Source organism: Myxine glutinosa, chromosome 1 (genome assembly GCF_964187855.1).
Source record: "Myxine glutinosa chromosome 1, kmMyxGlut1.1, whole genome shotgun sequence".
Taxonomy (NCBI): domain Eukaryota; kingdom Metazoa; phylum Chordata; class Myxini; order Myxiniformes; family Myxinidae; genus Myxine; species Myxine glutinosa.
Window position 1 is genome coordinate 49004145 of NC_136261.1, and position 144179 is coordinate 49148323.

Genomic DNA, 144179 nt, shown 5'->3' on the forward strand with positions numbered 1-144179 from the left:
AAGCTTCCTTGCGACATTGATCCTGAGAGAGAGAGCTTTTCGGTGACTCTTCACCAACAAAGTCCGGACCCAAGAGAGAAAATGTCCACCATCCTAATAATTTTGTACTTGAGGCTTTTTGTACTTGTGTCATCCCACGACGTCACTGTCTCCACTCCTATCAGTGCGTCTCATCTTACCAGTCCTTGTTTCAATCAAATCCCGGACCAATCACTGCTCTTCGAGGCATGGCCTCCTAAACCTGCCTGTGCCTCTGCGCTCACCAAGTCGATGTTGTCAGCGATAGTGCTTGATGCCTGGTTTCCAGTTGGTTTTTAATTAGTGTGGTTAATGGCCGATTTCTGGCTCGGTGTCTGTAGTGCGGTGTCATAAGGAACACAGGAAAAGATTATAGAGGCAATTACGTACAGGAGATTAATTACCCATAATCCCTTGCTAATTAACAAACCCCACCCCTCTCATGGGGACGAAGATACACTAACACGGCATCCGATCTACACAAATTTGCTACTTGAAATTTCCTACAAATGATACAAATCGAGGTTTCTTCTTCTTCACGGAAGTCGGAGCACACTAATCTATTCAATTCTACTTGGACTAAGGTATGGACTAAGGTAAGGACCTTACAAACGTAACACTATGTTGTCAATAGCTGAACGGCCCTTTCGGAATCCCCTCTGAGATTAATACAGCAGGTTGTTCCGTTCAATGAAGAAAACCAGAAAAAAGAAATCCGTTCACCATCTTCTCCATTAATTTGCTCATCACCGAGATGTGGGAGATAGGGCGGTATGACGACGGGGTTTTGGGGATTTTCCCCCGCTTTGAGGATCGGAAAGACTATAGAGTGTTTCCACTCATGGGTAGTTCTCCTAAAGACCAAACTCTATTAAATAGGTCGAGAAACACGCCCAACACTTTGTCATCCATATTCTTGAATATGTGGAAGGTCAATAGGTCGGGGCCAGGGGCACTGTTCCTGGATTTTTGAACAACTTGCCTAAGTTCCCAGAGGGGGAAGTCAAGGTTAAGAGGAGACTGCACGAGACGCTAGTCATTGAGGATTTATCTGTGCTGGGTCTGGAATTGGAGTCTGGACATTTTGGACTCACTGGTAGTGTTGTCTTCTCCAATTAGGTCAGATAAATGTTTGCCCAAGGCCTCAGCCTTGTCCTTCGAGGCGGAGGATCCATCCGGGGAAACAAGTACAGGGATGACCCTTCCCCCATCTCTAATTCCGTTTATGGATTTATCTCTTCTCCAAATAGATTGAAGGGAGGTGTCTGGGTTAATGGATGAACAAAAGCACCGCCAAGAGGCAGTCTTGGCTCGCTTTATGACCCGCTGGGCCTGGGCTCTTGTACTCTATTGCATCCTCCATCCTTAAAGATTTCCTTACCTTCTTCAGAGCCTCCCTCCTTTCCCGGATGGCCTTCCTGCACTCGGCAATCCACCAAGGAACTTTAGTTTTCCTGTCCGGTGAGCTTCTGCAGGTAAGGATTGTTTCCTGAGCGATGGCATTCACGGTCTGGACTAAAGAGCTGTTGAAATCAGCAGTGTTCCCACTTGCAAGCTCTTCCCTCACTTCCTCGGAGTGAAAAAGGAAGTCCATTCGGCCTGGGAGAAATTCCAGGATGGAGGGCCACCAGCGGCCTCAATGTCCCTTTCAAATATAAGGCTTGTGAACACTGGAAAGTGGTCGCTCCCCAGATTATCACCGTGCACCCACCACTTCCATCTTGCTGCTGCAGATGAAGAGATGAAGGTGAGATCGAGAGGGGAGGTTTTCCCCATGGTTGGATTGAAGCAGGTCCCACATCCATCATTTAACGGCACCATATTAAATTCCTCGATGATTCTTTCGATATATTCACCATTTTTATCCGTGATATTGGAGCCCCAAAGAGATTTGTGCCTATTGAAGTCTATTCACCAGATCTCAACCCCTTCACACTTCTTAAGCACTTCTGGAGCAGACCAAGATTCAGTAATTTGCAAGGATTATGGAAGTTTATGATTGCTAGACCTTCCCTCAAGCCAGGAATCCTGATAGCAATCAATTCCAGTTCAGAAGCACATTCCATTTCCTCGAAGGAAATACCAAGCTTAACAAAAACCCAGCAACCTCCTCCACTTCTCCTCACTCTATCCTTACGGATGAAGATATAACCAGGGATCCGGAATTGCTTGGGACTTTTAAGCCAGGTTTCCTGAATACATATGATGTCGGGTCGGGGTGTTAGATCATGAATGAACTTTTAAAATTCATCACCATGGGCTGCTAAACTTCTTGCATTCCAATGAATTATTTTCATTCCTCCATGGACGGGCCATGTGACTGCTTAGGTTCCTTTGAACTCCTCATAGCACCGGACATGAATAATTTATTGATCTCTTTGGAAGAAATCCCATCCCAGCTCAAATGCTTCCAGGCTGCGGGAGAGATTATGCCAATTTTCTATGTTCTTCTTTTAGCTTGGGCTGCACAATTGACAACCTCTGTGATGAAGTTGTAGCGGTTACCTTATTCGCATGTCGCGGTTAACTTATCCGCATGTGATGGGTTACCTTATGTTTGGTCTAATCCACGTGCACGGGCTTTTGGTTTGTTGGACGTGACGCACGCGTGGTTGTGGGAGCCACGCCCTCCGAAGAGGGTTTTGGTTTTATAAAAGCTTTACCACTTCCGTTCGAGTTTAGAGTGTGCTGGAGATTCCTGTTTGAATAAACAAGCTTTGAACCCTACCAAATGGCCTCGTCTTCTCGCCTTCCGCAACTTCTAAACTGGTGACCCCGGCTGCCCCCGAACGGATTCGGGGGCTGCAAACGAACACGGCAGTTTCGATCGAACTGCCGGAGTTGGCAACGACGAGCGGCCATGTGGTTCGCACACCGCGCTCGGCTCCTCCTCTACGACCGGAGGGGCGAGCCCGCTCCAGGACCCTCCGAAGGGACGCAGTTACGAGGTGTGGGTGGCACTGCTGCTCATCTCTTGCGCGCGCACTGACATTGGTGGCACGGCTGCTTCGTTACCTTCGCGCGCGCTGCTGCTCATCTCTTGCGCGCGCACTGACGTTGGCGGCACGGCTGCTTCGTTACCTTCGCGCGCATGGCTGCTCGTCACCTTCGCGCAACTACACTCTACAACTACAGCTCGCGTGTAGAAAGCTGCAACTCGCGCCACTACTTCTCCGACTCTGCATCCTCGGGAGGCCCGCGAGGAACCTCGGCAGCCTCCCCCGAGGCCTTGACCAGCCCCTCGGTTGGCTCAGCCGCTGTTCGCGTGCACCGAGGCCGAGCACTGCTCGAGCCTTCTCGGCACTGCACCCGCGAACTGCAACCTCGGGAGGCCCGCGAGGAACCTCGGCAGCCTCCCCCGAGGACTTGACCAGCCTCTCCGTCGGCTCAACCCCACGGCTGCGTTTTTTCGCGCGTACCGAGGCCGAGCACTGCTCGAGCCTTCTCGGCACTGCCGAGCATGCCTGCGAACTACGTACACGCCCGTGGAGTGAATTTTGGGGGTGGGGGGCGCATGTAGCGGTTACCTTATTCGCATGTCGTGGTTAACTTATCCGCATGTGACGGGTTACCTTATGTTTGGTCTAATCCACGTGCACGGGCTTTTGGTTTGTTGGACGTGACGCACGCGCGGTTGTGGGAGCCATGCTCTCCAAAGAGGGTTTTGGTTTTATAAAAGCTTTACCACTTCCGTTCGAGTTTAGAGTGTGCTGGAGATTCCTGTTTGAATAAACAAGCTTTGAACCCTACCAAATGGCCTCGTCTTCTCGCCTTCCGCAACTTCTAAAAAGTCAATAAACCCCAGTTTCGAAAAGCTCATGCCCATATTGACTCTTGGACTCTCGGTTTCGCATTCTTGATCACTCATCTCGGTCTGGACTCCCACCGAACTTGTTAGAGTTTTGGCTTGGGCTGCAATTCTGGGGCCGGGATTATGCCTTCTGCAGGGGCCTAGACCTTGGGGACCTTAAGAACAGCCTCTGCATAGGAAAGCTTCCCTGCTGTTTTTATTTGCTGGATCTGGATGGCCTTCTGGAATTCAGGGCACCCCTTAGAGGCTGCGCTGTGCTCGCCGCCACAGTTGGCGCAGAACATCTTGTAACTCAAACATTCACCATGTTCGTGGTCGCCATAGGACTTGCTGCAATGCAGCTTACCAGACACCAGTTACCACTACAAGACGGAGTGGTATGGCCTGTCAGTTGAGGGATCAGTGGGTTGCCTATACACCGCCCAAATAAAGGTATGCGTCGGAAGAACGTGTTGCATGTTTAAAACAAAATCGTCCACAGGGCGGGTACTCTGATATGATAACAAGTAAAAACGATTGTCAATTACACTTACAGCGTGTCTTCTTTAAACCTAAAATAAGCCCTGTTGGATTTCTTGATGCGAGTAAAATGGATCCGTATTTACAATGCATGATCGTTGAATGAGATGTTACTTCGGGGTCATCTACATATTATGTACGCGGCGTGAGAAGAATCCCTTGGGAAGAAATGGTGGTTGTGGATGAAAACGAGGTGGGGGACGGGGGTTAAGCAATCCATTCGAAACCGTTGATAAGTAACGGCAGGCTTGACAAGCGTTAGCTCGGTTGCTTGGCAACAAAACGCCCCCGGAGTGACGCCATTTAACGAAGCAGGAAGTGTATGGCAAAATAAAACGGTCACATATTTTTCGAAGACAAAAATTAAGTTTAAAAGAGGAAAATTTAACATAGGCCGAAATGTCAAAAAATACACAGGTTATGCGATTAAAAATACAAAGTTAAAATGTGGAGTAAATTGAGCGGAAGTTAAAAATTCAAACTGCGGCAACCAATCAAGAGCGAGTTTAAGCGTGGAGGTCGGGCCTTTTAAATTTGAGCGACTCAGCACGAGTCTTTCGGACTCTTCGTTCTTGGCTTGCCGTTTGTGAGTTAGTAACTGGTGTTATTATTTATTACCGTTTATTCAATTGTTATTGGGCTTAATCCGAATCGTTTGAAACAGCATTGAGTCCTGCACGCAAGGTAGTGCTGGACGTTTTTGCTGAATCTAACCACCTTTAGCCGCGGTGCTGTGGTTGTTGGTTTTATCGGGGATTGTGCCAAATGTAGCAGTCGGTGCAGATTTCTGTTGTAGACAAATGGTTGGTTGGCGAAGTCGTGTTTCTGGCGGTGAGTGTGCCTGTGGTCATGGAGGTGGTGTGTCTGGGGGGTGGGGAGGGAGGTGGTGTGTCTGGGGGGTGGGGAGGGAGGTGGTGTGTCTGGGGGGTGGGGAGGGAGGGGGGGGGGGTGGGGAGGGAGGTGGTGTGTCTGGGGGGTGGGGAGGGAGGTGGTGTGTCTGGGGGGTGGGGAGGGAGGTGGTGTGTCTGGGGGATGGGGAGGGAGGTGGTGTGTCTGGGGGGTGGGGAGGGAGGTGGTTGTGGTTCTGTGAATACGATGGATCATTTCCGGAATGGTCTTGGTGAGTATGGTCAGGGAGGTGGTGTGTGTGGGAGGTGGGGAGGGAGGTGGTTGTGGTTCTGTGAATATGATGGATCATTTCCTGTATGGTGTTGGAGAGGTGGTGGGGAGGAAGGTGGTTGTGGTTCTGTGAATATGATGGATCATTTCCTGTATGGTGTTGGTGAGGGGTTGGAGAGGTGGTGGGGAGGGAGGTGGTTGTGGTTCTGTGAATATGATGGATCATTTCCTGTATGGTTTTGGTGAGTGGTTGGAGAGTTGGTGGGGAGGGAGGTGGTTGTGGTTCTGTGAATATGATGGATCATTTCCGGTATGGTCTTGGTGAGTATGGTCAGGGAGGTGGTGTGTGGTGTGTGTGGGGGGTGGGGAGGGGAGGGACGTGGTTGTGCCTGTGGTTCTGTGAATATGATGGATCATTTCCGGTATGGTCTTGGTGAGTGTAGTCAGGGAGGTGGTGTGTCTGGGAGTGGGGAGGAAGGTGGTTGTGCTTCTGCGAATATGATTGATCATTTCCTGTATGGTCTTGATGAGTGTTTGGAGAGGTGGTGTGTCTGGTGGGGGTTGTGGTTTTGTGACTTTGATGGATCATTCCCGGCATGGTATGGGGCGGGTGCGGGGGGAGGAGGCTTGTCGTCATTTGCCCAGAAGATGTTTGGAGAGTTGGCGCAGCATGGGGTGGTTAATGTTAGGGAATGGTTGAAGGTGTTTTGTGTGAATGCTCGGATGACTCGTTAGTGATGAGACATTGCTGATGTTACTAAGAAGTCCAACTGGAGGATGGAAATTCAAGGCTGCAGGATTTATAGGTGTGATAGGAAAAACAAAATGGAGGAGGTGTGGCAGTGGAGAAAGACTGTCCTGTTTCGAGGGAGAGGTGTGTGTGTGTATATACATATAAAGGCAGTTGGATTTTGTTAGGGCAACCTTTGAGGGTATGAGAAGTGATTTGGGACCTTTCCTATTTGGTAAAGTTTATGGGTGGCTTGCATCAGAGAAATGAGAAACTTTCAAGAAGCAAATATATAGGGTGCAGAGTATTGTATTCCAGTGAGTTGTTGTGGAGGTGAAAAAGCAGGAAAGTATGTACAGACTCTCCTCGAGTTACGACAGGGTTACGGTCCGACAAGCAGGTCGTAAGTCGAATCGCCCCTCATGGACTTAATATAAATTACTTATTATATTTTTCCAAGTCCGTATTACGCAATAGCATCATTTGTTAAAAGTCATAGACTCAATCCCATAATCCAATCCATGCACTGTACAATAAGTGAAATAAATAAAAGGGATGAAATAAAAGACTGACATTACAATGCGTTTTACTGAACAAAAAAAAAAAGCTTACAAAAATACAGGTACATAACGAGGTACACAAATAATGTGGCACTGTAATAAGAAGTGATAAAGTACCCTATAACATAAACACATAAACCTATAAGACACAGTCGAATGTGAGGCCTAAGTCACGTGAGATGTCAGCCACGCTTTTACCGTTCTCGAGCTGCACGATTATTCTCATCTTTAACTCCAGGTTGATCGCCTTTCTCTTATTTTTCTCTGATCCATCGGTGGATGTACTCTTCCTCTTGCTAGACATGATGATGGCAGTACGGTACACACACACACACTTATCGGCGATGGAGCGTAAGGGATGTTGTCAGCGAGAGGCACAAGGAGCAAGTGAGATTTTTGCGACGGTCGTAAGTGCGAGTCATCGCAAGTCGCCTACGTTGTAACTCGAGAATCTGTATATGTAATCGTAAGGGGTAAGTAGAAGGTATTCATTCATGAAGTACTAAATAACTGGATTATAGTCTGACACATCAGTATCTTACTATAATTCACCAAATGTCTGTCCGTCTGTCTGGTCGAAGGTACCGTAAAAACTGCTGAACCGATCGCAAAGGTATTTTGGGTGGGTAATCCTGGGATCTCCAGGAGTAAAATAGGCTATTTAGTTTTCCCAATTTCAGCTTTAGTCTCCAGCATTCTCAGGTTTGGACTCCCGCATAACATTCGCGTTCACATAACGTTCATTTTTCTCATTGTGACGATGTTGTTTTCCTGGGTGCCGCACAAACGGCTGCACCGATCGCTGCACTGATTTGATCGGACTCGGTGACCTCGGACAAAGACCTTTTATAAGGACACTGGTTGAATCCCTGCTTGGGAGAATTCTAACCCATTTCAACTGAAGGAAATGACCTCGGGAAAAGTTCAAAGACATTTAATCTCTACATGAGAGAATTCCACATCGCTATTTGGGCGGTGAATACGCTAACAGATCGCTGTCTCCATCCATCTTGCCAAGGCCTTAACACCTATCGGCTCAAAATCCTTTTAACTGTTGACTTGGTAGTTTTTACAATGAAGGAAACATTAACAATGTTGTTAAAAGTTTATTTTGTGATTAATTGGAGTTATGTTGTTTGGAATGAAAAAAGAGATATCGAGTTCAAGTAAATGACATGCCGTGATGGTTTCTACTTTCTGAACGTGAACTTCGCGGATCGCCATATGCAGATTCGCCACGGTCCCACGATCAATGTTTCTATAGGTGAACGTACCCGTTTGTTTGCGAACGGGTACGTTTTTCATGGAAGTCCTTCACGAACCTGCTGTCCATGTCTGACGTGCGACTGAATGTGCTACAGGAATGTGGAATTTATTGGTTTCATGCTTTAGCATTTGCAGTATCTGCATTGCCTGTTTGCTTCTGGCCTCCCACCCGTGCGTAGCATCCATCCACACACACGGCACGTGCACGGCACACACACATAACATCCATACTCATGATTGTGTGGATGTGTGTAATGTGGGACATTTGGTGAATTATAGTAAGATGCTGTTTAGATTTTGATGATTTGTGTGTGATATGATTTAACGGATGTTTATATGAATCGTTTAAAATAAAAAAGCCTTCAATTTCTGATATTTTACTTTTTCATTTGGGCCTCCCAACTGAAGCCTCGCCCATAGGGCGAGTGTTGTTGCTAGTAGGGTTAAATGGAGACTCGTTAATAATAACTCGAAGCCAAAAGCGCATATGAAAAAGATGTGGTTAGAAATGTGTGCGTGCGTGCACGTGTCTGTTCCGTTGCCAGAATATTGGTGGATGGGGGATGGCACAGGCTTGTTAAATGTCTGCTTCTACATTAACACAGGAATAGTCAGGGGGGGATTTCCACAAGCTGAAATTAAGGGTTGATACAGCTCCAAGGCCGGATAATATGCATCCACGAGTATCGAGGGAGGCGGCAGAGAGCAGATAAGGTAATCTTGGTGGACACCAGCTCAGTCAGGACAGGTACGAGAGGATTTGAAAGTGGTCATTTATGAAAGGGTCCAGAAAATAATTGGGGAGCTATTGACCTGCTAGCTGGGTTTTAGTTATGGTCTTGGAGATGTTGATTAAGGAACGGATAGGGAGCATTTGAATAATTTCAAATTTTTTAAAGTAGTCAGCATGGATCCATGGGCCTGGAGATGGAGACACCTGTGATTATTATTTATTACGATTGAATCATTACAGAATATATATATATATATATATATATATATATATATATATATATATATATATATATATATATATATATATATATATATATATTTATATATATATATATATATATATATATATATAAAACACAGTTTGTGTGTGTGTAATGTTACCGATAGACTCCTAAACGGAGAGGCTCACGTGCTTGATAGTTGGCATAGACATGGCCATTGAGCCTGGGAAGAACATGGCCTCCCTAAAGATTTTACCGAGATCCATATTTTTTATTTATATTTACCTCAGCGCATTTCAGCGAGGAATATTATACACGGAATCTGAGCCGGTGGCAAAGCAGCACGCTAATTAGCTCAGAGCGATCACGTGATGTTCCATCCTTGCCACCATAAACTCACAGTTACGCGTTCGCACCTAATTCATAGCGAAAAGCGATTGCGTTTTTTCACATTTCAGCGAGGAACATTGCCATTCACACCACATAGGGTTTTTTTCTTTCATCTTTAGATCCATATTTTTTGCCATAACGTAGCGCATTATGGCTCGCTTGAGCTCGAGTTAGCCAATCACCTGGGAGCATGAGGCAACGTTGGCCACGCCCATGACACGACGCAGAGTTGCAATCTTGCGTTTGCGTCGTTTGTTACCACGTGTAAATGTAAAAGTGAAAAAAATTGAATTTGTCTACGAGTGAGTGACTGGAAGACTGACTGTGATAAAGGCAATGGCACCGAAGAAAATAAAATTTGTCGCGTTCAACCTCCCGAGCAAGGAAGGGAGCAACAACTCCATGAAACCGATGAAGATACTTTTCACCATCGACCAGCCAATCAAGAAAGTGTCTCTAGAATTCAGACAGCAAGAGACAGAAGATGAGACAGAGGCACGTCTAAATGCCAATCAACAACGTCTGGCGAGGGTCAGACAGCGAGAGACAGAAGATGAGACAGGCATGTCTAATTGCCAATGAACAACGTCTGGCGAGGGCCAGACAGCGAGAGACAGAAGATGAGACAGAGGCACGTCTGAACGCTAATCAACAACGTGTGGCGAGGGCCAGACAGCAGGAGACAGAAAAACAGCGCCAAAAACGACAACAACTGGCAACCATCAGGCAGACGGCAGACGGCCATTGCATGGGAGAAGGCTGCATTCAGTTACAATCCGAACACTGACTACTCCTCAAACGTTGATGTTAGCTCCATGTCGTTCACCTGTCAGTTTTGCCATGCCTTGAAATGGAAGGGAGAAACACCAGGAATGTGTTGCAGGGGAGGCAATGTCCTTTTGCCTTCTCTCCAATCTCCACCGGAACCTTTGAAAGAACTACTTCAATCAACTACGACTCAATCCAGACACTTCCTGAAGGAAATCCTTAATTACAACTCTTCGTTCCAAATGACTTAGTTTGGAGCAGATCGCGTCGTCACTGAGCAAGGATTCATGCCTACATTCAAGGTGCAAGGCCAGGTATATGATGTCTCACAATGATGACATATAATTCACAGGAAACGTTGAAGTAACCGCGTAATATTGCGGTGATGTTTAACTCTGAGTGAGAATAGTTCTAAATTTTAAAAACTTTCATCTGATATTTGTGATTTATTTCAAACAAACTGTATTTCCCATCTATACGGCCATGTATTCCTATTACACATCATTTGTGGATGTGATCAATTGCCAGTAACCATCTATATCCCTCCCCTCCCCTTCCCTCCTCCCCCTCCCTCCCCTTCCCTCCTCCCCCTCCCTCCCTTTCCCCCCTCCCCCTACCCTTCCCCCCTCCCCTTCCCCCTCCCCTCCCCTCCCACTACCCTCCCCCTCCCCTCCCCCTCCCCTCCCCTCCCTTTCCCCCTACCCCTCCCTTTCCCCCCTACCCCTTCCCCTCCCCCTCCCCCTACCCTCCCCTCTCCCTTTCCCCCTCCCTTTCCCCCTCCCTTTCCCCCTCCCTTTCCCCCTCCCTTTCCCCCTCCCTTTCGCCCCTCCTCCCTTTCCCCCTCCTCCCTTTCCCCCTCCTCCCTTTCCCCCCTCCTCCCTTTCCCCCCTCCTCCCTTTCCCCCCTCCTCCCTTTCCCCCCTCCTCCCTTTCCCCCCTCCTCCCTTTCCCCCCTCCTCCCTTTCCCCCCTCCTCCCTTTCCCCCCTCCTCCCTTTCCCCCCTCCTCCCTTTCCCCCCTCCTCCCTTTCCCCCCTCCTCCCTTTCCCCCCTCCTCCCTTTCCCCCCTCCTCCCTTTCCCCCCTCCTCCCTTTCCCCCCTCCTCCCTTTCCCCCCTCCTCCCTTTCCCCCCTCCTCCCTTTCCCCCCTCCTCCCTTTCCCCCCTCCTCCCTTTCCCCCCTCCTCCCTTTCCCCCCTCCTCCCTTTCCCCCCTCCTCCCTTTCCCCCCTCCTCCCTTTCCCCCCTCCTCCCTTTCCCCCCTCCTCCCTTTCCCCCCTCCTCCCTTTCCCCCCTCCTCCCTTTCCCCCCTCCTCCCTTTCCCCCCTCCTCCCTTTCCCCCCTCCTCCCTTTCCCCCCTCCTCCCTTTCCCCCCTCCTCCCTTTCCCCCCTCCTCCCTTTCCCCCCTCCTCCCTTTCCCCCCTCCTCCCTTTCCCCCCTCCTCCCTTTCCCCCTCCTCCCTTTCCCCCCTCCTCCCTTCCCCCCTCCTCCCTTTCCCCCTCCTCCTTTCCCCCCTCCTCCCTTTCCCCCCTCCTCCCTTTCCCCCCTCCTCCCTTTCCCCCCTCCTCCCTTTCCCCCCTCCTCACTTTCCCCCCTCCTCCCTTTCCCTTCTCCCCTCCCCCCCTCTGCTCCCCCTCCCCTCCCCCGCCCGGCAATGCTGGGTACTTCTGCTAGTATATAATAAAATTCTTTTTTTTTTTATATGGCCTTGGTTTCCCTGGCATCAAGGTGTGATGCAGGGTCACCAGCCCAGAGGGGAGAGCAGTATTCCATCAAGCTGCAGATGAAGGCCGCCATGAAGGTGGATTTCTCTGTCGCTCTCTGCTAATCTGGAATTAGATGCTGGTGTGATGAAGGGAACGTGCCCTTAAGCTGTAGATCAAGCAGTACTCCATAAATCTGTAGATGAAGTGCTTTTAGGTAATGAATGTTCAGGTGTGCCAAGGAAAGACTTTTCATGATGGATGGCCAGTTGTTGACAGGCTTTGTAGGCCAACATGTGGTTTGACCAAGAAAGGTCCTGGCTTGCTGCGAGACCCAAAAGTTTGAGTAACTGAATTTCAAGTGACTTGTTGAAGAAGTCGATGGGAAGTTTTGCCAAACAGTCTTTTTGGAGTGTGCCATTTGTCAGGTTTGAAAGACTTGCTCGAGGTGTGTGACAAGCTTGTGAATCTATCAAGTTGTGAAGAGAGGGAAGTCTGCTCCAAGGCTATCTGAAGGATGAGGGATGTTGCGACATAAGGTGAAGTCGTCAGCAAAGATTTTTTTTTTTTTTTTTTTCCAGAGAGATCCTTTATGCAGAACAGGACTTTCCCCTTAATACTGCCATGGGGCAATTGAGCCTCAACAGGAAGCGGACATCAGAGATCACTTTGGAAAAGGAATAGAGCCGTGTATTTGTGGTTGGATTTTGGGAGTTTAGCATGTTGAGATTAATAGAGTGAAGAGGATTGGCATTTCAAATTAGGAAAAAGGGTACAGAAAAGGAGGTTCTCGGCTTGGTGGAGTTGGCATTTTGTGGGAAGGTGTATGGGAGTCCAAAGGGGATGCATTCTCGTCGGTTCTACCCCATGTCATAAATATCGGTGAAAAGATTGTCGGCATGAAGAAGTACTGTTCATGAATATGTGTATTAGGCTATGAGCCAAGGGGGTTGGTCGGTACCATACAGACGGAGTAAGGCTCATTGTGATTTTTAGCAAGATATATGTCCCTAGATATGAAAAAAAAGTGATAGCAGTGTATAACTCTCGGCCATCTCTGTGTTATCACCCGAAATATTATTATACGCCCGCTTCGCTTCGCCAAAAAGTGATATTTGCTAAAATTGGAATAAATATGTTTTTAAGGACCACAGAGTGCCAATAATTTGCATACTGGATGCCAACTAATATAGTAATAGAAATATAGAACATTTGTGGGGGTTATTTATCAAAATATTGATATAATGACAAAAAATATGTTAAATTTAGTGAAAAAGTGGTCGAAATCGCTTCGAGTTCAGAATTCACATTGTACATTTTTGTCAATATTTCAAAATTGAAAACTCCCAGAGTAACATTTGACCCCTCAAAATCTTCGCAAGGAACCACTGCATTGGAATCTATCATTACTTTGTAATATGGTGGTTGTTTGGGGCACATATTTTGGCAAAGTTCAAAATATGTTCAACCATACCCCCTAATTTTGATATTTTGGAACGAAACATAGCTTTTGAACATTTTAGGTTTATTCGTCTCCTACTTTTGGTATCTCGGTGTAATTTTTGGTATTAGCTAGTATCCTAAAGTAGGTTTGTAACATCAGCTACATTATATTTCACAATGCATGCAAACTTGCTCCACACTCTAGGTTTATCATGATCTCTCGAACAAATACGATCTCGATCTCGATCTCGGCACTCTGTGGTCCTTAAAAACATATTTATTCCAATTTTAGCAAATATCACATTTTTTGGCGAAGCGAAGCGGGCGTATAATAATATTTCGGGTGATAACACAGAGATGGCCGAGAGTTATACACTGCTATCACTTTTTTTTCATATCTAGGGACATAGATCTTGCTAAAAATCACAATGAGCCTTACTCCATCTGTATGGTACCGACCGGCCAATTTGGGGGGTCTGGCTCATAGCCTATATCAGTGATGCTTGAGCAATTAATGATCAGACGGAAGATGTTTCCCACGCAAGGTGATGCATAAATGTGCACAACGTCCATCCGATGGATGTTAAACCAGGCATCCCATCTGCCGGCATGAGTTGGTGGGTGTTAAATATCACATGGTGCCCTTCGGAAAGAGTAAGCGAGCTATTGTCGGCATTCTTGGCGATTCAAAATTGCTGCTCAAACATGCAGGTGGCTGAATACAACAGGCCAATTCAATTCGAGGACTCGGCCTGTTGGATTGAGGGATTATTCTCGAAGCTATTGTTTTCCTATGGAGATAGCCGAAGATGATCATTGTTCGTTGCTGGGAACGTACCTGTCTGTTTCCATAATTTATCGTGTGTGTGTGTGTGTGTGTGTGTGTGTGTGTGTGTGTGTGTGTGTGTGTGTGTGTGTGTGTGTGTGTGTGTGTGTGTGTGTGTGTGTGTGTGTGTGTGTGTGTGTGTACGTACACATGTATATAATATGCTCAGCTCGCTGCGCTCACCTCACCAAGCGTCGATACTGAGGAACGGGCTTATTTTAGCTGAGGCTAATGACTGTACCTGAGTTGCTGTGTTGTCATGATTTACACCAATCATAATACAAACAATTACTTTGCACAAATTTATTTCTAGTGTTTGTGATATTACATTTTAATACGCAAGTTAGGTTGAAAAAATATATAAAATTCAAAAAAGAACCCCTCGGCACATGCATACGGGAGGGGTAGGTGCAGACTGGAAGTTTGGGAGGATTACACCTCACAGCCACGAAATTGAAAACACCTCACAGCCACGAAATTGAAAACACCTCACAGCCACGAAATTGAAAACACCTCACAGCCACGAAATTGAAAACACCTCACAGCCATAAAACACGAAATTGAAAACACCTCACAGCCACAAAATTGAAAACACCTCACAGCCATAAAACACGAAATTGAAAACACCTCACAGCCACAAAATTGAAAACACCTCACAGCCATAAAACACGAAATTGAAAACACCTCAGCCACAAAATTGAAAACACCTCACAGCCACGAAATTGAAAACACCTCACAGCCACGAAATTGAAAACACCTCACAGCCACGAAATTGAAAACACCTCACAGCCACGAAATTGAAAACACCTCAGTCACGAAATTGAAAACACCTCACAGTCACGAAATTGAAAACACCTCACAGCCACGAAATTGAAAACACCTCACAGCCACGAAATTGAAAACACCTCACAGCCACGAAATTGAAAACACCTCACAGCCACAAAACACGAAATTGAAAACACCTCACAGTCACGAAATTGAAAACACCTCAGTCACGAAATTGAAAACACCTCACAGTCACGAAATTGAAAACACCTCACAGCCACGAAATTGAAAACACCTCACAGCCACGAAATTGAAAACACCTCACAGCCACAAAACACGAAATTGAAAACACCTCACAGCCACGAAATTGAAAACACCTCACAGCCACGAAATTGAAAACACCTCACAGTCACGAAATTGAAAACACCTCACAGCCACGAAATTGAAAACACCTCGCAGCCACGAAATTGAAAACACCTCACAGCCATAAAACACGAAATTGAAAACACCTCACAGCCACGAAATTGAAAACACCTCACAGCCACAAAATTTAAAACACCTCACAGCCATAAAACACGAAATTGAAAACACCTCACAGCCACGAAATTGAAAACACCTCACAGCCACAAAATTGAAAACACCTCACAGCCATAAAACACGAAATTGAAAACACTCGAAACGATCTCGACTTTCGAAAACGATCGAAAAGATCTCGCGAGATCTTGGAGACGGCGGCAGGGATTTTCGAAGCTCCACATGGTCTCCACGTTTTTCGAAGTTACGTCTGTTCACAATTGTATTTTGTCGAAACTGTATTTATCTTTCGGTGTGTGAAGTTATTGTGTGCAACTTTGGTTGTTTCTCGGTGTTTATCTTTCATAAATTGATCGTCTGTTTGCCGTGTCGCGAGCAAGGCCTTGTACAGTGTGCACTGTACAACCTTGAGGCTTTGTTTTTCTCTCAGTGGTCCGTCGTTTGTGATCCAATAACTTTCGTTCTCTGTATTCCCAGTCTTTTCACCCATAGCCTACTTCCTTGTGTAAATCTCAACTCAAAAAAAAAAAAAAAAAAAAACATTTCCTTCTCTGTTCTCATTCGTTTATTCATTCTTATTCGTTCGTTCGTTCTTCGACCACGTGTTTCTCCCCCATTTCCCCAGATAGTTTTCACTCATTAACCTTCAATGTTTACACTTTCCCCTCAAGTTATGTATTCCGTCATATTTTATAACACCTTTTTCTTCTTCTTCTTTAAAAGGCTGCTTTCGACTTGCTCACCAAATCAATTCATCCCAAAAAAAATATCCATCTCCTATAGTGCCTTTGTTCTACATTCCCTAAACTCTCCTGCACTCCATCCTCCATCCAGCGTCCTTAAACGTATTTTTAACTCGAAGGTCACAAGAAACTCATTTTGCAATAAATGTTCGTTTCCCATAAATCGTACACTTTCAAAAATCCAATCTCACCCCTCCCCTCCAAATCTTCCCCATAACCCCTCCCCTCCAAATCTTCCCCATCACCCCTCGACTCCAAATCTTCCCCATCACCCATCCCTTTCAAATCTCCCCCCTTGCCCCCTCCCTCCTAAACTACCCCCTCATCCCTCCCCGCCAAGACGCCCCCTCGCCCCTCCCCTCCTAGAATCCTGCCTCACCCCTCCCCTCCAAATCTCCCCCATATCCCATCCCTTTCAAATCCCTCCCCTTGTCCCTTCCCTCCCAAACTCCCCCCTCACCCCTCCCCTTCAAATCTCCCCACCCTCATTGCTTCTCAATTTCCCCCCGCTCACTCCCCCTCCTCAAAGCGTCCTCCCCGCTTCTTCCCCCTTCAAACTCTCACCTCCATCTCCCCCAACCTTCTGCCTCGCTCTTCCCCCTCCTCAAATAACACCTCATTGTGGCTCACCCAATCACCATCAAACCTTTTGTCCGCCCCATCCTTCCCTTTCTCCGAGCTATTCTGAAATCTCTGACACACCTTCAACAGCTCTCCCTACCTCTTCCACCTCTTCCACATCTTACCCTACCCCTCCTCCCCCCTGTTCTGTATCTGATGCTCCCCCTTCCTCTTCATTAACGGTATGGACCTCAAACATCCGGGGCCTTCGTTCAAACTTAACCGATCTCTCCATACAGGTTGCTTCTGTCAAACCAGACGTGATCTGCTTAACAGAAACTTTCCTCCTTTATGATGTCTCTGATTCCATAGTATCTCTCCCGGGCTACTCCCTCCTCCGGTATGATAGACCTGAGCCTCGTCCTGGAGGCGGGGTTGCTATCTTTATCAAAAACTCTCTTCCTCACTCGCCCTGCACTGCACTCTCTCCACCTCACCCCCAGGAATACCTCTGGCTACGGCTTCCCCTTCGCTCCCACCTCTTGTTCATATGTGTGTTGTACCGTCCACCAAACAGTGATGACTCCATCTACATCTCGCTGTCTGATGATATGGACCAACTTCTATCTACTCATCCCAACTCTCTCTTCCTCATATGTGGTGATTTCAACTGTCATCATGCCAGTTGGCTGGGTGTGGGTACCTCTCTCACCAGCCATGGCTCCTCAGCAAAGGACTTCTGCGACTCACTGGGACTGACACAATCTGTCAATTTCCCGACCCGGATCTCAGTCAACGGAACATCTTCTCTTCTGGACTTGGTTATGACTAACTTCCCTGAAAATGTCTGCTGCTCTTCTTCTGCTCCGATCGGAACATCTGATCATGTCCTTGTTAAAGTGGACATCTCTCTGACCATCCTCAGGGAGCCTGCTCAGCGTCGACGAGTCTGGCATTTCACTCAGGCCAACTGGCACGGTCTTCAAGCAGCCATCAATCATCTGGACTGGTCTCCCATCTCTACCACCTCTGACATCAACTCATCCTGGGAATTCTTCCAAAGTAAATTGCTCTCTCTCATGCACAGATTTATCCCATCTCGTCTTCAGTTGTCATACCCTTCCTCCCGTCCATGGTACACGGAATCTTGTGGTGAGGCTGTTGCCCAGAAACAACTTGCCTTCGTCTCCTGGAAAGCAAATCCAACGGAAGGAAATCTCATTTCCTTTCACAAAGCCCGAAACAAGTGTGTGTCCACCCTCAGGAGAGCCAGGAAACAATATCTCTCCGTTCTCAAGACCGAACTCTCTTATCTGTCTCCCTCTTCCAAATCCTGGTGGCGTCTGGTCAAATCCGTTTCTGGTGTTTGTTCCCCCTCCATCCCCTCCCTTACCTCAAACGGCTACACAGCTGACTCCGCACGTGAAAAAGCTGAATGCCTCAACTCTGTGTTTGCCTCTAAATCTTGTGTCCCAAACCCATCCCTCTCTGTACCCACCATACCCAGTCGTACCCTGCTGCTCCTGGACTCCGTGTCCTTTCCTCCTGACAAGGTGGAAAAGTTTCTGTCAACCCTCGACTCTGATTCTGCAACTGGACCCGACGGCATCAGCCCACGGGTCCTAAAATCCTGCTCTGCTGCTCTATCTCACCCTCTCTCTGTTCTCTTCACCCTCTCTTTTGCTCAAGGTCAACTGCCATCTGCTTGGAAATCAGCCAACATCACCGCTTTGCACAAAAAAGGTGCAAAAACAGATCCTAGCAACTACAGACCAATCAGCCTTCTCCCAATTATCAGCAAAGTCATGGAATCCATCATTGCTTCTGATATGAAATCTTTCCTCTTCTCCAATGGCTTGATCTCTGATCATCAATTTGGTTTCAGACCAGGTCACTCTACTCTGGACATGCTGCTTCTGCTGTCTCAACAATGGATGGAGGTCCTCAATGCCAAACAGGAAATTAGAGCTGTCTCCCTCGACATATCACGTGCCTTCGACACGGTCTGGCACCCCGCTCTGCTCACCAAACTCTCCTCCTTTGGTATCCATGGAAATCTCCACGCATGGCTGGCGGACTTCCTCTCTAGTCGTCGTCAACGTGTGGCCCTGAATGGGTTTCTCTCATCTCCTCTTCCTGTTCAGGCTGGAGTTCCCCAAGGCAGTGTTCTGGGCCCCGTGCTTTTTCTGGTCTTCATCAATGATCTCTCTGACTCTCTCGAAAATCCTCTCTATCTCTTTGCTGATGACTCCACTCTCTGCCGCTCCATTCCTCTTCCCTCAGATCGGCAGTCTGCTGCCTCCTCACTCTCTGAAGACCTGGACAAAATCACAGACTGGTCAAACAAGTGGAACATGTCTTTCAATCCTGACAAATCTCACACTCTTACTATGTCTCTCCGAAAAGATCGACTGGACAACCCTCCCATCTACTTTCTCAACAATCCTCTCCAAGAAGTTCTGTCGCTCAAGATTTTGGGTCTCACTATCTGCCATGATCTTTCTTGGGAAAACCACATTTCCAAGCTGGCCTCCAAAGCCAGTCGCCGACTGGGCATCCTCCGTCGTGCGAAGTCCTTCCTCGGCACACCTGAGCTCCTCACCACATACAAGGCTTTCATCCGCAGCTCAATGGAATACTGTTCTCCCCTATGGGCCGGTGCTCCTGCCTCACACCTAGCTCGGCTTCACGCTGTTGAAACCAAAGCTTTCAGAATTATTGGAATCTCCCGCGATGAAGCTATCTCTGAGGGCCTTTCACTCACTCACCGCAGGCAGGTAGGTGGTCTTTCTGTCTTCTACCGACTCCTCTCCGGCCTTGCACCCCCAGCTCTCTCTGTGCTCTGTCCCCCAAATATTCCTACAGGTCGCACAAGATCTGCCAGCAACCCTCTGATGGTTAAACTGCCGAAATCTCGGCTCTCCGCTCACCTTCACTCTTTCATTCCTCTTTTCTCCCGCCTCTGGAACAAACTCCCTCACTCCCTTCAATCCCACTCCTCCCTCCAGGTCTTTAAAACAGCTGTTCACCACCATCTCTTATCTTCCCCCATCCAAAACCTTGATCTTTTCTACCCCCGCTAATTCACCCCAGATCCACCTTGTTTGAAATTCCAACTTCTTTCCTGGAAGTCCTGGCAGTGTCCATATGTTTTATACCTCTCCCACTGCCCCCTTCCCACGCCCCCCCCCCCCCCAAAGCCCTCGCCCTCTCTCAGATCTCTCGATGTCTCCATGTCTCTCGGTCCCTGCTCTCAAATGTTGTGTTTGTGTCCTTCCCCCTCTCTCCCCATCTTGTCTACCGCTCCCTATGTTATATGTTTTATGTGTCGGTTTGTCTTTCTGTGTGATTAATGTTCGCTCTTTCACGAGCCTCGATATTGTATACAAAAAAAAAAAAAAAAAAAAAAAAAAAAAAAAAAAAAAAAAAAAAAAAAAAAAAAAAAAAAAAAAAAAAAAAAAAAAAAAAAAAAAAAAAAAAAAAAAAAAAAAAAAAAAAAAAAAAAAAAAAAAAAAAAACACCTCACAGCCACAAAACTGAAAACACCTCACAGCCACAAAACTGAAAACACCTCACAGCCACGAAATTGAAAACACCTCACAGCCATAAAACACGAAATTGAAAACACCTCACAGCCACAAAATTGAAAACACCTCACAGCCATAAAACACGAAATTGAAAACACCTCACAGCCACAAAATTGAAAACACCTCACAGCCATAAAACACGAAATTGAAAACACCTCACAGCCACGAAATTGAAAACACCTCACAGCCACGAAATTGAAAACACCTCACAGCCACGAAATTGAAAACACCTCACAGCCACGAAATTGAAAACACCTCACAGCCACGAAATTGAAAACACCTCACAGCCACGAAATTGAAAACACCTCACAGCCACGAAATTGAAAACACCTCACAGCCATAAAACACGAAATTGAAAACACCTCACAGCCACAAAATTGAAAACACCTCACAGCCATAAAACACGAAATTGAAAACACCTCACAGCCACAAAATTGAAAACACCTCACAGCCATAAAACACGAAATTGAAAACACCTCAGCCACAAAATTGAAAACACCTCACAGCCACGAAATTGAAAACACCTCACAGCCACGAAATTGAAAACACCTCACAGCCACGAAATTGAAAACACCTCACAGCCACGAAATTGAAAACACCTCACAGCCACGAAATTGAAAACACCTCAGTCACGAAATTGAAAACACCTCACAGTCACGAAATTGAAAACACCTCACAGCCACGAAATTGAAAACACCTCACAGCCACGAAATTGAAAACACCTCACAGCCACGAAATTGAAAACACCTCACAGCCACAAAACACGAAATTGAAAACACCTCACAGTCACGAAATTGAAAACACCTCAGTCACGAAATTGAAAACACCTCACAGCCACGAAATTGAAAACACCTCACAGCCACGAAATTGAAAACACCTCACAGCCACGAAATTGAAAACACCTCACAGCCACGAAATTGAAAACACCTCACAGCCACGAAATTGAAAACACCTCACAGCCACGAAATTGAAAACACCTCACAGCCATAAAACACGAAATTGAAAACACCTCACAGCCACAAAATTGAAAACACCTCACAGCCATAAAACACGAAATTGAAAACACCTCACAGCCACAAAATTGAAAACACCTCACAGCCATAAAACACGAAATTGAAAACACCTCAGCCACAAAATTGAAAACACCTCACAGCCACGAAATTGAAAACACCTCACAGCCACGAAATTGAAAACACCTCACAGCCACGAAATTGAAAACACCTCACAGCCACGAAATTGAAAACACCTCACAGCCACGAAATTGAAAACACCTCAGTCACGAAATTGAAAACACCTCACAGTCACGAAATTGAAAACACCTCACAGCCACGAAATTGAAAACACCTCACAGCCACGAAATTGAAAACACCTCACAGCCACGAAATTGAAAACACCTCACAGCCACAAAACACGAAATTGAAAACACCTCACAGTCACGAAATTGAAAACACCTCAGTCACGAAATTGAAAACACCTCACAGTCACGAAATTGAAAACACCTCACAGCCACGAAATTGAAAACACCTCACAGCCACGAAATTGAAAACACCTCACAGCCACAAAACACGAAATTGAAAACACCTCACAGCCACGAAATTGAAAACACCTCACAGCCACGAAATTGAAAACACCTCACAGTCACGAAATTGAAAACACCTCACAGCCACGAAATTGAAAACACCTCACAGCCATAAAACACGAAATTGAAAACACCTCACAGCCACGAAATTGAAAACACCTCACAGCCACAAAATTTAAAACACCTCACAGCCATAAAACACGAAATTGAAAACACCTCACAGCCACGAAATTGAAAACACCTCACAGCCACAAAATTGAAAACACCTCACAGCCATAAAACACGAAATTGAAAACACCTCACAGCCACAAAACTGAAAACACCTCACAGCCACAAAACTGAAAACACCTCACAGCCACGAAATTGAAAACACCTCACAGCCATAAAACACGAAATTGAAAACACCTCACAGCCACAAAATTGAAAACACCTCACAGCCATAAAACACGAAATTGAAAACACCTCACAGCCACAAAATTGAAAACACCTCACAGCCATAAAACACGAAATTGAAAACACCTCACAGCCACGAAATTGAAAACACCTCACAGCCACGAAATTGAAAACACCTCACAGCCACGAAATTGAAAACACCTCACAGCCACGAAATTGAAAACACCTCACAGCCACGAAATTGAAAACACCTCACAGCCACGAAATTGAAAACACCTCACAGCCACGAAATTGAAAACACCTCACAGCCATAAAACACGAAATTGAAAACACCTCACAGCCACAAAATTGAAAACACCTCACAGCCATAAAACACGAAATTGAAAACACCTCACAGCCACAAAACTGAAAACACCTCACAGCCACAAAACTGAAAACACCTCACAGCCACGAAATTGAAAACACCTCACAGCCATAAAACACGAAATTGAAAACACCTCACAGCCACAAAATTGAAAACACCTCACAGCCATAAAACACGAAATTGAAAACACCTCACAGCCACAAAATTGAAAACACCTCACAGCCATAAAACACGAAATTGAAAACACCTCACAGCCACGAAATTGAAAACACCTCACAGCCACGAAATTGAAAACACCTCACAGCCACGAAATTGAAAACACCTCACAGCCACGAAATTGAAAACACCTCACAGCCACGAAATTGAAAACACCTCACAGCCACGAAATTGAAAACACCTCACAGCCACGAAATTGAAAACACCTCACAGCCACGAAATTGAAAACACCTCACAGCCACGAAATTGAAAACACCTCACAGCCACAAAACACGAAATTGAAAACACCTCACAGCCACGAAATTGAAAACACCTCACAGCCACGAAATTGAAAACACCTCACAGTCACGAAATTGAAAACACCTCACAGCCACGAAATTGAAAACACCTCACAGCCATAAAACACGAAATTGAAAACACCTCACAGCCACGAAATTGAAAACACCTCACAGCCACAAAATTTAAAACACCTCACAGCCATAAAACACGAAATTGAAAACACCTCACAGCCACGAAATTGAAAACACCTCACAGCCACAAAATTGAAAACACCTCACAGCCATAAAACACGAAATTGAAAACACCTCACAGCCACAAAACTGAAAACACCTCACAGCCACAAAACTGAAAACACCTCACAGCCACGAAATTGAAAACACCTCACAGCCATAAAACACGAAATTGAAAACACCTCACAGCCACAAAATTGAAAACACCTCACAGCCATAAAACACGAAATTGAAAACACCTCACAGCCACAAAATTGAAAACACCTCACAGCCATAAAACACGAAATTGAAAACACCTCACAGCCACGAAATTGAAAACACCTCACAGCCACGAAATTGAAAACACCTCACAGCCACGAAATTGAAAACACCTCACAGCCACGAAATTGAAAACACCTCACAGCCACGAAATTGAAAACACCTCACAGCCACGAAATTGAAAACACCTCACAGCCACGAAATTGAAAACACCTCACAGCCATAAAACACGAAATTGAAAACACCTCACAGCCACAAAATTGAAAACACCTCACAGCCATAAAACACGAAATTGAAAACACCTCACAGCCACAAAACTGAAAACACCTCACAGCCACAAAACTGAAAACACCTCACAGCCACGAAATTGAAAACACCTCACAGCCATAAAACACGAAATTGAAAACACCTCACAGCCACAAAATTGAAAACACCTCACAGCCATAAAACACGAAATTGAAAACACCTCACAGCCACAAAATTGAAAACACCTCACAGCCATAAAACACGAAATTGAAAACACCTCACAGCCACGAAATTGAAAACACCTCACAGCCACGAAATTGAAAACACCTCACAGCCACGAAATTGAAAACACCTCACAGCCACGAAATTGAAAACACCTCACAGCCACGAAATTGAAAACACCTCACAGCCACGAAATTGAAAACACCTCACAGCCACGAAATTGAAAACACCTCACAGCCATAAAACACGAAATTGAAAACACCTCACAGCCACAAAATTGAAAACACCTCACAGCCATAAAACACGAAATTGAAAACACCTCACAGCCACAAAATTGAAAACACCTCACAGCCATAAAACACGAAATTGAAAACACCTCAGCCACAAAATTGAAAACACCTCACAGCCACGAAATTGAAAACACCTCACAGCCACGAAATTGAAAACACCTCACAGCCACGAAATTGAAAACACCTCACAGCCACGAAATTGAAAACACCTCACAGCCACGAAATTGAAAACACCTCAGTCACGAAATTGAAAACACCTCACAGTCACGAAATTGAAAACACCTCACAGCCACGAAATTGAAAACACCTCACAGCCACGAAATTGAAAACACCTCACAGCCACGAAATTGAAAACACCTCACAGCCACAAAACACGAAATTGAAAACACCTCACAGTCACGAAATTGAAAACACCTCAGTCACGAAATTGAAAACACCTCACAGCCACGAAATTGAAAACACCTCACAGCCACGAAATTGAAAACACCTCACAGCCACGAAATTGAAAACACCTCACAGCCACGAAATTGAAAACACCTCACAGCCACGAAATTGAAAACACCTCACAGCCACGAAATTGAAAACACCTCACAGCCATAAAACACGAAATTGAAAACACCTCACAGCCACAAAATTGAAAACACCTCACAGCCATAAAACACGAAATTGAAAACACCTCACAGCCACAAAATTGAAAACACCTCACAGCCATAAAACACGAAATTGAAAACACCTCAGCCACAAAATTGAAAACACCTCACAGCCACGAAATTGAAAACACCTCACAGCCACGAAATTGAAAACACCTCACAGCCACGAAATTGAAAACACCTCACAGCCACGAAATTGAAAACACCTCACAGCCACGAAATTGAAAACACCTCAGTCACGAAATTGAAAACACCTCACAGTCACGAAATTGAAAACACCTCACAGCCACGAAATTGAAAACACCTCACAGCCACGAAATTGAAAACACCTCACAGCCACGAAATTGAAAACACCTCACAGCCACAAAACACGAAATTGAAAACACCTCACAGTCACGAAATTGAAAACACCTCAGTCACGAAATTGAAAACACCTCACAGTCACGAAATTGAAAACACCTCACAGCCACGAAATTGAAAACACCTCACAGCCACGAAATTGAAAACACCTCACAGCCACAAAACACGAAATTGAAAACACCTCACAGCCACGAAATTGAAAACACCTCACAGCCACGAAATTGAAAACACCTCACAGTCACGAAATTGAAAACACCTCACAGCCACGAAATTGAAAACACCTCACAGCCATAAAACACGAAATTGAAAACACCTCACAGCCACGAAATTGAAAACACCTCACAGCCACAAAATTTAAAACACCTCACAGCCATAAAACACGAAATTGAAAACACCTCACAGCCACGAAATTGAAAACACCTCACAGCCACAAAATTGAAAACACCTCACAGCCATAAAACACGAAATTGAAAACACCTCACAGCCACAAAACTGAAAACACCTCACAGCCACAAAACTGAAAACACCTCACAGCCACGAAATTGAAAACACCTCACAGCCATAAAACACGAAATTGAAAACACCTCACAGCCACAAAATTGAAAACACCTCACAGCCATAAAACACGAAATTGAAAACACCTCACAGCCACAAAATTGAAAACACCTCACAGCCATAAAACACGAAATTGAAAACACCTCACAGCCACGAAATTGAAAACACCTCACAGCCACGAAATTGAAAACACCTCACAGCCACGAAATTGAAAACACCTCACAGCCACGAAATTGAAAACACCTCACAGCCACGAAATTGAAAACACCTCACAGCCACGAAATTGAAAACACCTCACAGCCACGAAATTGAAAACACCTCACAGCCATAAAACACGAAATTGAAAACACCTCACAGCCACAAAATTGAAAACACCTCACAGCCATAAAACACGAAATTGAAAACACCTCACAGCCACAAAATTGAAAACACCTCACAGCCATAAAACACGAAATTGAAAACACCTCAGCCACAAAATTGAAAACACCTCACAGCCACGAAATTGAAAACACCTCACAGCCACGAAATTGAAAACACCTCACAGCCACGAAATTGAAAACACCTCACAGCCACGAAATTGAAAACACCTCACAGCCACGAAATTGAAAACACCTCAGTCACGAAATTGAAAACACCTCACAGTCACGAAATTGAAAACACCTCACAGCCACGAAATTGAAAACACCTCACAGCCACGAAATTGAAAACACCTCACAGCCACGAAATTGAAAACACCTCACAGCCACAAAACACGAAATTGAAAACACCTCACAGTCACGAAATTGAAAACACCTCAGTCACGAAATTGAAAACACCTCACAGCCACGAAATTGAAAACACCTCACAGCCACGAAATTGAAAACACCTCACAGCCACGAAATTGAAAACACCTCACAGCCACGAAATTGAAAACACCTCACAGCCACGAAATTGAAAACACCTCACAGCCACGAAATTGAAAACACCTCACAGCCATAAAACACGAAATTGAAAACACCTCACAGCCACAAAATTGAAAACACCTCACAGCCATAAAACACGAAATTGAAAACACCTCACAGCCACAAAATTGAAAACACCTCACAGCCATAAAACACGAAATTGAAAACACCTCAGCCACAAAATTGAAAACACCTCACAGCCACGAAATTGAAAACACCTCACAGCCACGAAATTGAAAACACCTCACAGCCACGAAATTGAAAACACCTCACAGCCACGAAATTGAAAACACCTCACAGCCACGAAATTGAAAACACCTCAGTCACGAAATTGAAAACACCTCACAGTCACGAAATTGAAAACACCTCACAGCCACGAAATTGAAAACACCTCACAGCCACGAAATTGAAAACACCTCACAGCCACGAAATTGAAAACACCTCACAGCCACAAAACACGAAATTGAAAACACCTCACAGTCACGAAATTGAAAACACCTCAGTCACGAAATTGAAAACACCTCACAGTCACGAAATTGAAAACACCTCACAGCCACGAAATTGAAAACACCTCACAGCCACGAAATTGAAAACACCTCACAGCCACAAAACACGAAATTGAAAACACCTCACAGCCACGAAATTGAAAACACCTCACAGCCACGAAATTGAAAACACCTCACAGTCACGAAATTGAAAACACCTCACAGCCACGAAATTGAAAACACCTCACAGCCATAAAACACGAAATTGAAAACACCTCACAGCCACGAAATTGAAAACACCTCACAGCCACAAAATTTAAAACACCTCACAGCCATAAAACACGAAATTGAAAACACCTCACAGCCACGAAATTGAAAACACCTCACAGCCACAAAATTGAAAACACCTCACAGCCATAAAACACGAAATTGAAAACACCTCACAGCCACAAAACTGAAAACACCTCACAGCCACAAAACTGAAAACACCTCACAGCCACGAAATTGAAAACACCTCACAGCCATAAAACACGAAATTGAAAACACCTCACAGCCACAAAATTGAAAACACCTCACAGCCATAAAACACGAAATTGAAAACACCTCACAGCCACAAAATTGAAAACACCTCACAGCCATAAAACACGAAATTGAAAACACCTCACAGCCACGAAATTGAAAACACCTCACAGCCACGAAATTGAAAACACCTCACAGCCACGAAATTGAAAACACCTCACAGCCACGAAATTGAAAACACCTCACAGCCACGAAATTGAAAACACCTCACAGCCACGAAATTGAAAACACCTCACAGCCACGAAATTGAAAACACCTCACAGCCATAAAACACGAAATTGAAAACACCTCACAGCCACAAAATTGAAAACACCTCACAGCCATAAAACACGAAATTGAAAACACCTCACAGCCACAAAATTGAAAACACCTCACAGCCATAAAACACGAAATTGAAAACACCTCAGCCACAAAATTGAAAACACCTCACAGCCACGAAATTGAAAACACCTCACAGCCACGAAATTGAAAACACCTCACAGCCACGAAATTGAAAACACCTCACAGCCACGAAATTGAAAACACCTCACAGCCACGAAATTGAAAACACCTCAGTCACGAAATTGAAAACACCTCACAGTCACGAAATTGAAAACACCTCACAGCCACGAAATTGAAAACACCTCACAGCCACGAAATTGAAAACACCTCACAGCCACGAAATTGAAAACACCTCACAGCCACAAAACACGAAATTGAAAACACCTCACAGTCACGAAATTGAAAACACCTCAGTCACGAAATTGAAAACACCTCACAGCCACGAAATTGAAAACACCTCACAGCCACGAAATTGAAAACACCTCACAGCCACGAAATTGAAAACACCTCACAGCCACGAAATTGAAAACACCTCACAGCCACGAAATTGAAAACACCTCACAGCCACGAAATTGAAAACACCTCACAGCCACGAAATTGAAAACACCTCACAGCCATAAAACACGAAATTGAAAACACCTCACAGCCACAAAATTGAAAACACCTCAGTCACGAAATTAAAAACACCTCACTGCCACGAAATTAAAACACCTCACTGCCACGAAATTAAAAACACCTCACAGCCACGAAATTGAAAACACCTCACAGCCACGAAATTGAAAACACCTCACAGCCACAAAACACGAAATTGAAAACACCTCACAGCCACGAAATTGAAAACACCTCACAGCCACGAAATTGAAAACACCTCACAGCCATAAAACACGAAATTAAAAACACCTCACAGCCATAAAACACGAAATTAAAAACACCTCACAGCCACAAAACACGAAATTGAAAACACCTCACAGTCACGAAATTGAAAACACCTCACAGTCACGAAATTGAAAACACCTCACAGCCACAAAACACGAAATTGAAAACACCTCACAGCCACGAAATTGAAAACACCTCACAGTCACGAAATTGAAAACACCTCACAGCCACAAAATTGAAAACACCTCACAGCCACAAAACACGAAATTGAAAACACCTCACAGCCACAAAACACGAAATTGAAAACACCTCACAGCCACGAAATTGAAAACACCTCACAGTCACGAAATTGAAAACACCTCACAGCCACAAAATTGAAAACACCTCACAGCCATAAAACACGAAATTGAAAACACCTCACAGCCACGAAATTGAAAACACCTCACAGCCATAAAACACGAAATTGAAAACACCTCACAGCCACGAAATTGAAAACACCTCACAGTCACGAAATTGAAAACACCTCACAGCCACAAAATTGAAAACACCTCACAGCCATAAAACACGAAATTGAAAACACCTCACAGCCACGAAATTGAAAACACCTCACAGCCACAAAATTTAAAACACCTCACAGCCACAAAACACGAAATTGAAAACACCTCACAGCCACAAAACTGAAAACACCTCACAGCCACAAAACTGAAAACACCTCAGCCATAAAACACGAAATTGAAAACACCTCACAGCCACGAAATTGAAAACACCTCACAGCCACAAAATTGAAAACACCTCACAGCCATAAAACACGAAATTGAAAACACCTCACAGCCACAAAACTGAAAACACCTCACAGCCACAAAACTGAAAACACCTCAGCCATAAAACACGAAATTGAAAACACCTCAGCCACGAAATTGAAAACACCTCACAGCCACGAAATTGAAAACACCTCACAGCCACGAAATTGAAAACACCTCACAGCCACAAAACTGAAAACACCTCACAGCCACAAAACTGAAAACACCTCACAGCCACGAAATTGAAAACACCTCACAGCCATAAAACACGAAATTGAAAACACCTCACAGCCACAAAATTGAAAACACCTCACAGCCATAAAACACGAAATTGAAAACACCTCACAGCCACAAAATTGAAAACACCTCACAGCCATAAAACACGAAATTGAAAACACCTCACAGCCACGAAATTGAAAACACCTCACAGCCACGAAATTGAAAACACCTCACAGCCACGAAATTGAAAACACCTCACAGCCACGAAATTGAAAACACCTCACAGCCACGAAATTGAAAACACCTCACAGCCACGAAATTGAAAACACCTCACAGCCACGAAATTGAAAACACCTCACAGCCATAAAACACGAAATTGAAAACACCTCACAGCCACAAAATTGAAAACACCTCACAGCCATAAAACACGAAATTGAAAACACCTCACAGCCACAAAATTGAAAACACCTCACAGCCATAAAACACGAAATTGAAAACACCTCAGCCACAAAATTGAAAACACCTCACAGCCACGAAATTGAAAACACCTCACAGCCACGAAATTGAAAACACCTCACAGCCACGAAATTGAAAACACCTCACAGCCACGAAATTGAAAACACCTCACAGCCACGAAATTGAAAACACCTCAGTCACGAAATTGAAAACACCTCACAGTCACGAAATTGAAAACACCTCACAGCCACGAAATTGAAAACACCTCACAGCCACGAAATTGAAAACACCTCACAGCCACGAAATTGAAAACACCTCACAGCCACAAAACACGAAATTGAAAACACCTCACAGTCACGAAATTGAAAACACCTCAGTCACGAAATTGAAAACACCTCACAGCCACGAAATTGAAAACACCTCACAGCCACGAAATTGAAAACACCTCACAGCCACGAAATTGAAAACACCTCACAGCCACGAAATTGAAAACACCTCACAGCCACGAAATTGAAAACACCTCACAGCCACGAAATTGAAAACACCTCACAGCCATAAAACACGAAATTGAAAACACCTCACAGCCACAAAATTGAAAACACCTCACAGCCATAAAACACGAAATTGAAAACACCTCACAGCCACAAAATTGAAAACACCTCACAGCCATAAAACACGAAATTGAAAACACCTCAGCCACAAAATTGAAAACACCTCACAGCCACGAAATTGAAAACACCTCACAGCCACGAAATTGAAAACACCTCACAGCCACGAAATTGAAAACACCTCACAGCCACGAAATTGAAAACACCTCACAGCCACGAAATTGAAAACACCTCAGTCACGAAATTGAAAACACCTCACAGTCACGAAATTGAAAACACCTCACAGCCACGAAATTGAAAACACCTCACAGCCACGAAATTGAAAACACCTCACAGCCACGAAATTGAAAACACCTCACAGCCACAAAACACGAAATTGAAAACACCTCACAGTCACGAAATTGAAAACACCTCAGTCACGAAATTGAAAACACCTCACAGTCACGAAATTGAAAACACCTCACAGCCACGAAATTGAAAACACCTCACAGCCACGAAATTGAAAACACCTCACAGCCACAAAACACGAAATTGAAAACACCTCACAGCCACGAAATTGAAAACACCTCACAGCCACGAAATTGAAAACACCTCACAGTCACGAAATTGAAAACACCTCACAGCCACGAAATTGAAAACACCTCACAGCCATAAAACACGAAATTGAAAACACCTCACAGCCACGAAATTGAAAACACCTCACAGCCACAAAATTTAAAACACCTCACAGCCATAAAACACGAAATTGAAAACACCTCACAGCCACGAAATTGAAAACACCTCACAGCCACAAAATTGAAAACACCTCACAGCCATAAAACACGAAATTGAAAACACCTCACAGCCACAAAACTGAAAACACCTCACAGCCACAAAACTGAAAACACCTCACAGCCACGAAATTGAAAACACCTCACAGCCATAAAACACGAAATTGAAAACACCTCACAGCCACAAAATTGAAAACACCTCACAGCCATAAAACACGAAATTGAAAACACCTCACAGCCACAAAATTGAAAACACCTCACAGCCATAAAACACGAAATTGAAAACACCTCACAGCCACGAAATTGAAAACACCTCACAGCCACGAAATTGAAAACACCTCACAGCCACGAAATTGAAAACACCTCACAGCCACGAAATTGAAAACACCTCACAGCCACGAAATTGAAAACACCTCACAGCCACGAAATTGAAAACACCTCACAGCCACGAAATTGAAAACACCTCACAGCCATAAAACACGAAATTGAAAACACCTCACAGCCACAAAATTGAAAACACCTCACAGCCATAAAACACGAAATTGAAAACACCTCACAGCCACAAAATTGAAAACACCTCACAGCCATAAAACACGAAATTGAAAACACCTCAGCCACAAAATTGAAAACACCTCACAGCCACGAAATTGAAAACACCTCACAGCCACGAAATTGAAAACACCTCACAGCCACGAAATTGAAAACACCTCACAGCCACGAAATTGAAAACACCTCACAGCCACGAAATTGAAAACACCTCAGTCACGAAATTGAAAACACCTCACAGTCACGAAATTGAAAACACCTCACAGCCACGAAATTGAAAACACCTCACAGCCACGAAATTGAAAACACCTCACAGCCACGAAATTGAAAACACCTCACAGCCACAAAACACGAAATTGAAAACACCTCACAGTCACGAAATTGAAAACACCTCAGTCACGAAATTGAAAACACCTCACAGCCACGAAATTGAAAACACCTCACAGCCACGAAATTGAAAACACCTCACAGCCACGAAATTGAAAACACCTCACAGCCACGAAATTGAAAACACCTCACAGCCACGAAATTGAAAACACCTCACAGCCACGAAATTGAAAACACCTCACAGCCATAAAACACGAAATTGAAAACACCTCACAGCCACAAAATTGAAAACACCTCACAGCCATAAAACACGAAATTGAAAACACCTCACAGCCACAAAATTGAAAACACCTCACAGCCATAAAACACGAAATTGAAAACACCTCAGCCACAAAATTGAAAACACCTCACAGCCACGAAATTGAAAACACCTCACAGCCACGAAATTGAAAACACCTCACAGCCACGAAATTGAAAACACCTCACAGCCACGAAATTGAAAACACCTCACAGCCACGAAATTGAAAACACCTCAGTCACGAAATTGAAAACACCTCACAGTCACGAAATTGAAAACACCTCACAGCCACGAAATTGAAAACACCTCACAGCCACGAAATTGAAAACACCTCACAGCCACGAAATTGAAAACACCTCACAGCCACAAAACACGAAATTGAAAACACCTCACAGTCACGAAATTGAAAACACCTCAGTCACGAAATTGAAAACACCTCACAGTCACGAAATTGAAAACACCTCACAGCCACGAAATTGAAAACACCTCACAGCCACGAAATTGAAAACACCTCACAGCCACAAAACACGAAATTGAAAACACCTCACAGCCACGAAATTGAAAACACCTCACAGCCACGAAATTGAAAACACCTCACAGTCACGAAATTGAAAACACCTCACAGCCACGAAATTGAAAACACCTCACAGCCATAAAACACGAAATTGAAAACACCTCACAGCCACGAAATTGAAAACACCTCACAGCCACAAAATTTAAAACACCTCACAGCCATAAAACACGAAATTGAAAACACCTCACAGCCACGAAATTGAAAACACCTCACAGCCACAAAATTGAAAACACCTCACAGCCATAAAACACGAAATTGAAAACACCTCACAGCCACAAAACTGAAAACACCTCACAGCCACAAAACTGAAAACACCTCACAGCCACGAAATTGAAAACACCTCACAGCCATAAAACACGAAATTGAAAACACCTCACAGCCACAAAATTGAAAACACCTCACAGCCATAAAACACGAAATTGAAAACACCTCACAGCCACAAAATTGAAAACACCTCACAGCCATAAAACACGAAATTGAAAACACCTCACAGCCACGAAATTGAAAACACCTCACAGCCACGAAATTGAAAACACCTCACAGCCACGAAATTGAAAACACCTCACAGCCACGAAATTGAAAACACCTCACAGCCACGAAATTGAAAACACCTCACAGCCACGAAATTGAAAACACCTCACAGCCACGAAATTGAAAACACCTCACAGCCATAAAACACGAAATTGAAAACACCTCACAGCCACAAAATTGAAAACACCTCACAGCCATAAAACACGAAATTGAAAACACCTCACAGCCACAAAATTGAAAACACCTCACAGCCATAAAACACGAAATTGAAAACACCTCAGCCACAAAATTGAAAACACCTCACAGCCACGAAATTGAAAACACCTCACAGCCACGAAATTGAAAACACCTCACAGCCACGAAATTGAAAACACCTCACAGCCACGAAATTGAAAACACCTCACAGCCACGAAATTGAAAACACCTCAGTCACGAAATTGAAAACACCTCACAGTCACGAAATTGAAAACACCTCACAGCCACGAAATTGAAAACACCTCACAGCCACGAAATTGAAAACACCTCACAGCCACGAAATTGAAAACACCTCACAGCCACAAAACACGAAATTGAAAACACCTCACAGTCACGAAATTGAAAACACCTCAGTCACGAAATTGAAAACACCTCACAGCCACGAAATTGAAAACACCTCACAGCCACGAAATTGAAAACACCTCACAGCCACGAAATTGAAAACACCTCACAGCCACGAAATTGAAAACACCTCACAGCCACGAAATTGAAAACACCTCACAGCCACGAAATTGAAAACACCTCACAGCCATAAAACACGAAATTGAAAACACCTCACAGCCACAAAATTGAAAACACCTCAGTCACGAAATTAAAAACACCTCACTGCCACGAAATTAAAACACCTCACTGCCACGAAATTAAAAACACCTCACAGCCACGAAATTGAAAACACCTCACAGCCACGAAATTGAAAACACCTCACAGCCACAAAACACGAAATTGAAAACACCTCACAGCCACGAAATTGAAAACACCTCACAGCCACGAAATTGAAAACACCTCACAGCCATAAAACACGAAATTAAAAACACCTCACAGCCATAAAACACGAAATTAAAAACACCTCACAGCCACAAAACACGAAATTGAAAACACCTCACAGTCACGAAATTGAAAACACCTCACAGTCACGAAATTGAAAACACCTCACAGCCACAAAACACGAAATTGAAAACACCTCACAGCCACGAAATTGAAAACACCTCACAGTCACGAAATTGAAAACACCTCACAGCCACAAAATTGAAAACACCTCACAGCCACAAAACACGAAATTGAAAACACCTCACAGCCACAAAACACGAAATTGAAAACACCTCACAGCCACGAAATTGAAAACACCTCACAGTCACGAAATTGAAAACACCTCACAGCCACAAAATTGAAAACACCTCACAGCCATAAAACACGAAATTGAAAACACCTCACAGCCACGAAATTGAAAACACCTCACAGCCATAAAACACGAAATTGAAAACACCTCACAGCCACGAAATTGAAAACACCTCACAGTCACGAAATTGAAAACACCTCACAGCCACAAAATTGAAAACACCTCACAGCCATAAAACACGAAATTGAAAACACCTCACAGCCACGAAATTGAAAACACCTCACAGCCACAAAATTTAAAACACCTCACAGCCACAAAACACGAAATTGAAAACACCTCACAGCCACAAAACTGAAAACACCTCACAGCCACAAAACTGAAAACACCTCAGCCATAAAACACGAAATTGAAAACACCTCACAGCCACGAAATTGAAAACACCTCACAGCCACAAAATTGAAAACACCTCACAGCCATAAAACACGAAATTGAAAACACCTCACAGCCACAAAACTGAAAACACCTCACAGCCACAAAACTGAAAACACCTCAGCCATAAAACACGAAATTGAAAACACCTCAGCCACGAAATTGAAAACACCTCACAGCCACGAAATTGAAAACACCTCACAGCCACGAAATTGAAAACACCTCACAGCCACGAAATTGAAAACACCTCACAGCCACGAAATTGAAAACACCTCACAGCCACGAAATTGAAAACACCTCACAGCCACGAAATTGAAAACACCTCACAGCCACGAAATTGAAAACACCACAGCCACGAAATTGAAAACACCTCACAGCCACGAAATTGAAAACACCACAGCCACGAAATTGAAAACACCACAGCCACGAAATTGAAAACACCACAGCCACGAAATTGAAAACACCTCACAGCCACGAAATTGAAAACACCTCACAGCCACAAAATTTAAAACACCTCACAGCCATAAAACACGAAATTGAAAACACCTCACAGCCACGAAATTGAAAACACCTCACAGCCACAAAATTGAAAACACCTCACAGCCATAAAACACGAAATTGAAAACACCTCACAGCCACAAAATTGAAAACACCTCACAGCCATAAAACACGAAATTGAAAACACCACAGCCACGAAATTGAAAACACCTCACAGCCACGAAATTGAAAACACCTCACAGCCACAAAATTTAAAACACCTCACAGCCATAAAACACGAAATTGAAAACACCTCACAGCCACGAAATTGAAAACACCTCACAGCCACAAAATTGAAAACACCTCACAGCCATAAAACACGAAATTGAAAACACCTCACAGCCACAAAACTGAAAACACCTCACAGCCACAAAACTGAAAACACCTCAGCCATAAAACACGAAATTGAAAACACCTCAGCCACGAAATTGAAAACACCTCACAGCCACGAAATTGAAAACACCTCACAGCCACGAAATTGAAAACACCTCACAGCCACGAAATTGAAAACACCTCACAGCCACGAAATTGAAAACACCTCACAGCCACGAAATTGAAAACACCTCACAGCCACGAAATTGAAAACACCTCACAGCCACGAAATTGAAAACACCACAGCCACGAAATTGAAAACACCACAGCCACGAAATTGAAAACACCACAGCCACGAAATTGAAAACACCACAGCCACGAAATTGAAAACACCTCACAGCCACGAAATTGAAAACACCTCACAGCCATAAAACACGAAATTGAAAACACCACAGCCACGAAATTGAAAACACCACAGCCACGAAATTGAAAACACCTCACAGCCACAAAATTGAAAACACCTCACAGCCACGAAATTGAAAACACCTCACAGCCATAAAACACGAAATTGAAAACACCTCGCAGCCAGAAATTGAAAACACCTCACAGCCACGAAATTGAAAACACCTCACAGCCACGAAATTGAAAATACCTCACAGCCACGAAATTGAAAACACCTCACAGCCACGAAATTGAAAACACCTCACAGCCATAAAACACGAAATTGAAAACACCTCGCAGCCAGAAATTGAAAATACCTCACAGCCACGAAATTGAAAACACCTCACAGCCACGAAATTGAAAACACCTCACAGCCACAAAACACGAAATTGAAAACACCTCACAGCCACGAAATTGAAAACACCTCACAGCCACGAAATTGAAAACACCTCACAGCCATAAAACACGAAATTGAAAACACCTCACAGCCACGAAATTGAAAACACCTCACAGCCACGAAATTGAAAACACCTCGCAGCCAGAAATTTAAAAACACCTCGCAGCCACGAAATTAAAAACACCTCACTGACACGAAATTAAAAACACCTCACTGCCACGAAATTAAAAACACCTCACTGCCACGAAATTAAAAACACCTCACTGCCACGAAATTGAAAACACCTCACAGCCACGAAATTGAAAACACCTCACAGCCACAAAACACGAAATTGAAAACACCTCACAGCCACGAAATTGAAAACACCTCACAGCCACGAAATTGAAAACACCTCACAGCCATAAAACACGAAATTAAAAACACCTCACAGCCATAAAACACGAAATTAAAAACACCTCACAGCCATAAAACACGAAATTGAAAACACCTCACAGCCACGAAATTGAAAACACCTCACAGCCACAAAATTGAAAACACCTCACAGCCACAAAACACGAAATTAAAAACACCTCACAGCCACGAAATTGAAAACACCTCACAGTCACGAAATTGAAAACACCTCACAGCCACAAAACACGAAATTGAAAACACCTCACAGCCACGAAATTGAAAACACCTCACAGTCACGAAATTGAAAACACCTCACAGCCACAAAATTGAAAACACCTCACAGCCATAAAACACGAAATTGAAAACACCTCACAGCCACGAAATTGAAAACACCTCACAGCCACAAAATTTAAAACACCTCACAGCCACGAAATTGAAAACACCTCACAGCCACAAAATTGAAAACACCTCACAGCCATAAAACACGAAATTGAAAACACCTCACAGCCACAAAACTGAAAACACCTCACAGCCACAAAACTGAAAACACCTCAGCCATAAAACACGAAATTGAAAACACCTCAGCCACGAAATTGAAAACACCTCACAGCCACGAAATTGAAAACACCTCACAGCCACGAAATTGAAAACACCTCACAGCCACGAAATTGAAAACACCTCACAGCCACGAAATTGAAAACACCTCACAGCCACGAAATTGAAAACACCTCACAGCCACGAAATTGAAAACACCTCACAGCCACGAAATTGAAAACACCTCACAGCCACGAAATTGAAAACACCACAGCCACGAAATTGAAAACACCACAGCCACGAAATTGAAAACACCACAGCCACGAAATTGAAAACACCACAGCCACGAAATTGAAAACACCACAGCCACGAAATTGAAAACACCTCACAGCCACGAAATTGAAAACACCTCACAGCCATAAAACACGAAATTGAAAACACCACAGCCACGAAATTGAAAACACCACAGCCACGAAATTGAAAACACCTCACAGCCACAAAATTGAAAACACCTCACAGCCACGAAATTGAAAACACCTCACAGCCATAAAACACGAAATTGAAAACACCTCGCAGCCAGAAATTGAAAACACCTCACAGCCACGAAATTGAAAACACCTCACAGCCACGAAATTGAAAATACCTCACAGCCACGAAATTGAAAACACCTCACAGCCACGAAATTGAAAACACCTCACAGCCATAAAACACGAAATTGAAAACACCTCGCAGCCAGAAATTGAAAATACCTCACAGCCACGAAATTGAAAACACCTCACAGCCACGAAATTGAAAACACCTCACAGCCACAAAACACGAAATTGAAAACACCTCACAGCCACGAAATTGAAAACACCTCACAGCCACGAAATTGAAAACACCTCACAGCCATAAAACACGAAATTGAAAACACCTCACAGCCACGAAATTGAAAACACCTCACAGCCACGAAATTGAAAACACCTCACAGCCACGAAATTGAAAACACCTCGCAGCCAGAAATTTAAAAACACCTCGCAGCCACGAAATTAAAAACACCTCACTGACACGAAATTAAAAACACCTCACTGCCACGAAATTAAAAACACCTCACTGCCACGAAATTAAAAACACCTCACTGCCACGAAATTAAAAACACCTCACTGCCACGAAATTAAAAACACCTCACTGCCACGAAATTAAAAACACCTCACTGCCACGAAATTGAAAACACCTCACAGCCACGAAATTGAAAACACCTCGCAGCCAGAAATTTAAAAACACCTCGCAGCCACGAAATTAAAAACACCTCACTGACACGAAATTAAAAACACCTCACTGCCACGAAATTAAAAACACCTCACTGCCACGAAATTAAAAACACCTCACTGCCACGAAATTAAAAACACCTCACTGCCACGAAATTAAAAACACCTCACTGCCACAAAATTAAAAACACCTCACTGCCACAAAATTAAAAACACCTCACTGCCACGAAATTAAAAACACCTCACTGCCACGAAATTAAAAACACCTCACTGCCACGAAATTAAAAACACCTCACTGCCACGAAATTAAAAACACCTCACTGCCACGAAATTAAAAACACCTCACTGCCACGAAATTGAAAACGCCTCAGTCACGAAATTGAAAACGCCTCAGTCACGAAATTGAAAACACCTCGCAGCCAGAAATTGAAAACACCTCGCAGCCACAAAATTGAAAACACCTCACAGCCACAAAATTAAAAACACCTCACAGCCACGAAATTAAAAACACCTCACAGCCACGAAATCAAAAACACCTCACTGCCACGAAATTAAAAACACCTCACTGCCACGAAATTAAAACACCTCACTGCCACGAAATTAAAAACACCTCACTGCCACGAAATTAAAAACACCTCACTGCCACGAAATTAAAAACACCTCACTGCCACGAAATTAAAAACACCTCACTGCCACGAAATTAAAAACACCTCACTGCCACGAAATTAAAAACACCTCACTGCCGCGAAATTAAAAACACCTCACTGCCGCGAAATTAAAAACACCTCACTGCCCCAAAATTAAAAACACCTCACTGCCGCGAAATTAAAAACACCTCACTGCCGCGAAATTAAAAACACCTCACTGCCGCGAAATTAAAAACACCTCACTGCCACGAAATTAAAAACACCTCACTGCCGCGAAATTAAAAACACCTCACTGCCACGAAATTAAAAACACCTCACTGCCGCGAAATTAAAAACACCTCACTGCCGCGAAATTAAAAACACCTCACTGCCGCGAAATTAAAAACACCTCACTGCTCGAAATTAAAAACACCTCACTGCTCGAAATTAAAAACACCTCACTGCCGCGAAATTAAAAACACCTCACTGCCGCGAAATTAAAAACACCTCACTGCCGCGAAATTAAAAACACCTCACTGCCACGAAATTAAAAACCCCTCACTGCCACGAAATTAAAAACACCTCACTGCCACGAAATTAAAAACACCTCACTGCCACGAAATTAAAAACACCTCACTGCCACGAAATTAAAAACACCTCACTGCCACGAAATTAAAAACACCTCACCGCCACGAAATTGAAACACCTCACAGCCACAAAATTAAAACACCTCACCGCCATGAAATTAAAAACACCTCAGCCACGAAATTGAAAACACCTCAGCCATAAAACATGAAATTAAAAACACCTCACAGCCATGAAATTAAAAACACCTCACAGCCACGAAATTAAAAACACCTCACAGCCACGAAATTAAAAACACCTCACAGCCACGAAATTAAAAACACCTCACAGCCACGAAATTAAAAACACCTCACAGCCACGAAATTAAAAACACCCCACAGCCACGAAATTAAAAACACCCCACAGCCATGAAATTAAAAACACCTCACAGCCACGAAATTAAAAACACCCCACAGCCACGAAATTAAAAACACCTCACAGCCACGAAATTAAAAACACCTCACAGCCACGAAATTAAAAACACCTCACAGCCATGAAATTAAAAACACCTCACAGCCACGAAATTAAAAACACCTCACAGCCACGAAATTAAAAACACCCCACAGCCACGAAATTAAAAACACCCCACAGCCACGAAATTAAAAACACCCCACAGCCACGAAATTAAAAACACCCCGCAGCCACGAAATTAAAAACACCCCGCAGCCACGAAATTAAAAACACCCCACAGCCACGAAATTAAAAACACCCCACAGCCACGAAATTAAAAACACCCCACAGCCACGAAATTAAAAACACCCCACAGCCACGAAATTAAAAACACCCCACAGCCACAAAATTAAAAACACCCCACAGCCACAAAATTAAAAACACCCCACAGCCACAAAATTAAAAACACCCCACAGCCACAAAATTAAAAACACCCCACAGCCACGAAATTGAAAACACCTCACAGCCATAAAACATGAAATTAAAAACACCTCACAGCCATAAAACATGAAATTGAAAACACCTCACAGCCATAAAACATGAAATTGAAAACACCTCACAGCCATAAAACATGAAATTAAAAACACCTCAGTCACGAAATTGAAAACACCTCACAGCCATAAAACATGAAATTAAAAACACCTCACAGCCACGAAATTAAAAACACCTCACAGCCACGAAATTAAAAACACCTCACAGCCACGAAATTAAAAACACCTCACAGCCACGAAATTAAAAACACCTCACAGCCACAAAATTAAAACACCTCACCGCCATGAAATTAAAAACACCTCAGCCACGAAATTGAAAACTCCTCACAGCCATAAAACATGAAATTAAAAACACCTCACAGCCACGAAATTAAAAACACCTCACAGCCACGAAATTAAAAACACCTCACAGCCACGAAATTAAAAACACCTCACAGCCACGAAATTAAAAACACCCCACAGCCACGAAATTAAAAACACCCCACAGCCATGAAATTAAAAACACCTCACAGCCATGAAATTAAAAACACCCCACAGCCACGAAATTAAAAACACCTCACAGCCACGAAATTAAAAACACCTCACAGCCACGAAATTAAAAACACCTCACAGCCACAAAATTAAAAACACCTCACAGCCACGAAATTAAAAACACCCCACAGCCACGAAATTAAACACACCCCACAGCCACGAAATTAAAAACACCCCACAGCCACGAAATTAAAAACACCCCACAGCCACAAAATTAAAAACACCCCGCAGCCATGAAATTAAAAACACCCCACAGCCACAAAATTAAAAACACCCCACAGCCACGAAATTAATAACACCCCACAGCCACGAAATTAAAAACACCCCACAGCCACGAAATTAAAAACACCCCACAGCCACAAAATTAAAAACACCCCACAGCCACAAAATTAAAAACACCCCACAGCCACGAAATTGAAAACACCTCACAGCCATAAAACATGAAATTAAAAACACCTCACAGCCATAAAACATGAAATTAAAAACACCTCACAGCCATAAAACATGAAATTGAAAACACCTCACAGCCATAAAACATGAAATTGAAAACACCTCACAGCCATAAAACATGAAATTAAAAACACCTCAGTCACGAAATTGAAAACACCTCACAGCCACAAAATTGAAAACACCTCACAGCCATAAAACACGAAATTAAAAACACGTCACAGCCATAAAACATGAAATTAAAAACACCTCAGTCACGAAATTGAAAACACCTCACAGCCACGAAATTGAAAACACCTCACAGCCATAAAACACGAAATTAAAAACACCTCACAGCCACGAAATTGAAAACACCTCACAGCCATAAAACACGAATTTGAAAACACCTCACAGCCACGAATTTGAAAACACCTCACAGCCACGAAATTGAAAACACCTCACAGCCATAAAACACGAAATTGAAAACACCTCACAGCCATAAAACATGAAATTAAAAACACGTCACAGCCATAAAACATGAAATTAAAAACACCTCAGTCACGAAATTGAAAACACCTCACAGCCGCGAAATTAAAAACACCTCACAGCCACGAATTTGAAAACACATCGCAGCCAGAAATTGAAAACACCTCGCAGCCACGAAATTGAAAACACCTCACAGCCACAAAATTAAAAACACCTCACAGCCACAAAATTAAAAACACCTCACAGCCACAAAATTAAAAACACCTCACAGCCACGAAATTAAAAACACCTCACAGCCACGAAATTAAAAACACCTCACTGCCACGAAATTAAAAACACCTCCCTGCCACGAAATTAAAAACACCACACTGCCACGAAATTAAAAACACCTCACTGCCACGAAATTAAAAACACCACTTCTACGAAATTAAAAACACCTCACTGCCACGAAATTAAAAACACCTCACTGCCACGAAATTAAAAACACCTCACTGCTACGAAATTAAAAACACCTCACTGCCACGAAATTAAAAACGCCTCACTGCCACGAAATTAAAAACACCTCACTGCCACAAAATTAAAAACACCTCACTGCCACGAAATTAAAAACACCTCACTGCCACGAAATTAAAAACACCTCACTGCCACGAAATTAAAAACACCTCACTGCCACGAAATTAAAAACACCTCACTGCCACGAAATTAAAAACACCTCACTGCCACGAAATTAAAAACACCTCACTGCCACGAAATTAAAAACGCCTCACTGCCACGAAATTGAAAACGCCTCACCGCCACGAAATTGAAAACACCTCACAGCCACGAAATTGAAAACACCTCGCAGCCAGAAATTGAAAACACCTGACAGCCATAAAACACGAAATTGAAAACACCTCACTGCCACGAAATTAAAAAACCTCGCTGCCACGAAATTAAAAACACCTCGCTGCCACGAAATTAAAAACACCTCACTGCCACGAAATTAAAAACACCTCACTGCCACGAAATTAAAAACACCTCACTGCCACGAAATTAAAAACACCTCACTGCCACGAAATAAAAAACACCTCACTGCCACGAAATTAAAAACACCTCACTGCCACAAAATTAAAAACACCTCACTGCCACGAAATTAAAAACACCTCACTGCCACGAAATTAAAAACACCTCACTGCCACGAAATTAAAAACACCTCACTGCCACGAAATTAAAAACACCTCACTGCCACGAAATTGAAACACCTCACCACCACAAAATTAAAAACACCTCACCACCACAAAATTAAAAGCACCTCACAGCCACGAAATGGAAAACACCTCACAGCCATAAAACACGAAATTAAAAACACCTCACAGCCACAAAATTAAAACACCTCACAGCCACAAAATTAAAACACCTCACCGCCATGAAATTAAAAACACCTCAGCCACGAAATTGAAAACACCTCACAGCCATAAAACATGAAATTAAAAACACCTCACAGCCACGAAATTAAAAACACCCCACAGCCACAAAATTAAAAACACCTCACAGCCACGAAATTGAAAACACCTCACAGCCATAAAACATGAAATTAAAAACACCTCACAGCCACAAAATTAAAAACACCTCACAGCCACGAAATTAAAAACACCTCACAGCCACGAAATTAAAAACACCCCACAGCCACAAAATTAAAAACACCCCACAGCCACGAAATTAAAAACACCCCACAGCCACGAAATTAAAAACGCCCCACAGCCACGAAATTAAAAACACCCCACAGCCACGAAATTGAAAACACCCCACAGCCACGTCATTTAAAAACACCTCACCTTCATGTCATTTAAAAACACCTCACCTTCACGTCATTTAAAAACACCTCACCTCCGCGTCATTTAAAAACGCCTCACCGCCGCGTAATTTAAAAACACCTCACCGCCACGTCATTTAAAAACGCCTCACCACCGCGTAATTCAAAACGCCTCACCACCGCATAATTCAAAACGCCTCACCACCGCGTAATTCAAAACGCCTCACCACCGCGTAATTCAAAACGCCTCACCACCGCGTAATTCAAAACGCCTCACCACCGCGTAATTCAAAACGCCTCACCACCGCGTAATTCAAAACGCCTCACCACCGCGTAATTCAAAACGCCTCACCACCGCGTAATTCAAAACGCCTCACCACCGCGTAATTCAAAACGCCTCACCACCGCGTAATTCAAAACGCCTCACCACCGCGTAATTCAAAACGCCTCACCACCGCGTAATTCAAAACGCCTCACCACCGCGTAATTCAAAACGCCTCACCACCGCGTAATTCAAAACGCCTCACCACCGCGTAATTCAAAACGCCTCACCACCGCGTAATTCAAAACGCCTCACCACCGCGTAATTCAAAACGCCTCACCACCGCGTAATTCAAAACGCCTCACCACCGCGTAATTCAAAACGCCTCACCACCGCGTAATTCAAAACACCTCACCACCACGTAATTATAAACACCTCACCACCACGTGATTTAAAAACACCTCACCGCCACGTAATTATGAACACCTCACCGCCACGTAATTATGAACACCTCACCGCCACGTAATTATGAACACCTCACCGCCACGTAATTATGAACACCTCACCACCACGTGATTTAAAAACGCCTCAACACCACGTGATTTTAAAAACCTCACCACCACCTCATTTAAAAACACCTCACCCCCACATAATTCAAAATACCTCACGACCATGTGATTCAAAACCACCACCACGTTATTATAAACACTTCACAACCACGGAAATAAAAGTTTCAGGGAGTAGTTCAGTGACAACAGACACTGCCCAGATATGTAGATATATAGATAAATGACTGTACCTGAGTTGCCGTTTTGTCATGGTTTACACCAATCATAATTCAAACAATCATAATGCACAAATGTATTTGTAATATCCGTGATATAACATTTTATGAAGAATTGAAGTTGAAAAATTTTTTTTTTACCAAAAATAAAAATAAAGAAAATTCGAAATTTTTCTAAAAAATACCCTGAGGACATACCGACGGGAGAGATATGTGCATACCAAAAGTTTGGTACGATTTCACAAAAGTTTGAGGGAGTAGTTCAGTGACAATACAAGACAAGACAACACAGGCACTGCACAAAGATATATATATATATATATATATATATATATATATATATATATATATATATATATATATATTTATTTATTTATTTATATATTTATTTATTTATTTATATATATATTTATTTATTTATATATTTATATATATATATTTATTTATATATATATTTATTTATATATTTATTTATTTATATATATATTTATTTATATATTTATTTATTTATATATATATTTATTTATTTATATTATTTATTTATATATTTATTTATTTATATATATTTATTTATTTATATATATTTTCCTTGGCCTAATCCAGTCATTTTAATACTGTGCATATTCCAGCATGCTTTACCATATTGATGTGCTTCATGTTTTCTCGAAGTATACCTCTTTGTTTAAGTTGGACTCCTGTGCCATTTTCCCCAGGCTTGTGCCATGGCTCACTTTGGTTTGGAAAATGACATTAAGAGCCTACTCATGCTGGATACCCCCATTGCCAATGGTCCCATGGCTCGATGGCAACGCAAGACGCATGAGGCAGCAACATCAGCTCAATGCAGCTTTAGTAATACTGGAGGTGCATCGCCTTCTCGATCCAATCGCTCATTAAGCTTGAACAAGACACCTGGTGCAACACCAGGAAAAGCACGAACACCTGGTAGGAATCCTTCCCTCTTTCCCCCAAACTATCCCCTGCACCCCCCCCCCCCCCACCCCTTCCTTTCCAGAGTGCACATTTTAATTACCTCTGCCACTGAAGGTGGATGGAGGTTGTTTTCACCCCTGTTTGTCTGTCTGTCTGTGAACAGGATATCTCAAAGTTGTGGACAGATTCGGACGAAATTTGGCAGAGAGATAGTATATGTGACAAGGACGAAATGATTAGATTTTGGTGAAGATCCGGATTCGGATGCGAGAATTTTAAGTGATTCTTCACCATTGGGAGATCGGGCCAAAACCAACATATAGCAGGATATCTCAAAAAGTTATTGACGGATTTGGCCATAACTTGGTGGACCGTTTGGGTGTGTGACAAGGATGAATCGATTAGGTTTTGGTGAATATCTGAATATGGATTCAGATATGCGAATTAATTTTTTTGTGATTCTTCACCATTGAGAGGTCGGGCGAAAAGCGATACGTAACATGATATTTTCGAAGTTATGGACGAGTTATGACTAAACTTGGAGGACAAGTTGGTTAGGTGACGAGAACAAGCCGATTAGATTTTGGTTCAGGTCCGAATCCAGATCCGGCCTATCGGTGGGATACAAAACATAAACTGTTCAGCCTGGCGGAGATACGCGCTCTACCGATTGCAGTTCTCGTTGATGCTTTGGGGAAGCACCCTGGCATCTGTAGTTTGACACTTGCATCCCCAAAAAGTTAGTACCAAAGGGAGCAGTCATAATGACTTTGATCTTAAACTTCTAAACCTTGAGCTAGCCTCAAGAATGGTCAAATCTCTATTGAACTGTCAAAACCCAGTTGGATTCTTAATGACCTTTAGTAAGGAGCTATCCTGCGTTGTCTGGTGTACTTGTGTTTGTTGACCTTTGCTTGCAACACCTTTTTGTTATAGGTTGTGAAATGCTGTTTGTTGCATGTATTCAAGGCAAATTTATTGTTTCAGGGAAAATTATCAAGACTCCCAAAGGAGCCAAAACACCAAAGACTCCCAAGCAGGGTCTTAGTGATCGATTCATCCCCTTGCGCAGCAATGCGTCCAACCTGGAGATATCAAGTTTCCTTGTGACAAAAGAAAATGAGGAGCAACCAGAAAATAATGTGAGCTTCATATTATCAAGGATGTTTATTAATGAATACGCCTTCGGCAAACAACTTGTTATTTGGTGTGTGAGGAAAGGGTATATATATATACGAAAGGGTATATATATATACGAAAATATATATATATATTTTTTGATTGCCCCCAAGGTGTGTGTGTTGCGTGCTGGGCATTGTTTCGGCATTTTTGTGGTAATTGTCATCGGACGATTGGAGTCTATGTGAGTGCTTATTGCAGTAGTGTATACAACCCAAAAATCTTGAGTAGCTTTCACCCTTGTTTAGAACTAATTTCAATAAAAACTAGAGCAATGTGACTGGCACCAATATGCCTCCTCATGTCATGGGTAGATTCGCTTGTTCACTGTCCTAAAAATAAACAATTTTGATTTAAATCCCTTCAGCTGTTTTCAAGTATCAAATTTTCACCAGCCATGACAGGTTTCACATCGATCGGTGAAGCAGTTTCGGAGAAGGGATTTCTTTATTTAATTATCAGCTTTCAAGATAATATGGCTGCCACACCACGTGACATGACATTTATAAAATGTACACTCTGCATATGTATGTGTAGGGGATCACGTTTGTGAAGTTTCGTGTTGATCGGATAAGGTTTGTTTTTCTATCCAATGTGGCTGCCAAACTACGTGACCGATGGCGTCATCATTTTCAAATTATATGCAGCAATGGTGTTGGATGGCATTGGCAAAATTTCGCATTGATAGGTAAGGGGTTTCAGAGATATTATTTACTATTTTCCTTCAATCCAATATGGCTGCCACACCATGTAACCAATTATGTTTTCGTGATAAACTTTTATTTGCCATGCCTAGTCAATGATAAACGTAAAGTTTTGAGTCGATCGATTTGGTGGTTTGGGAGAAGATGTTTTTTTAAGGTTAAATCTAAGATGGCGGCCAAACCATGTGACCTGTGATGTCATAAATTTAATATTTCAATAAAAATGGGTCATAGATCATGTGCGTGCAATTTCAGATTTTTAGGATAAGGAATTCGATTAAAACATTTTTTGTTGGTATAAACATTTTTGGTTGGTATACCACTTCACCTATGTCATCATTATCATGATTTTGTTCCCCATTGGGAGTACTTGATAATGTGCCAAGTTTCAAATTTTCCCATTCAATGGTTTCCGATAAATAATTTTTTCATTGTGTGTAATCCAAGATGGCTGCCATACCACGTGACCTATGACGTCACAATTGTCATAAAAACATTCTGCATGGGTGTCACTCCTACCCTGAAGTTTCGTCTCAATCAGCCATGTGGTTGCTGATAAAAACGAGGTTTAGCCCGTACAGACGGACAACCCGAAAACATCATGCCTCCGGCCACCTTCGGGGCAGGAGACTTAAAACAATGTTGAATTATAGATGTTTCAAGGAGATGCACATAAACCTTCTTTATAAACTGCTGGCAATTGAAATTTCGATAGTGTGATGGGTAGAAAAAAAACATTTGGTCAGTCATTTGGAAAACGTTAAGATTGCAAACAGCTTGGAAATTGGGTGTCATCAAATTTATTTTGCTTTGAAACAACATAATGTGGCAGACACGAAAGCCCACTGGCGTGGTGACATCATTCCGCGCACCAAGTGGGCGGCGGCCACGCCCGAGGGGTAGGCGTGGCCTCAGGATATACACCGGGCGCGCAGCCCGGAGCGCGCCAGTGCTACAGTGAGCTCTTTTAAAAAAGACTCTTAAACTCACCGCGTTGGCCGCTTCCTTCTTGTTGTGCAAGCAAGCGTGTGTAGCACCGCGCTTCATTTGGTGACCCCGACGTGATGGGTCAGCCGTCGCTGACCACCCGAATACGCCATCGCAATGGCAAACAACGCGGTCCAAATGAAACAACCCGAGTTCTGGGAGACGCAAGCCGAAGTCTGGTTCCTGCAGGCAGAAGCCCAGTGCCGACTTCGAGGCATCACGGTGGACGAGACCAGGTACTGCCACGTGGTCGCTTCCCTCGGGCCCGGCACGCCCGGCCGCGTCGTGTCGGTCCTGAGGAACCCACCGACCGACGGCAGGTACGAGGCGATCAAGCGTCTCCTCCTCGCCACGTTCGGGCTCACGGTGGACGCTCGGGCCGACCGCCTCCTGGACCTCCCCGAGCTCGGTGACACGCGACCGTCGGTCCGCATGGACCATATGTTGTCGTTGGGCGAAGAAACCCCGTATGCTCTATTCCGGGCGTTGTTTCGACGCCAGCTGCCGGCACGAGTCCGCCTCGCGTTGGCCGGTTCTGCGACGACGGAACCCCGGGCTCTCGCTGCAGAGGCCGACAGGTTCTTCGCGGCTTTGGACACCCAGGCGAGTTTTGGCGCGGCCGTCGCGGCTATCGGGGATGATGCTGATGCACTACACCTCGTGGATCTCGAGGCTGATGCGCATTTCGTGTCGCCGCAGCCGCCCACCTGGTGTTTCTTCCACGCCAAGTTCGGCCACGAGGCTCGGCAGTGTCGCCCGCCGTGACCATTCGGCAGGTCGGGAAACGGGCGAGCCGACGCTCGGTGGCGGCTTTGAGCGTCGGCAATTCAAACAGCCTCCTGTACATAACGGACACCTTGTCCGGGCGCCGTTACCTGTGCGACACGGGAGCGCAGGTGAGTGTCGTTCCTGCCGGTACGTCCGACAAGCAAACCGCGGGCCGAGGTCCCGCGCTGCTTGCGGCCAATGGTACGTCTATACGCACGTACGGAAAATGCCGTCTCTCTCTGCGGTTCGGAGGGCAGGTTTTCCGTTGGTCGTTCGTTACGGCCGACGTGCCTATGCCACTGCTCGGCACGGTATTCTTATGTGCTAATGGATTACTGGTGGATGTAAAGCGCAGAAGGCTTGTCCAGGCTGAGACGTTCAGCTCGCTCGCGTGCGCGCTGCCCGGCTTGTTGAGCAGCTCACAGAGCGGCCCATCGAGCGACTCGCCGAGCGGCTTGCTGAGCGGTTCCGTTCCGGCCAGGTTCATCTGTACGCTTCCGGCAGCGGACGAATTTGCCCGCCTCCTCGTGGGTTTCCCGGCCCTCACGCGGCCCACTTTATCGGCGGGGGCCGTCAAACACGGGGTGGAACACCACATCCCCACCGCCGGGCCACCGGTCTACGCCCGGGCACGCCGCCTCGAGCCGACGAAGCTCGCCGGTGCGAAAGCGGAGTTCGCTACGCTGGAGTGGCTCGGCATCTTGCGGCGCTCCAAGAGCGCGTGGGCGTCCCCGCTCCACATCGTGCCCAAGCCCAGAGGGGATGGCGACCGTGCGGGGACTACCGGCGCCTCAACGACGCCACCAGCCCCGACCGCTACCCCGTCCCCCACATCCAGGACTTCTCCGCCCGGTTGGCGGGGATGTCCTTCTTTTCAAAGGTGGACCTCGTACGCGGCTACCATCAGGTCCCTGTCAGGCCGGAGGACATCCCGAAGACGGTTGTCATCACGCCATTCGGGCTTTTCGAATTTCTTCGGATGCCCTTCGGTTTGAAAAATGCGGCTCAGGCGTTCCATCGCCTAATGGACAGCGTCTTGCGCGGCTTGGATTTTTTGTACGTCTACCTGGACGACATCCTCGTTGCCAGCACGTCCCGCGAAGAGCACCTTCATCACCTCCGCACGCTCTTCGAACGCGTGGGTCAGCATGGCCTCATCGTGAACCCCGCCAAGTGCCGGTTCGGCGTCACCGGCATCGACTTTTTGGGGAACCGCGTCACCAGGCACGGGGCCGTCCCCCTACCGGCCAAGGTGGAGGCGGTGAAGGGGTTTCCGCGCCCCCGCACGATCAAGGGGCTCCAGGAGTTCCTGGGCATGGTAAACTTTTACCATCGGTTCCTGCCCCGCATTGCCCAGCTCCTGCGCCCCTTGCAGGAGGCCCTTCGAGGGAAGCCGGGCAAAGGTGACGTTACCTGGACCGAGCAGATGGACGCGGCGTTCTCGGGCGCGAAGCTCGCCTTGGCCAACGCCACCATGCTCGCGCGCCCGATGCACCGATCGCCCTCACCTCCGACGCCTCGGACTACGCGGTGGGCGCGGTGTACGAGCAATGGGTGCGTGGTGCCTGGCAACCGCTGGCGTTCTTCAGCCGGCAGCTTCGCCCGCCCGAACGACGTTACAGTACCTTCGACGGCGAGTTGCTTGGGCTTCACCTGGCGGTCAGGCACTTCCGCCATCTGCTTGAGGGCCGTGCGTTCACGGCCTTCGTCGACCACAAGCCGCTGGTTTTCGCGATGGGCAAGGTTGCCGAGCCGTGGTCGGCCCGGCAACAGCGTCACCTCGCGGCCGTGTCCGAGTACACGACGGACATCCGGCACGTCGTGCGAAAGGACAACCCGGTGGCCGATTGCCTTTCCCGGGCCGTCGCCCACGCAGTCCACCTTGGCATCGACTGTGCCTGGATGGCGGCAGACCAGGCCGCCGACCCCGGGGTCCAGGCCCTGCGGACCGCCGTCATGGGCCTCCGCGTCACTGAGGTGCCCTTCGACGTCACGGGCACAGCCCTCGTTTGCGACGTCTCCTTCGGGCGGCCTCGCCCCATCGTGCCCCCACAGGCTGGCAGCACCAGGTTTTTGACGCCATCCACGGTCTGTCCCACCCGGGCACGAAGGCCTCCCAGAGGTTGGTCGCTGACAAGTCTGTCTGGCATGGCCTCCGGAAGGCCATCCGCGGCTGGACCAGGACGTGCCTCGCGTGCCAGCGCGCGAAGGTGCACCGGCATACCCAGGCCCCATTGGCCCCGTTTACGGTGCCGGCACGTAGGTTCGACCACGTGAACGTGGACCTGGTGGGACCTCTGCCTCCCTCGCGGGGTTTCACCCATGTCCTTACCATGGTGGACCGCACCACCCGGTGGCCGGAGGCCGTGCGTTTGGTGGCGACGACGGCGGCAGACGTTGCGCAGGCGTTCATCGCCACCTGGGTCGCCCGGTTCGGCGCCCCCTCGGACATCTCGTCCGACCGCGGCCCCCAGTTCACCTCGGAGCTCTGGGCCGCGGTCGCGCGGGGGCTCGGGGTCCAGCTGCACCGAACCACGGCCTTCCACCCCCAGGCCAACGGCCTGTCTGAGCGGTTCCACCGCTCGTTGAAGGCCGCGCTCCGGGCCACCCTCCGCGACGGTGGCTGGGTCGACAGGCTCCCCTGGGTCCTGCTGGGCCTCCGGACGGTGCCCAAGGAGGACCTGCTCGCATCCGCGGCGGAGTTGGTCTTTGGACAACCGCTGCGGGTGCCGGGCGAGTTCCTCCCCGACCCCACGGCACCTTGGTCCGCGGCGCAGGAGCGCTCCGCGCTGCAGGAGACCGCTCGGAGGTTCGCCCCGGTGCCGACGGCGCACCACGGGCACCCACCCACGCACGTCGCCCCGGAGCTTCGCACCGCGGAGTATGTCTTCGTCCGGCACGACACCCACCAGACACCACTGCGACCCCCGTACGACGGGCCTTTCCGCGTGCTGGAGACCGGGGTGAAATACTTCACCTTGGACATCGGCGGTACTCCCGACCGCGTCTCGGTGGATCGACTCAAGCCGGCCCACCTCGACGTGGACCACCCACCGCCGGTGGCTCGGCCCCCGTGCCGGGGCCGCCCCCTGGCGGGCGGACGCCCAGCACCGCCGGCACGCCGCCCCCCGGTCTGGCACCCATCCCGGGTACAGCCGGGGGCATCCCAGCTGGCATCCCTGCACCCCGGACGCCGCCGGTCGCCAGAGGGCGCTTCGGCCGGGTCATCCGTTTGCCCCGCAAACTGGCCCTCCAGGTGCGCGGGAATTCTGTGGGGGCACGTGTGGCGGACACGAAAGCCCACTGGCGTGGTGACATCATTCCGCGCACCAAGTGGGCGGCGGCCACGCCCGAGGGGTAGGCGTGGCCTCAGGATATATACCTGGCTCGCAGCCCGGAGCGCGCCAGTGCTACAGTGAGCTCTTTTAATAAAGACTCTTAAACTCACCGCGTTGTCCGTTTCCTTCTTGTTGTGCAAGCAAGCGTGCGTAGCACCGCGCTTCAATAATCTTTTTAAAGTTCACCCAATTGATATAAATTAACCAATTGCTTTAGAAACGGTCGCACGAACAATGGAAACCATACTTGCTCGTACGTTGCTGAGGTTAAAAGGTAAAACCTACTGTACCTTTTTCCTGGTTAGTACGTTTTATGTTCCAGGCGTACCCACCCGACTCGTTAGTCTCTGCCTGGCTGTTTGTCTCCTCCGTTTTGATAGGCTCCCAAACTCCAAAACTAAACTCCCAAAATCCAGAATCGCTGCTCACCTCCACCAATTTATTCCTGGATTTTAGCTCACCTGGAACAAAGTTCAGGGGAGCTTATGCGATAACGCGCCGTCCTCCCTGTCAGTCCATCCGTCTGTAAACTTGGAACTTCCTCTCCGACACCGCTGATGGGATTGTGACCAAATTTCACACAAATTACATTTGTTGAGTTGTGACTAAAGTTTGTTCGTGGCATTAAAAAGATTGGGGTTGAAGGGGTCTACCGGGTTCAAAGTGGATCCAGGTTTGACCCCCCAAAATAGGAATTTGCTTTTTTTCTCTGAAATTACACACATTACTTTGATGAATCTTGACCACAGCCTTCACCACCAATGATGTACCAGTTTTTGTTCACAGCATTAAAAAAAACATTGGAGCAATACCCCTGGCGCTGCATACTTACAAATCTCATTATTAATGCAAAATCTGATTCCGAAACTTCCAGCTGGCCCTGAGATGCAGCATGGAAATTTCGGAAATTGGGAGCACAAGAAAAAAAAAATTACCCGAAAGGTGGGTTCGTACCCCGAGGGTCTACTCTGTGGCACCATTAAACATAGGGCAATACCCCTGGTGCTCACTTGGTATAATTTTTTTTTTCTTTGTATACGAGATCGAGGCTCGTGTAAGAGCTAACATTAATCACAAAAAGACAAACTGGCACATAAAACGTATGATAAAGGAAGTGAGAGACAAGATTGGAGGAGAGGGAAGCACACAAGTACAACATTTGAGAGCAGGGAAATCAGGAGATTTGTGGGAGGGAGAGGGCGTGGGGGAGGGGGGCATGGGGGAGCAAGGGGGGTGGGAGAGTTATAAAATACATGGTCTCTGCTTGGACTTCCAGGAAAGAAGTTGGTATTTCAAAAAAGTGGATCTGGGGTGAATTAACTGGGGTAGAAAAGATCAAGGTTTTGGATGGGGGAAGACAAGAGATGGTGTTGAACAGCTTTTGGCAGTTTCACCATAAGAGGGTTGCAGACAGATCTTGTGCGACCTGTAGGAATATTTGGGGGACATAACACAGACTGGGGGAGCGAGGCCAGAGAGGAATCTGTAGAGGACAGAAAGACCATCAACCTGCCTGCAGTGAGTGAGTGAAAGGCCCTTGGAGTTAGCTTCATTGCAGGAGATTCCAATGATTCTGAAAGCTTTGGTTTCAACAGCGTGAAGCCGATCTAGGTGTGAGGCAGGAGCACCAGCCCAGAGGGGAGAGCAGTATTCCATTGAGCTGCGGATGAAAGCCTTGTATGTGGCGAGGAGCTCAGGTGTGCCAAGGAAGGACTTCGCACGACGGAGGATGCCCAGTCGGCGGCTGGCTTTGGTGGCCAGCTAGGAAATGTGGTTTTCAAACATTATACTAGACTATAGCAGGGAAAACCCGCTCTAGCAGGGAAAATGGCCTTTAAAATACTAGACTGACTAAAGGTATTTTAAACCAATTTGAATGGTTTCTAGAAGACAGGGCAGCATGTAGAATCATACTAACATTGTTACATTGGTACATAACATTGGTGAACAAACTTCGGTACATCACGGGTGATGAAGGTTGTAGACGTTTCATTAAAATATTGTGTAGTTTCAGAGAAAAAAAGCAAATAACCTTTTTGGGGGTCAAACCTGGATGCAGTTTGACCCCACGGTAAACCCCCTTAGATCCCAAATATATATATATATATTTAATGCCATGAACAAAATTTATTCAACGAAATAAATATCATTTGTGCCAAATTTGGTCACAATCTCTTCAGTAGTTTCGGAGAAGTTTAAAGGACGGACTGATGGACGGACGACGCACCATCGCATAAGCTCCCCTGAATGTCGTTCCAGGTGAGCTAAAAATCAGGCCCTGAGGCGGTGTCCTGGGGGGGGGGGGGGGGGGGGGGTTTCCTCCCAAAATAGGTATTTGCTTTTTTTTCTCAATATCTACACACGCAATTCTGATGAAACTTGACCACAATCTCAATCACACATGATGTACCAAAGTTTGTTCACAGCATTTAAAAAAATTGAAGGCCGTGATGGGTCTCTGGGGAGGGGGGGGGGGGGGTTGGAGGGCGTTGCCCCCCAAAATAGGTATATTTTGTTTAAAGTTTTTTTTGATTGTTGGTATGATTCTACATGCTGTCCTGTCTTCGAGAAACCATTGAAATTGGTTTAATATGACTTTAGTTGGTGTCGTATACTGTTTATTCTACAAGGTGAGCACCAGCGGAATTAGCCCAAAAGTCAGGTTCACTGTCAATAAATTATATTTCGTTCAAAATCATGGTAGATTAGCAAACCTATACATTTTTGGAAAGGTTATAGCATAAGGAAACTAAAAATCAATGTTTACATTTGGAGAGATACCTGTATGGCGGCCATTTTGGATTTTCGAAAATGGCCACTGCAAAATACATATTTTGTTCTATTTCTGCCTCGAATTACCCTAAAAACTTTAAAAAATATACTAAACCTATATTTTCAGGGACAAGGAATCCAATGAAAGTATCAAATTAGTGCTATGGGGAATGGTAAGACACGAATCAAAGGTTTTGAATTGCAAAATACTGTCTTTATATTCGCGATAAGTTGCATAATCAAATACATGTTATCATTTTGTACAGGCAGTTAATAACATCAAAATGTGTCACAATAATTCATATCACCAAACATACACAGGCAGTCAGCAAAATCATATATACACATGCAGTCAGTATAACTTCACATCTACACAGGCAGTCAATGACAAAATATACACAGGCAGTCAATGGCATCAAACATACACGATTACAGAATATGCCATTTAGAGTTCGTCATCACTGTCCTGTGTGTCGTATCCGACAATATAGTCCGCATCGTTTTCACAGTCCGTTCCACACAAGCAAAATGGTCGAATGGTCGATCGAATCGAATTCGATGAATCGAATCGAATCGATCGAATTGGTCGAATGGTCGAATGGTCGATCGAAGCGATTGGTCGAATGGAATTGGTCGATTGGTCGAATCGAATTGGTCGGAATTGGCAAATGTGAACATTGATTTTCAGATTTTCCATGTAATAACGTTTCCAAAAATGTATAGGTTTGCTAATCTACCATGATTTTGAACGAAAAAACATAGTGAACCTGACTACTATATATATTTTTTTCCTTCCCCCTTGCATGTGTAACCACAGCCTCAACATAAAACTGCCATTTCATCTGTTTGGGCTGAAGGTGCTGGCGGCATATTTTTGGGTCAACTGTCTGTCTCTGCATCCATCGCAGATTTTCATTTCCGCATTAACTTAACTGCTGAGGCGGTTTTGACCAAACTTTTTACAAGTAGTCTTTTATACAAAGATTAATTGAATAGATTTTGGGTTCACAAAAATCCAAAAGTAGAGGCATGTGCATTTTAATTGAAAATCATTTTGTTACCGCTACAACTTGTGAACCGCTGAAAAGTTGGCACAAGTAGGTACTGAAGTACAAAGATTAACATGAACAGACTCAATTTTTGGATGCAACGGTTCAAAGGTCATGTGCCTTTTGAGAATCATTGTGCAGATCATAACTCGATTTCGAAGCATGTGATGAAGCATCTGACTTGTGGCAATTTAAAACCAATGTTTATGGGAGTTTGGCAGGAGGGGGAAAAAAAAAAAGGGACGTCACCTTGAGGCTGTGTAGCTTTTTGGTGCGAAAGCAATCAATTGCTCATGCTGAGAACCTTGCACCACCACTCTCGTTGACATATTGTGACGTTTAATGCAACATTACTTATCAAACCTTAGTTACTTTTTGTATTTTTATGTCTTTTTTATTTATTTATAATTGTGAAATGCAGGTAGAGCAGAATGCGATGGCACTGAAGCTGAATGGATTTGATTTGGGAGACTACCGGATATTGCGGCACTCCACGAAAGCACCACAGGCACCGGAAGGTGGGATGAATGCAGGAGAGCTAGAGCAGCATGGCTGTCTTGGTATGACGTTTTGAACGACCAATTTTAATACGGTTTCATTTTCTCAAACTGAGGCCAGTAGAGTGAGCCAGGCTGTGTGGTCGAAGCACTGAGTTTCAACCACTATAGACAAACGGGTCATAACAAACACCTACTACAGATGAATGAGTTCACAAACACCTACTACGCAACCCCACTTGTCCCAACCTAACCCCACTTGTCCCAACATCCCCTATAAAAAAAAAAAAAAAAAACCACATTTAGAGGCCATTTTTCCCCGCAAAGCGGGGGTTGGCCTTTTTCGGGGACCGTGGTTGTTGTTGTTTTTCGGTCCCCTGTTTGAAGCAATGTTTTACGGCCGGATGCCCTTCCTGACGCCAACCCTTTTTGCCACCTTTTACCACAAGCAGGGAATTACCAGTGAACTGGTACTCAATTGTAAGTACTCAATCCCCCATATTGTAAGATAATCCCCAATCACTTAATTTTATTAACTCTGTCTTATCCCTCACCTTCCTGCTCTTTCACGTCATCATTCAAATTCAGTTCCTTAGACATAATTACTTTCTGGCTCAAATGGTTTTACTTCCTGGTTCTACTTGTGTTGAATCTGATCTTTTGGAGCCAGTCCTCTTTGAAATGGTCAATAATACAAGGGGTGGTTGGTTTGTTTGTGGCCCAGTAAGAAAAACTTCCTTCAGGTGAGGGAACATTTGGAAGTCGAACGGGCTATAATCTTTGGAGTCGGGTGGTATTACAGAAGTTCATACCCACAGTTTGCCACACTTTCGGTGGTTACTGCTGCTGTGTGGGGAGAGGTGTTGTCCTGGAGAAGCGGCACACCTCGGGTCAGTTTCCCCTGGAATCCTTTGCTTAATTGTGCAACCGGTGCAGTTCATCAGAATAATATTCCTTGTTAACAGTATTTCCCTTTTCTAAGATCATTGGAATCTCCCATGCTGAAGCTGAGTCTCTGGGCCATTGCCAACAAGTCGGTCGGTCTGTCTGGTCTTGCACCTTCTGCTCTTTCTGTGCTTCCCCCCCACTCCCCCACTCCCCCACTCTTTGTAATCCTTGCACTGTCACCATCAATCCACTTTTGATAAAACTACCAAAATTTAGGATCACTGCTCACTTCTACTCATTCATTACTCCTTTTATTATTATTATTATTATTATTATTATTTTCCCTGCCTGTGGAACCAACTTCCACACTCTTCAATGTCATTCTTCCCTCCAGTTCTTCAAGCCAGCTGTTCACCATCTCAAACCACCCCCCCCCCCCCAATCCAAATCCATGATATTTTCTACCCATTAACCCCTCCTCCACCCACCCAAATCCCTCCTTCCCATTTTCCAGTTTTTTCCCTCTGAGTTGGAGTTTTTTTCCCCCCTCCCCCTGGAGTCCCCTTCTATATCCATTTTGTCCACCCCATATTGTTTTGCATCCTGTTTTTGTCTGTTACGTCCTGATCCATTCACTGTACTAGCTCTTCCATGAGCCTAGACTGTATACAAAAAATGTCCATTATCACACCATCACTGCCAATAACCTTTGCATCTATGATGTCTTGAACTTTTGAGGGGGTGAGGACCTTGTGTGTTTCTTCTGCATGCTCTGTTTATTGGTCTGTTGGAGAATTTGTAGCTGAGAGACTCAAGACTCCAATGACCGGACACAGGTTTACAAAAGGTCTGGTTTATTAACTGGTTATTCACTTCATTCCATTTACCAAATAATACCGCATAATTCAATGGCTGAGATTAACTCTTTTCGCTGATCCTTCTCGTTCGGCTGATGTTCCTCCGCCACTCCCGTTGGTCAGAGCTCTTGGTAGCAAGTCCTGTCGACTCCACGTTTGCTCTCGTTTATATGGACAAACTGGACTTAATCCCCTCTCCGCTAATGCCCCGAGGTCATGCATGTACCAAGTCCTGGTATCAGCTCGCTCCCCTCCTGTTGTGAGTTCCGTTTACCAAACGATAGGGGGGTGCTTCAGCCAGGGGCTGTGACCAGGTGGACAAGAGATTATCATGTTCGGGCGCATTCCTGACACTCATTTACAAACTCGTTTTTCACAGAGTTTGCATGTAAAATGTATCTGCTTCGTTACCAGTTTAATTAATAAGTTACCAGTGCCAATTAATAAGTTACACTGAGTTACACTTCCACAATTCCCTCATCTTTTTGTTTTTGTTTATATTAACCATTAATCTAAACATCAATATAAGTAAACAATCAATCACTACAAGTAAACAAATTCCCTTGGGCATACACCGTCATCCTGCAAGAATCACAAAACATTTCGTTGGTCATTGACTCCTTCCATATCGTTCAATCTATTGCATTTGCATCACAAATATATTTTCAAAACAACACTTCACCATCACCAAGATACAACAATTTCACTTCATTTTCAAGTTTTATAAAGCATCTGCACCATCTGGCAAAAAACGTTTGCCTCCACACAAATGTTGACTTTGTTTGAAAGGAAGGGCTGATCACTTGTGTTTGAATCCTGGTATGAAACATTTTCTCCTAATGTCTTCATAGCTCCTGCACTACTTCGTGTAGGATTTCGCTGTTGTGGTAACATTTCGGAGTCATAGACTGACCCTGCTCTCCTTGTAGCATTCTTGCCACTTTTTGCTGTAAACCATAGTAATTCCTGAACAAGGCCTTCACCCAGTTGTAGTCGACTTGCCTCCTCCCTCATTGTGAGTGGGCAGCAAGTATTGGTGTGACGTTGATTGGCCAGCAAGATGTGGAACAGGGATGCCGGATGCATCCACACTGATGTTGGGACCATGGTGTTCAGGTCATTCATGGTCCTTACCAGGAGCAACCAGCAGAATCGTGCACAGCTGTTGTGACAAGGGCACAGCCGTTTTTTGCAGCTCCATGCTGGTTCCCCGGACGTTGGTGAAGTAATAACATATGTCCCCGCATTTCACAGAGGTTGCAGGTAAAATGTCGTTGTCCTGCAACTTCTGATGTGGTGAATGTTCGAAGCCTTCGAACAAGAGTAAGTGATCGCCTTTCTTTCATATGTTGCAGTGTGATCCAGGCAAATGGTCACATAAATTTCCTTGGTGAAGGTAAGCATTCATCTCCAAGTTACACGGGAGAATGTCTTCATCATTCTTTGAGAAAGAGGGTGTATGCCACGATTAACTTCATTTTTAGCCACAAATTTTCTTTCTCGAACTTCTTCCCAATTCCGTTAGCAATCCCTCCAAAATGTGATCTCGTCTTATCCTTATGCTCAGTCACATCTGAATCTGCTTTCCGCACACACTGGATCAGATAGGGTACATCTTACCATGAAATCAGCATAATCATGTATATCTTCCGACAGTTTCACATTCAACAATTTGTTGTTTTTCCTTAACACAAAAGTTATATTCATTTATATGCGTCACACAAATAATATTCAATCAGGTATGTATTTTATTACTAAACTAAGAATAGCATTGTATATGATTACAATCACAAACGGGAATACCTAATTCCCAACAACAATTTTCCCAAACCAACAAATTAAACATAATGTATTATTACCATAATTCCTCTCCACTTTTTCTTTTCCCTCTTTTTTCTAACAGTGTGTCACTCGTGGTGATATGAGTTCACTGATATTGTAATTGACACAACTCATAACATTGTCGTTATGCCATTATCTTAATTCTACTGTTTCATTTGCAACATCACTTGATTTAATCTTTTAATCTCAGTATTTATTCATATCATCATAACAATCTTTCTATTTTAGGTCCATATTTGTTTCTATTCTTATCAACCTCCTACGGTTTATCAATTTGTTCCAAAACACTGCAACCAAAGGTTTTAACCAAAGCTCTACCAAACTATTTCCAATTTGAACTCAAAATTCTAATTAAACAACAATTCAAAGAATTAACTTCAATGGGTCAACAAACTCATTTTATAAACAGATCTAATTTTCCCATCCAATAATTTTCCTTGCCAAATGTCATATTGCAACACTTTAATAAACCTTCGAAAAATGTCTCCCAAATCAATAAATTCCCTTTTTACTTCCCAAATACTCATCTGTAAATTACATATTCAATTACAGTTTTTCCCTATTTGTTCGGCCTAAATGGCCACTGAAGTGGCTGCCAACATGCAGTACCGTTTTTATCTACCAAGCAAGTATTCGTCCACATAAGATCTCTACCAAAATGTTGTTTGTAAAAACAAATCTGGGATTTCTGATTACATGGATGCACACTCTCAGGACATTTCAGGCTGCTTGTTAACAATCCACTACGATTAATTAATTCCTTTACCCACAATCAAATAATTAGTACAAATTGAGGATATTATCCCTATCACATTCATTTATAGATTCATTATGTTGGATCTAAATTTTCTCCCACTGCTGCAAGGAAGAACAATAGCTCTAATAAGTCTTTGTAATATCTCACTTCATTTACCCAGCATCGAAGAATTTATTTACTATCCATTCCCATCTGTTAACCAGTGACTTTGTTTGAACTCCAAAACTTAATTTGATGAATCCCATGTGTATGGTACCACTTATTGAAACCCCTACTTTTGTAGAAAATATCCAAGTAAGTGTTTTTTTTACACCCCCTTAACTGTTGCTCATCCATTTCTATGCACCCAGTGAGTACTACTGACACCAGTATGCCAATATAGGTGTGCGAGATTAACAAATATGTTGCAGGTACACGTAACAGCGCGTTCTGAGTATAAATAACGTAACAGCGCGTTCATGTCTGCCCCTTGGTTTAAGATGCACAATGCATTCCGTTTTAAAACTCACAATAGTTCAAATCAGCAAGATTTTCTTTACTATTTTCCCATATCATCTATGCCTAATACACATCCATACATGCAGCACAATTTATATGCTGATAAAATTCAAGTTTATATATATATATATAAATCCATGAGCAGAGTATTCTGGGAAGTCAGTGTAAGACCTCTCCCAAATTTGGATAATTTTGTACTCCCTCATTTCTTTTTATGAAGCTCATATCCATAAATAGCTGTTATTCTCATATAAATTCTATCAAAAATGGAATCCCCAAATTACTCACAATTTTACTATTTAATTAATGGCTGCTCATAACCCAGCACATCAAATCTTTATATTCCATCTCCCTTGACAAAAGAGATAATGTTCATAATCAAATTTTATTTCTATTTTATTTTACGGATTCTCTGCATATTCAATCCCATCCACATAAAACTATCCATTTCCAGACAGGCACACTGTCGGTGTCAACAATCTTGTAAGATTGATACACAAAACAATAAAAAACACTAACATTGACACACAAAAAATACACACACACATGCATTATGCGTATTTGTTTGCGTTGTTTGCGTTAAATTTATTCAATTAAATTCAATCAATTAGATACAATCAATTAACAATTCAATCAATTATTTCAATTTCATAAAATTTGTCCTTCAATTTTAGAAATGCTAATACACAAATGGACCAAAAGCTTATTCTTAGAAAACCCCTATGATGTCACATTGAAATTACCCTTTCAGTTCCCACAATAATTTATCCAAATTTGACTACACACCCATTTACATGTCAGTCGACCACTGACTTTTCAATCGTGTGGAACAATAGTCCGAAATTCCCACCTGATCATCATGTGACCCTTGTCCCTTGGTTTAAAATTTGCAAAGCAATTGTTCCAACTTTGTAAATTTAAAATTGTGTGCCCAACATAAAAGATCCAATTTTGGCATTTGATCAATTAATTATCAATTTGCTTAAAAGGAAAAGAAAAAATGAATAGTTCTTGCTCCGAAAACTTTTCAGACCCAAGAATCATCGACAGTTATTCATGTTTGTCCAGTAATCTAATTTGTTGAGGCCAATCGTCATTTGGGATTTGTCGCAATGAAGGCCTAATCATTGTCTGAGGTATCGGTACGCACTGGTACCCTTGATCTTGGTTTGCCCCATGACCTTGTCCTCCTGTTGACATACGGACATCTTCTTCTCCAATGTCCCATCTTTCCACACTCGAAACACCGGTTTCTGTCGTTTCCTGGTCTGTGCACCTGTGCATTTGTATTGCTGGGTTGCATCTCTACATCCCTGAGTTGCCACTGCAATCTCTCGTTGTCTCCTGAAACACGAAAAAATTCTCTGTACCGTCCTTTTTGGGGAGACAACTGGAAATCAGATGGGACAACCGTCACTTTCATTCCTAATTTCGAGGGCAGTTGTGCATTTGTCTCCTCCACTGTATCCTGTATCCTTTTTATTTTAAGTTCTAGATCCGTTATCCGTTCTTGCTGTTCCCGTTGTCTGGATTCACCATCCCAAAGATGGAATGCAAGCCAGTCTACCGTTAGATTCTGTCTCTTCCTGGCTTTCAATCTTTGTTCCAATCTTTCCAATCGACTTCGCTCAAATGTACCATCTCTTGGAAACTCCTCATCATGTCCCTTTGTCCACAAATACCAATTCTCGACCTGCCTTATAGCTTCTGCACCATAACGGTCGTACATATGATGTGTACAAGTACCTTTTTGTGGAATCTCTGGTTGTCCTTGTGTATTCTTGCAGGCTCCATTTCCCATTCTGCCTTTTATCAAAGTAGCGTTGGATGTGTTGTAGTTTGTTCCTCTAAAGCTTCACTCGTACCTCCAGGAAGGGTCTCTCCACCTGTTCACACGGTGATTTCCAGAGAATCTCCCTCAGCCGTGGCTTTTGCACAATCCAATCTCACAGATCAGTATTTGCAGATGAGCCGGAGGGTCAGTATGAAATGGGTGAATCCTCAGGTGTCCGCTCTGTTGACGGGGAAATCACACAATGGTAACCGCACATATATATCTGTATATAAACTCACCACCTTGCTCAATTTTCCCAGGTTGTCTCCACATTGTTAATATCTCGCAAAGATATCAAAGCTTCTTTCTTGAGACCGCATTTTCATCAATCAAACAATCAATATATTCAATTCAATTTATTCAGTTAAATTTATTCAATTAAATTCAATCAATTAGATTCAATCAATTAACAATTCAATCAATTATTCAATTTCAATTAATTCATCAATATTCATCAATAAATCAAATTAATCATTTTGGATGACTCCTTGCATAAGCCCTTTCCCCAATGATGTCAGGACAGGTCCATCCATTGACGTCACCTCTGGTTCGTACCTCATGTTAATTGATGAATCGCCGTCCTGTCCTAGGGTCATATCTGACATATTTCCCCATTTTGCCTGGTCTCCACAAATTTTCTTTGCAACCACTAAAGGCAACTCATCCTTCATTCGTGAGACAGCCAAAATGGATGGCAGATATTAAAGTTATTTGGGAAAAATATCTCATCATTTTCTTTTAATAGTACCCAAAATCTCTTGGCAATATAAATTTCGTAAAACTCCTGAAATGGGACTGTCAAATTCCTTCAATCATGCTAAATTTTGAAACTCCATCGCTTGTAATACCCAATTTATCCCATCGGGCTTGAAAGTTCTTTCCCAAGTTCATGCAGCATTCTGCATTTGAACCCTATGATATCATTCATAATAATCATCATGATTTTATAGTCATGGTCCTATCATAATCATCTATTTAAACGAACATTTCCTTTATCACCACAGCTATGTGGTATAATCAACAATAGAATAAAACTGTACATAGCAACAGGCTACCTCATGGCCACTTAGTATACCTATTGACAATAAGTCATAACAATATCGAATAATCATTGAACAATTCAAAAATCGCTTCCACTGCTCCAGCCGCAGCATTCGTTATTTTGTCCGCTCATTCACTATTCCTGATTCGTCATCAAGGATCTCCATCATCACACAGCGTACTTAATTCCGCATTTTATGAGAATTCAACAGGAATTTACGACTCAAAGGAAAAAGAACGAGCAGACCTTTTGCAGGATGATCGTTACAAAAATCGTTACATATATTAAAGTATTTATAATGTCGACAAATCATATCTTAATTCTTACAAGATTTTTTTTTGGTTCTTTGAATAAATCACAGCACCGGGAGAAACAGCTCCAAAAAATGGATCTTTGTGTTTATTCAGCACCCTAGTAATTGGCTCTTTGTGTACTAATTACACAGCACCCAGGCCCCGCTCATATGGATCTTTGTGCAGCGCTACACAGCACCTGAGCAAAAGGGGTTTCATCTACATTTTCCCTATCCGGTGTACCATCCGTGATATTTGTTTGCTCATTCACTATTCCTGATTCGTCATCAAGGATCTCCATCATCACACAGCGTACTTAATTCCGCATTTTAATGAGAGTTCAACAGGAATTTACGACTCAAAGGAAAAAGAACGAGCAGACATTTTGCAGGACGATAACTGGAATTAGTCGTGAAAATATATCCAAATACACAAAAATACACACCCACACAAATAAACAACATTTATTCCGTTTAACAGAACAAACATTTCCTCTATCATGACATGCATGTCTTCAAAATTATATGACCAAGAGAAAAAGTAAAATTAATTAAAAACTGCGAGCAGTGATAATCCGGGGACCATACCGCTCTATCCTGATTGGACGAGTGCGTGCTAGAGTCGTTAACAGCGACAGTCCAGATCCGATTGTTCAAAATTTCAACTCAATCGATCGAAAAATGAACGCAGGGATGCATTTTAAAGGTGCAGTGGCACTAACTGAGTTGCCACGAATATGGCCACGAAATTGCCAATATGGCCATCACAAAATATTTTCCTTAATCAATTGGCTCATAGCATAACCAATCTGTAAGTATTTCATCCGAAGATGTATCTCTGAGGACTTTTAATTAAATAAGTCATTTATAAATCAACGAGTTAATTTATTAAATGATTAATCAATAAATCAATATTTCCCTTGACAGCCACATCACTTGGTCAGTGTCATGTCCAAATATCAGCTTCCTTACTCAAAAGGTGCCTGAGTTAATGTAATGTAATTACTGTAATAAGATTACTGCAATTACTGTAATGATTACTGTAATTACTGTAATTACCGGAACTGTAATTACTGTAATTACCTCAGGTAATTACTGTAATGTAATTACTGTAATTTAATAAGAAATGTAATTAATTAAATGAGTACTTCATTAATCGCTCATAATTAAATAACTCGTGAATTCTTATCCGGTTTATTTAACATTTGAGTGTCCCCAAAACGTTGGAGCAAAACGTTGCAACAACGAAAGTGAAACGTTGTAGCGACGTTGTGGAAACGTTAGCACAACCCAACATTTGAATGTTCCCAAAACGTTGGAGCAAAACGTTGCAACAACGAAAGTAAAACGTTGTAGCGACGTTGTGAAAACGTTAGCAAAACCCAACATTTAAATGTTCACAAAACGTTGGAGCAAAACGTTGCAACAACGAAAGTGAAACGTTGTGGCGACGTTGTGGAAACGTCAGCAAAACCCAACATTTGAATGTTCACAAAACGTTGCAACAACGAAAGTGAAACGTTGTACTCATTAAATCCCATATCTTGTCACCCTTTGCATTGTTGAAAGCAATTAATTCCATACTCAATATTACCTCAATTTATATATACTAGGGCGTGCCCGCACGTACGTGCTTGCAAAAAAAACATGCGTGCAAACAACAACAAAAACTTTGAAACCACGTGGCAGTAACGACCACAGAACCCCCCCTCTATTTACATGAAATGGTTTGGTCCATTCGCAAAGCCAAAGCGAACGACCACAGAACCCCCCCCCCCCCCCCCCTCTATTTACATGAAATGGTTTGGTCCATTCGCAGAGCCAAAGCGAACGGCTTGCGAGTACGGTGACCATACCTTGGGACCCACTTGTCCGATTAATTTCAAACCTTGAAAAGGCACATCCTCGGGTCCCCAGCAATATACCTTACCAGGACTAACCTTACCTTACCTTACCAGACTAAAATTACCAGGACCATTATCAAACATTTATCAAAATATTAGGACCATCATCACACCAATGAATGACTCAATCCTTTAATGACTACATCCAAACCCAGACATTTTGAGTTCCGTAACTTTAATACTTCAAATTTTCCATTCCTTCCCTTCCTGATCTTTCGATGTAGGGATGGGTTCTTTTTAGGATCATGTTGCATCGAGCATTATTTTCCAAAACAGTGTGAACATTAAACCACACCAAAACCTCTGACATCCCACCATTAACACCTATTGTAAGCGTGCCGAATCAGTAAGTATCACCCCTCCTATGAGCCTCGACCAAAGGGTGGTTGTTACTCACAAACACTCGTCGCTAGCTGTTCCATTGTCTGCCGATTCCCACTCTGCTGTTTTTGTCTCATAATCACCAAACAAGAACAGTACACATTTCCTGTAATTATCTCTCATAATCAGGATAAATTTGGAACAGCCCTTAAACTAACATCAAGCAGATCAATTTTTATATTTAGGTTGAGGTTTATCTCCGCCTTGGTGAACAGTTTATGTTTTGTATCCCACTGATAGGCCGGATCTGGATTCGGACCTGAACCCAAAATGGAATCGGCGTGTTTTTTGTCACCTTTTTAAATATATGAATAATATTAAAATAATAACATTAATAAGTATATTATGTTAAATATCATGTATATCGCTTTTCACCCAATCTCTTTATGGTGAAGAATCACTTTAAACAATTCTCGTAGCCGGATTCGCACCTGGGTCTTCACCAAAATCCAATCATTTTGTCCGTGTCACCCATGCTATTTATCTGGCAAATTTCGTCAAAAAAAAACAACAGCACTGGTTCCGTGTCACCCATGCTATTTATCTGGCAAATTTCGTCAAAAAAAACAACAGCACTGGTTCCGTGTCACCCATGCTATTTATCTGGCAAATTTCGTCAAAAAAAACAACAGCACTGGTTCCGTGTCACCCATGCTATTTATCTGGCAAATTTCGTCAAAAAAAACAACAGCACTATGTCCGTGTCACCCATGCTATTTATCTGGCAAATTTCGTCAAAAAAAAACAGCACTGGTTTTGTTTCCTGGAAGCAGGGTGCCGGAATGGACATGAGGGACAATGAGGGACAGTGAGGGAGTGTTGGTATGCAATTTTTATCCAATCGCCATCTTTCACAGTAATTCTGGACCGGCATGAGGTGGGATTGTCTGTCATGAATTTATTTGTTGATCGAACGAGTTTTAATTTGTCTAAATCCGACCAGTCGTTCCAAAGATATAAGCCGTTTTGTCGCAATACCATAAATTGGAATGAGGTAAAATATATATATATAAATATAATTCCCTTTCCCGGTTCCCTGTCGCTCGCCGAGCAAGTCGAGTGCTTTGAACAAAAAAAAACTACTTTACCGGCCTTACACGTCCTGGAAGCAAATGGTCGCAAGGTGCACACATGCTCCGTTTGCTTCCAGGTCACAGTAAGGCCTTTAATGACCAGCGCCGACCTTGTGCATTTTATTTAGACAGCGCAAAAATACGTATTTACAGAAATCATTTAGGAAAACACGAATAAATAGAATCATTTAACACGTTTCATCCTTGTATTACCTATGGACAATCGCCAGTCCCACACACCAAATCCTCCATCTTCAGAATTCATATTTCATAATGGACAGATCCCCAAGAGGTCATGCTCACCTTGACCCTTGACGACGTCCACTCGAAATTCCAGCGGTGCCTCCAGATTGTTGGAGAATTTGTAGCTGAGAGACTCAAGACTCCAATGACCGGACACAGGTTTACAAAAGGTCTGGTTTATTAACTGGTTATTCACTTCATTCCATTTACCAAATAATACCGCATAATTCAATGGCTGAGATTAACTCTTTTCGCTGATCCTTCTCGTTCGGCTGATGTTCCTCCGCCACTCCCGTTGGTCAGAGCTCTTGGTAGCAAGTCCTGTCGACTCCACGTTTGCTCTCGTTTATATGGACAAACTGGACTTAATCCCCTCTCCGCTAATGCCCCGAGGTCATGCATGTACCAAGTCCTGGTATCAGCTCGCTCCCCTCCTGTTGTGAGTTCCGTTTACCAAACGATAGGGGGGTGCTTCAGCCAGGGGCTGTGACCAGGTGGACAAGAGATTATCATGTTCGGGCGCATTCCTGACACTCATTTACAAACTCGTTTTTCACAGAGTTTGCATGTAAAATGTATCTGCTTCGTTACCAGTTTAATTAATAAGTTACCAGTGCCAATTAATAAGTTGCACTGAGTTACACTTCCACAGGTCTCATGATCAAAGTGGTGAACCCTTGTGCCGTCCTGTGACGATCTGCTGCAGGAAGTCGTCTGGATCAGGATGAGAACGGTCCAACAGTTCACGGTGAATGTCTAGGCTAGCTCATTTCTGGTCCACTGTCAGCATTTGTGGAACCCAGTGGTGACACCCTTGCCATTCCCAATTTGTCTGAGGATTCATGGAATTGAATAAAACTGACACCCATTGACTCGGCTATGTGCATGATGGTTGCTCATCTGTTTTTCATCATGACTATGTGAACTCGGCTACCCAGTTGTTTACCATGGAATATGAAGGAGCATCATCCCCTAATGTCTCCACCATATCCATATGCATTTGCTTGGGAGGAAAGCTTTTCTTGTGCAGGTATTTTCACCAGCTTGGAGCTCTGATATCTCCATTTTGACTGAATTTAGGGCGGTGGGAGGGGGGGGGGGGGGGGGAAGGTCTCTACTTTGGGTTCACACTGGAAAATCTGAGCAAGAATATGGAATTGGAAAGACATAATAGCAAGGACAGATCTTTATATTTGATAACTTTCATCATCCTATCTTGTCGACAAGTCGGTTGGGCCACAAACAAACTGATCACAGCTTGCATATCGGCAATTGTTTTGTGGGGGGTTGCAGGGTTTCCCCCCCAAAATAGGTATTTGCTTTCTTCAGAAACTACACACACAGTTTTGATTAAACTTGATCACAACCTTCATCACCTGTGATATACCAATGTTTGTCCAAGGCATTAGAAAAAAATAATAATCGGGGTCTAAGGAGGTATACAGTGGAGGGGAGGAGGGGGAAGGGAGGAGGTGGAAGGAAGGAGGGGTTGCCCCCATAATAGGTTTTTATTTTATTTTTTTGATTGTTTGTTTAATGCCTTGTTATTATGTTAGTATGATTCTACATGCACCCCTTTTTCCTAGCAACCATTGAAATTGGTTTAAAATACTCTAATACTGTTTAAAATACCCTTAGTCAGTGTCGTGTACTGTTTTCTTCTTCCAGGTGTGCCCAGGGGCATTGCCCTTTATCATTTTTTTTGTTGTCCTTGTCCGGCTGTCCATTTTTGGGGAGTGGGTGGGAGTTCAGTAATATATATATATATATATATATATATATATATATATATATATATATATATATATATATATATATATATATATATATATATATATATATATATATGTGTGTGTGTGTGTGTGTATTCTTTACAAAATATTGGTGTTGTCAAAGCAGTTTCCTGGCATGGGTTTTGCTGTGTGGTTTGCCATTGCCTTCCCAGCAGTCGGTCATGGCAGGAATTTGGCCATGGTGCCAGCAATAGTCCGCCACCTCTTTGCAAAGGATGCCATAGGTTATTTAATGTCCACAAACTAATACTGGCAAATGGGATACCCAGTCCAACGTGACACCGAGTCTAACGCATTGAATTGTCTTGCCTACGTAACACCAGGATGACAGTTCATAGTTCCGCTGAGATTAAAATCCGGGCTAGATATATCAGCGGCAAATACCTGTCCATTCCTGCCAGGTTTTTGTGGGGTAGACTTCACTTTTTTTGTTGGTAAAAGTTTATTTATTTATTTTTATATTAATGTCATTTAATTTGTGATTGGAGTTATGCTGTTTGGAATGAAAATAGAGATATTGAGTTCAAATGAATGACGAAATACCGTGACGGTTTCTACTTTATAAGCGTGATATTCGCCATATGCAGATTCGCCATTGACTGGGTATGGAGCCATTCAAACGGGTACGTTTTTCATGGAACTCCTTCACGAACCTGCTGTCCATGTCTGACGTGCGATTGAAGGTGTTACAGAAATATGGAATTTATTGGTTTTATGCTTTAGCATTCACCATTTCTGCATTGTATGTTTGCTTATGGCCTCCCACCCGTGCGTATTTACGTAGCACGGGTACCTCGTTAGTGATGTAATAATGTGGGCGGAGGTGTTGTGGTCGATGCTGAAGAGTGCCGTTCTAGTTTTGTTTATTTTGAAATGGCCTGCTTCTTCACTGGACCTCCCTGCTGACTCGACCCTATTTGGTTATAATGAACATTATTATACAGTCACGTGAAAAAGTAAGTACACCCCATGTATAGTTTTGACTTTTTCAACATATTTCAACATACAGCTATTTGATCTTCATTTCAACAATATTGATAGATAAAGGTTATATAATATAACAAATATCATGAAACATTTACATTTTGTAGTCCATTGTATAATTTAAATAAACATAAATGCAAATTTCGCATGTTGAAAAAGTAAGTACACCCTTGGCTCTAATAGAGGGTAGTGCCCCCTTTGGCAGAAACAACCTCAAGTAGGCGTTTCTTATAACTGTCTACCAGTCTCTGACATCGACTGGGAGAAATTTTTGCCCACTCCTCCATGCAGAATTCTTTCAGCTGTGCGATGTTTGAAGGGTTTCTTGCATGTACAGCTCGTTTCAAATCCCCCCACAACATCTAGATGGGATTTAGATCCGGGCTTTGACTTGGCCATTCCAGAACCCTCCAATTCTTTCTTTTCAGCCATTCCTTGGTGGATTTACTGGTGTGTTTAGGGTCATTGTCATGTTGCAAGGTCCACCTTCAGTTGAGCTTCAACTATCTGACAGATGGCGTCACATTATCCTCAAGCACCCTCTGGTACAATGAAGAATTCATAGTGGATTCTATGATGGTGAGTTGCCCAGGCCCTGATGCAGCAAAGCTGCCCCAAACCATAATATTTCCACCAGCATGCTTTACAGTTGGTATCAGGTCCTTGTGGTCAAATGCTGTCTGTGGTTTTCGCCAAACATGTCTTCTGGTACTGTGGCCAAATACCTCTACCTTCGACTCATCTGTCCAGAGCACATTGTTCCAGAAGTGCTGGTCTTTGCCAAGGTGATCAATGGCAAACTTTAGTCTTGCCCTGATGTTCTTTCTGGGCAGCAAAGGTTTCCTCCTGGCACACCTCCCATGTCGATCAAATTTGTGCAGCCGCTTTCTAATGGTAGACTCGTGCACTTTGACATCAACAGTGACGAGAGATACCTGCAGGTCCCGTGATGACATTCTGGTGTTCTTGGAGACTTTTTTCAGCATCTTGCGTTCTGCTCTCGGGCTGAACTTGCTGGGGTGGCCTGGCCTGAACAAGTTGGCAGTTGTTTGGAATCTTCTCCACTTGTCGATGATCTTCCGGGCAGTCGAATGATTGATTTCAAATTGTTTGGAGATCTTTTTAAATCCCTTCCCAGACTCGTAGGCATCTATAACCTTCTTTCTGAAGGCCTCAGAGAGCTCTTTTGATCTAGGCATGGTGATGCCGCACACTTCAACAACAAAGAGCAAACCAAACTAAATATCTCAGGTTTAAATAAGACAGGTTCCTCCAAGATCCTCTCCAACGATGTTCTAATCATTTGCACCTGAGCTGGTGCACCTGATTCTAATTTTCGGTATTTGAAGTCGTGATAAATGTAGGGGTGTACTTACTTTTTCCACATGCAAAATTTGCGTTTGTTTATTTAAATTATACAATGGACGACAAAATGTAAATGTTTCATGATATTTGTTATATTATATCACCTTTATCTATCAATATTGTTGAAATGAAGATCAAATAGCTGTATGTTGAAATATGTTGAAAAAGTCAAAACGTTACATGGGGTGTACGTACTTTTTCACGTGACTGTATATGTATGAAATCAGGATTGTGGTTTATGAAATTGATAAATGACATGCATGTGATGAGCGAAACAATTTCTTCATGGCAGTTTTGTTTTTCTGTTCTTGTGGGAGATTATTTTGTTGTAATTGTTGACCGTGAACAGGAATGTCCTAAGTGGAAGGGCAAAACGTATGGAAGATGGCTTTTTGTTGTAATGTGTATAGTACTTTTTGTTTGTTGTAATTTGAATGCAAATAGTAATGTGTGAATAATAGCCTCTAAAATCTTATGATATTTTCTGCCTCCACAGGCTACCAGAGCAACCTACGTGTGCTATACAGCCAGAGTACTCCGAGTACGAGTTCCAAACAACGCCGATACATCCCCTTGATGCCAGAGCGTGTGCTGGATGCTCCAGGCCTGATCGATGATTACTGTATGATCCTAAACTGTTTCCTCCTGCATTATAACATTGTTTTTTCAGCTAAAGATCTTGATGCAAATACTTTTGATATTTGTTCCAAGATGTAGAATGCTTAGAACTTCTTGATTACTTTAACCACATGTTATTGGCTGTCGGTCTGAAAGTGCCTTTCCTTTATGGAGCATGACATGGAATGCTCTGTTGAAGATGTGGCATGAGCACATTGGACCAAATGGTCTTTTGAAATTTTTTCTGTTTTCTCTTGAGATGCATTTTGTAATATCTAGCAACGTGTGCCCTTCGGTTTCTTCCACCCCATAGATTTAAATCTTGTGGATTGGGGCGACAGCAACAGGCTGGCTGTTGCTTTGGCTCAGAGCGTGTATGTGTGGTATTCTGCCACGATGTCTGTCAACATGATTTGCCAATTGCCCACTGAAAATGACTACTGTTCTTCTGTTGCGTGGATGAGGGGCTCAAATTATTTGGCCTTGGGCACAAAAACGGCGGAGGTGCAGGTACGTTCTAAGAACCTTTGTGCATGGTTGGTGGCATTTATTGTCTATGGACCAGGTTTGTGTAAGTCTGGTCTGACCTTTTCACCAGTGATGTTGTTGTTGGATCAGATGTGCCTTCTTGGCTGACCATTCAGCAAAGCTGATGTCCAAAGTCAGTCAGAGACTCAGTGTCATTCCTTGAAGCGAGAACTAGCCACTCACTGCCTTTGTTTGTAAATCATTTGAATACTGCCCTTTTGTGGTTCTGGGTATCTCCTGGATTTTGTAGAATCTAAAGCTCTGCTATTGGCATCTTCTGCAATGAGGCGAGACTGTTCTTGCACAGGCATAATGCATGTTTCTCTCATTCTCGACAGGTTGGTGGCACCTTTTTATTATTATTACTATTATTATTATTATTATTATTATAATTATTATTATAATTATTACTCGTGAGATACCCGTGCTACGCATGGTTGAGAGGCCGGAAGCAAACAGGCAAGGCAGATACGGCGAATGCTAAAGCATGAAACCAATAAATTCCACATTCCTGTAGCACCCTCAGTCACACGTCAGACAGGGACAGCAAGATCGTGAAGGACTTCCATGAAAAACATGTATGTTCACGGGTATGTTCACGTACAGAAACATCGATTGTGGGTCCGTGGCGAATCTGCATATGGCGATCCGCGAAGTTCACGTTTAGAAGGTAGAAACGATCACGGCATGGCGTCATTTACTTGAACGCGATATCTTTTTTTTTTTTTCATTCCAAACAACGTAATTCCAATCACAAATTAACCACAAAATAAACTTTTAGCAACATTGTTAATGTTTCCTTCATTGTAAAAACTATCAAGTCAACAGTTAAAAGGATTTTGAGCTGATAGATGTTATGGCCTTGGCAAGATCGATGGAGACAGCAATCTTAGCGTAGGCACTGCCCAAATAGCTATGTGGATATCTCTCATGTGGACATTAAACTCACGTCGTTTGAACTTTGGCCGAGGTCATTATTTACTTTTAAGGATGTTTATATACGAATCAAAAATAAGATAATTGGTTTTGGGTCGTCCTTTCCGCATATCTCGTGGAATTGAGTTGGAGAGACGACCGTGATGGCGGAGAGGGGGTTGGCATTCTCTCAAGCAGGGATTCAACCCATGTCCTTATGAAGTCTTTGTCCAAGGTCACCGAGTCCGATCGGTGCAGCCGTTTGTGCGGCACCTGGGAAAATAACGTTATGCGGGAGGCCAAACCTGAAAATGCTGGAGGCCAAAGCTAAAATTGGAAAAACAATATACCCTACTTTACTCCAGGAGATCCCAGTATTACCCACCCAAAATATCGTTGCGATAGGTTCAGCCGTTTTTGCGGTACCTTCGAACGGACAGGCAGACGGACGGACATTTCTTTTTTTTTTCTTTTTTTTTGTATACATAATCGAGGCTCGTGAAAGAGCTAACATTTATCACACAAACAAATTAAACAGACAAACAACCAAAGTATATAAAAAGGGGAGCGGTAGACAAGATTGGGACAGAAGGGGAAGCACATAAACACAACATTTGTGAGGGACATCGGGAATGTGTGGGAGGGAGAGGGCTGGGGGGAGGTGGCGTGGGAAGGGGGTGGGAGAAGTATATACACAAGGACACCAAGGACTTCCAGGAAAGAAGTTGGTATTTCAAAAAAGAGGATTTGGGGTGAAATTAGCGGGGGTAGAAAAGATCAAGGTTTTGGATACAACAACAACATGCATTTTAAGGCCATTTTCCCTGCTAGAGCGGGGGTTAGCCTTGCGGTCCCCATGACGATCTTCTCCATCTTGCCTGATTTTCTGCATCTCTCCTTGTTAACCCCCTTGCCCGCATTTCTTCTTCCACCATCTTTAGCCAAGTCTTTCTCGGTCTTCCCCGTCCTCTACTTCCTTCTACATTCATTTCCATCACTCTTCTCAACCAGTCAATTTCATCCTTCCTCAACACATGACCAAACCATCTCAACCTGTTCCTCTTCACAGCATCAATCACAGGCTCTATTCCCATCATCTTTCGCAATTCATCATTTGTCTTCCTCTCTCTCAACGATACTCCGCACATCCATCGAACCATTCGCATTTCCACCCTTTCCAACCTTCGTTGCTGCTCTACGTTCATTACCCATGTCTCGCTCCCATAAATCATAACACTTCTCACACATGCAGCATACACCTTTCCCTTCAGCTTCAACGACACTCCCCTCATCAGCACGCCACTCAGTTCCCGAAATTTCTTCCATGCACATCTCACTCTAGCAACCGTTGCCGAGTCTGATCCACCTTCTCCATTCAGCATGTCTCCGAGGTAGCAAAATGTTTTCACATCTTCCAGCTTCACGCCATCTCCAAGATCCATCTCAACATTTCCTCCATGTGCAGCTCCCTCTGTGCACACCTTACATTTGAATGCAGCTGCCACACTGGTTAATGACCCTCTCAGACCACGACATTTTTGATGAACCCACTCAGCGCACATTGTACATTGAATGGAGTTCACTCCGTTCCTGCACACAGCACAGGGCCACTTCCCAGTTCTTTCCACCTCACCACATGCTTTACCACTTGCCATCACCTTCGTCTTTCCGATATTCACCTTCAGACCTTTTGTCTCCAAACATTCCTTCCACTTGTTCATCTTTTCCTTCAGTCCATCCATACTTTCCGCAATCAACACCAGATCATCTGCATACAAGAACTCCCACGGTAAACCCTCCTTTACATTCTGAGCCAGCACCTCCATCACAGCTACAAATAGTAGTGGACTTAGTACCGACCCCTGATGCACTCCCACCTTCACCTCAAACTCACCACTGTTCCCGTCCTTCGTCCTTACAGCTGTGCGTGCTCTTTTGTACATTGCCATCACTACTCTGATCAACCATTCCTCCACTCCTAACTTCCTCATTGCCCATGTCAATACTTTGCGTGGAACCCTATCGAATGCTTTCTCCAGATCAACAAACCCAAGAAACAACTGCTTCCTCTTCTCCATGTACTTCTCCTGCAACTGCCTCACAATAAAAAGCGCATCTGTCGTTCCTCTTCCTGGCATAAATCCAAACTGCATTTCATCGATCTTCACTTTCTTCCTTAACCTCCTCTCCAACACCCTTTCCAATACCTTCATTCCATGCTCCAATAACTTTATCGCTCGGTACGAGCCACACTCTTGAGGGTCACCTTTCCCCTTGTATGGAGGGACGAGGGTACACAGTTCCCAATCCACTGGAATGCGGCCTTCTTTCACCACCAGATTACAGATCTGTCATTCTCTTCACACCCCAACTTCCTGCTGCTTTCAACATATCTCCCACAACTCCCGTCGGCCCTCCCACTTTTCTACCCTTCATTGCTTTTATCGCTTCCTCAACTTCATTCTCAGTTATCTTCTCTGCCGGTCCTAAAACTGGGTTACTCTCTATGTTGCCATCCCATTCATTCTCTGTATTCAATAGCATTTCCATATATCTTTTCCATCTTCCTTTAATTCCATCTGGGTCCACAACGATTTGTCCCACTTCATCCTTCAAGCAACTCACCCCCATCACATCACACCTCTTTCGCTATCTGCTTTGCAATCCTGAATACTGCTCTCTGACCCTCTTCCGAATACAAGCGTTCTCCGAACATTTTCCTCCATGCCTCCTGTGCCTTTGCTACCTCTTTCTTTGCAGCCTTCTTGGCTGCCTTATAACTTTCATGCTCTGCTGTTTCTGCTCCCGTACCCTTCGCTTCTGCCACTCCTTGAACTTCTTCCTCTTCTCGTCAAGCCTCTTTCCAACTTCATCATCCCACCACCATGTTTCCGAGTGCCTCCGTGGTCCTTTTGTCCATCCACATACCTCACCAACGGCTCCCAACAGACTACCTTTCATTGACATCCAACCACTTTCAAGCTCAACCACATCATCCTCTACCCTACTCAGCCTCTCTTTTAATGCCTCCCTTACTGTCACCTCTTTCAACCTCCACACCTTCATTCTCGGTTGGTACTTCACCCGCCGAGCTCTCCTCGCACCTTTCACCCTTATGTCGCAGACAACCAAGTGGTGCTGTGAAACAGCCTCCTCCCCCGGGATCACCATTGTGTCCCGGAGGTGCCCCCTATCTCGCCTACGCACCATCAGGTAGTCGACGGTTGTCGTCGACCCACCTGACGTGTATGTAACAAGCTTATTATCCTCTTTCTGGAACTGAGTATTACAAATCAACAAATCAGCTCCATCAGCAAACTCCAAAATCCTTTCACCCTCTCCATTTCTCACACCATATCCGTAACCCCCTTGAACTCCCTCAAAACCATCCACACTCCTTCCCACATGTCCATTTAGGTCTCCTCTGACCACAACAACTTCATCATCTTTCACGTTTTCCATCAGCTTCTCTATCGCACACCAGAACTTGTCCTTCTCTTCATCACTCCGACCAACCTGCGGAGCATATCCCGAGATGACGTTCACCAAGAGCTTTCCAATCATTTTCACCATCATCAACCTATCACTCACTCTAGTCACACTCACCACACTGTCTACAAACTCCTCAGAAAACAGGACACCAACACCATTCATGCCCTCCAGGCACCCTTGCCACACAAACCTGTATTTCTGTCCCTGCCTACCCTTCACCATTCTCACACCACTTCCCTTCCATCTCGTCTCTTGCACACAACATATGTCCACTCTTCTTCTGACCAATACTTCCACCACTTCTCCTGATCTCCCTGTCATTGTCCCTACATTCCATGTCCCAAACCTCAGAAACCGATCTCCACTTCAGGCTGTACCCTGCCCATATCTAGTTGTAATTGTCATGGTTCTCTTTTTGAGGCAATGTTTTTTATGGCCGGATGCCCTTCCTGACGCCAACCCTCTTAGTCGCCTCCTACGACACGCAGGGATACGGCGTACCTATTCTTATCCAGGGTACACACTGGGAAACGTTTAAAACATGGAAATCCTGGGGGGGGGGGGGGATCACCGCTGCGGTTTAAACATATTTAAATAAATATTTAAACAAAACCATGAAAACAATCTCGGAAAAGTCTCTAAGTGATAACGTGGATTTGAGAAAGCAGGAGCAGAGGTGAAAGAACAAACGAGAATATAGGGGGCGGGGCACAAGTCGAGACGAGGAGGCCGCATGAGACACCAGGCCGCACGAGGCGCGGACAAAGAAACGACTAATTACACACAAATTTGCAACAACTACAAAACCAAAACCAAATAGAAACACACAATAACACATACACAACAAAATACGCAGCGGAAATTTGACAAAGAAACGAACAGGAAAACACTCAAACTTTGATGCCTTGGAGAGATCAAAGCAAGCCCCGTCGCTCAAGGGACCGGAAGTGGAACCCGGCCTTAAAACGATCATTCATATATTCATTCATTCATGGTAAAATTTCCAAGTCCTTGGGCGACCTCTAAATATTGATTTTTTTCAAAAATATGTTTTTTTGGCAGGGTCAGACCTTAAACTTTTAAGTCAAAAAATAAGGACCAACCTACTTTGTGCTTGTAAAGGGAAAGGAAAAGTGAACTTGAAGAATGTGAAAGCTTTGCTTTTTAAAATTATTTGTGGCTGAAGCACGTCAACTATCATTATTGACTCGTGAGTGAGTAAGTAATACAGTTTTTCTTTTTCTTTTTGTAAAATATAATTTTCTGTAAGCCATTGTTTTTTGACTGTCCATCTTGCTTTACCCAGTATTTTTCCCCTGTGCAGGTTGTGTGCACTCGGCCTTGCTGCTGCGGCGCAGGTAGTAACTGATCATGCAGTGCGTAGTTTTGTACTGCGTTAAAAGGAATTGCAATCGATTTGCTTTGTTTTTATTATCATATTGCCCTCTTGGGCAAGGCTTGAGGACACGGCATCATTAGGCAGACGCTAAAGCACCCATTTTCAAAGCCCCATGAAACAAAATAGACAACAAATATGTGCTGCTATTTAATGAGCCGTGGAACAAAAATATTCAAAAGAAGCAACTATACTTCCTCTTCAGACTATGGGGAAAAGGATGAAGTCAAGTCCAGGCATCTTGATTCCAAGTTCGTTAGACACCACAGCTGAAGACCTGCATGCTGAAATTAATTCAGTTTTGGGAAGCTTGAATTCAAGAAATGTTGTTCAATTTTCTATGGATGGCCCAAGTGTCAACTGGAAGTTTCATAAGTGTACAACTTGAAATAGGAATGAACTTTGGCAAGTCAATGTTAAATGTGTGGAGCTGTAGCCTGCATATTCTTCAGGGTGTATTCCAAACAGGTGTGAAAAACTCTGGTATTGGTATCGCTAAGCTGTTCTGTGATTTGTCTCGATGGAATATGGAAAAACAGAAAACGAACTGTTTCATTCTTCTTGTGGTTTATTCGAATGCCACTTGTTACACAAAATATTTGCATTAAAAGTCCTAGAAAACGACTTTTTTTTTTGTCCTGGAATACTCCTGGTAATTTGGTCTTCCATGGAAGTGAGAGCCCAATTGGTTTTATTTTTTTATTTAATCTATTAACCCTTCCCAACCTACCCTCAATAGGTGCACATTATTTTCTTCCCCTCTGATATTGTACACCGCACCTTTCCTATGCCATCTCCAGGCATTGCAAATCGTCATTGCTGGGCACCGAAGGGGGCTCGGCAGTGACGCACGCTGAAAGGGAGTACTCAGTTTTCACTGTTTGTTTGTTTTCTTTCTTGTTTTCTTGTTTGTTTGTCCGGACGATATCTCAGCCATCCTTTGAGCTAGGAAGCTGAAATTTAGGCACAGTAGTGAGCAAGACCTTTGTCAAAAACTGTATTTTTTGTTTTTTGATTAATCAATTAATTGAGGAGTTATTTAATTATTAGCGATTAATTAAGTACTTATTTAATTAATTAAATTTCCTTTCTCTTCATACCATTAACTCAGGCACCTTTTGAGTTAGGAAGCGGAAAAAATGGACATGCCAATGACCAAGTGATTTGGCTGCAAAGGCTATTTTTGATTTATTAATTAATCGATTAATTATTTAATTATTCGATTAATGACAAAAAAATTTTTATTTATTTTTAAGTTACAGATTCTGATGAAATGATGGTGGTTTGTGTGTTCTCTGACTAAATTGATTAATAATTGAATTTTTTAATGATTATTATTTATTTATTTTCATTATTAATCATTTATTTATTTTCTTTCTCATTTGGCCAATATCTCAGGCACCTTTTGAGCTGGGAAGCTAATATTTGGACATGCCAATGACCAGGTGATTTGGCTGCAAAGGATATTTTTGATTTATTAATTAATCAATTAATCAATTAATCGATTAATTATCTAATTATTCGATTAATGACTAAAAATTTATTTTTTTTAAGTTACAGATTCCGATGAAATGGTGGTGGTTCATGTGTTCTCTGACCGAATTGATTAATAATTTAATTTTTTTATGATTATTATTTATTTATTTTCATTATTAATCATTTATTTATTTTCTTTCTCATTTGGCCAATATTTCAGGCACCTTTTGAGCTCAGAAGCTAATATTTTGACATGAGTGACCAAGAATTGATTAATAATTTAATTTTTTAATGATTATTATTTATTTATTTTCATTATTAATCATTTATTTATTTTCTTTCTCATTTGGCCAATATTTCAGGCACCTTTTGAGCTCAGAAGCTAATATTTGGACATGAGTGATCAAGTGATGTGGCTATCAAGGATATTTTTGATTTATTGATTAATCATTTAATCGATTAATTATTTATTGATTCATTGTTTATTGATTAATCAATTAATTAATTATTTTTTATTTATGACTTATTTATTTAAATTTCTAAAAGATACATCTTCGGATGAAGCACGAGTGGTTTAGTTATGCTATTAGCCAATTGATTAAGAAAATATTTTGTGTTAATCTTTTATTAATTTTAATTATACAATTAATCAATCCGTGTACACCTCTCCCTCCCAAGGCAGCCTCCATGAGCTGCACTGTGGTATTGCCGGGCGCCAGAGGCGCCCCGGCAATGTCGCGCTGTAGGATATATAATTATTTGGCATGGGGGCGGTGTACTTTGAATGTATTTGTACTTGTTTTCCAATTTGTTCATTACCTTATTATCCCCACACTTTTTGAAAGAAAACGGAGGATATTTTGATTCGGTCTGTCTGTCATGCCATCCAAACTGTTGTGCAGGAATTCAACAAATTTGGTAGTTATGATCACCACAATGTAATAAGGTGAAAGAGCAGTATGCTTTTTGTCTTTGTTCTTGGGGCAGGGTCAAAAGGTCAAATGCCAAAAAATGCAATTCAGGGCAGATTTTAAACATTTCAAATGAAACTTTGGAAATGCAATTAACATTGGGACACATGAAACGTGTAACTATTGTTTGGATTTGACCCATGGTTCATGCCCCAGACGGTGTGCTCATAGGGGTCATAACGAATTTTTTTTTTTTAACTCTTCATTTGATATTGGGTCATTCCTGGTGGAACTTTCTGCCATCTTTCAACTTTGCTTTAGGTGGGAAGTGTGGGATTTGCGATAGTGTACCATTGACTTCGCTCAGGTTTGTTTATGTTCAACTGTGGCTCCTGTCACTATTTTTTTTTTCACCCCTTGTCATCACTTTCCTGTGCTTGGATCTTGTTTGAATTATTGAAATGTGCAAATGGTGCTGCACTTGACCAATTGCTGTCTTCAGGTGCTGCTTCCCGGCATGTACCCCGGTTTAGAATAGGTACACCGTATCCCTGCCCTGCCATAAGAGGCGACTAAAAGGGTTGGCAGCAGGAAGGGCATCCAGCCATAAAACATTGCCTCAAAAAGGGAGCCATGACAATTACATATGGGCAGGGTACAGCCCGAAGTACCCCGTAAAACCTCACTCCCTCGTCAAAACTCAAGGTGGGGAACCCGATCGAAGCAAGGGTGGAAATCGCTCCATTTATGACGACGAAACGTCCGATGCCCCACGTGGAGATCGGTTTCTGAGGTTTGGGACATGGAATGTTGGGACAATGACAGGGAGATCAGGAGAAGTGGTGGAAGTATTGGTCAGAAGAAGAGTGGACATATGTTGTGTGCAGGAGACGAGATGGAAGGGAAGTGGTGTGAGAAATGTGAAGGGTAGGCAGGGACAGAAATACAAGTTTGTGAGGCAAGGGTGCCTGGAGTGCGTGGATGGTGTTGGTGTCCTGTTTTCTGAGTTTGTAGACAGTGTGGTGAGTGTGACAAGTGAGTGAAAGGTTGATGGTGAAAATGATGATTGGAAAGCTCTTGGTTAACGTCATCTCGGGATATGCTCCGCAAATCGGTTGGAGCGATGAAGAGAAGGACAAGTTCTGGTGTGAAATAGAGAATCTGATGGAAAACGTGAAAGACGAGGAAGTTGTTGTGGAAGGAGGAGACCAAAATGGACATGTGGGAAGGAGTTGAGACGGTTTTGAGTGAGTTCATGGGGGTTACGGATATGGTGAGGAAGAGAAGGTGAAAGGATTTTGGAGATTGCTGATGTGGCTGGTTTGTTGATTTGTAATACTCAGTTCCAGAAAGAGGATAATAAGCTTGTTACATACACGTCAGGTGGGTCGACGACAACCGGTGACTACCTGATGGTGCGTCGGCGAGATATGGGGCACCTCCTGGACACAAAGGTGATCCCGGGGGAGGAGGCTGTTTCACAGCACCACTTGGTTGTCTGCAACATAAGGGTGAAAGGTGCGAGGAGAGCCTGGTAGGTGAAGTACCAACCGAGAATGAAGGCGTGGAGGTTGAAAGAGGGCGACGGTGAGGGAGGCATTAAAAGAGAGGCTGAGTATGGTAAGGATGATGTGGTTGAGCTTGAAAGTCGTTGGAAGTCAATGAAAGATAGTCTGTTGGGAGCCGTTGGTGAGGTATGTGGATGGACCAAAGGACCACGGAGGCACTCGGAAACATGGTGGTGGGATGATGAAGTTGGAAAGAGGATTGACAAGAAGAGGAAGAAGTTCACAGAGTGGCAAAAGGTGAAGGGTACTGAGGCAGAAAAAGCAGAGCATGAAAGTTATAAGGCAGCCAAGAAGGGTGCAAAGAAAGAGGTAGCAAAGGCGCAGGAGGAATGTCGGAAAATGTTCGGAGAACGATTGGATGCGGAAGAGGTTCAGAGTGGTATTCGGGATTGCAAAGCAGATAGTGAAAGAGAGGTATGATGTGATGGGGGTGAGTTGTTTGAAGGATGAAGTGGGACAAATCATTGTGGACCTATATGGAATTAAACGAACATGGAAGAGATATATGGAAATGCTGTTGAATGCAGAGAATGAATGGGATGGCAACATAGAGAGTAACCCAGTGTTAGGACTGGCAGAGAAGATAACTGAGAAGGAAATTGAGGAAGCGATAAAAGCAATGAAGATTAGAAAAGCGGGAGGGTAGACGGGAGTTGTGGGAGATATGTTGAAGGCAGCAGGAAGTTGGGGTGTGAAGAGAATGACAGAGATCTGTAATCTGGCGGTGAAAGAAGGCCGCATTCCAGTGGATTGGGGACTGAGTACCCCCGTCCTTCTATACAAGGGGAAAGGTGACCCTCTGTCTGGACTGTGGCTGTTATTGGAGCATGGAATGAAGGTATTGAAACGGTTTGGTTGGAGAGGGTAAGGAAGAAAGTGACTATGCAGTTTGGATTTATGCCAGGAAGAGGAACGACAGGCGTGCTTTTTATTGTAAGGCAGTTGCAGGAGAAATACAGGGAGAAGAGGAAGAAGTTATTTCTTGGGTTTGTTGATCTGGAGAAAGCATTCGATAGGGTTGCACGCGAAGTAGTGACATGTGCATTGAGGAAGTTAGGAGTGGAGGAATGGTTGATCAGAGTTGTGATGGCAATGTACAAAAGAGCGCGCACAGCTGTAAGGACGAAGGACGGGAACAGTGGTGAGTTTGAGGTGAAGGTGGGAGTGCATCAGGGGTCAGTACTAAGTCCACTGCTATTTATAGCTGTGATGGAGGTGCTGGCTCGGAATGTAAAGGAGGATTTACCGTGGGAGTTGTTGTATGCAGATGATCTGGTGTTGATTGCAGAAAGTTTGGATGGACTGAAGGAGAAGATGAACAAGTGGAAGGAATGTATGGAGACAAAAGGTCTGAAGGTGAATATTTGAAAAACGAAGGTGATGGCAAGTGGTAAAGCATGTGGGGAGGTGGGAAGAACTGGGAAGTGGCCGTGTGCTGTGTGCAGGAAGGGTGTCGGAGTGAACTCAATTCAATGTACAATGTGCGCAGAGTATGTTCATCAAAAATGTAGTGGTCTGAGAGGGTCATTAACCAGTGTGGCAGCTACATTCAAGTGTTGGGTGTGCACAGAGGGAGCTGCAGATGGAGGAAATGTTGAGTTGGATCTTGGAGACGGCATGAAGCTGGAAGGTGTGAAAACATTTTGCTACCTAGGAGACATGTTGAATGGAGAAGGTGGATCAGACTCGGCAACGGATGCTCGAGTGAGATGTGCATGGAAGAAGTTTCGGGAACTGAGTGGCGTGCTGACTATGAGGGGAGTCGTTGAAGCTGAAGGGCTAGGTGTATGCTGCACGTGTGAGGTGTTATGATTTATGGGAGCGAGACATTGGTTATTAACGTGGAGCAGCAACGAAGGCTGAAAAGGGTGGAAATGTGAATGGTTCGGTGGATGTGCGGAGTATCGTTAAGAGAATGACAAATGATGAATTGCGAAATATTATGGGAATAGAGCCTGTGATGGATGCTGTGAAGAGAAACAGGTTGAGATGGTTTGATCATGTGTTGAGGAAGGATGAAAGTGACTGGTTGAGAAGAATGATGGAAATGAATGTAGAAGGAAGTAGAGGACTGGGAAGACCGAGAAAGACTTGGCTAAAGCTGGTGGAAGAAGAAATGCGGGCAAGGGTGTTAACAAGGAGATATGCAGAAAATAGGGCAAAATGGAGATAATTGTCATGGGGCCCGCAAGGCTAACCCTTGCTCTGGCAGGGAAAATGGCCTTAAAATGCCTGTTGTGTTGTTGTTGTCGCTGCTGCTGATGTCCCTATTTATGTTGACAGAAGTAGTAATTTCTTCAATCTGATGTCACAGCAATACTCAGGATTAAGTCATTCGTATCTGCCTCGCTTTTTTGCACTTTGAAGCAGGTTCTCCTGAAGGATTTGACTGCATTTGGCTCCATTCATTGTTCCCTCTATCCTCGCAAGTCTCCCAGTTCTTGCCACTGAAAAGCATCCCCATAGCATTATGCTGCCACCACCATGCTTCATGCCTTGACCTGATTTTGATTATTTATTTTGATCAGATATGGGATGTGGAAACTGGAAAACGATTGCGGACAATGCAGGGACATGGAGCTCGAGTTGGTGCCCTCAGCTGGAATGCTCCAATGCTCTCCAGGTTTAACAGAAGTCTGATCTTGCACCCTCTCAATTCATTGTCTTGAAATGTGAAATAAATTAATTTAAGATTGTCTAAAAAATAAAAATAAAAACTTTTATTTACAAAAAGGGTGGCATTTGTTATACATTGTTTTGGTACAGTCCTGACAAATTGTATGATGCTTTTCTCTTATGGGCCGGTTTCCTCCCCTCCCCCCCCCCCCCCCCCCCCACCCTTTCAGTGGGTCACGTTTTGGCACAATCAACCACCACGACGTTCGTGCTCCTGAGCATGTTCAGTTTTCAGTTCAAGCTCACCAACAGGAAGTTTGTGGCCTGGCCTGGTCACCGAATGGCCAATATCTTGCTTCGGGTGGCAATGATAATGCAGTGTCAATATGGCCAACGACTGGATCAACGCCTGTGCACACGTTTACGCACCACCATGCTGCTGTCAAGGTACGAGACAATGTGTCGAATATAGTTGACGCCTTAAAAAAATTGCTACACATTTTGCACAGAAAAGTCTTGGTGTTAAAATAAGGATTATCTGGAGCATTCCAGCACCCATTGTTTCGGCCCAAGTTAAAGGTTATTTTACTTTGGCAGGCCACCCTTCTATCATTGTATGTTGAGTCTCTGCTGCCACTTGGTGTAATGGATCAAGAAACATCATATTTACTCGTGGGGTCACCCATGGGAATCCCACAGGCATGGAGGTGTGTTTTTGCGGTACCCGGGACAATAACGTTCGGCGGGAGTCCAAACCTGAAAATGCTGGAGACCAAAGCTGAAATTGGAAAAACAATTTCGCCTATTTTACTCCAGGGGGTCCCAGGATTACCCACCCAAAATGTCGTTGCGATCAGTTCAGCCGTTTTTGTGGTACTTGGGGACAGACAGACGGATGGATATTTGGTGAATTATAGTAAGATGGGACGGGACATTGCTTGGTTTAGGAATAGTCTTGAACATCAACATGGATTTGTTTTTAGGCCCCAGGCCCATTCCCTACAAGTGTCCCTAAATGAATGCTTGTGGTAACTTTGGTGGGGCAAATTAAAACTTGTGTTAACTGTTTCTGTTCTGGTTTTTACAATTACATGTTTACATGAATTGTGCTGCTCCTTGGGGCTTGTGGGATGCAATGAAAACTACAACGGCACCCGGAAAAGTACATACCTCCACCAGGCTGGGTTTTCGTTTTCTATCCCACTGATAGACCATCTGCATCTGGATCTCAACCAATGTTTAATCAGCTCATCCTTGTCACACACCCAACCTGCCCAACCGAGTTTTGTCCTAATCGGTCCATACCTTTTTGAGATATCCTGCTCGCAGACATAAAATGGTGAATGCGTAACCTCCATTCACCTTCGGTGGAGGTAACGACACCCCAAATCGACACAAGTTCAAGACTTGGTAAACGACTTTGTAATAACATGACTTTCATGGAGATTATGAAAGGTGTGTGTGTGTGTGTGTGTGTGTGTGTGTGTGTGTGTGTGTGTGTGTGTGTGTGTGTGTGTGTGTGTGTGTGTGTGTGTGTGTGTGTGTGTGTGTGTGTGTGTGTGTGTGTGTGTGTGTGTGTGTGTGTGTTTTTTTTTTTTTTGGACGTTTGTAAGATCTCCTGTCTCTTAAATTGTTAGATGAGTTCATCTTCAATGCACTTTCACACTCACATCCGGGGTCTGCCCAGCAGGCACGTAAGACATCTGTAGTGAAATTATACCAAAGTTGAACCCAGGAGTGATACTCGCTTAAGACCCGGGACATCCGCGACGCGGGGCCACTCCTGTGACATTTACTATGACATGTAGTCCGTAGTCTTGAATGGTACGTACCCGCACCTATATGCTAGACTCGCTTGCTTTGACTATTATTATCGGTCCTTTCTATATGATGCCAAGATCCTGATATCTATTGCATGATTGTATTTTATACAGGATGATGTCAGATCTAATTGTGATTAAACCAACCTGTGGGACAAAGTTGTGGACCTGATTGATTTCCACGACATTTAATCACAATTAAGATCTACGGAAATGGCGGGACACAAGATGATCAATGTACCGACGCTCGGCGCCGACCCGCAAGCTGAGCATTCGGGCTCGGAGTTAACTCACTGGCTCAAAATGCTGGAGAACCAGATCGGAGCCCAGGATACCGTTCCCACCGCTGAAACGAAGCTGTCTGTGTTGCAGACCAAAGTCGACCACCACGTCTACAGGAGCATCGCACGATGTACGACGTATGATGCCGCCATGGCAGAACTAAAGCGACTTTACATTAAGAAACGGAGCGTGGTGTACAACAGGCATCTGCTCGCAACGCGGCGTCAACAGCCGACCGAGTCGATCGATCGCTTCGCCCAGTAGCTGCGACACCTTCTCGCGGACAGTGCTCAAGAGGTATGGACACACGAGCAAGTCCAGGACGATCTCGTCCGAGACGCTTTCGTCTCTGGGATCAGCTCTACAAATCTGAGGCTCAGACTCTTGGAGACAGCTGACCTGACGTTCGCGGAGGCCCTACGGGTGGCCAACGTTTACACCGAGGCCCGGGAACAATCTACCGCTTATGACCACGCACGGGTCGTTGCAGGGACTACTCAACTCGCGTGACCGGAGAGGGCTACCGCCGAGGATACGGGTGCGGACTCGACTACGGCCGAGCCCCTGGCCGCTCCCGAGGTGGACTCGGATTCCGGCCTGGCAGCAGCTACCGCAGCCAGGCCAAGGCCTGAACGAAACGCGACGTGTTACTTCTGTGGCAATCGACAGCACCCCAGGTCGGCGTGTCCGGCTCGGGAGGCCATATGCCATTTGTGTTCTACTAAAGGACATTTTGCAAAAGTCTGCAAGAAGACCGCGTGGGGCGCACGAGCTCGCGCGACCTTGAATGGGCTTATCGCTGAGCCAACGGACCGAGCACAGAGCGGGGCGCCTCACCCGGCTTTGATGAGCTGTCCTCCTCCTCGCGGGCCCCTGGCTGCACGCACGTCCTTGGTGAGATACATCGGGCCACCTAAACAAATGGCGCGAACGCGACAGGCCGTGGAGCGACCGACCTTGACTGGCGTTCGAACGCCCTCCTTAAACAAATGACAAGTTTCTGCTTTGAAAGCTCCTCCCGTTATGCAGCAAATGCTGCACGTGACACGAGCGCCATCTGACGGCGGCTCGTACGAACTACACGCTCTTGATTGAGCACATGAAAGTACAATTGACTGCGATCTTTCGCACGTGACACGAGCGCCATCTGACGGCGGCTCGTACGAACTACACGCTCTCGGTCCGGCACGACCAACTATGCGTTTGGCACGGGGGCCCTCCGCGGGCTCCTCAAACGCCCGGAAAACTGCAGCCGGTGTGGGATCCACACGAGAGGCGCGATCTTCTCGCTCGGACGGCACAATACCTGCCGGATCTTCCGGCCTTGATCAGGCCATTGTTCCGCTCTTGGTCGAAGGCATTTTTGCCCGGGCCCTAGTCGACACGGGATCTACGGATAGTTTTGTCGATCAGCGGCTGGTGCGTCACCATGGGTGGCCGGTCCTCGGGACCACACGACGGATCTTCATGGCCTCCCAAGGACTTAGGCTCAGCACGAAGGGGGAATGTCGATTGAAACTTGTGATAAAGGGACGCATGTTTTCCGATGTACATCTCATGGTCTTGTCTGCGTTATGTGCTGACATTCTGTTAGGACACGATTTTCTTAAGCGACATGGACGTTTGGAAATGGAGTTCGGAGGGACGGACACGCTTGCTGTGTGTGCGCTCGCGAAAATGGAAATTGAGCCTCTTTCGCTGTTCCCCAACCTGACCACTGACTGCACTCCTGTAGCGGTAAAATCGCGGCGCTACTCCTGGGCAGACGCGCAATACATTGCGGCAGAAACGGCCCAGCTTTTGAAGGACGGTCTTATCGAACCTAGCCGGTCACCGTGGCGGGCCCAGGTTTTAGTGGTGCGAAGTGAGGCCCATCGCCGGCGCATGCTAATCGACTACTCAGACGGTTAATCGCTTTACACAGCTGGACGCCTACCCCTTACCGGGGATGGACGCGCTAGTACAACAGGTTGCCCAGTACTCCGTCTACAGCACTCTCGATCTGCGTAGTGCGTATCATCAGATCCCCATCTCTAGGGCTGATTGCATCTATACTGCCTTTGAATCGGGTCAAAGGTTATACCAGTTCACCTGACTACATTTTGGGGTAACGAACGGGGTCGCCTGTTTTCAGAGGGCTATGGACGACCTCGTTACTAAGGAGAACTTGACAGATGTCTTTGTATATCTGGACAATCTTACGGTTTGTGGGTATGACCAGGGGCATCACGATGCTAATCTGAAGCGCTTCCTCGAGGTCGCGCAGAGGTATCGCCTAACCATGAATGAGGCTAAGTGTCGTTACTCTCTACGCGCGATAGATCTTCTGGGGTACACCGTGACCCATGGCTCAGTCTCTCCGGATAAGGAGCGTCTGCGCCCTTTGCTCGATATGGCTCCGCCTAGCGATCGGGCTTCGCTGAAGCGCGCTCTCGGGCTGTTCGCCCACTACTCGAAGTGAGTGCAAAATTTCTCCGCGAAGCTCTGCCCCCTCGTGGCCTGCGACACTTTCCCCATGAACCCGGCGGCCTTCGGGGGCCGTAAGGCCGACATCGCTGGCGCCGCTGTGGCGACGATCAACGAGAGCGAATCTTTCGTCTTAGAAAGTGATGCCTCGGATCATGCGATAGCGGCGACTCTCTCCCAAGGGAGGCGCCCTGTGGCTTTCTTTTCGCGGACTCTCACCTCTGCTGAGCGGAGGCATTCATCTGTCGAATAGGAAGCGTACGCGATCGTCGAGTCGATTCGGCGATGGCGACCGTACTTACTCGGGCGATGCTTCCAAATCATCACGGACCAACAAAGCGTTGCATTCATGTATGACACCTTACATGCTCAATGTATTAAGAATGAGAAAATCACCCGCTGGCGTATCTAACTCGCCGACTTCTGCTACACCATCAAATACCGCCCGGGGAAGGATAACCTGGTCGCCGACGCCTTATCAAAGCCGGCTACGTGCGCGGGGATCGTAACTTTGGAGGGACTGCGCACTTTGCACGACACTATGTGTCATCCGGGGGTGGCGCGTTTCGCTCATTTTGTGCGGAGGGGTAATCTGCCATACTCGATTGAGGACATCCGCCGGATCTGCCGTGACTGCGCCATATGTGCGGAACTCAAACCTCGTTTTTACATCCCTCCCATGGGGACGCTGGTTAGGGCTACTAGACCGTGGGAGAGATTGGCAATGGATTTCAAAGGACCGCTGCCGGAGTCGAGCAACTCTCGTTATCTGCTCACTATTGTTGAGTACTCGCGATTCCCTTTTGCTTACATGTGCAGGGATATGACGGCTGCCACGGTCATACGGTGCCTGCAGAATTTGTTTTCTATGTTTGGGTATCCGACCTACGTGCATACCGATCGGGGTGCGGTGTTCCTGTCTCAGGAGGTGAGAGGTTATTTGCTCCAAAATAATGTTGCTTCGAGTTACACCACACCGTACAGACCCCAGGCGATTGGGCAGATCGAACGCTTCAATGGGATTATATGGAGGGCCGTCATGCTAAGCCTCCGGACCCTCGGCCGGGGTCTCGATAAATGGGCTTGGTCGCTACCTGCGGCTCTGAACTCAATCAGGGCTCTCCTATGTACGGCCACCAACCAGACTCCTCACGAAAGACTGTTCCACCACCCTAGAAGCTCGGGTAGTATCCGATCTCTACCCAGTTGGCTCGCTGAGCCGGGGCCGGCCTATCTCAAACGAGCGGTGCGCACAAGCAAGTACAACCCCTTAGTAGATAAGGTGCAGGTATTCCAGGCTAATCCCGAGCATGCTCGTGTGATGACAGCAGATGGACGCGAGTCCACTGTCTCCGTACGCCATCTCGCCCCTTGTGGGGTCATCGACCCGTATAGAGATATCGACGAACCGATCTACGAGTCTATGGACTCTACTGAAGCTTCCTCGATGGAACTTATGCCGACACTTCTGTCGTCACCTACACCCCTGTCTGAAGGCTCTGAGGTGCCCCCCCCCCCCCCCCCCCGACACCTGCCTCCAGCGGCTACTCCGAACCAGGGGACTTGGGGACGCCGTACCCGGTAGTTTCCGGACACGAGCTGGCAGGGTAGTTCGCCACCCCGACCGTTACGTGTGGACCGACTGACATGGAATGACGTCCCCAATCAATTAATGCTGACATGCGCTTGGAATCTGCCTAGCGGCAGTATAGTTCTAAAGGTGGGGAGAATGTAGTGAAATTATACCAAAGTTGAACCCAGGAGTTATACTCGCTTAAGCCACTGAGGGGCGTTTATAAGACCCGGGACATCCGCGACGCGGGGCCACTCCTGTGACATTTACTATGACATGTAGTCCGTAGTCTTGAATGGTACGTACCCGCACCTATATGCTAGACTCGCTTGCTTTGACTATTATTATCGGTCCTTTCTATATGATGCCAAGATCCTGATATCTATTGCATGATTGTATTTTATACAGGATGATGTCAGAGATCTAATTGTGATTAAACCAACCTGTGGGACAAAGTTGTGGACCTGATTGATTTCCACGACAACATCAGCCATTATAAAGCTCGCAGTGTTAGTGTGAGAAATCTCTGAGGATATCCCGGAGACTCAATAGCTCAGTGGGCTGTCACCGCGTAAGTGATGAGTTCCTGGGTTCGAGTCCCGGTTGAGTCAGAATTTTTTCTCATGAGACCCACGCTGGAATTTACTTCCTGTTTCATAATCATATATATATATATATATATATATATATGTATATATGAAATGCTATATATATATACACCGAGTAGTGATGACAACGGACAAAAGAGCACGCACAGCTGTAAGGACGAAGGATGGGAACAGTGGTTAGTTTGAGGTGAAGGTGGGAGTGCATCAGGGGTCGGTACCAAGTCCACTACTATTTGTAGCTGTGATGGAGGTGCTGGCTCAGAACGTAAAGGAGGGTTTACCGTGGGAGTTGTTGTATGCAGATGATCTGGTGTTGATTGCGGAAAGTATGGATGGACTGAGGGAAAAGATGAACAAGTGGAAGGAATGTATGGAGACAAAAGGTGTGAAGGTCTGAAGGTGAAATGCCATATCTATACACAAACAACAACAGACATTTTAAGGCCATTTTCCCTGCTGGAGTGGGGGTCAGCCTTGCAGGCCCCATGACCATATTCTCCATTTTGCCATATTTTTTTGCATCTCCCCTTGTTTAACCCCTTCCCGCATTTCTTCTTCCACCACCTTTAGCCAAATCTTTCTCGGTCTTCCCCGTCCTCCACTTCCTTCTACAATCGTTTCCATCACTCTTCTCAACCAGTCACTTTCATCCTTCTTCAACACATGACCAAACCATCTCGATCTGTGTCTTCACAGCATCCATCACAGGCTCTATTCCCATCATCTTCCGCAATTCATCATTTGTCTTCCTCTCTCTCAACGGTACTCCACACATCCACCGAACCATTCACATGTCCACCCTTTCCAGCCTTTGTTGCTGCTCTATGTTCATTACCCAGGTCTCGCTGCCATAAATCATAACACTTCTCACACATGCAGCATACACCTTTCCCTTCAACTTCAACGACATTCCCCTCCTCATCAGCACGCCACTCAGTTCCCGAAACTTCTTCCATGCACATCTCACTCTTGCAACTGTTGCTGAGTCTGATCCACCTCCATTCAGCACGTCTCCGAGGTAGCAAAATGTTTTCACACCTTCCAGCTTCACGCCATCTCCAATATTCAACTCAACATTTCCTCCATGTGCAGCTCCCTCTGTGCACACCTTACACTTGAATGTAGCTTCCACACTGGTTAATGACCCTCTCAAACCACTACATTTTTGATGAACCCACTCAGCGCACATTGCACATTGAATGGAGTTCACTCCGACCCCTTCCTGCACACAGCACGCGGCCACTTTCCAGTTCTTTCCACCTCACCACATGCTTTACCACTTGCCATCACCTTCATCTTTCCGATATTCACCTTCAGACCTTTTGTCTCCATACATTCCTTCCACTTGTTCATCTTTTCCTTCAGTCCATCCATACTTTCTGCAATCAACACCAGATCATCTGCATACAACAACTCCCATGGTAAACCCTCCTTTACATTCTGAGCCAGCACCTCCATCACAGCTACAAATAGTAGTGGACTTGGTACCGACCGCTGATGCACTCCCACCTTCACCTCAAACTCACCACTGTTCCCGTCCTTCATCCTTACAGCTGTGCGTGCTCTTTTGTACATTGCCATCACTAATCTGATCAACCATTCCTCCACTCCTAACTTCCTTAATGCCCATGTCACTACTTCGCGTGGAACTCTATCGAATGCTTTCTCCAGATCAACAAACCCAAGAGACAACTTCCTCTTCTCCATGTACTTCTCCTGCAACTGCCTTACAATAAAAAGTGCATCTATCGTTCCTCTTCCTGGCATAAATCCAAACTGCATTTCATCGATCTTCACTTTCTTCCTTATCCTCCTCTCCAACACCCTTTCCAATACCTTCATTCCATGCTCCAATAACCTTATCGCTCGATACGAGCAACAGTCCAGAGGGTCACCTTTCCCCTTGTATGGAGGGACGAGGGTACTCAGTTCCCAATCCATTGGAATGCGGCCTTCTTTCACCACCAGATTATAGATCTCTGTCATTCTCTTCACACCCCAATTTCCTGCTGCCTTCAACATATCACGGCGAGGTCACGTCTTTTCGAAGCTGTTCCATGCGCTCACGCTTTCGAAGCTAAGTGATCTTTCACAATTCTGTTTTTGTCGAGACTGTATCTATCTTTCGGTGTATGTACCTATAGTGTATCTTTTGGAAAATTTTCGGTGCTAATTTTTCGTACATGTATACACAATCGTCGGTTAATGCGTATCGAGTATTCTGCGGCCTAGTACTCGTAGGCTTAGGCTACCGTACCGTCTCCGACCTTGTGGTTTTGTTTTTCTCTCAGCGATTCGTCGAATGCGCTGCAATTATTTTCGTTCTCTGTTTCGTCCCTGTCGTTCACCCCATACCTCCTTGTTTAATATCTCTACTCAAAAAAAAAAAAACCCCAAAAAATATTTCCTTCCCAGGTCTTATTCGTTTATTTGTTGTTCTTATTTGTTCGTTCGTTCTTCCTTTACGTTGTTCGCGATCACGCGATCACGTGGTTAGAAATGTATAATCTCTCCCCTGAACAACTATTTTCTCTCATATATTATAACACCTTTTTCTTCTTCTCCTACAAAAGGATGCTTTCATCTTGCTCACCAAATCTATTCATTCCAAAATATATATATAATACCATCTCTTACAGTTCCTCCTTTCTACATTCCCTAAACTATCCAGAACTCCACCCCTCCTTCAGTGTCCTCAAACGTATTTTTGACTCGGTCTCAAACTCATTTTGCAAAAAATGTTCGTTTCCCATGAATCGTACACTTTTCAAAATCCAATCTCACCCCTCCCCTCCAAATCCTCCCCATCACCCATCCCTTTCAAATCTCCCCCCTTTCCCCTTCCCTCCCCTCCCTCCTAAACTCCCCCCACACCCCTCCCCTCCGAGACTCTCCCTCGCTCCTCCCCTCCTAGACTCCCCTATCACCCCTCTTCCTCAAAGCATCCTCCCTGCTTCTTCCCCCTTCCAACTTTCACCTTCATCTCCCCCAACCTTCTGCCCCGCTCTTCCCCCTCCTCAAATAACACCTCACTGTGCCTCACCCAATCTCCATCAAACCTTTTGTCCGCCCCATTCTTCCCTTTCTCCAAGCTATTCTGAAATCTCTGAAATCTCTGACACACCTTCAACAGCTCTCCCTACCTCTTCCTCCTCTTCCACATCTTACCCTACCCCTCCCCCCCCTGTTCTGGACCCGATGCTCCCCCTCCCTCCTCATTAACGGGATGGACCTCAAACATCCGGGGCCTTCGCTCAAACTTGACTGATCTCTCCATACAGGTTGCTTCTGACAAACCAGATGTGATCTGCTTAACAGAAACTTTCCTTCTTCATGATGTCTCTTATGCCTTGGTATCTCTCCCAGGTTACTCCCTCCTCCGGTATGATAGACCTGAGCCTCGTCCTGGAGGTGGGGTTGCTATCTTTATAAAAAACTCTCTTCCTCACTCGCCCTCCACTGCCCTCTCTCCACCTCACCCCCAGGAATACCTTTGGCTACGGCTTGCCCTTCGCTCCCACGTTTTGTTCATATGTGTGTTGTACCGTCCACCAAACAGCGATGACTCCATCTACATCTCGCTGTCTGATAATATGGACCAACTTCTATCTACCCATCCCAACTCTCTCTTCCTCATATGTGGTGATTTCAATTGTCACCATGCCAGTTGGCTGGGTGTGGGTACCTCTCTCACCAGCCATGGCTCTTCAGCAAAGGACTTCTGTGACTCACTGGGACTGACACAATCTGTCAATTTCCCGACCCGGATCTCAGTCAACCGAGCATCTTCTCTTCTGGATTTGGTTATGACTAACTTCCCTGAAAATGTCTGCTGCTCTTCTTCTGCTCCAATCGGCTCATCTGATCATGTGCTTGTCAAAGTGGACATCTCTGACCATTCTCAGAGAGCCTCCTCAGCGTCGACGAGTCTGGCATTTCACTCAGGCAAACTGGCACGGTCTTCAAGCAGCCACCAATCATCTGGACTGGTCTCCCATCTCTACCGTCTCTGACATCAACTCATCCTGGGAATTCTTTCAAAGTAAATTGCTCTCTCTCTCATGCACAGATTTATCCCATCTCATCTTCAGTTGTCATACCCTTCCTCCCGTCCATGGTACACGGTATCTTGTGGTGAGGCTGTTGCCCTGAAACAACTTGCTTTCGTCTCGTGGAAAGCAAATCCAACGGAAGGAAATCTCATTTCCTTTCACAAAGCCCGAAACAAGTGTGTGTCCACCCTCAGGAGAGCCAGGAAACAATATCTCACCGTTCTCAAGACCGAACTCTCTTATCTGTCTCCCTCTTCCAAATCCTGGTGGCGTCTGGTCAAATCTGTTTCTGGTGTTTGTTCCCCCTCCATCCCCTCCCTCACCTCAAACGGCTTAACGGCTGACTCCTCACGTGAAAAAGCTGAATGCCTCAACTCTGTGTTTGCCTCTAAATCTTGTGTCCCAAACCCATCCCTCTCTGTACCCACCGTACCCAGTCGTACCCAGCTGCTCCTGGACTCTGTGTCCTTTCCTCCTGACAAGGTGGAAAAGTATGTCACCCCTCGACTCTGATTCTGCAACTGGTCCTGACGGCATCAGCCCACGGGTCCTAAAATCATGTTCTTCCGCTCTTTCACTCCCTCTTTCTGTTCTCTTCACCCTCTCTTTTGCTCAAGGTCATCTGCTATCTGCTTGGAAATCAGCCAACATCACCGCTTTGCACAAAAAAGGTGCAAAAACAGATCCCAGCAACTACAGACCAATCAGCCTTCTCCCAATTATCAGCAAAGTCATGGAATCCATCATTGCTTCAGATATGAAATCTTTCCTCTTCTCCAATGGCTTGATCTCTGATCATCAATTTGGTTTCAGACCTGGTGACTTTACTCTGGACATGCTGCTTCTGCTTTCTCAACAATGGATGGAGGTCCTCAACGCCAAACAGGAAATTAGAGCTGTCTCCCTTGACATTTCACGTGCCTTCGATACGGTCTGGCACCCTGCTCTGCTCACCAAACTCTCCTCCTTTGGTATCCATGGAAATCTCCACGCATGGCTGGCGGACTTCCTCTCTGGTCGTAGTCAACGTGTGGCCCTGAATGGGTTTCTCTCATCTCCTCTTCCTGTTCAGGCTGGAGTCCCCCAAGGTAGTGTTCTGGGCCCTGTGGTTTTTCTGGTCTTCATCAATGATCTCTCTGACTCTCTTGAAAGTCCTCTCTATCTCTTTGCTGACGACTCTACTCTGTCGCTCCATTCCTCATCCCTCAGATCGGCAGTCTGCAGCCTCCTCACTCTCTGCAGACCTGGACAAAATCACAGACTGGGCAAACAAATGGAACATGTCTTTCAATCCTGATAAATCTCACACTCTTACGATGTCTCTCTGAAAAGACCATCTGGAAAACCCTCCCATCCACTTTCTGAATAATCCTCTCCAAGAAGTTCTGTCACTCAAGCTTTTGGGTCTCACTATTTGCCATGATCTTTCCTGGGAAAACCACATTTCAAATCTGGCCTCCAAAGCCATTCGCCGACTGGGCATCCTCCGTCGAGCGAAGTCCTTCCTTGGCACACCTGAGCTCCTCACCACATACAAGGCTTTCATCCGCAGCTCTATGGAATACTGCTCTCCCCTCTGGTCTGGTGCTCCTGCCTCACACCTAGCTCGTCTTCACGCTGTTGAAACCAAAGCGTTCAAAATCATTGGAATCTCCCGCGATGAAGCTAACTCCAAGGGCCTTTCACTCACTCACCGCAGGCAGGTTGGTGGTCTTTCCGTCTTCTACCGACTCCTCTCTGGCCTTGCCCCCCCAGCTCTCTCTGGGCTCTGTCCCCCAAATATTCCTACAGGTCGCACAAGATCTGCCTGCAACCCTCTTATGGTTAAACTGCCAAAATCAAGACTTTCTGCTCACCTTTACTCCTTCATTCCCCTTTTCTCCCGCCTCTGGAACAAACCCCTCACTCTCTTCAATCCCACTCCACCCTCCAGGTCCTTAAAACAGCTGTTCACCACCATCTCTTATCCTCCCCCATCCAAAACCTTGATCTTTTCTACCCCCGCTAATTTCGGTCCCCTTGTGTTTTATACCTCCCCCCCCCCCCCCCTTCCCACGCCTCCTGCCCCCAAGCCCTCTCCCTCCCACACTTCTCCCTGCTCTCAAATGTTGTGGTTGTGTGCTTCCCCTTCTCTCCCCATCTTGTCTGCCGCTCCGTCTTTTTGTATATTTTGTTTGTCTGGTTGATTTGTTTGTGAAATAAATGTTAGCTCTTTCACAAGCCTCGATTCAGTATACAAAAAAAAAAAAAAAAAATCTCCCACAACTCCCGTCGGCCCTCCCGCTTTTCTACTCTTCATTGTTTTTATCGCTTCCTCAACTTCCTTCTCAGTTATCTTCTCTGCCGGTCTTAAAACTGGGTTACTCTCTATGTTGCCATCCCATTCATTCTCTGCATTCAACAGCATTTCCATATATCTCTTCCATCTTCCTTTAATTCCATCTGGGTCCACAACGATTTGTCCCACTTCATCCTTCAAGCAACTCACCCCCATCACATCACACCTGTCTTTCGCTATCTGCTTTGCAATCCTGAATACTGCTCTCTGACCCTCTTCCGAATCCAAGCGTTCTCAGAACATTTTCCTGCATGCCTCCTGCGCCTTTGCTACCTCTTTCTTTGCAGCCTTCCTGGCTGCCTTATAACTTTCATGCTCTGCTGTTTCTGCTCCCGTACCCTTCGCCTTCTGCCACTCCTTGAACTTCTTCCTCTTCTCGTCAATCCTCTTTCCAACTTCATCATCCCACCACCATGTTTCCGAGTGCCTCGGTGATCCTTTGGTCCATCCACATACCTCACCAACGGCTCCCAACAGACTATCTTTCATTGACATCCAACCACTTTCAAGCTCAACCACACCATCCTCTGCCCTACTCATCCTGTCTTTTAATGCCTCCCTTACTGTCACCTCTTTCAACCTCCACACAGACATTCGGTTTCATTCTCAGTTCATACCTCACCCGCCAAGCTCTCCTCACCCCTTTCACCCTTATGTTGCAGACGACCAAGTGGTGCTGTGAAACACCCTCCTCCCCTGGGATCACCTTTGTGTTCCGGAGGTGCCCCCTATCTCGCCTACGCACCATCAGGTAGTCAACGGTTGTTGTCGACCCACCTGACGTGTATGTAACAACCTTATTATCCTCTTTCTGGAACTGAGTATTACAAATCAACAAATCAGCTCCATCAGCAAACTCCAAAATCCTTTCACATTCTCCATTTCTCACACCATATCCATAACCCCCATGAACTCCCTCAAAACCATCCATACTCCTTCCCACATGTCCATTTTGGTCTCCTCCTACCACAACAACTTCCTCATCTTTCACATTTTCCATCAGCTTCTCTATTGCACACCAGAACTTGTCCTTCTCTTCATCGCTCCGACCAACCTGCGGAGCATATCCCGAGATGACGTTCACCAAGAGCTATTATTTCGTGCTATAAATGTGCGATTTCTGTCGGAGTGTGTGCTGCATTGTCATAAGGAACTGAGGAAAAATAACAGAGGCCATTACATACAGGGGATTAATAACCCATAATTCCGAACTAATTAACATAACCCCACCCCTCGTGATGGGAACAAAGATATGCGCTTTCACGACATCCGGTCTGAACGAAATTCCTACCTGTGATACATGGGGTTTCTTCTTCACGACAGTCGGAGCACACTTCCTACACAATTCTACCTGGACTAAGGTAATCATTGTCTACCCCCCACAATCGTAACACAGCCCCCCCCCCCCCCCACCCCCGGAACCGTAGCTCCCGCAAGGTTCACTGCAGGCGCCACCGTTCCAGCCTTACCACTTACCGACTCGCACTTAGCCTATGAAATAAATTAGGAAGGCTGTGGGAAGCGAGACGTAGCTAACTTACCTCTTCTCCTTACCGGTTTTCCCCCCATGAAGCAACAATTCACATTTCAAATATTTACAAAATTTGGAATCCTTGCTCCTAACTCTTGGAGCAGGAAGAAAAATGTCAGCACAACAAAAACCACTTTAACCACACAACTTAGCAGAAATGCAAAAATTCTAAAATGCAAAGCATTTGTACAACCCCATTCTACAGACCACGTCCCCCGGTGGATGCTACAATACCCAATGTTACCTGCGGAGCCATCCCAATGTGCCCCAAACTTCCATAGGCCCTGTCCTAGTGTTACAGGTGAGTGACATGGCTCTGTGGATTTCTCCCCCATTCATTCACACAAATCCCATAACCATTCACACATTTCAAAAATCATCAAAGCACGTATTTCACCCCCCCCCCCCCCCCCCGCCCCTGCAGGACTGTGTGCGTCTGTGTCTGTGTCTGCGTGCGTGACCCTCAATGAGGCAGCGGGGAGGTCCCATGCAAGCAATATGGTGGGGCTGCTTCAGGCTATGGTGCCCCCGCAGTCCAAAAACAAGTCGCCTGACTTGAGACTTCTCCACCCCCCCCCCCCCCCCGCCCTTTAATTCTCGGTCCCGTGACAGCAAAATAGGTCCTTAGCTGTCGTCCCACGGGGGTGGGGGGTCTCCACACCAGGCTTCCGCGCCTCAGGCTTTCACACAGCCTCACAGGTCGCCAAGGGTCTCCACACCTCAAGGCCCCCAAACAGACCCCACCGCCGACGGGCTCCAAATTTCAAGACATCACTGGCTGCCAGGGGCAATTACTGCAGAGGGGGCCGCAGTCACCGCTCCTCCAGAGATTGATCCATACCTGCGGGGACACACCTTCCCCACCCACAAAATCCACAAAAACATTTCCTACCCTGCTGCCATTCAATTCTCAACCACATATTTCAATAAAACGATGTCATTAAAAAAATGCTGCCATGACCTGCTTGCATGTGAAATTCCCATTCACATTTCAATCATCACAAAAATCACCATTTAATCTCCATCCTCACGACCACACAAAACACACACCTCCACACATAAATGCCACCCACCAGACACTTTGTGGCACACACACACCAATCCCCTCACCGGCCATGCCATCACTCTCACCTGCCTCCCATTCCAAGTTACTCATGTCCCAATTTATATGAGCAAGTACTGAAGCTTTGGACAAAAAACATCAAGGCACCTTAACTTGATGTGCAGGTCGTTGCATGTTGGTTGGGTCCAAGAGTGTCATTCACCACACCTAGTTTCCCCCACACCCTTTCAATCCATGCAAGAGCCTCCCGACCCAGGGACTATATCTATCCCCGTGGACTATATGTGGAAGGGCATGCGGGCCCATCTGAATTTTGAGTCACTCGCCGAAGCACCACCACAGGGCCCTTCCAGGGCGAGGTGAGTTTGGGGCAAACCCCCTTCCTCCTCCAGGGCCAATCACATTTCCCAGAATTTTCCCCTCTTTCTGGCTGTACTGTCAAGCGTGTGGATCCGCCTCCTCCGGTGACCAACTACACTGCTACACTTGGCTATGACGGCTCTGCCCCTTACCATGCGAGGGCTATCGGATAAATTGAGCAGCCGAACCGCCAACATAGGTCCACGAGTGCCCACAAGGGTGCGACCCACGAATCAATCCTTCGGTCCCCCGTGAGGACCACGGCTCCACTAGCCCCAGCTGGCCAATATGTTGAGCACATGCTGCCAACTCCACCATTCCCAAGGCCTTGGACCTGGGAGGCACGGTCAGTGTGTGGCATCCCAACAGCCACGTCCCCTGCACCTCATCATCTCCCAGTCCGACCACATGCAGCCCCCAGCGCCCACCCACACTTGACCATGCCCAGGGTCTAGCCGACAGCCATGCTCCACCAGGAGACTCAATCCCAAAAGACACGGTCGGCACACCTCTGTCACCCATAACACCACGTTGACCTCCAGACTACCCAATTACAAGCACTGCCCACTATGGAAACGGGTCATGAGCAGTATTCCAAGTACATCCAGGACGTGCTGTTTGAAAGACATGGATCAATCCATAGGCCATAAATAAAAACCATCTTCCACTAAGTGGCCATATTCCACTAGAATGAACTCAAAAGTGAAAAACCAATTCCAGGAAATATAGTGACTGCAATCTGTTCAGTCTTTGGTTCATCGCTGCCCAAGTCTGCAACACCTAACTGGAGGTGTTCTTCACACATGAAAACCACCCATGGCCACCAGCACCGTCTCTACGTGGGAGACTTCAACCACCAAGCAACAAATCCAAGCTATTGCATTGAGCCAAGTGTCAAGCCAGAAACACCTTATTTTGACGCCAAAGTGCTTGATGGTGCTGCCATCGTGCATGCTCTGCCACAAGTTCTTCGTTCCGCAAATACAGTGACAATATTGTCATGCCCTGTACAGAAAATACGAGTATGTCAACCTAACCTTATTTTTATTTATTTATTTATTTATACTGAATCGAGGCTCGTGAAAGAGCTGACATTTACTTCACAAACAAGTCAACCAGACAAACAAAATACATAAAAAGAGGGAGCGGAAGACGAGAGAAGGGGAAGCACACAAACACTTGAGAGCACACAACATTTAAGAGCAGGGAGATGTGTGGGAGGGAGAGGGCTTGGGGGGAGGAGGCGTGGGAACGGGGGGGGGGGGGGGGGGGGGATGGGAGAAGTATAAAACACAAGGACACCAAGGACTTCCAGGACAGAAGTTGGTATTTCAAAAAAGTGGTATTGGGGTGAAATTAGCGGGGATAGAAAAGATCAAGGTTTTGGATGGGGGAAGATAAGAGATGGTGGTGAACAGCTGTTTTAAAGACCTGGAGGGTGGAGTGGGATTGAAGAGAGTGAGGGAGTTTGTTCCCGAGGTGGGAGAAAAGAGGAATGAAGGAGTGAAGGTGAGCAGAGAGTTGATTTTGGCAGTTTAACCATAAGAGGGTTGCAGGCAGATCTTGTGCGACCTGTAGGAATATTTGCTGGACAGAGCCCAGAGAGAGAGCTGGGGGGGCAAGGCCAGAGAGGAGTCGGTAGAAGACGGAAAGACCACCAACCTGCCTGCGGTGAGTGAGTGAGAGGCCCTTGGAGTTAGCTTCATCGCGGGAGATTCCAATGATTCTGAATGCTTTGGTTTCAACAGCGTGAAGACGAGCTAGGTGTGAGGCAGGAGCACCAGCCCAGAGGGGAGAGCAGTATTCCATTGAGCTGCGGATGAAAGCCTTGTATGTGGTGAGGAGCTCAGGTGTGCCAAGGAAGGACTTCGCACGATGGAGGATGCCCAGTCGGCGACTGGCTTTGGAGGCCAGATTTGAAATGTGGTTTTCCCAGGAAAGATCATGGCAGATAGTGAGACCCAAAAGCTTGAGTGACAGAAACTTCAAAGCTGCTCTAGGATGGACATAGTTTGGGACAGCCTGAGAGTCAACTCGCCAAACGAGGGCATGGAGTCCGGAGAAAGCTATCCCACAATGCTGTACTTTATTGGATGCAGTCCAACCGCACCCAGGTCAACTCCATGTTGTGCTTGGTGGAAACGAGAGGTAATGTACCGTGTTGCAGGCGGTGCTTTTTGCTCCCGGGAAGGTGCAGCAAGGACTATACAGGACACCTTACTGGCGGTTCTCCACTCAGTATGGAGTCACACAAGTAGTGATATATAACCGAAATGTTTTCAGTCACAAGTGTGTGGAAAGCTCGCTGTGTTGCCCTGATGCCCCAATAAGGGCGAAAGCCGGTCGGCAACTCGTTTTTCATGCACTTGTGACGGTATCTGAATTGACATCTTTATGATGTAGCGGTGTGGGATGGCTTCTCCTGGAGTTTCGCAGACAGGGTGGACATTGTGGCGGTTACGTCCAGGCGTTTTTATCATTAGGTTGGAGCACTAAATTATATATTGATATATACAGTCGTGGCCAAAAATATTGGCACCCTTGCACATTTTCCAAATAAGTCTCCATTTTCTCGAAAAACAAGTTGAAATTGACAATTTTGATAATGAAATTGACACAATTCTTTATTTCACTGCTAATATTACAGAACCTGTTTTTTTATTCAGAACTTAATATATCCTTTAAAATCAGAAAATAAAAAAATTGCATTGACAAAATTATTGATACCCCAGAGCCTAGATTAATATTTGGTAGTACAGCCTTTGGACAAAATAACTGCAGTTAAGAGCTTCCTCTAGCCATGAATGAGCTTCCTTCACCTCTCTCCTGGCAGTTTGGCCCACTCTTCTTGTGCAAACTGCTCCAGTTCTCCCAGATTTGAAGGGTGCCTTCTCCCAACTGCTGTTTTCAGATCTCCCCGCAGGTGTTCAATGGGATTTAGATCTGGACTAATTTCTGGCTACTTCAGAACAGTCAAGCGTTTCGTCTTTATCCATTCTTGGGTGCTTTTTGAAGTGTTCGGGGTCATTGTCCTGCTGCAAGACCCATGACCTTCGACGGAGACCCAGCTTTCTGACACTGGGTTGAATATTGCACTCCAAATGCCTTGGTAATCTCCTGATTTCATGATGCCATCTATCTATAATTCCAGTAATCTCTGTGTGTGTGTGTGTGTGTGTGTGTGTATGTCTGTGTGTCTGTGTGTCTGTGTGTTTGTCTGTGACCGCTGTTTCTCGACAACCACGGGACACGGGTCCGATATACTTTAAACTTGCCAGATATATTGCTGGGGACCTGAGGATGTGCCTTTTCAAGGTTTCATATTAATCGGAGAAGTAGTTACCGAGCTATGTCCAAAAAACGATTCAACCAATCAGAGCAGCGAGCTATCACGTGTGCCGAACGTGGCGAACAGACTCTGCCTCGGACGGCACATTTGAGAGCGTATTCATTTATTTCACGTTGGCAAACTATGTTGGCGTTAAACTATGTTTTAAAACTAATTAAAACTAATTTGCGATTCATCGTAACTGCGATATGCGACCTTCCGGACAGTCAAATGAGGACGTCACTTCCGGACTTACGGATAGTCATAGTGACGACGTACTGATGCTGAACGTGGCGAGCAGACGCTGTAAGGTACGATCGATTGTAGTACACGTTTATAATAACTCTGCCGATACAGGCCCGATTAACTGCAGCGCCATCTGAGCTGCGGCGTCGGGACGATACATTCATTGTACGGTCACCTCACGCACTTACGGGCACGCCCATGCATGCATGGGCGAAGACATTTTTTTTTTTTTTTTTGGCAAGGAACGGGCACCCACGTACGGGCACGTCCTAGTGTACACAATCAAGGCAGCACAGCAACCCCAAAACATCACTGAACCTCCTCAATGTTTGACTGTAGGGAAGGTGTTCTTTTCTTTGAAGGCTTCATTTTGTTTTCTGTAAACATAGAGATTATGTGCTTTACAAAAAAGCTCCAATTTGGTCTGATCTATCCACAGGACATTCTCCCAGAAGGATTTTGGCTTGTTCAGGTGTGTTTTGGAAAACTCCAGTTGGGCTTTCTTATGTCTCTCAGCAGTGGTGTCCTCCTGGGTCTCCTACTCTAGAACCCCCTTTCATTGAGTTGGCGATAGATTGTGCGAGTTGAAACTGTCGTACCATTTGTCTGAAATTCAGCTTGAATCTGTTTTGGCAGTTGATGTCCTTTCTCCACCATTCGAACAATCCTTTGCTGCAATCTTCGATCACGTTTTCTCTTGTGTCCACATCCAGGGAGGTTTGCTACAGTGCCATGAGATTGTCCATGCTTGGCTACAATCTTATGTCTGACTTCCTCAGACAATTTTCTGGTGTTCTTTCTTTTCTCAATGCTCATTGTGGCACACACAGTGACACAAAACGGCAGAATGACTCCTTTTCTCGATTCAAACTGGTTAAATGAGTGATCACCCATCAGCCCAATGGGCTGAGGGGTATTGTTGTCACTGGCGTTGTCCGGGCGGGCGTCCGTCAACTTTTGGTTTCCGTCAATTTCAAGGAGGCTTGTCCGATTGAATCCATTTTTGCAGTTTGTTGGGGTTGAGTAGAGGAAGGTTTCTTTCGAAAATAAGCGTGCTGCGATTTTCAATATGGCCGCCACGGTAGCCATCTTGAAATTGGTGTCCGTCAATTTCGAGCAGAACGACTTGTCCAATTAAATCCATGTTTGCAATGTGTTGGGGTTGAGTCGAGGAAGGTGCCTTTCTAAAATTGGGCATGCTGTGATTTTCAATATGGCTGCCATGGCAGCCATCTTGAAATTGGTTTCTGCCAGTTTCAAGCCGAACGGCTTGAACGATTAAATCCATTTTTGCAGTGTGTTGGGGTTGAGTAGAGGAAGGTTCATGGGCGTGCTGCGATTTTCAATATGGCCGCCACGGCAGCCATCTTGAAATTGGTTTCCGTCAATTTCAAGCAGAACGGCTTGACCGATTAAATTCATTTTTGCAGTGTATGTTGGTGTTGAGTCGAGGAAGGTTCATGGGCATGAAATGGGTTCATGGGTTCATGGGCGAAAATGTATTTACTGCAAAATCCTACTCCGTATACAACTTCGCTTCAAATAACAAATTATCATCAATGCTTCTTCACCATGCATGGGTTGAGGGGTTACGCCCGCTTTGCGGTGCTATTTATTTTTATATTGCAGTCACCTGCAACTCACCATAGGGTGAGTTCAATTCCAAAGTAAAGTGGAATCACCTGCTTGAAATCTAATTATTTCTAACAACTTCTGAAGGTGTCAATAATATTGTCCGGTCCATTTTAGGATTTCTGTGTGGAATAAGCTAAGATTTAGTATTTTTTTATCAGCTTTTTTTGTTTTGTTGCACTGCAAACCAAAGAAATACATGTGTGGATACCAAAATATTTTTTTAATTTCTGGAATATATCGTGAATTATTTGAAAAAATTGCAAGCGTGCTAATATTTTTGGCCATGACTATCCAATACGTCTATTGTATAGTTCTTCAACCTGTCGTTTTTGTCTTAATGACTCGACGTTTTGGCCAGCAACTCGGCGTGCACTGGGCCTCCATTATCCTTTGTCAAGAGCAATTTCCTTGTTTACCTCCCCCCAGATATATCTGGGGGGAAGGGGGAGGGGTGGGCCTATTCAGTCGACAATCACGAAGCTGTGTTACAAGATCTCGTTACCATTGACCCATGGCACGCTTGTGTTGCAAGTGTTATGTTTGAGTTGTATTGTGTTTGTGTTATCCTTGTCACCTGTGTTGGTTATGTCCCACTTTGTCCTTGTCCTCCTCCCAGCATCGGTGTCTCGCTGGTGTATTTGTGAATGGGTATGCGGGTGTCTTCTGATACCCCAGGGAGATGGATTCCCCTGCCTTGCATAATCGCAGGTCACCTGTGGGCAAGGTGTTGTACTTGTCAGCCCCCCTTACCAGGGTAACGGTCCACAGCCATGCGGTTTAAATGGCAGATGGCTCTGCACATCTGCTGGGTGAGAATCCAGTTGACTCCAACAGCACGGGCGGAAGAGGGTGACGGAGAGGAGTGGCGACCCTCCCGTCTATACCACACACTTACCCGTGTGCACCAGACATATAAAGGCAATGCCATCATTACCCGAGGAGACTCGACATCATTTGTGAATGAGTGGTCCGTACGCCTGTGGTAACGCCAGTCTCCTCTGTCAAAGGTGACCTTGTTTCACCAGTGTGCCATGCCTCGAGTATTCACCTCCTGGCCCGGTTTGGGGATGCCACCAGAACGTTCACATTGTCTCACAGGGGAACATGGACCGCCCTTGATCCATGCTTGGTGATAGCAGATCTTTCCAGATGATTACACTCAAAGGCCTTCTGGTGTTCTTTAATGTGCTGGTCTGAGGTTCTTCTGGTCTCGCCTATGTATTCCCCACCACAGTCGCATGGAATAGTGTATTCCACACCTGTGCGGTCATTCTTTTGTCTTTTGTCCTTGATGTTGGTCAGTGCCCATCTCAAGGTATATATCAGTTGATGGTTAACCCTCACACTGACTGGTCTCAAAATCCTGCCAATTCCTTGGGCTACTCTGCACAAAAGGTAGCACACAGCAGCATTTAGGTGGTTCCTGTGGAACTTCCTGAGGTCTTGATGCAGCCAGTACCATTTCGTTTTTTTGGGCAGAGGTGGTCTAGGTAGCCACTGGCTTTCAATACCCATTTAAGCTGCTTGATCTCACTCCTCTTGCCCTCTAAAGTGGATGGTATACATTCCTTGCTCTTTTTTACAAGTGTGTTCACCATGACTTTTGTGGTGCTTCGGATGGCAAGACACAAAATCGAGGTAACAGTTGGTCTGGGTGGGTTTCCTATACACTGCGGTGTTTTAGTTTCCATTCGGGTTCCTCGATTCATTCATTCATTCATTTTCGGGTTCCTCATCACCATGGTGGCCAGAAATGGAAGCGACCCATCCTGTTCTTCCTCGCAGGTAAGTTTGATGGAAGGAAATGTTCCACTGATGCCCTCCTGGATTATATTAACAGCCGTGCTGGGGCAGATTACAAAAGTGTCATCTACATAGCGGTACCAGACACGTGCCTGTGTTGGAAAGGACGGGATGTTCCGTGTCTCAAGCTCTTCCATCACCATGTTAGCAACCAACGCCACTGGGGAGCCCATCGCAGTGCCAAACACCTGTTTGTAATATGTGCCGTCAAAGACGAAATAGGTGGAAGAAAGACGTGCTGAGGTCACATACATCAACATTCAACCTGTTGGCGACCTGTTTCCAGAAATCATCCTCCATTAGCTGCTGTCTATCCACATCAACCACCAGGGTTGTGGTCACATTTGTGAATAAAGACATGACGTCAAAGGACACCATGGATTTGTGTGGATGGATTGTGGTGGGTGCTATTTTATCCACAAATTCGGACCTGTTGTGCAATCTTCGGTCGGTTTTTTTTCACGAGGTATTTTAGTATATTAGCCACGAACTTTGACAATGCATTTGATTGTCCATTGATACATGACTCTGACCCAGTGACCCATAATGGGACATCTTCTTTATGAATTTTGGATAATCCATACACTCTCATAGCAACATGGCACTCTGGTCAAAAAGGTCACCTTTGACAGGAGACTGTGGCGTTATCACAGGCATACGGACCTGTCACAAATACACCAGAGACAACAATGCTTAGAGGAGGACAAAGACATAGTGGGACATAACCAACACTGGCGACGAGGATAACACAATGCACTTCTCAGACACAAAACACTGGCAACACAAGCTTGTCATGGGTCAATGGTCAAGAGGTCTTGCAACACAGCTTTTTCAAACTCTTTGCCTCAGTTCACCCAAAAAAAATTTCCCCCTGAAACAATCTTTAGTTATTCTTTATGTTGATGCATGTTCTTTCTATACAAAAGTCTTGCTATAATGGAGCAAGCGTGCATGTCACCAAAACTCCAAAATTGACATGCAACAGTTATTGGGCCTATGTAGAGGTTACAAACCTGGTTCTACTTCTTGTTCCAACCCCAATACTGGCTTTAAGTGCCCCCCTCGCACATTCCCCCCCCCCCCCCCCCCCAAGACAAGCAAACGATTTATTCCGGCCCACATTCACCTCGTTTGACCAGGATGCCATTTTGACCAACTGCAGCTCGTTTATTCTGGCCCGCATTCCGATAAACTGAGAAGGGTACACCTGCCCATCGAGTGTGTGCCTGCTAGTAATAATGATAATAAATGAGTCTTTTAAAATCGCAACAATTTGCTCGCAATTGCTAAAATTGCAGCAATTGTCACTTCGCAAAACCACTATTCTCAGCAATCGTAACCTGTTTGGTTTTGAAAGCAACTGCATGAGCGTCAAGCAAGATAAGTGTTAGGTTGGGTGAAATGCATGGTTAGCTTGGTGAGGTCGTGAGATACGCACCACTTCAATCTCAGATGAGGGAATGAGACCAGCTTGTACACACAATTTAGAACAACATACCTTACCTTAAACATTACCTTTGCTTTAAAGTACCTCAAAGAGTACTTTTAAGTACTTTAACGATTATCTTTGCACATCAACAACCACGTTACTGTTGACTTTTCTTGTTGATCCAGGAGAATGTTTTGTACATCAAAACATCCTTTTGTGCAGACATATTCAATATTGTAAATATGAATGCAAGGCACGACAGAGGTTGACTGTGCAACCAAGGCATTAGTTTCGTTTTCCGTGACCAAAATGTAGTTGCCCCATGCAACAGTTAATGTTGAGCCTCATATATTGAGTGGATTCTACTTCGACAGGTAGTTGTATCGCTTTCCAATTCATCCATTGTACATTTGCTGTCATGGTGACAAATTTGTGCCCAATCAGTCATTGATGCGCACGTTTTTATTTCTCGATTTATTATTGGACTTCAAATATTAAACCTGACTATTTTCTTTCCTCTGCCTAGGTTGTAATCAAAATGTACCTATTTCATGATAGACTTGTTCAGTTTTCTTAAGAACCCTTAAGTTCTTAAGATGGTGGGCTAGGGTTGAACTCTTAAGTCTTGGGTGTATGAAATCTTTCTTTGGGCAGTGTATAGGCAATAGACTGCTTCTTCTCGGTCCCAAAAATAACATTTATTACCTAATTTTCTCTGCATGGGTTGCAATCATTGGAATCGTTTTCAGAATCATTGGAATCTCCCACGATGAAGCTAGTTCCGAGGGCCTTTCACTTACTCACCGCAGGCAGGTTGGTGGTCCTTCTGTCTTCTACCGACTCCTCTCCCGCTTTGCTCCCCCAGCTCTCTCTGGGCTCTGTCCCCCAAATATTCTTACAGGTCGCACAAGATCTGTCAGCAACCCTCTTGTGGTTAAACTGCCAAAATCAAGACTCTCTGCTCACCCTCACTCTTTCATTCCTCTTTACTCCTGCCTCTGGAACAAACTCCCTCACTCTCTTCAAACCCACTCCTCCCTCCAGGTCTTTAAAACAGCTGTTCACCACCATCTCTTATCTTCCCCCATCCAAAACCTTGATCTTTTCTACCCCCGCTAATTTCACCCCAAATCCACTTTTTTGAAATATCAACTTCTTTCCTGGAAGTCCTTGGTGTCCTTGTGTTTATATTCCTCCCCCCCCCCCCTTCCCACGCCGCCTCCCCCCAAGCCCTCTCCCTCCCGCACATTCCCGATGTCCCTGCTCTCAAATGTTGTGTTTATGTGCTCCCCTTCTCTCCCCATCCTGTCTCTATCGCTCCCCTTTTTATATACTTTGTTTGTTTGTCTGATTTGTTTGTGTGATAAATGTTAGCTCTTTCCCGAGCTTCGATTCTGTATGCAAAAAAAATAAAAAATGCACAGTTGCCAACATCGAGTGAAGTGGGTGGAGGGTCTTGGACAGTGTGTTGTGCAATGTTTTGCTCTGAGTTGTCAGTCAACCAATGAGAAACATCATGCGTTTTGGGGTCAATAATGCTTGTATATGGGATAGCATTTCTCATTTGCTGCCGCATACCTTGAATATTGGCTGTCGTCGATGAAATGCAATGTGATTATGGGTATTCTTTTTCGTGCAGTATCGAGGGAATCCACCCGTAGACCAATCGGCACGTTGTCACAACATGAACATCTATCAGACATCGATGGGACACTATTTTGTGAATGGTATTTTTGCTATTTTTGGGCTAAAATCAGTAGGCTATTGAAGTATGCAAAAAGCGATAGTTGGAAACTATGGAAATGTACCTTTCTTTCATCATGGAAGACCTTATTGTTCGGTCTTCAAATGTACACCAGAGGCCTGCAGTTAGCGACCAAAATAGTGGACGTATAATTTGATTCTTCTTCTTTTCAGATTGCAATTGTGGGTGGAGTCAGGCCAGTAAGCCATGCTCCACCCTGGATGGACAGAGTATCAGAGCGACTAGTGGAGAACATTATACTAGATATATAATTTTGTGTTTCTGTGTCCTAAAGGATTCCTGCTATCATAGAATAATAAATGATGCTGTTGGAACTGCTGTAATAAGCTCCCATTCCTGCTTCTTCCTCAATCCCAGAAGGAATGCCTTTTTCTGAAATGGACAGGAATATTTCTTGCAAGTAAATCGATGATTAGCTTTCCAGCGGTACCATTTTTACTATTCTTCAACAGCAGAAACCCTGTAGAATAAATCGTGATGGACGAGGACACACACGCACGCTTCTCCTTTTAGTAATGGGTGGAATAGTCGACACGCACTACCTCCACCGAGTGACAATTGTTTTCGGTGTCAATGATTCGGGCTTTGCAGCATTCCATGTCAGCAATAATGCCAAAGGGGATATCATAAATGCTTATACTTGTTTGTTTTTATTTTCATGTACCCATTTACAACTCCATCAGTTTTTCCTTTGTTCCTTTCCTACTTTCTCAGGCCCTGTCATGGTGCCCTTGGCTGAACAATGTGCTTGCAACAGGGGGTGGAACAATCGATCGTCATATCCGTATCTGGAATGTGAGCAGTGGAAACTGCCTTTCAGCCACAGACACAGGATCTCAGGTGAGGCAGACGAGCCTTTTGCTTTGAAAAAAATTACTTTAGCTTTATTAGGAATTATGGTCAATGGACCTTGTTTGAGAGAAGCGTTAATGGAATTAATTTCCCTTGTGATTGAAGGTGTCTGGAATCCAATGGTCTGCAGAGTACAAAGAGATGGTCTCTTCCCATGGATTTGTCAGCAATCAACTTGTCATCTGGAAGTATCCCACAATGACGAAAGTAATTGAGCTGCAAGGTGAGGCAACGTTCCCCTCCGTTGGGCGTGGCTTCCACTCCACCACCACCCTCCACGTGCTGCCACTCCTGGCCAACTGCCTCCCTTGGGTGGGGTGTTGCTTGGACCTGCCCGTACCACCCCCTCCCCACCTATCCCGTCCCGAGCCCCACCCCCCTCCCCATCCCCTCCACCCATTCATTGTATGGTCAATATAATATATTGTCGTGTCGCCGGCAATTGAGATCACCGGTGACAAATAACAAACGGTTTTTAACTCGAGGCGAACAAGCTGAATATGTTGCTGTTAGTTTATCATGCGCGAGATGAAGGATGCGAAGTTCTTAACCTGAACAGAAGCACATGGGTTTAATCCAGAACCCACAACAAACAGACACGACAGTAAATTCAACAAATAATGACGATGAAAATAAATGTAATACGAAAGTGTTGAAATTAGTTGAAGTAAAAACTAAAATTCTAAGTGAGGTACCTCACACACTCAAATACGGACAAGGGGAAAGATAACATAAATGTTCTTTTTTTTTTTTTTTTTTTTTTTTAATATAGTGCACTTATCTGGTCCCAAATGGTATTTTTGTAAGGCCAGCGGCTGTGGCGAAGCCCAGAGCGTACCACGCCTCAGAGACAAGATGGCGCCGCCTGACGAAAGAAAGACACCCAGAGCCATGGGGACACCCAGGCAAAGCGGCATGTCCAAGACACCCAGGCACCCAGGCACCCAGGCATCGAAAAGACACCCAGGCATAGAATTGGTCTATGCCATAACTATACAATCCTATCTTTACTCTGGGATTCCATCATCTACCCCCACAAACGTACCAATATGCTTTGCAGTAGCATTTTGTTTGCCAAGTAAGGCATGCCATGACATCATCGAATTGAAGCAGGCAAAATGACTTGTACTGCATGCAGGTCCTTGCACATGGCAAAACATGTGTATCAGCATCTTATCTGATCACATACTTTATCACAACACGGCTTCTGTTGGGGGGGGGGGGGGGGGGAGGGGGGAGAACATAAACAAAAGATAGTCTTTCACTTGGTGAAGTTGCAAATAATTAAGGATATGAGGCAAAAATGTCACTGGGATGATTGGGACTTTGCGTGAAGATTTGTGCATCCCTCTCCCTCTCCTCTTCGTGTGTGTGTGTGTGTGTGTGTGTGTGTGTGTGTGTGTGTGTGTGTGTGTGTGTGTGTGTGTGTGTGTGTGTGTGTGTGTGTGTGTGTGTGTGTGTGTGTGTGTGTGTGTGTGTGTGTGTGTGTGTGTGTGTGTGTGTGTGTGTGTGTGTGTGTGTGTGTGTGTGTGTGTGTGTGTGTGTGTGTGTGTGTGTGTTAGGTCAACTTCCATCTGCTTCGGAATCGGCAAACATCACTGCATTGCATAAAAAGGTGCAAAAACTGATCCCCTCAACTACAGCCTGCTTCCAATCATCAGCAAGGTCATGGAATCCATCATCGCAGTTGACGTAAAATAAATCCATTTCTCGATAAACCTCATCTCAGATAATTAATCAATTAAACTTCAGACCTGGTCACTCCACCTTGGACATGCCGCTTTTACTCTCCCAAAAATGGATACAGGCCCACAATATCACACATGGGATCAGGGCTGTTTCTCTGGACATATCATGTTTTTGATACAGTCCAGCATCCTGCCTTGCTCTCCAAACTCTCTGCCTATGGCATCCAAGGCCAACTCCACACATGGCTTACTGGCTTCCTCCACTCTCATAGCCAACATGTGGCTCTCAATGGAATCCTCTAATCTCTGCCCATTAAGGATGGAGTGCCCCATGGCCCCAAGGCAGTGTTCTGGACCCAGTCCTTTTCCTAATCTTCATAAATCATCCGACTCTGGCAAATCCTCTATCTCTTTGCTGATGACTCTACTCTCAAATGGCATTTTGTCATTCATTTGAACTCAATATCTCTATTTTCATTCCAAACAGCATAACTCCAATCACAAATTAAATAGCATTCATATAAAAAAATTAACTTTTACTAACATTCGTGACATAAACAAATATTTAAATCCGGATGTGAAGTAGTTGCGTATGGTTGGTTGAATACAATTACGAATTCAAAATCATAATTTTATTCACTCGATTCCAAACGTCATTCCAATCATAAATTGATACTTTAACAAAATACTGTTTTAAATGACGGTTGCATTGGGATATTATCAAACCAGCTCATTGCCGTCATCTGTCCACTTCGCGGCAGGTTCGTATGGAGTTAATTTCAAAATCATAATTTTATTGAGTAATTTTGGAACGTTCCACAGGTTTGGCTGGGCGAGCCCCTAAACTGAGGGAGTAATTTGGGGACAGACAGACAGACTCACTCCTATTTTATAATAGATATTTACCTGTGGAATCAACCTCCACATTGTCTTCAATGTCATTCCTCCCTCCAGGTCTTCAATACAACTGTTCACCACCATCTCAGATCATCCCCAAATCCAAAACCATGATAAAAAAAATTTCTACCCTTGTTAACCCATTGCACCCCAATCTCGCTTTCCAAATTTCCAGTTTTCCCTCTTAAGTTTCCTTCTGTATCCATCTTGTCCACACCATGCATCCTAACCTGCCCCACATTCCTCCCCACGCCCATTGTTTGTCGAAGTGTGTGTCTATACAACAAAACACAACAGGCATTTTAAGGCCATTTTCCCTGCTAGAGCGGGGGTTAGCCTTGCGGTCCCCATGACAATCGTCTCCATTTTGCCCTATTTTCTGCATCTCCCCTTGTTTAACCCCCTTGCCCGCATTTCTTCTTCGACCATCTTCAGCCAAGTCTTTCTCGGTCTTCCCCGTCCTTTACTTCCCTCTACATTCATTTCCATCACTCTTCTCAACCAGTCACTTTCATCCTTCCTCAACACATGACCCAACCATCTCAATGCATCTATCTTGGCCTTGAACTCTGCTGTTGGTGTTCTCCCCTCTTTCAACTGTTCCTTTTGTCCTGTTGTGTCTTGATCCATTCAGGGTACCAACACTAGCTCCCACAAGCCTCAACCCTAACCCTAACCCTAACAACAACTCCAGGAGTCTTTTTTTTTCATTCAGGAATATAACAATTATGGTTAACCTTTTTGAAATTGCCACTCTTTCATCTAAATGCTGACATTTACGTTGAAAAGACTATTTGAATCACAGATTTCACTGTAGCACCTGCGGGTTAAACATGTCTGCCGAACCAAACTGAATCGGTGTATATACACACAGCGCGTATGCGAAAGGCCTTTGTTTAGCCTTTGTGTGTCATTTTGAAATTGGTGAGGGATGAGTGGGGACTTTTACTCTGGTGTTGCACTGCTCATCATAGCCAGTTTTTCCTCAGTGATAAGTTGCTGTAGTTCATAAATAAAACAAAATTGCATCTGCACTTGCTGTGAACTATTCTCTCACCAACCCACTCAGGACATCAGTCTCGCATTCTCAGCCTCTGCGCCAACCCAGATGGCTCAGAAGTTGTTTCTGCTGGTGCGGACGAGACCATAAGGCTGTGGCGGTGCTTTGCCGTTGACGCGAAGCATCGCAAGAAGCCGTCTGCAGCCCCAGCCCCTTGCGGTTTTCGTGCGTGCATCCGTTAGCCTGGCATTGTTTATGGACCTCAGCTGGACTGGCCTTGGAGCAGGCACATTACCTTTTCTTGCTTATTCCTTGGCCTGGTTTGGGTCCTTTGCCATAGACATTGTGTGATCGTTTTTTGTTTAATGTTATTGCTTCTTGTCGTTCTGCACATTGATCTGAACGACTTTGAATGCATTTGCAACACACTTTTACAGACCGACACTTTTGCTGTTTGTTCAATCCCCGGGTTGAATTGTGAAAATTTTACAGCCTAACCTATCATTCTGTATTTTGTCATTTAATCCCATCCTGATTTCAGTGTTTATGTGACCATAAACCTTTTAACCTTTTTTGGAAAAAAATATAATAAAGGTGAATTATTTGTACACTCCCTTCATTCTATCAAGGCTGTTTTGAATCTCTCATTATTGATAGTAAGGTATTGATGGTCAGTTTGACAAAACTTGCTCACAGCAAAATATAAATTGGGGTTTATCTGTTCATGGGTCTGTATGCAAAGCCAGCTGTAGTGGTGCTTGTTAATGGGTTTTGTTGGTCCTTCGGTCAACGGTTTGAGGTATTTGGACCTTGGGCACCACTTGTACATGACATCACGTAATTAAATGCAACACAGCAAGGTTTCCGAGGTGCCGAAGGAAAGGCCATGAACCTTGGATTTGCGCTGTACTTGCTCTCGTAGCATGCATTTTTAGGGAAGTGGATGTCGAATGGCTAACCTTTTGGGCTCTGTTATTGATGTGCATTATTGTTGCTCATTTTTGTGACTTTAACCATGAACATCTTTTTTCTTTTTTTTCTTTTTTTAAGGTCATCTCACCTGTATTCTCGAAGAGATGAACATGTAAAATGGGTGGTGATGTCCAGATGTCTGTTCTTCCGGTTGTCCATTAACATTTTGCTATTTTTGCTACTCCATTATCACCCAGCTGATTGTTCTGAAACTTGACACATGAGTACAAGACAGTATCCCGCACAATCGCTCAGGCTTAGATTTTTCGATTTTGGATCATGGGGGCTTCCAGTGGGGGTTAACCCTTAAACTTTGGGTCTCTACTTTGAAATACGATACAGAATTTTGAATCTTATCACCAACCGATTTCTCTGAAGTCTGGTACAGCCTTTCTGCTCAATGGTCCGCAGGATCTCTCGGTCTTAGATTTTTAGATTTTGCATCAGGGTTTGAGGAGGGGAGTTTCCCCAGAATCAACAGAGGCCTGAAATATTTAAGGATGACTATCGGCCCACTCGGGGCTATTTTTTAAATAATGAGCACAGGTAGAGAATGGAATTTAAAAAGGTTTCTTGCAGAAGGAATTGATTGTAGGGATCCATTGTTATCCCAAATTGATTATTGGTATCTTTGGAGTGTATGGGTCGTAGAATGCGAATTTATGTGAAGGCCTCACTCAGGTCATCCCACATCCATTCTTATCTTCTACCCCAAATGACTCCCTTCCCAGGTTATTAATTTTCCCCATCTCCCTTCCCTCTTTTTGTTTTTCTGTTTCATCTTTGCTTTCTTCCCTCCTCTTGCTGTGTTTGCAGTTTGTTCACCCCCGTGTCCTTCTCCCCTTCCCCATTATCTCACTTCTTGGCTGTTGGTGCTTATAATATCGTATTACTATATATATAATTTTGTGTGATCCCTCTGTGTCCGGCACACTTTATTTGAAAGGGTTTCTGCTGTCGTACCAATAGAACTGCTGCATTAAATCTCTGGATAATGCTTCTTTTTCCTCCATCCCAAGAAGACTGCCTTATGAAAAGAACTTTTATGATTAAATACAATAAACAACAACAGGCATTTTAAGGCCATTTTCTCTGCTAGAGCGAGGGTTAGCCTTGCGGGCCCCCCATGACTATCTTCTCCATTTTGCCCTATTTTCTACATCTCCCCTTGTTAACCCCCTTGCCCGCATTTCTTCTTCCACCGCATTTAGCCAAGTCTTTCTCGGTCTTCCACGTCCTCTACTTCCCTCTACATTCATTTCCATCATTCTTCTCAACCAGTCACTTTCATCCTTCCTCAACACATGACCAAACCATCTCAACTTGTTTCTCTTCCCAGCATCAATCACAGGCTCTATTTCCATCATCTTTCACAATTCATCATTTGTCTTCCTCTCTCTCAACGATACTCCGCACATCCACCGAACCATTCGTATTTCCACCCTTTCCAGCCTTCGTTGCTGCTCTACGTTCATTACCCATGTCTCGCTCCCATAAATCATAACACTTCTCACACATGCAGCATACACCTTTCCCTTCAGCTTCAACGACACTCCCCTCCTCGTCAGCACGCCACTCAGTTCCCGAAACTTCTTCCATGCACATCTCACTCCAGCAACCGTTGCCGAGTCTGATCCACCTTCTCCATTCAACATGACTCCTAGGTAGCGAAATGTTTTCACACCTTCCAGCTTCACTCTGTCTCCAAGATCCAACTCAACATTTCCTCCATCTGCAGCTCCCTCTGTGCACACCTTACACTTGAATGTAGCTGCCACACTGGTTAATTTAATGACCCTCTCAGACCACTACATTTTTGATGAACCCACGGCGCACGTACATTGAATGGAGTTCACTCCGACACCCTTCCAGCACACAGCACACGGCCACTTCCCAGTTCTTTCCACATCACCACATGCTTTACCACTTGCCATCACCTTAGTCTTTCCGATATTCACCTTCAGACCTTTTGCCTCCATACATTCCTTCCACTTGTTCATCTTCTCCTTCAGTCCATCCCCAATCAACACCAGATCATCTGCATACAGCAACTCCCAAGGTAAACCATCCTTTACATTCCAAGCCAGCACCTCCATCACAGCTGCAAATAGTCGTGGACTTGGTACCGACCCCTGATGCACTCACACCTTCACCTCAAACCCACCACTGTTCCCGTCCTTCGTCCTTACAGCTGTGCGCGCTCTTTCATACATTGCCATCACTACTCTGATCAACCATTCCTCCACTCCTAACTTGCTCAATGCCCATGTCACTACTTCGCGTGGAACCCTATCGAATGCTTGCTCCAGATCAACAAACCCAAGAAACAACTTCTTCCTCTTCTCCATGTACTTCTCCTGCATCTGCCTTACAATAAAAAGCGCGTCTGTCGTTCCTTTTCCTGGCAAATCCAAACTGCATTTCGTTGATCTTCACTTTCTTCCTGATCCTCTTCTCCAACACCCTTTTCAATGCTTTCATTCCATGCTCTAATAACGTTATCGCTCGATACGAGCCACATCCAGAGGGTCACTTTTCCCCTTGTATAGAGGGATGAGGGTACTCGGTTTCCAATCCACTGGAATGTGGCCGCCTTTCACCACCAGATTGCAGATCGTTCATTCTCTTCACACCCCAACTTCCCGCTGCCTTCAACATATCTCCTACAACTCCCGTCGGCCATCCTGCTTTTCTACTCGATTGTTTTTATCGCTTCCTCGACTTCCTTCTCAGAGTAACCCAGTTTTCGGACCGCCAGAGAAGATAACTATGTTTTTATCCCATTCATTCTCTGCCTTCAACAGCATTTCCATATATCTCTTCCATCTTCCTTCAATTCCATCTGTGTCCACAACAATTCGTCCCACTTCATCCTTCAAGCAACTCATTTCCATCAAATCGCACCGCTTTCGCTATCTGCTTTGCAATCCTGAATACCGCTCTCTGACCCTCTTCCTAACCCAAGCGTTCTCCGAACATTTTCCTATAGTCCTCCTGCGCCTTTGCCTCCTCTTTCTTTGCCTCCTTCTTGGCTGCCTTAACTTTCATGCTCTGCCTCTTCTGCCCCCGTACCCTTCGCCTTCTGCCCCTTCCTGCACTTCTTCCTCTTTTCGTCAATCCTCTCTCCATCTTCATCCCATCACCATCTTTTTGAGTGCCTCGGTGGTCCTTTTGTCCATCCACATACCTCACCAACGGCTCCCAACAGACTAGCTTTCATTGACATCCAACCACTTTCAAGCTCAACCACATCATCCTCTACACTACTCAGCCTCTCTTTTAATGCTTCCCTCACTGTCACCTCTTTCAACCTCCACACCTTCATTGTCGGTTGGTACTTCACCCGCCGAGCTCTCCTCGCACCTTTCACCTTTATGTCGCAGACAACCAAGTGGTGCTGTGAAACAGCCTCCTCCCCCAGGATCACCTTTGTGTCCCGGAGGTGCCCCCTATCTCGCCTACGCACCATCAGGTCATCAACGGTTGTCGTAGACCCACGTGACGTGTATGTAACGAGCTTATTATCCTCTTTCTGGAACTGAGTATTACAAATCAACAAATCAGCTCCATCAGCAAACTCCAAAATCCTTTCACCTTCTCCATTTCTCACACCATATCCATAACCCCCATGAACTCCCTCAAAACCGGCCATACTCCTTCCCACATGTCCATTTAGGTCTCCTACCACAACAACTTCCTCATCTTTCACTTTTTCCATCAGCTTGTCAATTGTACACCAGAACTTGTCCTTCTGTTCATCGCGCCGACAGGCCTGAGGAACATATCCCGAGATGACGTTCACCAAGAGCTTTCCAATCATCATTTTCACCATCATCAACCTTTCTCTCACTCTTGTCGCATTCACCACACTGTCTACAAACTCCTCAGAGAACAGGACACCAACACCATGCACGCCTTCCAGGCACCCTTGCCACACAAACTTGTATTTCTGTCCCTGCCTACCCTTCACCATTCTCACACCACTTCCCTTCCATCTCGTCTCCTGCACACAACATCTGTCCACTCTCCTTCTGACCAATCCTTCCACCACTTCTCATGATGATCTTGTCATTGTCCCTACATTCCATGTCCAAAACCTCTGAAACCGATCTCCACTTGGGGCATCAGACGTTTCGTCATCATAAAAGGAGTGATTTCCACCCTTGCTTCGATCGGGTTCCCCACCTTGAGTTTTGATGAGTTGGAGAGGTTTTACGGGGTACTTAGGGCTGTACCCTGCCCACATGTAATTGTCATGGTTCCCTTTTTGAGGCAATGTTTTATGGCCAGATGCTCTTTCTGACGCCAACCCTTTTACTCGCCTCTTATGACACAGGGATACGGTGTTCCGATTCTAAACCGGGGTACACACCGGTAAACTTTTACGATCAAATGAACACGAAATGTTGTTCCAAGTAAATCTATTGGTTTCCGGCAGTACTATTTTAGGTACGATTTTATTTCGACAGCTGGAACACTTTTGAATTAAGCGTGAAAGACAGTCTCTTCTCCTTTTAGTAATATACATATTGTTACGTTTATGGGATTCGGGGGTTAGAGATTACCTTAGAGAGAACTGTATTGAGTGGCATGCTCCATGTGAAAGATTGATAGATGTAAAGAAGTATGGACCTGTCAGCTTAAGGATTGTACATTTGTGCACTATACGGAGGGTGGTGCTTTGTCATTGATAGTGAGGGATCAAGTGAAGGAACAGTGTAAAACCTCTGTGTAAATATCCACTGGGTGATGGTGAATTCTAATAGCAGAGAGGCAGATAATGGGGTTCTGCCAGGCAAGGAGAGAGGGGGGCAGAGCTGTGATGCTCATGGGAGGGGTGGAGCCATGATGCTCATGGGAGGGTTGGAGCCATGATGCTCATGGGAGGGGTGGAGCCCATTGCATTGTTGAGACGAGAGAGGAGCTGACAAAAGGCACAAGATTGTGCTCGTTCTGAAAAGGGGAGGAGCAAGTGATGGAGCTCTGAGGAGGGGTGGAGCGTTGCCTGGAGAGCAGGGAGGAGCCAGTGGCTCATTTGGTGCACCAGGAGGAGCGGGAACGGTTCCGAGGGCTTGTGAATCGGTGGAATTGGGAGTGAGGAGAGCGTAAAGGAGGTTGTCCGGTGTGCCTGTGTTCGTTTGCCAGCTGTCTGTTCATCATCCTGCTTGTCTTCTCATCACCTTCGTCTTGTCTCATCATCCTGCCCATCCTCACCTCACCTCATCTCCTCCATGCCAATCGTCTCCTCTGTTACCATCACCTTCAGAGATAAGTCACCCGGATTTGTCCCTTTCCCCATCTGTGCTTGTCTGGTGTGAAGTGCCTTGGATTCCTTTAGATTTGTTTACCTCATTGTATATAGAGAAGATACTCAAACTTTAGTTTTGCATGTAGCAGATGGGACGACCATTTTTTTTTTTCTATGCCATCCATACATAGAGTACCTGTATATTCTGATAATCATTGAATTCAATATTCGGTCATTTTATTGTTTGGTTTTAAAAGTTGTTTTTTAAGATTGTTGTGATTCTCAGGTCCGCGCAAGGTTCAATGCAGGGGCAACAACTCCAGCCTTGTCACTTAACTCGCCGAATTAACTCAACGGGCAGGGCTGTCGGAAGCGAGCCGTAGCTATCTTTCCTGTTCTCCTTACTATTCTACCCCCTTAATTTAAAGCAATTTTTTTTTATAATCGAACAATTTTTACGTACAGATTCTTGCTAGTCTCTTCGCTCCGATGTCCTGGAGAGGGTAGAGATGGCTCCGAAACACACTAGTAGGCCTACCTTCACGAAAATTTACAATCCTGTCTTGTTAACCACATCCTCCAGCTGTCAGCCGTGCCCAAATACCCAATTACAAGCTACGTCCTCCACAGCACATATCAAGTTGCATAGGACCGAGTGGAACATTCCCACACTCACTCCTACACAGCAACAGCAACAATAACCATTACATTCCCTTAAATGCTATGGCTTCATTCCTTGTATACTTCAAATGTGTGAGTGCTTCTGGCTGTGGTGCCTGCAGTCCAAAAACAAGTCACTTGACTCCACAACTTCTTTGCCCCCACCCTCCACCCTCCCAACCCCCGACCCCTTCAACTTCTCAACCGCTAGCAGCCAAACAGCTCCTTTGCTGTAAGTCCCGCCAGAGAGGATCTACACATGCACACGCTCTCCTGGCTTGAGGCACTCTTGGCCTCTCCTTCGGTTTCCATACCCATTGGTCGCCCACTCAGCCCCTCCTCCGGCAGGCCCCTATTTCCAAGGGAGTCAGTCACCGCCCCTCCAGAGCCTGTTCCGTACCTGTGGACACACAAACCTCCCCCACCAACAAAACCCCAAATGTCACTCCCTCCCTTGTTGCAATACAAGGTACATGTTAACTACCCTACCATGCCCTGTGTACACCCTAATCAACACACAAACAAACCACAATTCTTTATTTACAACACACATTTTAACCCTTTCCACCCCGATCCACATGCTTGGCTCTCAATGTGCCTCTTGCCTGTCACCCATACCAATTCCCCAACTCACCTGCATACCCCCAAATGCAAAGCCAGTGTCATGACAAAGGGGAAAGGTAAATTTGACACAAATCAAATTTCTACTTGGGAGCACGTTCAATATCAACAGCGCCTGCTGCAGCCAATCTTCCCATTGTACCTGGTGCCAATCAAACCCAGTGCTCTCTTTCCAAACTGAGCCCATTAATCACAGCGGACCATCTGTGGAAGGTCATGCGACCCTCACTGTGCCTTCCCAATCACTCAATCATGTTCCACAGATGCTCCAATGGTTGTCCAGTGGTTTGTACTCGTACCCGCGTCCATAGGCCAGTGCAGCATGGCAGGTTGCCACATGCTGGCTGTCCCAGAGCCTCAGGGGGAGGCTGCCACGCTGCATTCCGGGGAGGTCACCACGTCTGGCCCTTACTGACCCTCAGCGGTACTGCCACCAAAGAGCAGCTCGCAACACCCCCTAGTGGTCCTCATGGTGCACCATGCCAGGCACTCGAGTAACCACCTCAGACCACCAGAGGGCTCAATCTCCTCAAGGATCCAACGACCCCACCGGCCCGATACACTCACTCGGATGGCACACTATTGGACAAGGGACGCCACACTCCAGACTCGTGGTGCCGGGTCGGGCCATGGCACCTGTGGTTGGACCCCATGTCCAAATCCTGCCAGTGCAGCTCTCCAGCTCCCTGGCAAAACCCAACCTCCCAAGGGGACTGTGGTGAAAATCAAGTCCACAAAACTCCAGAGATCATGAGCTTTATTCCAATCTAACTCCACACCATCTATAAGAGAATAATAATCTAATAAGCCAGCGTTCATCACTGCATTTTATAAAAGCCAGTCATATGTAAAGCACAGTATCTCTCTTACCAACTTGAAGCCAGACAATTGCAGACCAACCCCTCTCACGATAAATCAGCCCTTTCTTAAGCCGTCACCGGATGAAGAGGGAAGTGCAGCAGTTATCAACCATAATTTCATCACATTCATCCACCAGTTAAAGCTCCAGCAAGCCCGCATGATTATAAGGTATCTCTCCAGTATCTAATTCAAGAAACCTCGCTCCCCACAGAGTTAGCCGGCTTTCCCCTACCAACCCAAGCGTTGCAGCCTGCGACATTCTCGCCCTGCTCGAGTATGGTAGCATTCGACCCCAGGCTCAGAGATCGTGGAAGGGGGCGTTTCCCGTCTAGTCGAGTCAGATTCCAATGACAGCTCGGGAATCGCGGCCCCATCGGGTAGTGTTGGATCCAAAGACGGTAAAGTGGTCACTGGGTCCGAAAGTGTAGGTGCCGGTGTTATGAGTGGTGCAGGTGTTATGAGTGGTTTGGGCGGATTCAAAATAGTCGACTCCACCACATTCCCTTCACATGGCCCTGCGCTCAAATTCTCTCCGCACGGAGCTAAATGTCATATCGACACGGTCACTAACCGTCCGTCGACCATCCAGACGGTGGCGTATTCCGGGTTCGCCTCCAGCACGTCAATTCGATCGACTGAAGGCTTGTACTTTTTCAAACCAAATGCTTCAAGAATGCGGGCCCCGGCTCTACCAAAGACCGACTGCTCGCACTGCGTCGCTGGTAGCGGAACATTCTTTCATGTGGTGTTTCATTAGTCGCCTACAGAGTAAAGTACGAATCGCATGTAAGGCCTCGGGAAAGACCTGAGGCCATTGATGAAGTCCCAATGATCACGTCCGAAACCTCATCTCCACAGCCTTCCAGACTACTCCATTAAATTGCTCTACTTGTCCGTTACCTCGTGGATTATATGGAGTAGTTCAACTGGCGGCGATTACCCGCTTTACAAAGAAGGTCTTTACCTCCTGAGACATAAAGGCGGCACCCCGATCCAAGTGGATAAAGGCCGGATACCCAAACAATAGGAACAGCTGACGGAGACACCGAATGACCGTCGCAGACGACATGTCCAGACACGGAAATGCAAAAGGGAATCGAGAGTGTTCGTCCATGACAGTCAGCATGTGGCGAAGTGACCCCGATGATGGTAGAGGTCCCTTAAAATCAATGCCAAATCTCTCCCAAGGACGGCCAGCTTGAATCAGGGTAGCTGCCGTCAGCTTGTAAAAACAAGGCTTTAGCTCAGCGCACGCCGGGCATGCCCGACATAATCGTCTGACATCATCCACCGAGAAGGGCAAGTTACGGCAGCGAACAAAATGTGCAAGTCGCGCAACCCCTGGATGACAATGATTCGTGTATGATGCGCAGATCATCGGAGGTCATGCCCGCACAAACCGGTCTAGACAAAGCGTCAGCGGCCTGATTTTCGCGTCCTGGCCGATAGACTATTTCATAGCAATAATCAGTCAGTTCCACCCTCCATCTCAATATTTTCTCATTCTTAATGTGTTGTGCGTGCTGATGGTCGTACATAAATGCGACAGACTGTTGATCTGTCATGAGATCAAACCTTTTTGCCAGGAGCAAATGTCGCCACCATCTGACGGACTCCATGATGGCGTATGCCTCCTTTTCGATAGCCGAGTGTCTGCGTTCACTCGGGGACAAAGTGTGCGAAAACAAAAATGCGACTGGCCCCCCCCCCCCCCCCCGGATGAGGGTCGCTGCAATCGCACAATCCGAGGCATTTGTCTCGAACAGAAATGGTGTTGTCGTCGATGGAAATCACGCATGCCCCCCGATATCTTCCTGCAGTTGTAGAAACGCCTCTTTGGCAGCCATCGTCAGAGGAAAGGCTTTACAATCCACCAAAGGCCTAATTTTCTCCGAGTAATCTTGTACCCACCAGCTATAATGAGCAAATAGCCTTAAGGCATGCCTCAAGGACGCCCGATCTTGTGGAGCCACCATCTCGAGCAAAGGCCGTAGGCGCTCGGCGTCGGGCTTTATCTCGCCCCCGGTCACCGTGTACCCGAGAAGGTCTATTGTCTTAGCTGCATAGTGACACTTATCCTCATTGAAGGTCAGATTGTACTGTCTCGCCACTGCCAAGAATCGTTCGAGTTAGCATCGTGGTCCTCCTGGCTATGACCGCAAATAGTCACGTTATCCACGTACACAAAAATGTCTTTTAATTGCTCTTTTGCCACAATGTCGTCGATTGCGTGTTGAAAACAAGGCATTCCGTTCATCACCCCGAATGGTATGCGACAGAATTGATACAGCTGTTGTCTGGACTGGAACCCCGTATATGGCCTGTCCGACTCGCGTATCGGTATTTGTTTTTCGGCACTTTTCAAGTCCAGAGTACTAAATATGCGGTACTTAGCCACCTCCCTCATGAAATCGTCCATCTTTGGTAAAGGATACGCGTCTAACTGCGTGAATGGATTGATCGTCTGGGAATAATCGACGACAATGCATTTTTTTTGGTTGTCCGTGTGCACGACGAGCACCTGTGCTCTCCATGGAGACCTACTCAGCTCTATAATGCCCTCCCGTCGTAATTGCTTAGTCTCATCCACAATGTACTGAGTGTCGGCTCGAGTATACCGTCGGGACTTTACAGTTTGTGGTTTACAATCGGCCGTCAAATGAGGGAAAAGAGCCAGTGGTTCGATGGCCATTTTGGCCAGACCGCACACAGAAAGAGTATTCTCCCCTTGACCAAATTGCATTTCTAACCGACCATGTCTATGCAGGAAATCGTGTCTGAGAAGCACGTCCGCACATAAATCAGGCATTATCATGAGTTTGACGTCGGGATACGATACATCATTGACAACCAGGTTAAGTGTACATAAGCCCTTCGTGCGGGCCCACAGCCCCGAAGACGCCAGGTAGATTTGTCGTGTGGCTTGTCCCACGGTCCATCCGTGGCGGTGCACCAAGGCTTGGCTGACAGCTTTACTACTTCCAGTATCCACCAACGCGTCGGCTGGCTTTTCCTCCACGAGCACCGGTAGCACAGCGCTTTGCAGACAGCGCAATATTCCCGGGTCCCCAGAGCGCGAAAAGCGTGAGGTGTTGGTTCCTGTGAGTGTCGTGTGCAGTGACTTGGCCGCGCGGCAAACCTTCACAAAGTGACCTTTCCGGCCACAATTATGGCACAACGCATCTTTCGCAGGACATAAAGCCCGCGCATGTCGTTTATTGCCACAGAAATAGCATTTTACATTCTCTGAAGAAAAAGAAGCGGCGGCGGCACCGCTCAAACTCTCCTCGTCCACAGCCGGCTGCGTGGCGGCTGATACTGGCGATGCGGCAGAGCCGGCGAGAGATACCTCGGATGTGAGAGCCGGCTCCGTGCGAACCTCGACAACAGCCCCCGCGGTTATGGATGGGCGGCCGTATGCCTCCACACGAGTATGGGCCAGTTGCAAGACGCGTGCCTGCTCGAACGCTTCCTGAAGCGATATAGCAGTTTCTTGAGCAATCTCAGCCTTATGGCCGGCGAAGCAATGCCTGCCACAAATGCATCATGCATTAGATCGTCAGTTGACTCCACGACCATTCGCAGTTCCATCAGGCAATCCTTGCCGAGTTGTCTCAACTCCTGTAGGTATTATTTGAGACTCTCTGACGGATCCTGTCGTCGAGTTGCAAGCATGTGGTGACCATACAAGGCGCTTCTTGGTTTTACATAGATGTCTTTCAGGGTATCTATGGTGGTCTCATATGAGTCAAAATGAGAAATGTAGTCATAGACAGTGTCGCTCACATGGCAGGTCAGTATCGAGAGCTTTTGCGGCCCTGAGAGGTCTGGTACCACAGAGATATAGTTCTGGAAGGAACTATACCAATGTCCCCATTGGCTGGCGGCATTCGTTGCCTAGGGGTGCCCACAGGACGCCTCGAGTCGTAGAAGCTTGTTCATCGTCCTCAAGCGAAGGAATCGATCGGAATAAAATGTGGTGAAAATCAAGTCCACAAAACTCCAGAGATCGTGAGCTTTATTCCGATCGAACTCCACACCATCTATAAGAGAATAATAATCTAATAAGCCAGCATTCATCAATGCATTTTATAAAAGCCAGTCAAATGTAAGGCACAGTATCTCTCTTACCGATTTGAAGCCAGACAATTGCAGACCAACCCCTCTCACGATAAATCAGCCCTTTTATAAGCTGTCACCGGATGAAGAGGGAACTGCAGCAGTCATCAACCACAATTTCATCACAGGGACAATTTCACATGAGGCTGACCCCCTTAGCCTCCCCTGGTCCGAATTCCGCAGCTCAAGAATCAACTCCCACCAAGGCTGCTCTAAAATAAATTGCAATTTAAATTTAAATCTCCTGGTCTTGCTTTTCCAAATGAGGCTGCATGTTACCCCATTACCATCGGGATTTCCTGTCCCTTCCTGCAGCCGCTGCAGGGATTGAGCCTCCCGCTCTTCCCACATTTCTCTATTTTCATGAGCTTCAGGCTGCTCATGACTCCAGCTCCTAACTCACACGAATAAACATGTGTCAAAACAAAACCGGGCTCAGCTTGACACAGGCTCCTAATGGCCTGTCTCTTTCTAATACAACACATTCTACCGTTTATCTTTTCCCTTACCCGCTGCCCCGTTCACTCTTTGTTTTTTAAAAATCAATTTCGCCCTCCATTTTATTCGTTTGTCCCATGAATTTTTCAAGCATGGCTTGGAGGGTCATCGCACCCGGTTCTCGCATCGCCGGCTCTAATAACATGGACGAGGGAGAACGGATCATGACAAAAATGGGTGAAGTTGCTAACCCCCTCACAATATCCCGCAACCCCGGCTCGCTTCCTTCATCCTCGCTGCTTCCTCACACCTCCAAATCACGCATGTTCGCCATCTTTGTTCAGAGGCTTTTCCCTGCGCGAGCTTAAATAATTCAAAATAAATGTATATGTCCTTTTAAATTTGCAACGCGATACACCCTACGCTCTCCTGACACTAATTAACTATAAATTTAGAAGTCCTCGGGTATTACAATAACCCCTTCCTCAGATGTAATCGTTATACATTTGGCGTTCAGATTTTAGTCAGGTTCACTCTGTTTTTTCGTTCAAAATCATGGTAGATTAGCAAACCTATACATTTTTGGAAACGTTATTACATGGAAAATCAGAAAATCAATGTTTACATTTGCCAATTCCGACGAATTCAATTCGACCAATCGACCAATTCCATTCGACCAATTCGACCAATCGCTTCGATCGACCATTCGACCAATTCGATCGATTCGATTCATCGAATTCGATCGACCATTCGACCAATTCGATTTGCCAATCAATTTGACCGACCTTTGCTTGTGTGGAACGGACTGTGAAAACGATGCGGACTATATTGTCGGATACGACACACAGGACAGTGATGACGAACTCTAAATGGCATATTCTGTAATCGTGTATGTTTGATGCCATTGACTGCCTGTGTAGATGTGAAGTTATACTGACTGCATGTGTATATATGATTTTGCTGACTGCCTGTGTATGTTTGGTGATATGAATTATTGTGACACATTTTGATGTTATTAACTTCCTGTACAAAATGATAACATGTATTTGATTATGCAACTTATCACGAATATAAAGACAGTATTTTGCAATTCAAAACCTTTGATTCGTGTCTTACCATTCCCCATAGCACTAATTTGATACTTTCATTGGATTCCTTGTCCCTGAAAATATAGGTTTAGTATATTTTTAAAAGTTTTTAGGGTAATTCGAGGCAGAAATAGAACAAAATATGTATTTTACAGTGGCCATTTTGAAATCCAAAATTGCCGCCATACAGGTATCTCTCCAAATGTAAACATTGATTTTTAGTTTCCTTATGCTATAACCTTTCCAAAAATGTATAGGTTTGCTAATCTACCATGATTTTTAACGAAATATCATTTATTGACATAGTGAACCTGACTATTTCCCAACGCTGAGCCCAAGTGGGTCGTAGTTGTACACACACACACACACACACACACACACACACACACACACACATATATATATACATACACATATATATATATATATATATATATATACATATATATATATATATATATAATTATATATATATATATATATATATATATATTGTTACAGATTTGGGAACCACCCCCCCCCCCCCCCCCTTCACTTGTAAATATCCCCCTTTGTAATATAATCCCCTTTTATTAATTATTAAATATCGCACCCTAGGCCATCGCAACACGCAGCCAATCTTTGAATCATCTTGCTAATTATTTCCTATTCTATGTTTAATTAAGGCTCTGTATCCACTAGGACTAGATTGACACCACGTTGCATGAACAAATAAGGATAGCTCCCCTTCAATGATTCCATACCCCAGCAAACTCTCTCTCTCTGCAAAGCAGCTCGACAAGCGTGGGGTGCGCGCCCTCTCAACTGGCCTTGGTTTGAAAGCTGCGTTCGCCGCCATTTTGAACATGTGCTCCGTGCTCTGTATTGGACAAGAAGGCGGGGTCGCCGAGAAGAGGCGTGACCGTGGCTCGCCACAAGGGCGGAGCTGTTCAGCTCCGTTACCAAATAAGGCTACAAACAGAGCACGTGGGCGGGACCCAAACGGCCAAGGGCGTGTCACGACCCCACTTAATATATGCGTTCGAGGATTGCGCATACAGAGTTGGGAGGAGATGAGCCGTTGCGACCAGCAGAGGTGACGAACGCGCAGCAGAAAGATCGTGCCTTAACTGCGAGGGGAAATCCCAGTATTATCCCCAAAGAGAGAGAGAGAGAATCGTGGCGTCGACGCAACCACGTTGGTTCCAGCGGTTGTCGGGTTCGCTCCAAACCAACGACGCAAAGTCGGAACTGAACCTTGACGGCTGAACGAGCCGAACCGGCCACCTTTGCCAGCTGAACGGACCTTCTCCTGCCATTCCTGTCATCATCCCCGTGTGAGTCTGTCTTTGTTCTGTCCTGGGTATAAGTAAGACTGTATAGATAAGGCTGCCATGTGTTCTTTTTACATCTTTCTACCTTTGTACAGCTTTGATCTTTCTTTTCCTCTTGTGTTTGTTATAATAAATGTGTGCTCTTTCTCCAAGCTTTGGTTTAGTCTCCATCCAGGTGCTTTAGTCTTTTCTGTCCATTGGTCTACGTGGCACGATTAAAACCGCTATAATCGGGTTCGTAATTGTTAACGGCCTGGGTCGTGACTCGCTTCGCTCGGCGTGTCCATTACCGTCGCGACTCGGGCGGGGCTGTCTCCTCGCTGGTTGGGAGGTCACGGTAAGCAGGTATTCGGGGGGTCTTTCTTTTGGGCCTCTGGCCCGATTACCCTGGTCGTGGCTGACCACCAGTGACGTCACAGACCCCCAGGATCGGCGACGGCCAGTATAACGGACAAGGGGTTAACCCCCCTTGCTAATGGGAGAGCCGTCGTCCCAGATCTGTAACAAATGGTGTCTGGGAGTGAGATTTGAGGCCCGAACCAAATTCTTTTATAACATCAAAAGATTTGGTCAAAATTAAGAGCGCCCCAAATTTTAGAATATCTTAAATTTGAGTCGTGCCATGGAGGACCAAGGCAACTGGATGCCGGTGGGGTTAGAAGATGAGGTAGAGTTAATGACCCAGGACCCCAGAGAGGAGGTTGGAGAAGGTGTAACACTAACAGTGGGGGTTACAGGTGCACAAAATGGCGACGCTGCGCATGAGGTTGGAGGAACACAAAATGGCGCCTCGCACATGGTGGCGACGAGGGTCGAGCCCCCGGTGCCAACGGAATGGAACCGTTTAATGGGACAGTTGACATTTTTGACCCAGTGGGATGAAGAAAACAAAATGTATGCCCAGGGGCTCATATCCACCAGGGTAATTAACAACATGGGTGTTCAAATGACTAAGGAACTAAAAGAAATGAATGCAGGGTCAAAAAGGGAGGAATCCAGGTGTGATATGGAAAAGATGGGGACGAATTTGGCAGTAGGGGAGAACCTTGGGAGCAAATCGGGCGAGCAGGTCCCAAGGGTGCACGACAAGGTAACGCGACTCAAGGAGCGCAGGTTGAGCGAGTCGGAGCAAGGCACAGGTAACTGGACCGGGGTAGACATCGTGACCCGGGGTATGGAAAAGCCGGCGACCGCCGAGGTAGAAAAGGAAATTTTATTCGGACCAGCGGTCGTCGAGGGAAAGAAAAAAGAAATTAAGTCTGAATCATTCGAAAAAGTAGTGGGAATTGAAATTGGAGAGACCGGGGACTTAGAAAAGCACTCGCGGCAGGGAAAGATGGAAAATGTGCAAAGTCCCTGCTCACATCACAATGCTGTGCTTAATAACACCAATGGAAGTTTGCAGGTGGTGTTGGAGCGAAGGAGAAGAATCCCCCAGGTGAGTCGTGCTGTATATTGTGCGGGGAGATTTTGCAGGAGGATGTTTGGCGCAGAAAGAATTTTCACGTGCTTGGGATCGAGAAAGCATCCGGACGTTGGTGAAGGGTCCCCTGTGAGTGGAAATGGCGCGCTTGTGGAAAAAAAGTGTGCATCGGGGAATGAGCGTGTTACGAAGCGCGAGTCTGAAACCGAGTGCGAACGAGAATGCACGTCGGGGTGTACGGAGTGTGACACGGAGAGTGAGTTGGTGGTGGCACAGGTGCGAAAGGGCACATCGGAGCGCGAGTGTGAAACCGAGTGCGAGCGAGAATGCACGTCGGGGTGTACGGAGTGTGACATGGAGAGTGAGTTGGTGGTGGCGCAGGTGCGAGAGGGCACATCGGAGCGCGAGTGTGAAACCGAGTGCGAGCGAGAATGCACGTTGGAGTGTATGGAGTGTGACACGGAGAGTATGGTGGTGGAACATGTGCGAGAGTGTACACCTGAGTTAGTGGTGGCGCGTGTGCGGGAGGGCGCACCGAAGCACGTGATCAGGTGTGCAAAAGAGTGCACACCCATGGTTGTCACAGAGGATGTGACCTAGGAGCGGGTGCGAGGATGCATGCTGGGATGAGTGTGCGAAGAAGCACACCTGAGTTGCTTGTGGCGCAGGTGTGGGAGAGCCCATGGAAGTGCGTGAGTGGGTGGATGCAAGAGTGCACGCCCATGGTGAGTGTTAGGGGGACGTAACAGAGGAGAGGTGTGGAACAAAGTGTGCGAATGACGAGTGTGAGCAAGAGGGTGCGTGAGAGGTGTGGTGTGTAACAGGGAGTGCGGTGGTGGAATGGACGGAGTGTGTGGAATGTACGGGCGGCGTTGGAACGCCGGGTTTGGTGAGTGTGAAAAGGGTAGCGTATGCGTGTGAGCCTGCAGGTGAAGCATCGACGTTGACCGGGGCAGCGTTTAGGGCGACGGTTAGCATGCGCGGTGCGCTTTGTTTGCAGCGAGGACCGGCCGGGACCGTAAGCGTGTCGCTCTTCGGAGCGTCGTGCACGATTCGGGCCGGGTCCCGCACTGAATGGTCGGTGCCGCGTCAGAGCGGCGATCGGCGCGATTCCGGGGGAGGGGGACCAGAGCGGAACGGTGCCCCCTTGTGGGGACGGGGTTCCGACCGGGCGAGATTGAGCCATCGGGCCGGAGGCCGCAAGGATCCGCGCCGAGATGGTGCGTGGAATCTCGGCCCGACCAAACCGCCTCCCCTGAATCGAATGCCGGACGGACTCAATCTGCAGGCGACCAAACCACCCGAATTCATTGCTCGGCTTCGTGAAGCTGAGTTTTAATGATGTAACGACGCACCGAGTCTCAGATATAGCGGACTATGATGATGATAGTGTTTTGGATCCGAAATTGATGATTGGTAAACTGATTGGCAGATGATTGGCAAATTTTTGATTGGCTGAAATTTGATGGCAAAATTGATAATGGGAGATGCCCGATGTGGTGGGATGGCAACTCTGCCATCCCTCACAATACGGGGCACATGAGCTATAGGTTTATGGGGGTTGGCAGTGAAAACTAGCCCGGGAGGGTTAGGATAATGTATAGGGACATAGAAATGACCATAGGTAACGGTAAGGTTAAGTAGCGACATTGGACAGGTAGTCGGGGACATAGAGAGGTTAGAATGGCTGTTAATGACGTGGGATGTGCTTAGTTTAAAGGGAGGACGGGGAGCACCAAGTTAGCAGGGCACCAGGAGTAGTTAGATCAGATGATGCCGTGTGTGTGTGAATCTTGATATCGAGCAAATGAGGAATTGCTAGGCAATGCTCGGGAAAGATGTGTGTATGAGCGTGGGAGAATCTGGGTGCCTGAGGCAATGGTTTGGAGAGTTAGAAGTGTATTGTGAAAAGTGTGAGGTGATTGTGGATTGTATTGAGCGTGGAAGTGTATGGAGCAGTGTGTGAGGAACAATTGTGGTTGTGCATTGTATTGAATGATTGAAGAAGCCTGGGAGGAAGGAGGGTGCAGGTGGCACCAGGTGTGCAAATGAACAGGTGTGTGGAATACATGGAGTATGGAATACATGGAGTATGGAATGGATGGTGTGGAGTGAGTATGGTGGAAACTGTGGAGTGGAGTGGATGGTGCGAAGGTGTGTATGGGGAGGATGGACCCCATCACGAATACCCGGGGAGGGTAGTTTAAGAGTTAGGTAGAGGGAGTAGGTAAATTGTGGTTGGATATTGGCATCTGTGGTGCGTGGTGGAAAAATGGTGTTTGGATGGGTGCATAAGTGACGTGGAAATGGCTTGGCGTGTGGCCTGTTAGTGTGTGTAGTTAAATGGGCACTCCGCCACTGTGAGGATGTCGGCCAGGTGAGGCCGCAGGTGGGCTCTGGGAGCCGTTAGAGTTGTGGATGCGGCCCGAGGATCCGGAGGACGGACCCGGGTAGCCCAGTGCCAGAGGGCACCGAGTGGGGAGAGCGCCAGAGGGCCTTCCCCAGCTAGATAGGTTAGGGTAAGGAGCAGGTAAGCTCGGAGGCAACTGCAGTGGTGGAGGTGTGCAGGTGGGTAGACATGCTGGGAGAGCCACACGACCCAGTCCTGAAATTGTGCAAAGGCACAGGGAGTTGAACCGGGGGAGTGAGACCCCAAATTGATGAGCACCACAGTTTGGTCAATGGGAATTGGTTTTTATAACCGCATAGAGTGTAAGATGGCCAATGGATTGGCAGGGAAAGACCCCGGGTAGTGTAAAGTGTGTTATTGTCATTTAGGAAGTAGTTAGGATTGAAATCTCCTCGCACCATCTGCATCCACTCACCTGAGGTGACGTAACTCCACACCATGCCATGTTTTGATTATTTTTCTGTGCAAATGTTTTCGATTGTGAGACGCATCATGACGTGGGTGTGACATTGTGCAGTTTGTTCCATCTCTCCCTCCTTATGAGGATTGATGATGAATTAGTCTGGGATCCGAGGCCTGGAAATGTGTAAAAAAGTGATTTTGAAGTGACACCCCTGCTATAAAATGTTTGACCCTTAGATCATGTCTGTGGGGGTGTTAGCCACCAGAAAAGTGATTTTAGCAAGGTAGTTTGGATTGCGCGAATTCTGTAGGAACATTTCTTAACTTGGGGCGTCAACTGTAAAAAAGCAAGAAATTTAGGGGTAGGGGAAATTCAATTGACCATATATCCCATAATACAGGGGTGAGTGCAACAAATTACCACTCATTCTTTTTGTTATAAAGTTGGCTTTTATATGAAACATGATTCAACGTGATTGGACCATCCATGAGGTCAGCAGAGGTCAAAAGGTCACGGAAAGTGGGTTAAGCTAAAAGTTTAGCTCCTTTAGTAAATAAAATCACATTTTTCCAACTTCAAGCTCAATATAGCCAAACTTTTACACCCAAAATATGTTGATTGTACCGCTCTGATGTTTTTGGGAAAGAAATGCCCCGACTGAATTTAACTTACTGGCATGTATGTCACTTTAGATTTGCATAACTTTAAAAAAATCACCAAAATCGGGCATTCACACTATCTATTTGCACGGTACTCTTCAACATGTTTTAAAACGACAAGTCATACCACATACTGTCTCGAAAAGTGTCATTACCTCTATTTACTCATCATCATCACCGTCATCAGTCAGAAGCCGTCCACATTTTTCTCTGTCGCCATTGCAGGCACATGCAATGATGCATGGTACTCCAGCTTTCGCACAAGGGCAATTCCTCAGGCAGTTCGGTTTCTTCTTACATTTGCAGTACTTCAACTTCGCAGCAGAAGGCTTTGATGGCTTGCTCTTCATGATAGGAATTAACCTGTCACCATCCACACTCCTGCCATACTCTTCAGGTGGAAGAAGCACTGGATTGCTGAGTGAAGCTTGCTTGTATAAGCTGATCTGACAAAGGCTCCTGAGAACGTGGAAGTGAAAAGCATCTTCTGTTGGAGGAAGGGAGCGCAGATCTAGTTTGCTAGATGCAAACAAGTGGGCACGGAGCTTATCCAGGGATGAATACCCTGGCTTGCCGTAGAGATCACAAAAGAAGCTTCGTGCTTCAGTTATCACCTGATCATGTGCAGAAGGTCCGGATTCATGTCGGATGAAATTGGACAACGCTGGCTGTTTGTCAACATGCTGGAGTGCGACTTTCACTGCTCTCTTCTTACCCCGTTTGAAAGGATAGCTCACCGAATCACAACCTGACAGAATGTAGGAGATGAGCAGTGTGTCTGTGAGTGCCAATACGTCCTTTCCAACTGCTTTGGCCAACTCATTCACCAAGTCATGGATGGGGAGGAACAGATCATCCTTTTCCACCCATAACTCAACAACGTTTGTCAACCGAGGGAAATGATACATTGACAAGACGATATCTGTATCTGTAGCCTGAATGACAACTACGCTGTTGTCACAGCTAGCAATGTGAGCAAAGATTCTGGTGTCCGCCTCCTCGTGGTTAGGGCAGTACAGCTCATCAACATTGGTATGTTCCATCTGCGTCACACGAGTTGCCTGGGCGTTGACCCCAAGGACCAGGCAGAAGCCATCAGGCCAGGATGACTCCTGGGACCAACGTGAAGCAAGATACTACAGCAGATTGGTCTTGTTACAAGGGTTTGACAGGAATGTGTTCCAATCAGGGATTTTCATGATGTCTGCTGGAACAAACTCTGGCAAGTTGGTATTTGACTCCCTCCCGTCTCTGGCGTTCATCCCCTTTTAGACTCTTTAACCCAAAATCATATTGATCGCCCACGAAATGCACTTCAGTGCAATGTCTGGGTTTCATGTTCAAGAGTTTGTTCCTGTACCTTTCCTGAAGTTGGTCAATTGTACTCGAACCAAGTGTGTTGAACCGCTGGATGAATGCCATTGCATCGACTACATAAACTGCATCAGATGCAGACGGAGGCAACTCTTTTAACGGTTCCCATGACTCGGCAACCTCTGCCTGTAGAGTGGATAGATAGTTGGATTTGCAACCTTTGCGCATGGAAAATCCATTCTTCTCTGGCTCAAACAACGAGGGAGGGTACTCAAGCCATTCGTAACTAAATGCCTCAGTCCGTGCCTCATCACTCAGGTCCTGTGCGAAACAAAGTGCCCTTGTCAATGCACTCTCCTCTCTGATGACTTCTTTCACAGTGTCCATCTTTTTCTTACTTTTCTTCAGATGCGTGGCGAATGTTTCTATCTTCGGTTGGACAATCTTGTCTGCATTCGTCGTCGTGGCAGCATCCATTGCCTCCAAGCCTAGACGTTTGGCATCTACCAGGGTAGTTGCTGCAAGAATCTGACCTGTGGATATGTTCATTAGTTTATCTGTCGCAAGTGAAGGATCGAATGGGTTTTGCATCTTCTCTTCCACAGTCCGTTTGACCTGCAACACAGCTTCCATGTCGTCTTTCCTCAGCTTCTCGTGGTGGTCAGATTGCGGCGAGGCCATGTGTGCCATCTGTTTTACACTTTCAGAGACAGAGGTCATGAACGGTAGAGCTTTGATGTACTTTTCTCGTGCTGATTCAGACTGTGTTATACCCTTAAAGAGGCTTGTTTTGCCTTCCCTATTGTAGGTCTGTTCAAGGGCAAGGTCTGTCCACACACCATTAAAGTCTCCTGCAGTCTGGTGAACTGTGAATTTGCCAGCTGCAAACTCCTCGTGCACTTCTGGTGCTGTTTCTGGAAGCTTTTGCATCTCACTGAGATAGATCGGAAGGCAGGACATGTACTTACTATGGCCAGAAGCAATGGTATAGGGTAGCATATTCTGTACCTCTTGTAAGTGCTGTTGCCACAGCCCAGCTCTCTCAGCATGGATGTAACGCCTTAGGATAAGCACCATGTCTATGTACATGCTCCAAAGATGGGCTGTCACTCCTAATCCCTTCTCAAAATCTCCCCAGAGCGACTCCAGTGACTCTAGGCATTTCATGACTTCCTTCATGAGTGCAGCAAATTCGTCCTTCTCTTTCCTGTCAAAGGCATTTCTAAGACTTTCAAGCAGAGACTAAAGCAAAGAAAGTGTCTCCTCAGTCTTCTCGAACAACAGCCATTTCTCAAATGCCTCCCACTTCAGCATGAACAATGCCTCACTCAACCATGAATGATAACGGACCATCTTATAATAATCTTTTCCTGCCATGACTTTATTGGCTGTACCTCGACCACAGATATCACTAGAAACCAGAATGTCCTCTATGCCACTCTCCATTATGAAAAATCCAAAAGATCCCAAGAAGTTCTGGGCAATATGGAATCCTCCAAGTCGAACAATAACATCTTTGTACTTTTCCGATTCCTTCCTAAACAACCCCTTTACTATGTCATATATCGCCTGGTCACAAGTCACCACCGTCTTAGCCTGACCCATCTTAAGACTCAAGGAGACAAAGTAGTCCAATGAGGTCTGGACTACATCTGCGTTGGTTGGGTTTTGTGGAAGCAATGGTCCATAACCAATCTTTGTTTTCTCTGTATGTTGCCCAGAACTGTATTCAAAGAAGCTGCTCCATGTCAAGCTACCAGTGTCCTTGTCGTTTTCACCCGTCATCAACTGTGTTGGATACATCCTCAGTAGGAACCAAACGATGTTCTTGTCAGCTAGAAAGCAGGCTTCCCCCTTGTCATCATGAGGAAGTTCAATATCACGTAATGACCTAGCCTGTCTTCTGTCCTTCAGTGTCAGTTTACTACTTACTGGAACGAATTTGTCTGGTTCACTGATAGTCAGTTTCCTGGTTTTCTTAAGGGGCACTGCCCCCACTACCTTCCCACTTCCTTCTCCCTCAAATGTGTACTAATAAATTATATTTGTTGTAGCATCAAAACTACCACCATCTTGTGTCTCTGAATGGAGGTTTAAGTTATCCAATGCGTAGTGGGTAAAGTGTCCTGGTGTGATGTTTGTTGGAATGAACAACCCTTCCCTTTCTTCTCGTTCAGAAACATCATTGGCTGTGTCGTGGCTGTTGTGATGTGTCGCTGAGCAGTGGGATAACTGATGCAGTGTCCAAATTTGTTAATCATTGTCACAAGGTTTTTACTACGTGTTTGCTTCAGAATATGTAGGGCAACACCGATGTGTTTGGGAAGTGGCTGCCTGCTAAGACATTCTACAATGTCCTGTGCCAAATTCAGTACCTTCTCTTCATCATCTTTGGTAAGCTCGACTTTGCCATCTTCACCGAGACACTCATCTCCCTCTGTTAGTAACCATGCCAAGTGATTGTACAAGTCGACCTGGACTTGACTAGAGGCACCTTCATATGATATTTCAATTTCATCACTGACTGGGATTGCACACCCTACCTTTCCGAATTTGTCTTCTCCCGAAGCCGTGGACGAAGCCGTGGATGGCTTCTGACTGATGACGGTGATGATGATGAGTAAATAGAGGTAATGACACTTTTCCAGACAGTATGTGGTATGACTTGTCGTTTTAAAACATGTTGAAGAGTACCGTGCAAATAGATAGTGTGAATGCCCGATTTTGGTGATTTTTTAAAAGTTATGCAAATCTAAAGTGACATACATGCCAGTAAGTTAAGTTCAGTCGGGGCATTTCTTTCCCAAAAACATCAGAGGGGTACAAACAACATATTTTGGGTGTAAACGTTTGGCTATATTGAGCTTGAAGTTGGAAAAATGTGATTTTATTTACTAAAGGAGCTAAACTTTTAGCTTAACCCACTTTCCGTGACCTTTTGACCTCTGCTGACCTCATGGATGGTCCAATCACGTTGAATCATGTTTCATATAAAAGCCAACTTTATAACAAAAAGAATGAGTGGTAATTTGTTGCACTCACCCCTGTATTATGGGATATATGGTCAATTGAATTTCCCCTACCCCTAAATTTCTTACTTTTTTACAGTTGACGCCCCAAGTTAAAAAATGTCCCTACAGAATTCGCGCAATCCAAACTACCTTGCTAAAGTCACTTTTCTGGTGGCTAACACCCCACAGACATGATCTAGGGGTCAAACATTTTCTATCAGGGGTGTCACTTCAAAATCAAATTTTGAGGTCTCGGATCCCAGACTAAATTGGCTGATGGCAAATTTGGTTAGAGGGATTGTGACGAATTTGATATTAGGGGAGATATGGGGAAGACGTGATGGCAGTGACGAATTTGTAAATGTGTAGGTTTTGAAAATATGGGGTAAGGGCAAGGGTAGAGTAGGTGACGGGGGAGGGGGTGGGTGGGGGAGGGGGGGCGTACGGTAGGGACGAGCTTTCTTACTTCGCTCTCCGTGCGCACCTCATTCTGCATTACCTGTGTTGATGTGTACCCTTGCGCCCTTGCCCTCGCTAACGCTTCCCCGACCCATGGATCGTGCTCTCTGGGCACTGAGGGGGAGCGTGCGGGAGTCTGCGTCTGTGTGCCCGAATTCTCGCTGCCAGCTGCTTGCATCGATGTACCACTTTATGGACCGACGTTTTGCGGCCAAGCACCACAATATGGACCACGGTACTGTGGCCGAGCACCACTCATGGACCCCAAGTTTTGGGGCCTGGCCCCTCTGCTGGGACCGGCCATTGCGGCCAAAAGCCTTGCTTGCGGACCACAGTCAGGTGGCCCCTTTTTGCCATACAGGTGGACCACCCATAGCTGGCCCCTGTTGGCCATAAATAAAAACGGACACGTTTTGTGCATTTTTTATTTTATCTTTGCAAATAGGCAGCAAGCCAGAGGAATGACAACACCAAGAACGACGGCCAGCAGAGGGAGCAGAACAAGAAGAAGACGTCATCCTTCAGCCTTATTGGAAATGTGATGACT

General features: G+C 45.3%; 1 protein-coding gene across 3 annotated transcripts; it reads left to right on the forward strand.

Annotated features, from left to right (window-relative positions):
* Nucleotides 1-4826: 4826 nt before the first annotated feature.
* On the forward strand, nt 4827-119257 carry CDC20 (cell division cycle 20). Of its 3 annotated transcripts, XM_068110937.2 has the most exons (12): nt 4833-4934; nt 47111-47342; nt 48318-48472; nt 58549-58645; nt 72616-72651; nt 74874-74999; nt 75309-75505; nt 87810-87904; nt 88128-88344; nt 114911-115036; nt 115154-115271; nt 118703-119257. In XM_068110937.2, exons 2-12 carry the CDS (start codon nt 47120-47122, stop codon nt 118873-118875), a joined length of 1563 nt encoding a protein of 520 aa, XP_067967038.1. In that variant the 5' UTR covers nt 4833-4934; nt 47111-47119; the 3' UTR covers nt 118876-119257. The 3 variants fall into 3 exon arrangements, with proteins under 3 accessions (XP_067967048.1, XP_067967038.1, XP_067967029.1); XM_068110947.2 differs by lacking the exon at nt 72616-72651 and having other exon boundaries at nt 4827-4934; XM_068110928.2 differs by lacking the exon at nt 72616-72651 and having other exon boundaries at nt 58549-58687.
* Nucleotides 119258-144179: the final 24922 nt, after the last annotated feature.

What these genes read in the sequence shown, in the direction of transcription:
- CDC20 (XM_068110928.2), top strand. Translation starts at nt 47,120, where the DNA reads ATGGCTCACTTTGGTTTGGAAAATGACATTAAGAGCCTACTCATGCTG. An exon ending in AGGCCTGATCGATGATTACT is followed by an intron (nt 75,000 to 75,308) that starts GTATGATCCTAA and finishes TCCACCCCATAG; the next exon opens with ATTTAAATCTTGTGGATTGG. An exon ending in AATGCTCCAATGCTCTCCAG is followed by an intron (nt 87,905 to 88,127) that starts GTTTAACAGAAG and finishes CCACCCTTTCAG; the next exon opens with TGGGTCACGTTTTGGCACAA.